This window comes from Hevea brasiliensis, chromosome 5 (assembly GCF_030052815.1).
Source record: "Hevea brasiliensis isolate MT/VB/25A 57/8 chromosome 5, ASM3005281v1, whole genome shotgun sequence".
Lineage (NCBI taxonomy): Eukaryota > Viridiplantae > Streptophyta > Magnoliopsida > Malpighiales > Euphorbiaceae > Hevea > Hevea brasiliensis.
Window position 1 is genome coordinate 93766248 of NC_079497.1, and position 144179 is coordinate 93910426.

Here is a 144179-nt window from a genome sequence, read left to right on the forward strand (position 1 = left end):
TGTAATAAAATAGTTTATTGATCTAGTTATTATTGGGATCCTTCACAAAATTTTGTAGACTACAATTTCTTATTTAGAATTTATGGTAGCTAGCTTGAAGAGTTGACTTGGTTGGCGATTACATATTTTCAGAATTTTTAACTTTAATATGGATGATGATTATGAGCTAATTATTGCATACACAGGGAGCACTTTTTAGTGCTCCTTTAGATATAATGAAATAATTTTTACTTAATTATAAAGAGGTGAGACCCATGTATTTTAGAAATAAAGTATATATATACCGAGTGCACTTAATAATCTCTCTTGTGATAAAATTAAAATATAATTCAATATTCAAATGTATTCAATAGTGATATTTCTTGTTATTATACTTAAAAATAACTAATTTAGTGTATATTGTTGGCAATGGTTTTACATGACATTTTTATAACTAATATATAGTGAGTCACTATTATAAACAATATTGTAATTTTCAAAAAAAAAATGTCATGGTAATAAAAAGTAAATAGATAAATATAAAAAAAATAAATAAAAAATATGGAAATTATATAATTCACTATAAAATATAAAAATGAATAAAAAATACTAAAAAAATAATAAAAAAGTTAATGGAACATTTAAAAATTTTGTAATGAAACTGTTTTTCATAATTAGTCGCTACATTTAGCAAAATTCAAATTTAGACAGATGTCTCTAGTACAGCAAGATTTGCATTAAATTAATGTGCAGGCAGAGTGAGAATAGAAATTCTCTAAAAAAATGAAAAAAATAAAAAATTGAAACAGAAGTAAGAAGTGTGAATTTGACTCAGGCATGAATGTTTATTCTGGTTGGAGAAGAAAAAGGCATTCTTTGGTTCAATCGCTCTTTTCGCTCTCTTCACAGAAAAAAATAAAAAGAAAAAAATAAAAAAAAAGAAAGCAAGAGAGAGAGATAGAGAAGGAGAGAGAGAGACAGCACCACCATTGCTGTAGGATTTCACATTCTTTGATCGTTTATAGTTTTAACATATTTTTCCTCATCTCGGTTGTTCGTGATTTCTCTCAAAAACGACTATCAAATCCAAGATCTCAAGCAAATGCCAAAGATTTTCACCCTACAATAGCATGTGAACGTGAAAAAAAAAAAAAATCAACCCATATCACTGACAGACAAAAGATGAGCAAAGAACAAAGTGGAGTTGTAAAGGCATGGGAGGCCACTGTACGCAAGACTCAGGCCGCCAAGAAACGAGCGAACAGCATCTTTGGCACCATCTCTGTAGCCCATGCAGACGATGAAAATGAAGATGATCATGATCGTAGCAGTAGAGGTGCCTTACAGGAACCTTACATTGCAGAAAAAGTCTTGCTTAATGGAGATTACTATACAGGCCAATGGTTCGATAATTTACCTTGTGGGCAAGGTAAATATCTATGGACAGATGGATGCATGTACATAGGGGAATGGAATAAAGGCAAAAAAATGGGAAGAGGAAGGTTTAGTTGGCCTTCAGGAGCTTGTTATGAAGGAGAGTTCAAAAGTGGGTATATGGATGGAAATGGTGTATATACAGGGCCTAGTGGTGATACCTATAAAGGACAATGGGTTATGAACTTGAAGCATGGCTATGGAGTAAAGAGTTTTGCCAATGGAGATTTATATGATGGCGAATGGCGCCGAGGATTGCAGGAAGGACATGGAAAATATCAGTGGACGAATGGTAACCATTATGTTGGTGACTGGAAGAATGGAATGATTTGTGGTAAAGGGACTTTTGTGTGGAATAATGGGAATAGATATGATGGGAATTGGGAAGATGGTGTGCCTAAAGGGAATGGAACATTTAAATGGCCTGATGGGACCTTTTATGTAGGGAATTGGAGCAAGGATCCTAGTGAACAAAATGGGACTTATTATCCAGCAGGTTCATCCACAGAGCAGAATCTTGAATGGGATCCTCAAGATGTGTATAAGATTCATTTATCTGATTCCCAAATTTGTCCTGGTGAAAAGGTTTCAATCTTGCCTTCACAGAAGAGGCTTGCAGTATGGAATTCGTCGAAATGTGGTGGTGAGAAGCCTAGGAGGATGTCTGTTGATGGGAGGGTAAGCGTAGGCATAGAGAGGCCATTTGATAGGTTGGATATGTGGGATGGAGAGGATGATGGTGGAAGTGATGGAAATCTGATGGTTAGGAAAGCTATCGAAGCTGATTTGTTAGGTTTACATGTTGAAGAAGGGTTTCCAAAATGCCTTCCAATAAAGGTACCAAAAGTTGTGAAGAGACAAGGAGAGACAATATGCAAAGGTCATAAGAATTATGAGCTTATGCTCAATCTGCAACTGGGAATCAGGTATTAATGAATTCTTTGATTATTTTCTTTCTTTTTGTTTTCTTCCTTCTTTTTCTTGGACGAATTTTCCTAGATTTTGTCAAGCAGGATATCTTTTGACCTTATATTGAATAAATACCATATAATAAAACAATATTATTTGGCTTGTTCATTTATTCTAGTTTGTGAATGCTCCATATCAAAAAAATCTCTCTACTCTTTGGAGTTATCAAATTCTCACTGTTATGTCCGTCTTTATTCAAAACCAAAGAATTATGGAATTTTATGTCTACCCATTTATGGACTTGCTAAATTCAATCACAAACTTCCATAAGTTGTGTTGATTTTATTGACTAGAAAAGCCTTAACACCCATGTTTTAGGTAGATTCAGTTCATAGTATTTATATTCTAAATTAATATAAATATAAGATCTTGTTATACGTTAATATAATATCATCATAAGTAAACATGTGTTTTACCTACATAATGATTCTTAAATTATGAAAGATACGAAAATTCATTTGTCTTTTATTTTTCTAGATAGGCACACGAATATAGAAAATAATTAGTAGGAGGAACTCCACCTGTTTGTCCTGTTCCCATATGAATTTTATAGGTGAGAAAAAGAATGCATGGTTTGCTAATTTATTACCAATTTGTGGCGTAAATTGTTCAGGCATTCAGTTGGAAGACCAGCTCCAGTTGCATCCCTTGATTTGAAAGCTTCAGCTTTTGACCCCAAGGAGAAAGTATGGACAAGATTTCCTTCGGAGGGAACAAAACACACTCCGCCTCACCAGTCTTCTGAATTTAAATGGAAGGACTACTGCCCATTGGTTTTCAGGTTACACCTTTGTACACTACTATATAATGGATCTAAGGCAACCATAAAAAACTGCTATTTTATATGCTTAAATTATAACAATAAATTAATGGTAACTATTCTAAAACTGTTACAATCGCCTCCATTGCTATATTATAGCAACAATTTAATTATGTTTTTGTAATGAATAAAACTAATGCATATCATTATTTTTTTAATAATTTCAGTAACAATTTTGATAAATTTTTGACATAATTTATCAATTAATTTATAATGATTTTGAATAGTTGTAAAACTATTGCCTTGTACGTGTAAAGACAACACTTATGAACTGCTACAAAACAATTGTTACCTTAAATCTAAAGTACAGTAGTGACATGTTAAATTCCTATATGGTGATCAAGACCTGTGTCATTGTTGATTTAAAATTGGGGATGCATGTCAATTTTTACCATGCTTAGTTATTTGATTATTTTTTTTTTGTCTTACTCTTCTCAGGACTCTAAGGAAGCTATTCAAGGTGGATCCAGCAGATTACATGTTATCTATATGTGGGAATGATGCACTACGCGAACTTTCCTCTCCTGGAAAAAGTGGTAGCTTCTTTTACTTGACGAACGATGATCGCTATATGATAAAGACAATGAAGAAAGCAGAAGTAAAAGTGAGTGAGTTAATTAATCATATATATTTCTGCACACATATATATTTGCAGAAAAATTGATATTGCTTATTACGTTAAGGCTCTAAGTTGGTTCATGGTGCAGGTGCTTATAAGGATGCTTGCTGCCTATTACAACCATGTTAGAGTCTTTGAGAACACTTTAGTGACCAAATTCTTTGGTCTGCATTGTGTGAAGTTAACCGGTGCTACCCAAAAGAAGGTATATATGCACACCTTAGCATCTCTATGCAGCGTAATAATAATTGAAACCCTAATTTTGTCAATCGAATAAATTTTAGTACATAATCTGAAATTGGCTAAAATTGTCAAAATTAAATTATTGCTTTAAATTACAATCATAAGACTTCTCGCTTTGCAAGATTTAGTAAAAGTTGCTAGTAGTATGTGCATCTAAAATAACGAAGTTGATATTCTAGGTGCGCTTCATCATTATGGGGAATCTCTTCTGCTCCGAGTACATCATCCACAGACGTTTCGACTTGAAAGGATCTTCCCTTGGTCGAATAACAGATAAACCTGAATCAGAGATTGAATCAACAACTATCCTTAAAGATTTAGATCTAAATTTCATATTTAGACTGCAGAAAGCATGGTTTCAAGAGTTTTGCAGGTGCATACGTGTATCTAGTTTTTTCACATGTTCTTGGATACCCTCCTTTTATACTTCAACTTGATATACAGTGATTGGTTGTATTCTTATGATTTCTTGGAAACCAAGCACAATTTTGATTATATTCATCATTTTTTTCACTAGCTCTAATGGTTATATTTAACTATTCAATTTTTCCAGGCAAGTAGATAGAGATTGTGAATTTCTTGAACAGGAGAGGATAATGGACTATAGCCTGCTGGTGGGTCTTCACTTTAGAGAAGTATCACATAATGGAGATCTGATTCCTTCTGCAACTCGGATTAATTCTGGAGGTTTATTTTTTTATCCTTTCTTGCATATATACACTGGTTTTTCAATGAGAACTCTCTATAATGTTAAGTTTTCTCTTTGCAGGTGAGACTGAGAACGATTCCGGCCCGCGCCTTTCAAGAGCAGATATGGATCATCTTCTTCTAGACCCAGCCAGGTAAAATTACTCTTATAATAGCATAAAAACGTAGCCGTTCGAAGTTTCTAGTCATATTGCGACTACATATTGAGAAATGCAGGTGGGCTCGTATTAGATTGGGTTTAAACATGCCAGCACGAGTAGAGAGAACTATGAGAAGAAATGATTGTGAAAGTCAACTTGTGGGAGAACCAACTGGAGAGTGCTATGATGTGATAATGTTTTTTGGTATCATAGACATACTTCAGGACTATGACATCAGCAAGAAGCTTGAACATGCCTACAAATCCATCCAATATGATCCTACTTCGATATCAGCTGTGGATCCTAAGCAATACTCGAGACGCTTTCGTGACTTTATATTCAAGATTTTTACTGAAGAAGCTTGAAGTATGTGATTTTCTGCCAACTAGAAGCTAGAATTATTGTTGAGGCTGGAAAATTTCAATTGTTGGCTGCCAGAATTGATTTCCAAGTTCTTCGATCAAACCAATTTTGTTTGCTTTGATTTATTTATTTTTCTTTTGAATTGAATGTTATAGGTTTCTATAAATATATACCAAGATAAAGGCATAGCTAATATTGTAGCACGAGAGAACTGCACTTATATATATTAGTTTTTTCTGTAACATACTTTACTCGTTATTATTATATATGTTGATGATTTAATTTTTATATACATTTTTCTGATAAATTTTTTTATATATGATATAATAATATCATAGTATTATAAATATTATATTTAATTATTAAAATTAAATTATTAATTTTAATGTTATTTTAATTACTTGTATAGATAAAACTATTTATTAATTTAAAATTATTATATTTTTTTAATGAATCAGATTTCTATGAAAATTATGTGTTAAACATAATAATAATATAATTATAAACTTAAATTTAGTATAATAAAAAAATATAATAATAAATTATAAAAAATATAAATGGGTGAAAATGTTTAAATATTAAAATAAATTAATTAAAATTTTAAATTAGCTCATTGAATTAAATTCATTCAAAATTTGTTGTTTTATATTTTTTTAAAAAATTAAGTTTGATTTGCCTATATTATATATTTTTTACAATTTAAAATAATATTAATTTGTAAAATGAGGTTGCATAATTAGATTAATGTGAAAGAAATTATTTATAAAATTAGAAGATATGATAATTTTAAAATGTATTTTATAATTTAGTGCATTATTATTATAAAATTTTTATTTTTATTATATTGATATCTTGAAATTTTATGTTGACATATTATTTAGTACAAATAATTTTAAAACCTATTTAATATATTATTTAATATATTTAACAAGTATTTTTATTTTTTAAATTATAGATTATATTATATATGTTATAAATACAATATAGATTAAAATATAAATATAAATATAAATTTAATCATGCATTTTTAATTAATTAATATTAATTATATAATTAATACTTGCAAATGGTGAAATTAATTGTTTTTCTTCTTTTATTTTTTTTTCGTATCTTCTTTTTATTTTTATTATTTTGAAAATATAAAACATAACAACTTAAAATTAATATTGAGAGGATCAATCATAACTTATTACATAAATATATGCAAAAATATAATTAATTTTTTTTTTATAACTTTATGGTCAAAATTAATAACCTAACTAAGATTGACTAATAAATTAAAATTAATAAATATGTTCATGCATATAAAGATATTAACAAATTATAATTAATCTACGTTTAAACTGAATAGATATAAGAAAATTAAAATCTTATACAATAATACGTAAAATGCATTTTTTTATGTAAAAATATGTATACACAAATTTCGTCTATGGAATCTAACATAAGAGAATAGTGAACAAATATCAATTTTATATGAAATTTAAAAAAAATGAGGTACAACCTGAAATTTCTTAGATAAAAAAAATTCAATTTTTTAATTCTTTCCTTTGGAGAGTTTGATTCAAGAGTCTGATAGCTTGTTCTTGAATCTATGGGGAAGAACTCTTGGATTTGGGGAAGACGGACTTGTAGAATTTAGTTAGTTTTGTTGTTTGAATGGAAAATCTATACAGCTTGTAACTTGTAGTTTGGAAGCTTGAAACTTGATTTTCTGTTCTTCTCTGATGATCTTTTGAAGAGTAGAACATTCTATTTATAGTGAATTTGGGAGGAGACCCAATTGCTATTTGACAAGTGTCACCAGTTATTGGTTAACTTATTCCTTTTCTAATAAATGACATGGCATAATTTTAGATGGGCTTATTTACTGAAATTAATTTAACTTAAAAATTACTAAATAAAATTTGTGGGCCCAAAAGTCATGTGGCAATTTGTAATTGGAATTTAAAATTTTTATTCCTGCAAATGCCCCATTGAGACTTGTTTACTAATTTATTTATTTAGTAAACATGTCTGGATAATTTAAATTTTATTTGATCATAATATCTTTCATAAAATAATTTAATTTATTTTCTCAAAATATTAATTCACAAAAAGAGTTTTTATAATTCATGTTTTTTTTTTTTGGTCTACATGAATTTTGCTCAATTTTCCTTAGAGTGGACTTTCAATTTGGGACTCTCCTGGGCACTTGCAAATAATTCGTGAAATTTTTTTTAATGCAGCAATTGAGTGCCCAAATTCAATCCAACTTCAAATTGGAATAACACTTCTTATCCAAGAATTTAACTCTTCTTTTAATATAGGATTCCCAATACAAATAGGAAATAATATGCCACACCTTACCCCTTCATAAGGTATAATATGATCTCGTAGTATACTTAATGAATTATCGAACTTCGCCTACCGATAATCCATTAAATGCACCGCAAGAGATTTTATAATAATTTTATCTCTTTTGAAGGTGGTGAGCACTTTTAATAGGTATTAAAAACTTTTAATTTCATTTTAAAGGCTAGGCAAAAATTCTGATAACTTTTATTTTTTCGCAAATTTTGTAAAACTTTCAGCAAAGTGCCATCTGTAATTGAGAAAAACTAAAATTTTAAACTTGTAAAAAAAGCACTTCTGTAACACCCCTATTTGTATAGCCTGGTATATTTCACTGTTCCGGTGATCGGTGTCGGTCCGGACAATTAATGGGATTAGGGCCACACTTAAGACAACTTGAGAAGCCATAAACACAAATAATTAGTAATGTTTAATTAGTTAACTATAAATAAGAAAAACAAAACATAAGAGGTTAAACGAGCCGAGAGTCACAGCGATGAGTGACCTTCTTGGGAACGACTGTGAAGTCGTTTTAAACTCAAATTTCGAACTGTAAAAAGTGACGTCGCAGTCCTTAGGACTCTTATGAACACAGTGGAAAAGAGAAAATCACGAAAAAGAACTGTTAAGCCAGTCAAATAATTAGGTCAGGGAGCCGGAAGAAATATGGAATTATTTACAAATCGGGTTGAATCGGCGAGGGGCAATTTGGTCAATTGACCAGAGTGACTCTTACCTAATCACAAATAAAATCGGAGAAAAGAAAATTTCGGAATCGAGAATTAAATTAAAGAACTAATAGAAAAAAATAAATAGAAAAAAAAAGAAGATAGAAAAGTCAAAGGTGATGACATCATGCATGATGTCATAAAGGATTAATTAATTTATTTTATTAAATTGGGATTTTTGGTCTTCTAAAAGGGGATAATTACTAACAATTAAAAAGAAATATTGTGTTGAGGGAAAAAGGGAAATTCAGCCAACTTGATGGGGGTTAGGGTTTGATGGAATTGATAGAATTGAACATGTAATTGAGGTTTGATGCATTAGAATGAGTTTAAAAGCTTTAATTAGTTGAATGGTTAAGTTGAAATTCTTAAATGTGATTAAGTGCAACAAAGTAGTGAGATTAGGGTTTTGAGGCAAATTTTGGAGAAATGCATAAATGATGACTTTGGTCTATTGTGAGATGAAAAATGGTCAATAATGACCAAAAGAGATGTGTGGAAATTGTGAGAATGGAAGTTAAATTCGTAGGTCAGCATGACCAAACCAAATTTGAAGGACCAAAACGGAAATTTTACAAGTCCAATTGATATGCCACCAATTGGAGATGAAAATAGACATAAAATAGCACAATTTTCATTAAGGAACCATGGCAAAAAACTGACTAAAACTTGGTGAACCAATTGACCAAAGTGAAATGAGAGCAGGCTGCCACTGCACCAAATTGACCAAATGACTGTTCATTTGGTCATAATTCGAGCTAGACAGGTCAAATTGATCTGAAATTTTACCAACAATTAGATAAGATATAGATCTAAAACTTTCATGAAGAACACCAACCTAAATTATGCCATTAACCCATTCAAATTATTGAGCAAAGTTGAGTTACTGTACCTGCAAAACTGCAGGATTGCCATTTGAGCAGTAATGTTTGAATGGCTATAACTCTCTCTAGAAAACTCCGATTTAGGTGATTCTTGAACCGATGGAAACCTAAGACATAGTAGAACATTTCGTATGAAGGAAATTAGACCAAATTATGGACTTAACTTGATCAAATTACTGAACGAAGTTGGATCAAAAATCTGCCAGAACCAAAATAGTAGTATGAACAGTACACGTGAACAATAATTATATTTTGGCTATAACTTGAGCTACAAAACTCCAATTGGGGTGATCCATAAATGAGAATACACTTAAGACAATAAGGAACATTTTCTATGAAGGAAGGTTTGCCAAATTCTAACAGTAGATTGACCAATGGAATAGTGCAACTAAGAGCACCAAAACTAAAATTTGACAATTTTGCAAAAAGGACTTAAGCTTTGAGAAAATGACCAAAACCAACAAGTTTGGTGACCAAAATGTGGTATGTGGGTGAAGTTGGAGTTCCCATGCCTATTAAGCCTTAAAATGTAATACCCTCCCGGTAGCAACTCCGTACATTCTCTTTATTCGGTGATCGATGTCGGTCAGGACACTAGACGTCGGAAAAATATTTAAACTAAAGTCAGGAACCATAATCAATTCAAATATTAATAAGAAAAATTTAGTAAAAATTTTAGAAATAAAATACAAACAAGTTAAACGAATCGGTGCCCTAGCGATGGGTAACCCAGAGGGAAGTTGCGGTTCTCGCAACTAGGAGCCCTAGACCCGAGAGAAAATTCATAAAATAATTTTTGGGACTCCAGAGAAGGGTTATTGAGGTTCCCATGGCATTAGAGTGCCAAGAAAATACCTAGAAAATTTTTTAAATCGGTACAGACAATTTTGACCCGTTAAGCCAAACGGAGGGCATTTTGGTCATTTCGCCTTCAGAGGTGATTTTTGGCCGACTTGTCCAGTTGAGTAACTAATTATTATGATCTAAAATATGAATAAATATTGCTAAAAATTAAATTGAAAATGAGTAGAGAAAAGAAGAAAAGAAAATGAAAGAAAAACCTAAATATGACATCACATGATGTCATTTGGAAGGCTTCCACCAATCACAACTCAACAAGCCAAATTGAAAAGAGATAAAATGACAAAAAATGAAAACAATTTCTGCAATTCCATATCTTCTTCAGCCGTTTCTCTCTTCCCTCTCCCTTCACCATTGTTATTCCAAACTTCTCACTAGAAATTCTCTTGAAAAATCACCATAAAACCTTTAGTCTTCTTCACAAAAACTTGATTTTACCTCTTGGGAAAGTGTTTGGCTGCCAAGAAAATTAAAGAAAGTGAAGAAAATTGAAGGGAAAATTCTTCCCTCCTAAGGTTAGTGCCCAATTTATTCTCTCTCACTCAATTCATGTTTAAGGACATGATTTAAGTTGAAATTGTAAGTTTAATGCATAACTTAAACTTTGAGAACTTGGAGACTTGACCAAAATTAGGGTTTGCTTATGAAATTGTTAAAGAACATTCTAATGGTCAATTAGTGACCATTTGAGGTAAATTGACCATAATTTGAAGTGCATTAGAGTGTTACAAAGTGTTTTGGTAGGCTGCCTAGTGACAACAGCAGGGAGGTTGTGAGTCCAGCCTGTTTGGACTGCTATATCTTTGGCTGTGTTGGTCCAATTGGTATTTGGCCAATTGGACATGAAACTAGGCTTATAATGGCACATTTTTTTCTGAAGAAACCATGCCCAAAAGACCAAAGCAAGTGGACCAAAAGTTAGCCCCAATCCGGATACCCAGCAACAGCACCTGCAGAAATGACCAAATGAATAGTAACTGTTCATTTGGCCATAACTCACTGTAGAAATGGTCAATTGACCTGAAATTTTTACAGCAACAAGTTAAGACATAGAAAAACAACTTTCATGAAGAAACCTATCTCAAATTATGACCAGAACCTAACCCAAATGGCAGTCACAGTCACTGTTCATGGTACTGTAGATTTGGTAATTCTGAAGTTTTGGCAATCCGGCCAGCTGTGGTTTTTGGACCATATCTGGAGCTAAAAAACTCCAAATGGAGTGATTCAAAAAAAGAAATTCAACTAGACAAAATAAGGAACAACTTTCATGTTTACCATTTCCTCAAATTCTCACTGCAACAGTGCTCAATGAAACAGTAAAGTCAGGCTTCAAAATCTGAAAATTCTGCCCTTTTGATTTAAGCCTAGAAATGGTAATGGTAATCAATTCCAACAAGTTTTAAATGGAAAATGTGGTATGTTGGGAGTATCAAAACCAATGTACCTATTTTCTATCCAAAATTCAACATTTTTGTTGACCAATGAGGTGAATAGTGACACCAAAATTTGAAATTCACAAAGTGAAGAATTTAAAAGTTTCAAATGCCCTAGTATACCTAACAAGATTGGTTTGGATAGTTTGGCATGCCAATAGGGTTCAGTTAGCGATCGCACATGGCAATATGCCATTCAGTGATTTTATGGCTTTTAGCCATTCGACCTTGTATTGAGCTTTGGCCTTGTGCACGATGTTATCACAGCTTGTTAGCATTACATTTGCTGCCGGGAGATGCATATGTGACCGATGGTGTGACGGCCCGAGGTACTAGATACCCAGTGCCAGTTTACCCGTTATCCAGTCCAGTCGTCTAGTATAGGTTACTTGGGCAACCAAATGAATGAAAGTGGACAAAGTTAATGATATACAAATTCAAAACAAATGAAACATATACATTCACTACATATTTATTTTCTTGCTATTTCTTTTATTTTATTATTGCACCACTAAGCATTATTGCTTAGCGCGTTGCTTTTGCCACGCGTAGGTTCTGGAGATACAGATCATGAGCCCAGTAGACCCTTGGTGGGTGAGTCCATCCTGCGATTACGCACGATGTCCGTGTCACCTCAACCTGCGATTGCATTGGTAGGAGACTAGGTGTCATTTTGATATTTTGTAGCTAATTTTTACTTTCTCATATGTATTTGAACTTATGTAATGTATTCTGATGTTCATGTAAATAATGAAAGTTATGGCTATGAATGCAAAATTTGAGCATTTATTTATTGTTTGTATATGAGTATTATGAGAAATGGATGTTTGAGAAATGAAAAGGTTGTTGAGAACTGAAATTGAAAATTGTTGAGATTTTGATATTGGAGGTTAAGAATGAGGAGATATGATTATTGGAAGTGTTTTTAACAGGTTCCAAAGAACGGTTTTCTCCATTTTTAGCCGGTACTCTGCCATATTTTCTATAAAATTTTCGGAACCTCAAATAAATTATAATTTCAATAAATGACTTAAATAAATTATATTTCACAAGTTATATTCAAAATTATGATGAAAATTAATTAAGATAAAATAGAGTGTGCTGGTACACCGTGTGGCATAGCTTGCTCGGCTACACTGTAGACGGGTAAGGGGTGTCACATTTAGTGGTATCAGAGCACGGTTTAGGCGTTTCTGGGCCTAGATTGAGTCCATACCATGCATTGCATTTGTAAGAGTCGAGGTGACACTAATGCAGATCTGTTTGTCTTGCTTATTTTGAATAGGATATGGACCCTACATCTCAGAGGGCAGTCGAGGAGGAAGTGGAGAGTCATGCTCCACCTGTAGTGCGAGGCCCGGGGCATGGGAGAACCTACTCCGACTCAGCGAGCACTGCTCGGCCTCCATAGGCCATGTTCCGAGAAATGGCCGATTTCTTGAGCAAATGGTGGAGTAATGCCACCACCACCACCACGGCTCCACAAAGTAAATCACACTGGAAAGATTAAGAAAATTTGGAGCGATGGACTTTTTACAAGAGAGAAGATGATTACATTGCGGTGAAAAGCGGATTGAAACAGAATAGGCAGAGTTTTAAAACAACTCCATTGCACTCCAGAGCAAAACTGGGAAGCTGCCATATCTCTGTTACAAGATGATGCCTATGAATGGTGGGACACGGTATCAAGTGAAGTACAGCTAGAAATAGTCACTTGGGACTTCTTTCTCTCAGAATTCAAGAAGAAATATGTGGGTACTGTATACCTGGAAGAGAGAAGAAGAGAGTTTATTAACCTGAGGCAGAGACAGTTGTCGGTGGCCGAGTATGAGAAGGAATTCGTCCGATTAAGCCGCTATGGAAGGGAGATAGTCCCTAATGAAGCTGAAAGATGTAAGAGATTTGAAGAGGGACTAAATGACAACATAAAGATCCAGCTCACTGCCTTGGGAATCACAGAATTTAGCAAGTTAGTGAAAGCTGCAATAAGGGTTGAAAAAGTGAGAATCAGTGAGCAGACCATAAGGGATAGACAGCAGAAGAGGGGCCCGGGTCAGTCTAGCTCATCTCCTGCACCTGGGAAGAAGTTCAGAGGTCCATCTGCACAGAGTTCGGGTCAGCTACAAGGTCAAGGTCGATCTCGGGGGCCAGGCCACGATTCACCCCTAGGAGAGGTCGGTCCACACCATCGGTGGGCGGCTCTCGAGGATGGGGTTGAGGACCAGCCCGGCATCTTACGCATGTCCACACCATGCGAAGTGGCACAAGGGAGTGTTGGAGAGTGGCGGTGCACGCTAAGGTGTGGGTCAACAGAGCATCGATTGAAGAAGCTGTCACCTTGAGAACTACTACAGCTGCTCCAACACAAACAAACAGACCTGCTCCTGCACCACAAAGGGGTAGGAAATCTGGCAAATCTGACGCAGTGGGACCATCACGAGAGGCTGCATCGAGGCAGTGAGAGGCACGATAGCGGACCACTGCGAGCCTATGCCATTAGAGCCCGGAGGAGCAAGATGCCGGGCGTCATCGAGTGCGTTCTCCCTCTACAATACACCTGTGCATGCATTGGTGGATCCAGGATCCACCCATTCATACATCTGCATCAACTTACCCGTAGAAAGGGGGATACTAGTAGGGGAGAGTGACCAAGACATTCTGGTCACTAATCCATTGGGCCACAGTATAGTGGTGAACAAAGTGTACAAGGGTTGCCCGTTAAGAATTCAGGGGTATGAATTCTTGGCAGACCTGATTGAGTTGCCCTTCCACGAGTTTGACGTGATTTTGGGAATGGACTGGTTGTCACGTCATCAGGCAATAGTTGATTGCAAATTGACGAGAATTTCTTTGAAAACCCCTGAAGGTAATGAGATCATTGTTGTGGGGGAAAGGACAGATTTCTTGTCCAATGTCATCTCAGCCACAGTTGCAAGAAGAATGATGAGAAAAGGCTGTGAAGCCTACCTAGCACATGTGGTGGATACTAGGCAGGCTAAGCCAAACCTGAGTGATATACCCACAGTAAGAGACTTCCCAGAAGTATTTCCTGAAGAATTGCCTGGTTTCCCACCAGAAAGGGAAGTTGAATTTGCTATTGAGACACTGCCGGGTACAACACCCATTTCCATTGCTCCTTATAGGATGGCACCCACTGAATTGAGGGAGTTGAAAACTCAATTGCAAGAGTTGCTTGATAAGGGGTTCATACGCCCCAGTGTGTCACCATGGGGAGCTCCAGTGCTGTTTGTGAAAAAGAAGGATGAGACTTTGAGACTTTGCATTGATTACCGGCAGTTGAATAAAGTGACTGTGAAGAACAAATATCCATTGCCTAGAATTGATGATCTGTTTGATCAGTTGAAGGGAGCAGGAGTATTTTCTAAGATTGATCTCAGATCAGGGTATCATCAGTTGAGGGTGAAGGATGCAGATGTGCCAAAGGCGCATTCGGGACCGATATGGGCATTATGAGTTTTCGTGATGCCCTTTGGCCTAACAAATACACCAAGAAGATTTATGGACCTTATGAACCGTATCTTCCATCCATACCTAGATCGGTTCATAGTGGTCTTTATTGATGATATTTTGGTGTATTCCAAGACCGAGGAAGAACATGATGAGCATTTGAGGATTGTTACGCAAACCACGAGAGAAAAGAAGGCATGCGCTAAGTTGTCCAAGTGTGACTTTTGGTTGAATGAGATTGCATTCCTTGGACACATAGTGTCACCGATGGGATAGGTGGATCCCAAGAAAATAGAAGCGATGATGGAATGGAAGCCTCCCAGAATACAAGCGAGGTCGAAGCTTCTTGGGGCTAGCTGGGTATTACAGAGATTTGTGAAGGATTTTCCTTAATAAATTTGCTCCAATGACCAAGTTGTTACACAAGAATGTCAGATTTGACTGGAATGACAAGTGTCAGACCAGTTTTGAGAAGTTAAAGGCTATGTTGACAGAAGCACCAGTGTTAAGACAGCCAGTATCAGGAAAGGACTTTGTGGTCTATAATGATGCCTCTCATAATGGGTTAGGGTGTGTATTGATGCAAGAGGGAAAGGTGGTCGCTTATGCTTCCAGGCAGCTAAGGCCACATGAACAAAACTACCCTACCCATGATCTAGAGCTTGCAGCAATTATCTTCGCACTGAAGATATGGAGGCATTACTTGTATGGTGAAAAGTGCTACATTTACACAGACCACAAGAGTCTGAAATACTTGCCAACCCAGAAGGAGCTCAACCTTAGACAGAGACGATGGATTGAGTTTCTGAAGGATTATGATTGTGTAATTGACTACCATCCTGGGAAGGCAAATGTAGTTGCTGATGCTTTGAGCAGAAAATCCAGGACAGCTTTGAGACCATTGAATGCCCGTCTAACTTTGATTCGAGATGGAGCTATTTTGGCTGAGTTGCAAGTGAGGCCAAACCTGCTACAGCAGATTTTAGATGGGTAGAAAGTAGATGAGAAGCTAATGGCTATTATGAGCAAAATCTCAGAGGAAAAAGCAACTGACTATGAGATGAAAGCAGATGGGTGTCTGTATTACAAAGGAAGATTGTGTGTACCAGATGATGGGGAATTGAAGGCCAGTATTCTAAAAGAGGCACACACCAGTGTATATGCTATGCACCCAGAAAGTACAAAGATGTATCATGATCTGAAGCTTCAGTATTGGTGGCCTGGTATGAAGAAAGACATAGCTAACTATGTGACTAAGTGCTTGACATGTCAGCAAGTCAAGGCAGAACATCAAGTTCCATCAGGTTTGCTACAACCTATATGCATACCTGAATGGAAATGGGATCGGGTCACCATGGATTTTGTAAGTGGTCTACCTCTCACCCAGAAGAAACATGACGCAGCATGGGTGATAATGGATAGATTGACGAAGTTAGCACACTTTCTGCCGCGATTAGGGGTGACTACTCCTTTGGAGAAGTTAGCGAGTGTATATCAGTGAGATAGTTAGACTGCATGGAATTCCACTTTCCATCATATCTGATCGAGACCCAAGGTTTACATCGAGGTTTTGGAAGAAGTTGCATGAGTCCTTGGGTACACAACTCCACTTCAGCACAGCTTTCCATCCTCAAACGGATGGGCAATCAGAAAGAGTAATCCAGGTAAACAATTGAACCAATTGAATTAATACAAATATTGAACTGAAATGATAACAATAACATGAAAAATATGTCAGGTCCTTGAGGATATGCTGAGGAGTTGTGTCATTGAGTTTGAGAGAAGCTGGGATAGATACCTTCCACTGGCAGAATTTGCATACAACAATAGCTACCAAGCTAGCATCCAAATGGCCCCATATGAAGCACTGTATGGGAGAAAATGTAGAACTCCCTTTGTCTTTGGACTGAATTGGCGAAGACAAGCGGTGGGGCGGACACAGTGAAACAGTGAGGAGAAAGTGAAACTAATCAAAGCCAATCGAAGGTTGCCTCGAATGACAGAAATCTTATGCCGACCTGAAGAGAAAAGAAATAGAATATGTGGTTGGTGACAAAGTGTTCCTCAAGGTATCACCGTGGAAGAAAGTACTGAGGTTTGGAAGGAAAGGTAAGTTAAGCCCTAGGTTCATTGGCCCATATGAAGTCATTGAACGTGTGGGTCCAGTGGCCTATAGGCTAGCTTTACCACCAGAGCTGGACAAGATCCACAATGTATTCCACGTGTCTATGCTAAGGAGATACCGCTCAGATCCTTCACATGTCATCTCCAGGGAAGAAATTGAAATACAACCGGATTTGACATATGAAGAAGAACCTCTACGGATCCTGGCTCGAGAAGTAAAAGAATTGAGGAACAAGCAGATTCCACTGGTGAAAGTGCTTTGGAGGCACCACAACACCGAGGAGGCAACTTGGGAAAGTGAAGAGACGATGAGGCAACAGTTCCCTCAACTGTTTGCATCAGGTAAATTTCGAGGACGAAATTTAAATTAGAGGGGAAGAGTTGTAACACCCTCTCGGTAGCAACTCCATACATTCTACTGTTCCGGTGGCCGGTGTGGGTCCGGACAGCTAGAACGTCCGGAAAAATATTTAAACTAAAGTCAGAAGCCATAATCAATTCAAATATTAATAAGAAAAATTTAGTAAAAATTTTAGAAATAAAATACAAACAAGTTAAACGAGCCGGTGCCCTAGCGATGGGTAACCCAGAGGGAAGTTACGGTTCTCGCAACTAGGAGCCCTAGACCCGAGAGAAAATTCATAAAATAATTTTTGGGACTCCAGAGAAGGGTTATTGAGGTTCCCATGGCATTAGAGTGCTAAGAAAATACCTAGAAAAATTTTTCAATCGGTACAGACAATTTTGACCCGTTAAGCCAAACGGAGGGCATTTTGGTCATTTCGCCTTCAGAGGTGATTTTTGGCCGACTTGTCCAGTTGAGTAAATAATTATTATGATCTAAAATATGAATAAATATTGCTAAAAATTAAATTGAAAATGAGTAGAGAAAAGAAGAAAAGAAAATGAAAGAAAAACCTAAATATGACATCACATGATGTCATTTAAAAGGCTTCCACCAATCACAACTCAACAAGCCAAATTAAAAAGAGATAAAATGACAAAAAATGAAAACAATTTCTGCAATTCCACATCTTCTTCATCCGTTTCTCTCTTCCCTCTCCCTTCACCATTGTTATTCCAAACTTCTCACTAGAAATTCTCTTGAAAAATCACCATAAAACCTTTAGTCTTCTTCACAAAAACTTGATTTTACCTGTTGGGAAAGTGTTTGGCTGCCAAGAAAATTAAAGAAAGTGAAGGAAATTGAAGGGAAAATTCTGCCCTCCTAAGGTTAGTTCCCAACTTATTCTCTCTCACTCAATTCATGTTTAAGGACATGATTTAAGTTGAAATTATAAGTTTAATGCATAACTTAAACTTTAAGAACTTGGAGACTTGGCCAAAATTAGGGTTTGCTTATGAAATTGTTAAAGAACATTCTAATGGTCAATTAGTGACCATTTAAGGTAAATTGACCATAATTTGAAGTGCATTAGAGTGTTACAAAGTGTTTTGGTAGGCTGCCTAGTGACAGCAGCAGAGAGGCTATGAGTCCAGCCTGTTTGGACTGCCATATCTTTGGCTATGTTGGTCCAATTGGTGTTTGGCCAATTGGACATGAAACTAGGCTTATAATGGCACATTTTTTTCTGAAGAAACCATGCCCAAAAGACCAAAGCAAGTGGACCAAAAGTTGGCCCCAATCCGGATACCCTGCAGCACACTGCGAGAATGACCAAATGAACAGTAACTGTTCATTTGGCCATAACTCACTGTAGAAATGGTCAATTGACCTAAAAGTTTTACAGCAACAAGTTAAGACATAGAAAAACAACTTTCATGAAGAAACATACCCCAAATTATGACCAGAACCTAACCCAAATGGCAGTCACAGTCACTGTTCATGGTACTGTAGATTTGGTAATTCTGCAGTTTTGGCAATCCGGCCAGCTGTAGTTTTTGGACCATATCTGGAGCTACAAAACTCCAAATGGAGTGATTCAAAAAAAGAAATTCAACTAGACAAAATAAGGAACAACTTTCATGTTTACCATTTCCTCAAATTCTCACTGCAACAGTGCTCAATGAAACAGTAAAGTCAGGCTTCAAAATCTGAAAATTCTACCCTTTTGATTTAAGCCTAGAAATGGTAATGGTAATCAATTCCAACAAGTTTTAAATGGAAAATGTGGTATGTTGGGAGTGTCAAAACCAATGTACCTATTTTCTATCCAAAAGTCAACATTTTTGTTGACCAATGAGGTGAATAGTGACACAAAAATTTGAAATTCACAAAGTGAAGAATTTAAAAGTTTCAAATGCCCTAGTATACCTAACAAGATTGGTTTGGATAGTTTGGCATGCCAATAGGGTTCAGTTAGCAGTACTGCACATAGCAATATGCCATTCTGTGATTTTATGGCTTTTAGCCATTCTGACCTTGTATTGAGCTTTGGCCTTGTGCCTGATGTTATCACAGCTTGTTAGCTGTTCTGTTGCACACCGGGAGATGCATATGTGACCGATGGTGTGACAGCCCGAGGTACTAGATACCCAGTGCCAGTTTACCCGTTATCCAGTCCAGTCGTTTAGTGTAGGTTACTTGGGCAACCAAATGAATGAAAGTGGACAAAGTTAATGATATACAAATTCAAAACAAATGAAACATATACATTCACTACATATTTATTTTCTTGCTATTTCTTTTATTTTATTATTGCACCACTAAGCATTATTGCTTAGCGCGTTGCTTTTGCCACGCGTAGGTTCTGGAGATACAGATCGTGAGCCCAGTAGACCGCAGACTGGGTGAGTCCATCCTGTAGTTCTGCACAGTGTCCGTGTTACCTCAACTTTTGCAGTGCATTGGTAGGAGACTAGGTGTCATTTTGATATTTTGTAGCTAATTTTTACTTTCTCATATGTATTTGAACTTATGTAATGTATTCTGATGTTCATGTAAATAATGAAAGTTATGGCTATGAATGCAAAATTTGAGCATTTATTTATTGTTTGTATATGAGTATTATGAGAAATGGATGTTTGAGAAATGAAAAGGTTGTTGAGAACTGAAATTGAAAATTGTTGAGATTTTGATATTGGAGGTTAAGAATGAGGAGGTATGATTATTGGAAGTGTTTTTAACAGGTTCCGAAGAACGGTTTTCTCCATTTTTAGCCGGTACTCTGCCGGATTTTCTATAAAATTTTCGGAACCTCAAATAAATTATAATTTTAATAAATGACTTAAATAAATTATATTTCACAAGTTATATTCAAAATTATGATAAAAATTAATTAAGATAAAATAGAGTGAGCCGGTACACCGTGTGGCATAGCTTGCTCGGCTACACTATAGACGGGTAAGGGGTGTCACATAAAAAGTCAACAATTTGACTTGAATAGTGTAATGAATAGTAACCCGAAACACAAAAACTTCGAGAACGTCGAAATTAGTACATTAAAGCTAGGTAAAAATGAAGTGAAATTTATTTTTGGATTTATGCTAAGTTATGGTACTGAAACACTGTAAAACTGTGTGTTTTAGTTGAAAAAGACTTGGAAACTCAAAGAGACTGAGTCAAGGCTTCAAGGCGACTCCAGTCAGGTTTGTGCACAATAATAATTATTTAAATATTTTAAATCTCAAAAATTTGACTTCTTTGATTAATTATGTATTGTGTTGCCACTTTATAATCGTAAATGTGACTTTGAAAAGTGATCAGATTTCTCATAAATTGTTTGCATAAATTGTTTTGAATGGATTTTATGTTCACACTTAGCATGACAGTACCACATTATTCCTCCTCCATTTATGGGGTTGAGATCGTTTATTTTCCTCCCTCTCTGGCTTGCCAGTTGAGGTTGTAGATCGGATGAGTACTCATTAGCTAGCTAGCCACCTCCCTTATTGATTTCGATTAATGGGGTTGAGATTGCTTTGTCGTGGTGTACAACGCGGCATTGATCGGAAATTTTGTGTCATGGCTTAAGTTGTGTATGACTTTGGTAACACTGTGTTTATGAAATTATTTGACTAAACTGTGTTTATTAGATTATTTGACAAAATGGTGTTATTATGAACTTTGATATTTGTGAAATATGATTGACAAATATTTAAATTGTGTTTGGCAATGAATGATTTATTTATTGCATTTTAAATTTTTTATTGTGCACCACTGAGTATTTTTGTACTCAGCGATAGCTTATTTTCTTTATCATGAGATAAGAGCAAGGAAAAGCGAGTGAGTCACTCTTGAGTTGAAGATCACACTAATCTTTTGTACGGGTATTATTTTATACCATTGTAGATAATTTTGATGTAAATATAGAAATGTTATATGTATCAATGAAAGTTGAGCAGTTGTAACTAAATTGTAATAATTTTTTTGGATTTCCTTTTGTAAGCAGAGTGAGCTGCTACTGAGTTGAAGATCACACTAATCTTTTGTACGGGTATTATTTTATACCCTTGTAGATAATTTTGATGTAAATATAGAAATGTTATATGTATCAATGAAAGTTGAGCAGTTGTAACTAAATTGTAATAATTTTTTTGGATTTCCTTTTGTAAATTAATATTTGTACTTATGAATTTCTTACTTTATGCTTGTGATTGGAGATATTAAATATTTTGAGATGATAAGTCTTGAATTGTATTGTGAAATTATTTTGAAGTGTGTTGAACTGAGTTGATTGAGTTATTGAAGGTTGGGAGTTGTGAAATATTTTTGGAAGTGCTTTTTACAGGTCTTTGAAGAACTGGTTTCTCAAAATACGGAGGGAACTCTGTCAAAATTTTTATAAAATTTGCGGCAAAATTAAAATGGACAAAATTTTTTATTAGTATTTAAACTTGAATAAATGATTTTTAATTCTCACTAAAATGCTCACCACTTCCAAAATGTAAGAAAATTGTTTTAAAATCCCTTGTAGAGTACTTAATGAGTTATCGGTAGGTGAAGTTCGGTAGTTCATTAAGTATTCTACGGGATCATGTTATGCCTTACAGAGGGGTAAGGTGTGACATGTTTTAGTGGTATCAGAGCATGGTTTTTCAATAAATTTTGACTATGTGTATGAATATTTTATTGATAAGTATAACTGCTTAAGTGTCTTTAATTGATACATATGACGTATTTACATAATGAATATGCACTAACGGAGGTCAACCTCCTTGTGTTTGATCTCAGGAAGTAGAAATTTTGGGAAAGCGGAATGGAAGGAGGAGATCATTCCGAAGAACAATCTGTTGAGGCTGAGGTTCAAGCGGAAGCCCCAGCACTCCAGAACGTGAGTGGGTCAGCCACTCTAGCTCCTGCTCTAGCACCGCAGTTCCCTGCTCAATTTGTACAGCAGATGGCTGCGTTCTTCTAGCAAATGGCGGGTAATGTGCCACCCCAAGTTGAAATGCCAGTACCTGCAGCACAACCACAGCCCTCAGCTCGGCAATATGAAAAACTGATGAAATTTGGGGCCACTGAGTTTAAAGGCACTGTGGATCCACTGGAAGCAGAACAGTGGTTGGAAAGAATGGAACGGGTTTACAGAAAACTGCAGTGTACGGAAAGAGATGAAGTTTGAGTATTCAGTATCTCTTCTCCAAGGGGATGCATATGGATGGTGGAAGACCATCCCCCACAGCCTGGTCGAGCCACCTGTGCTGACATGGACAGACTTCCTGAGGGAATTCAGGCAGAAGTGGGTTCCTGATGCATATGTAGATAAGAAATTGCAAGAATTCTTGAGTTTGAAGCAAGGGGACCGAACCATAGCAGAGTATGAGAGAGACTTCTCAAGGCTAAGGCACTATGCTGGAAGCTTAGTCTCCACCCCCAGAGACAGATGCAAGAGGTTTGAGTCCAGGCTAAGGCCAAGTCTGAGGATGCAAGTTGTAGGTTTGGACATCGAATTTGTGAATTGATCTCACAGGCCTTGGAACTGGAAAGGATAGAATCAGAAGGGGCAGTGAAGAAGGGTCCTCAAGAGAAAACTGAAAAGACTACAGGGCAAGCATCTGAAAGTGGTTCTGGGAAGAGGAAACAGTTTGGGGGATCCAGCTCCCGTAGATCTGGCAGAGGTAGATTTTCTGGCCAAAGACCACCCTGGTCTGGTCAGCAGACTCAGTAGGCACCCCGAGGAGCTCTATCAGTACGACAATGTGAAACTTGTGGGAAAACTCATGGCGGGGTTTGTTTCAAAGCTACTGGCGATGTTTTAACTGTGGAGGGAGCGGACATTTCGCGAAGGATTGCACTAGTCTGCGCCGGCCTAGATCTTTTGCTACATCGAAAGGATCAGCCCAAGTCTTTGCACCTAGAGGGTCACCATCAGCTGCTAGAGGTAGAGGCAGAGGTAGGGGTCCTGGTAGCACTCCTGGAAGTCAAAGCACTGTTAACCAGCCAGTATCCAGTGGCGCACCAGTCAGAGTATATACTATGCGTCAGAGGGAGGAAGCCGAAACATCAGATGTAGTAGCTGGTATTTTCTCCATCCTTGACCAAGATGTGTATGTGTTATTTGATCCTGGCTCCACACATTCATATGTTAGTGCTAGTGTGATGTATTCTACTGCTATTCAGTGTGTACCAATGGACTATGATGTGCTAGTAACTAGTCTATTAGGCCAGGAGGTCAGGGTAAATAGGCTATATAGGGATTGTCCTTTGGTGATCCAAGGACACACTTTTCTGTTTGATTTAATTGAAATGCGCTTCAGAGATTATGACATTATCTTGGGCATGGATTGGTTAGCCAGGCATCACGCCATGATTGATCATGGCGAAGACGTCACTTTTGGTCTTCCTCGGTATGGTGATGTAGTAATACATGGGGAGAGACGATTATTGTCTTCAAACATCATTTCACCAGACCGCCAGAAAATGATTAGAAAAGGGTGTGAGGTGTACTTGGCACATGTGATAGACACCCAAGTGGGAGTCCAAAGACGAGGACATTCCCATCGTATGTGACTTTTCAGATGTATTTCCTGAAGAATTGCCAGGATTACCTCCAGAAAGAGAAGTGCAGTTTGAAATTGATGTTATGCCTGGTGTGGACCCAATCTCCATAACACCATACAGAATGGCACCAGCAGAACTAAAGGAATTGAAAGTGCAGTTGCAAGAGTTGCTTGACAAGGGCTTTATCCGCCCTAGTGTGTCACCTTGGGGAGCGCCGGTGTTATTTGTTAAGAAGAAGGATGGCACTCTCCGGTTATGCATTGACTATCGGCAGTTGAATAAGGTAACAATAAAGAACAGATATCCATTGCCCCGCATTGACGACTTATTTGATCAGTTGAGAGGTGCAGCTGTATTCTCCAAAATTGACCTGAGATCAGGTTATTATCAGCTGAAAGTACAAGAGCAGAGTATTCCTAAAACTGCCTTCAGAACCCGCTATGGCCATTATGAGTTCTTGGTCATGCCATTCGGGTTAACTAATGATCCAGCTGCTTTTATGGATATGATGAACACTATCTTCAGACCATACCTCGACCAGTTTGTTGTGGTATTTATTGATGATATATTGGTCTATTCGAGGAATGCAGAAGAGCATGATAGACATCTGCGGATTGTACTACAAACTTTGAGGCAGAAACAGCTATATGCTAAATTATCGAAATGTGAATTTTGGCTGAAGGAGATATCCTTTTTAGGGCACATAGTATCAGCAGAGGGTATTAAGGTAGATCCTAGCAAGATTGAAGCTGTCCTTAATTGGAAGCCACCCAAAAATGTCACAGAGATTCGCAGTTTTCTGGGGTTAGCTGGATACTACCGTAGATTTGTGAAGGGATTCTCCATGTTGGCATCTCCATTGACCAAGCTACTTAGAAAGGATGTGAAATTTTAGTGGACGGACAAATGCCAGCAAAGTTTTGATGAATTGAAGAGATGTTTGACTGAGGCTCCAGTCCTGACTTTACCTACACCGGGTAAAGAATATACAGTTTACAGCGATGCTTCTCACAATGGGTTAGGTTGTGTGTTGATGCAAGATCGAAATGTCATTGCCTATGCATCACGCCAGCTGAAACCGCATGAGAGGAATTATCCGACACATGACTTGGAGCTTGCAGCCATTGTGTTTGCTCTTAAGATCTGGAGACATTATTTGTATGGGGAGAAATGTTACATCTACACAGATCATAAGAGTTTGAAGTATTTGGGCACCCAAAAAGAGTTGAATTTGAGACAGAGGAGATGGTTAGAGTTGATAAAAGACTATGATTGTCTAATAGACTATCAGCCAGGGAAAGCTAATGTTGTGGCTGATGCCCTAAGTCGCAAGACTATGGCAAGTCTACAAGTTACTTCTTTGTCTTTGGTACATGAGTTGAGATCATTACATGCCAGTTTAGAGATTAATGATGATGAGCAGATAGCAGTTGCATGGCATGTACAGCCAGTGTTAATTGATCGATCGTAATGGTCGCCGTAATGATGAAAGGAATCAGAAGCTATTGGAAGAAGTCCGGCAGGGCAAGAAACCAGAGTTCTTAATTAGAGATGATGGTCTACTGTTACACCAGGGTAGAATGTGTGTTCCTAATGATGTTAATTTGAGGCAGATCATTTTGAAGGAAGCACCTAAGTCTCCTTTTGCTATGCACCCTGGTGGTACAAAAATGTATAGAGGGCTAAAGGAGCATTACTGGTGGATGGGTTTAAAAAGAGACGTGGCAGAGTTTGTGTCAAAATGCCTAACTTGTCAGCAAGTAAAGGCAGAGCATCAAGTACCAACTGGGTTATTACATCCACTGTCAGTGCCAGAATGGAAATGGGAAAGAATAACTATGGATTTTGTAATGGGACTTCCAAGGACACAGAAGAGTCATGATGCAGTATGGGTCATTGTTGACAGACTGACTAAGTCTGCTCATTTTCTGCCAGTCAGAATGGACTACAGTTTGGACAGATTGGCCAGATTGTACATCGATGAGATTGTGAGACTACATGGAGTGCCAGTATCTATCGTATCAGACAGAGATCCTAAGTTCACTTCTAGATTCTGGGGTAGTCTTCAGAGAGCCCTAGGAACTAGATTGAACTTCAGTATTGCTGTAACACCCCTCACCCGACTACAGTGTAGCTGAGCAAAGTGTGCTACATTCGGTGCCGGAGCACCCTATCTTATCTTACTTTATTCCTTTCATAATTTGATCTCATTATATTTCAATATTAATTATTTTTTTGATGGAGAAACTAGCGGAGTTTCCCCTATTTTATTACCAGTTGACGTGTTTTACTATTTACCTATTTGAAAGTTTCAACAATATTTTCAGAATAAAGTATTATCCATGCTAATCATAATTATCTCATCAATCATTCTCATAATTTTCTCATATTTCAAATCTCATTTATACATTTCAATTTCATAATCATTTCCATGCATACTCAATTCATATGTAAACATTCTCAAATTCAATGAGCAAAATTTTCAAATTTCCTTAATTTACATAATTTACAAAATAATTACAAAATTTCATAATTTACATGATATACAAATTAATTACAATTTGCTAATTTATATTACAATATAAGAAATAAATAACATACACAAAATACATGATATGCTTAAGGTGAGCCCTATCTACATGCATTGCTGAGGAGGTGACAAGCTTTGAATACTTCAAACACTTCTGCAGATCAGAACTCCCAAAATTCCCAGTCAAACGTCCAGTGGGTTCTAGCTTCAGTACCTGCGCGAGGAAACAATTCCATCGCGCTAAGCATTGCTGCTTAGTGGTGCAATAATATAACAAGGAAATAATATACAAATAAAGATAGAAATAAAACATCATTCAAATAATTAAGATCTATTTATACTTCACATGCGGTTTCTAAAATTTAATATGTTTTATCCTAATTTAGTCTTCTTTGGAAGCGTTTATTTCGCCAATGTACAGTAATAATGTACAAGAAAAAAAATGATCTGAAAATAATAAATTTATGCTTATATTATTATATAAGTCTCATTTGCAATATTTATTTATTTTATAATTTTCTTTGCTAATCTTTTAGCATTTTCCCAATACTTGCTAGGTTGTCTCAGATTATCTCATAATAAGTAACTTTTAATATCTGTCCAGTTTATTTCGATTCTTTCTAATAAATAACTATTCTAATTTATTTTAGGTCATCTTACTCATTTATTTTATTTAATTTCTAATATTTTAAATTGCTAATATTCTTAACTTATCTCAATAAATTTCACTGCCCAAGTAACCTATGACATGCTGACAAAACTGGATAACGGGTCGTTGGCACTGGACACCTTGGTGCCTCGGGCCGTGATACCATGGGACGCAGAACGTCAACCACGTATGCAGTCAGTATGGCTAGAAAGCCATGATAACACATAATCGGGCGTAGAAGCCATGAATGTTGGCATAATGCCATGAATGCGGGCATAAAGCCATGAATACGGGCATAAAGCCATGAATACAGGCATAAAGCCTTTCGTAGTACTGCTAAAACAATACCCTATTGGCATGCCAAACTATCCAATCTGACACACATGTCTAGGCAATACAAGGGCACATAATATCATTAAACATTAATATATTGTGTTTTATGACTTCATTATTTCATGATAAATTTCAATTATAATTCATACATTCATTTGATCATTTATATGATCACAATTCACATCAATTATCCTTTTATACCATTGTACTCAAAATACTTCTCCTCTCTACAATAATGAGAACTAATGTCTCATTCATACATTAATATGGTTCATTTATTCATTCATTATGTTATTCATATTGATCACAATTCTAAACAATGGTTCACACGTACCATTGTATTCAGAACATTTTCCCTTTTCTCATTTATACATTCAAGAATCTACTTATGTAATTACAAATTTTATATTTCAAGTTGAGTTATTAATATTTTATGAATTTCATTTGTGATGGGCATATAAGGCCTAACTATCTATTCATATCAATTAGGTGACTTATTTTTCATGTTTCAAGTAATCCATAAATATTTCATGGATTTCAAATTTATGGCCTTAATTTCTTTTTAACAATTTTGACTAGGATGCATAGTCCACATTTGTCATACAATTCTAAGCATTTAAGCTTAGAATTGGTTCTAGGTTTTCATCTTAATTTACTAATCATTTTGATTACTATTCACCTTACTAGTCAACCAAAATGTTGACTTTTTCATACTTAGTGGATATATTAATTCTAATTACACCAAGATCCCACATTTTGAGTTTTACATTTGCTAGTATTAATTGCCAATTGCAATTTAAAGTCCCCTAGATGCATTTCTAATTTCAAATTTTGAATTTTAAGTTTTGGTGTCACTATTCACCTCATTGGTCAACAAAAATGTTGAATTTTGGATAGAAAATAGGTATATTGGTTTTAGCACTCCCAAGGTACCACATTTTACATTTAAAACTTGTTGGAATTAACCACAAAATCCATTTCCAAATCTAAAACCAAGAGGGTAGAATTTTCAGTTTTTGTGACCCAACTTTACTGTTCTATTGGGTCCTGTTGCAGTGGGAATTTGAGGAAATGGTAAACATAAAAGTTGTTTCTTATTTTGTCTAGTTGAATTTCCTTTTTCGAATCACTCCATTTGGAGTTTTGTAGCTCCAGATATGGTCCAAAAACCACAGCTAGCCGGATTTCAATTCTGTAGAATTTACCAAATCTACAGTACCATGAACAGTGACTGCCACTGCCTTGTTGGATAGGTTCTGGTCATAATTTGGGGTAGGTTTCTTCATGAAAGTTGTTTGTCTATGTCTTAGCTTGTTGCTGTAAAAATATCAGGTCAATTGACCATTTCTACAGTGAGTTATGGCCAAATGAACACTGTTCATTTGGTCATTTTGCAGTTTCTGGGTGCAGGGTATCCGGATTGGGGCCAACTTTTGGTCCTCTTGATTTGGTCTTTTGGGCATGGTTTCTTCAGCAAAAATGTGTCATTATAAGCCTAGTTTCATGTCCAATTGGCCAAACACCAATTGGACCAACACAGCCAAAGATATGGCAGTCCAAGTGGGCTGGAATCACAGCCACCCTGCACTCATTAGCGACCCACCAATTCAGTTTGCATCACTCTAAATCTCTTCAAATTATGGTGAACTTGCCTCAAATGGTCACTAATTGAGCATTAAAATTTTCTTTCACAATTTCATAAGCTAAATCCAAGTTTCACTCCCAAACCCTAGCTCATTTTCAAGGATTACACCAATTACCTTAGTTAGCACACCAATTCATCATACATATATATATATACCTTAAACATCATCTTTAGTCCACTCTAAGTCCATCAAAAACACTTAATCTTGTTCCTCCCTAGGGCTGCCAAAATTCATTGTATACATACACATAAATTCCATTCATTTAATTCACAAATTCTTGCTTATTTTAGGTCTCTAATCATGGAAAGAGAAAGATGTATGCATAATAGGCACTAACCTCCTGTAGGGCAGAATTTTCCCAAGCTTGACTTCACTTTCTTTCAATTTCTAGGCTGCCAAACACTTTCCCAAGAGCTATGGACAAGTTTTAATGAAAGGGGTTTAGGGTTTAGTAGTGGAAACAAGAGAGAAATGAAGCTTAAAGGAGCTTTAATGGTGGAACCTCTTCTCTCTCTCTCTCTCAACGTTTTTTAGGCTGCCCAAGGTTGAAGATGCAGATTGGTTTTTCATATTTTTGGTCTCTTTTATCTCTTTTAATAAGTTTAACAAATTGTGATTGGTGGAGGAAATTTAAATGACAAAATGAAAGAAAATGCTGATTATGACATCATATGATGTCATAATTAGCATTTTCTTTCATTTTCTTTTCTTCTCTTCTCTACTCATTTTTAATTTAATTTTTAGCAATATTTATTCATATTTTAGATCATAATAATTATTTACTCAACTGGACAAGTAGGCCAAAAATCGTCTCTGAAGGCGAAATGACCAAAATGCCCTCCGTTTGGCTTAACGGGTCAAAATTATCTGTACCGATTGAAAACTTTTTCTAAATATTTTCTTGGTATTCTAATGCCATAGGAACCTCAATGACCCTTCTCTGGAGTCCCAAAAATTATTTTATGAATTTTTCCCCGGGTCTAGGGCTCCTCGTTGCGAGAACCGCAACTTCCCTCTGGTTACCCATCGCTTGGGCACCGGCTCATTTAACTTGGTTGTATTTTATTTCTAAAATTTTTCCTAAATTTTTCTTATTAATATTTAAGTTAATTATGGTTCCTGACTTTAGTTTAAATATTTTTCTGGACGTTCTAGCTGTCCGGACCGACACCGGTCACCGGAACAGTAGAATATACGGAGTTGCTACCGGGAGGGTGTTACAACTCTTCCCCTCTAATTTAAATTTCGTCCTCGAAATTTACCCAATGTAAATAGCCAAGGAACTAATACCTCTTTATTTCTTCTCCTTTCCGTGTTATCCTACTTCACTTTCTCCTTATTCTCAATCCTATCCTCAAACAGTTATGTACTCATCCCTTTTCATCTTAAATACAGTCTCTTTCTCATCTCCATTCGCTATCTCATTGTCTCTTCACTCTCTTATTCCATACCTTAACCTAAAATAAATAGGAAATACAGATCTGCAATAGTGTCACCTTGACTCTTATGAATGCAATGCATGATATGCAATCTATCTAGGTCCAGAAACGCCTAGACCGTGCTCTGATATCAATAAATGTAACACCCCTCACCCGACTACAGTGTAGCCGAGCAAAGTGTGCTACATTTGGTGCCGGAGCACCCTATCTTATCTTACTTTATTCCTTTCATAATTTGATCTCATTATATTTTAATATTAATTATTTTTTTGACGGAGAAACCAGCGGAGTTTCCCCTATTTTATTACCAGTTGACGTGTTTTACTATTTACCTGTTTGAAAGTTTCAACAATATTTTCAGAATAAAGTCTTATCCATGCTAATCATAATTATCTCATCAATCATTCTCATAATTTTCTCATATTTCAAATCTCATTCATACATTTCAATTTCATAATCATTTCCATGCATACTCAATTCATATGTAAACATTCTCAAATTCAATGAGCAAAATTTTCAAATTTCCTTAATTTACATAATTTACAAAATAATTACAAAATTTCATAATTTACATGATATACAAATTAATTACAATTTGCTAATTTATATTACAATATAAGAAATAAATAACATACACAAAATACATGATATGCTTAAGGTGAGCCCTATCTACATGCATTGCTGAGGAGGTGACAAGCTTTGAATACTTCAAACACTTCACAGATCGAACTCCCAAAATTCCCAGTCAAACGTCCAGTGGGTTCTAGCTTCAGTACCTGCGCGAGGAAACAATTCCATCGCGCTAAGCATTGCTGCTTAGTGGTGCAATAATATAACAAGGAAATAATATACAAATAAAGATAGAAATAAAACATCATTCAAATAATTAAGATCTATTTATACTTCACATGCGGTTTCTAAAATTTAATATGTTTTATCCTAATTTAGTCTTCTTTGGAAGCGTTTATTTCGCCAATGTACAGTAATAATGTAAAAGAAAAAAAAATGATCTGAAAATAATAAATTTATGCTTATATTATTATATAAGTCTCATTTGCAATATTTATTTATTTTATAATTTTCTTTGCTAATCTTTTAGCATTTTCCCAATACTTGCTAGGTTGTCTCAAATTATCTCATAATAAGTAACTTTTAATATCTGTCCAGTTCATTTCGATTCTTTCTAATAAATAACTATTCTAATTTATTTTAGGTCATCTTACTCATTTATTTAATTTAATTTCTAATATTTTAAATTGCTAACATTCTTAACTTATCTCAATAAATTTCACTGCCCAAGTAACCTATGACAGGCTGACTAAACTGGATAACGGGTCGTTGGCACTGGACACCTTGGTGCCTCGGGCCGTCATACCATGGGACGCAGAACGTCAACCACGTATGCAGTCAGTATGGCTAGAAAGCCATGATAACACATAATCGGGCGTAGAAGCCATGAATATTGGCATAATGCCATGAATGCGGGCATAAAGCCATGAATACGGGCATAAAGCCATGAATACAGGCATAAAGCCTTTCGCAGTACTGCTAACAATACCCTATTGGCATGCCAAACTATCCAATCTGACACACATGTCTAGGCAATACAAGGGCACATAATATCATTAAACATTAATATATTGTGTTTTATGACTTCATTATTTCATGATAAATTTCAATTATAATTCATACATTCATTTGATCATTTATATGATCACAATTCACATCAATTATCCTTTTATACCATTGTACTCAAAATACTTCTCCTCTCTACAATAATGAGAACTAATGTCTCATTCATACATTAATATGGTTCATTTATTCATTCATTATGTTATTCATATTGATCACAATTCTAAACAATGGTTCACACATACCATTGTATTCAGAACATTTTCCCTTTTCTCATTTATACATTCAAGAATCTACTTATGTAATTACAAATTTTATATTTCAAGTTGAGTTATTAATATTTTATGAATTTCATTTGTGATGGGCATATAAGCTCTAACTATCTATTCATATCAATTAGGTGACTTATTTTTCATGTTTCAAGTAATCCATAAATATTTCATGGATTTCAAATTTATGGCCTTAATTTCTTTTTAACAATTTTGACTAGGATGCATAGTCCACATTTGTCATACAATTCTAAGCATTTAAGCTTAGAATTGGTTCTAGGTTTTCATCTTAATTTACTAATCATTTTGATTACTATTCACCTTACTAGTCAACCAAAATGTTGACTTTTTCATACTTAGTGGTTATATTAATTCTAATTACACCAAGATCCCACATTTTGAGTTTTACATTTGCTAGTATTAATTGCCAATTGCAATTTAAAGTCCCCTAGATGCATTTCTAATTTCAAATTTTGAATTTTAAGTTTTGGTGTCACTATTCACCTCATTGGTCAACAAAAATGTTGACTTTTGGATAGAAAATAGGTATATTGGTTTTAGCACTCCCAAGGTACCACATTTTACATTTAAAACTTGTTGGAATTAACCACAAAATCCATTTCCAAATCTAAAACCAAGAGGGCAGAATTTTTAGTTTTTGTGACCCAACTTTACTGTTCTATTGAGTCCTGTTGTAGTGGGAATTTGAGGAAATGGTAAACATAAAAGTTGTTCCTTATTTTTTCTAGTTGAATTTCCTTTTTTGAATCACTCCATTTGGAGTTTTGTAGCTCCAGATATGGTCCAAAAACCACAGCTGGCCGGATTTCAATTTTGCAGAATTTACCAAATCTACAGTACCATGAACAGTAACTGCCACTACCTTGTTGGATAGGTTCTGGTCATAATTTGGGGTAGGTTTCTTCATGAAAGTTGTTTGTCTATGTCTTAAATTGTTGCTGTAAAAATTTCAGGTCAACTGACCATTTCTACAGTGAGTTATGGCCAAATGAACAGTTACTGTTCATTTGGTCATTTTGCAGTTTCTGGGTGCAGGGTATCCGGATTGGGGCCAACTTTTGGTCCTCTTGCTTTGGTCTTTTGGGCATGGTTTCTTCAGCAAAAATGTGTCATTATAAGCCTAGTTTTATATCCAATTGGCCAAACACCAATTGGACCAACACAGCCAAAGATATGACAGTCCAAGTGGGCTGGAATCACAGCCACCCTGCTGCACTCATTAGGCAGCCCACCAATTCAGTTTGCATCACTCTAAATCTCTTCAAATTATGGTGAACTTGCCTCAAATGGTCACTAATTGAGCATTAAAATTTTCTTTCACAATTTCATAAGCTAAATCCAAGTTTCACTCCCAAACCCTAGCTCATTTTCAAGGATTACACCAATTACCTTAGTTAGCACACCAATTCATCATACATATATATATATATACCTTAAACATCATCTTTAGTCCACTCTAAGTCCATCAAAAACACTTAATCTTGTTCCTCCCTAGGGCTGCCAAAATTCATTGTATACATACACATAAATTCCATTCATTTAATTCACAAATTCTTGCTTATTTTAGGTCTCTAATCATGGAAAGAGAAAGATGTATGCATAATAGGCACTAACCTCCTGTAGGGCAGAATTTTCCCAAGCTTGACTTCACTTTCTTTCACTTTCTAGGCTGCCAAACACTTTCCCAAGAGCTATGGACAAGTTTTAATGAAAGGGGTTTAGGGTTTAGTAGTGGAAACAAGAGAGAAATGAAGCTTAAAGGAGCTTTAATGGTGGAACCTCTTCTCTCTCTCTCTCAACGTTTTTTAGGCTGCCCAAGGTTGAAGATGCAGATTGGTTTTTCATATTTTTGGTCTCTTTTATCTCTTTTAATAAGTTTAACAAATTGTGATTGGTGGAGGAAATTTAAATGACAAAATGAAAGAAAATGCTAATTATGACATCATATGATGTCATAATTAGCATTTTCTTTCATTTTCTTTTCTTCTCTTCTCTACTCATTTTCAATTTAATTTTTAGCAATATTTATTGATATTTTAGATCATAATAATTATTTACTCAACTGGACAAGTCGGCCAAAAATCGTCTCTGAAGGCGAAATGACCAAAATGCCCTCCGTTTGGCTTAACGGGTCAAAATTGTCTGTACCGATTGAAAAATTTTTCTAAATATTTTCTTGGCATTCTAATGCCATAGGAACCTCAATGACCCTTCTCTGGAGTCCCAAAAATTATTTTATGAATTTTTCCTGGTCTAGGGCTCCTCGTTGTAGAACGCAACTTCCTCCGTTACCCATCGCTTGGGCACCGGCTCATTTAACTTGGTTGTATTTTATTTCTAAAATTTTTCCTAAATTTTTCTTATTAATATTTAAGTTAATTATGGTTCCTGACTTTAGTTTAAATATTTTTGCGGACGTTCTAGCTGTCCGGACCGACATCGGTCACCGGAACAGTAGAATATACGGAGTTGCTACCGGGAGGGTGTTACAATTGCATTCCACCCACAGACAGATGGCCAGTCTGAGAGGGTAATTCAGATTTTGGAGGACATGCTACGGGCTTGTGTGATTGAGTTTGAGGGTAGTTGGGATACACACTTGCCTTTGATTGAGTTTGCTTACAACAACAGCTACCAATCAAGCATTGGGATGCCTCCATATGAAGCTTTGTATGGCAGAAAATGTAGAACCCCGTTGTGTTGGGATGACGTGGGTGATAGAAAAATGATTGGACCCGAAATTGTTCAACAGACTGAAGAGAAAATCAGGGTGATCAAAGGTCTACTTAAAGCTGCATCAGACCGTCAAAAGTCCTATGTTGATTTGAAAAGAAGGGATATTGAGTATGCAGTGGGTGAGAAAGTGTTCCTCAAGGTCTCTTCTTGGAAGAGGATTATGAGATTCGGCAGGAAGGGGAAACCAAGTCCTCGTTTTATCGGGCCATATGAGGTATTAGAAAGAGTGGGTACATTGGCTTATCGTTTGGCACTACCTCCAGAGTTGGAGAAGATACATAACGTCTTCCATGTGTCTATGTTGGGGAGGTATCGATCAGACCCATCTCATGTATTACCAGTAGAAGAAATTGAAGTAAATCCAGACCTCTCATATGAAGAAGAACCCATAAAGATTCTGGCTTATGAGGTGAAGCAGCTACGGAACAAGCAGATACCATTAGTAAAAGTGCTGTGGAACCATCATTCGGGCCAAGAAGCTACTTGGGAACGAGAGGAGGACATGAGGAGACAACACCCACAGCTATTCAGAAATTGATACCAGGTAAAATTTCGAGACGAAATATATTTTAAAGGGGGGAGAATTGTAACACCCCTATTTGTATAGCCTGGTATATTTCACTGTTCCGGTGACCGGTGTCGGTTCGGACAATTAATGGGATTAGGGCCACACTTAAGACAACTTGAGAAGCCATAAACACAAATAATTAGTAATGTTTAATTAGTTAACTATAAATAAGAAAAACAGAACATAAGAGGTTAAACGAGCCGAGAGTCACAGCGATGAGTGACCTTCTCGGGAACGACTGCGAAGTCATTTTAAACTCAAATTTCGAACCGTAAAAAGTGACGCCGCAGTTCTTAGGACCCTTATGAACACAGTGGAAAAGAGAAAATTACGAAAAAGAACTGTTAAGCCAGTCAAATAATTAGGTCAGGGAGCCGAAAGAAATATGAAATTATTTACAAACCGGGTTGAACCGGCAAGAGGCAATTTGGTCAATTGACCCCGAGAGCTGACTCCTGACCTAACTGTCAAATAAAATCGGAGAAAAGAAAATTTCAGAATCGAGAATTAAATTAAAGAACTAATAGAAAAAAATAAATAGAAAAAAAAGAAGATGGAAAAGTCAAAGGTGATGACATAATGCATGATGTCATAAAAGATTAATTAATTTATTTTATTAAATTGGGATTTTTGGTCTTCTAAAAGGGGATAATTACTAACAATTAAAAAGAAATATTGTGTTGAGGGAAAAAGGGAAATTCAGCCAACTTGATGGGGGTTAGGGTTTGATGGAATTGATAGAATTGAACATGTAATTGAGGTTTGATGCATTAGAATGAGTTTAAAAGCTTTAATTAGTTGAATGGTTAAGTTGAAATTCTTAAATGTGATTAATTGCAACAAAGTAGTGAGATTAGGGTTTTGAGGCAAATTTTGGAGAAATGCATAAATGATGACTTTGGTCTATTGTGAGATGAAAAATGGTCAATAATGACCAAAAGAGATGTGTGGAAATTGTGAGAATGGAAGTTAAATTCGTAGGTCTAGAAGGACCAAAATGGAAATTTTACAAGTCCAATTGACATGCCACCAATTGGAGATGAAAATAGACATAAAATAGCACAATTTTCATTAAGGAAACATGGCCAAAAACTGACTAAAACTTGGTGAACCAATTGACCAAAGTGAAATGAGAGCAGTGCTCCCATCAAGATTAAATCGACCAAATGAACAGTCTGTTCATTTGGTCATAATTCGAGCTATACAGGTCAAATTGACCTGAAATTTTACCAGCAATTAGATAAGATATAGATCTAAAACTTTCATGAAGAATACCAACCCAAATTATGCCATTAACCCATTCAAATTATTGAGCAAAGTTGAGTTACTGTACCTGCAAAACTGCAGGATTGCCATTTGAGCAGTAATGTTTGAATGGCTATAACTCTCTCTAGAAAACTCCGATTTAGGCGATTCTTGAACCGATGGAAACCTAAGACATAGTAGAACATTTATTATGAAGGAAATTAGACCAAATTATGGACTTAACATGATCAAATTACTAAACGAAGTTGGATAAAAAATCTGCCAGAACCAAAATAGCAGTATGAGCGATTGCGTGAGAATGTAATTGTATTTTGGCTATAACTTGAGCTACAAAACTCCAATTGGGGTGATCCAAAAATGAGAATACACTTAAGACAATAAGAAACATTTTCTATGAAGGAAGGTTTGCCAAATTCTAACATTAGATTGACCAATGGAATAGTGCAACTAAGAGCACCAAAACTAAAATTTGACAATTTTACAAAAAGGACTTAAGCTTTGAGAAAATGACCAAAACCAACAAGTTTGGTGACCAAAATGTGGTATGTGGGTGAAGTTGGAGTTCCTATACCTATTAAGCCTTAAAAAGTCAACGATTTGACTTGAATAGTGTAATGAATAGTAACCCGAAACACAAAAACTTCGAGAACGTCGAAATTAGTACATTAAAGCTAGGTAAAAATGAAGTGAAATTTATTTTTAGATTTATGCTAAGTTATGGTACTGAAACACTGTGAAACTGTGTGTTTCAGTTGAAAAAGACTTGGAAACTCAAAGAGACTGAGTCAAGGCTTCAAGGCGACTCCAGTCAGGTTTGTACACAATAATAATTGTTTAAATATTTTAAATCTAAAAAATTTGACTTCTTTGATTAATTATGTATTGTGTTGCCACTTTATAATCGTAAATGTGACTTTGAAAAGTGATCAGATTTCTCATAAATTATTTGCATAAATTGTTTTGAATGGATTTTATGTTCACACTTAGCATGACAGTACCACATTATTCCTCCTCCATTTATGGGGTTGAGATCGTTTATTTTCCTCCCTCTCTGGCTTGCCAGTTGAGGTTGTAGATCGGATGAGTACTCATTAGCTAGCTAGCCACCTCCCTCATTGCTTTCGATTAATGGGGTTGAGATTGCTTTGTCGTGGTGTACAACGCGGCATTGATCGGAAATTTTGTGTCATGGCTTAAGTTGTATATGACTTTGGCAACACTGTGTTTATGAAATTATTTGACTAAACTGTGTTTATTAGATTATTTGACAAAATGGTGTTATTATGAACTTTGATATTTGTGAAATATGATTGACAAATATTTAAATTGTGTTTGGCAATGAATGATTTATTTATTGCATTTTAAATTTTTATTGTGCACCACTGAGTATTTTTATATTCAGCGATAGCTTATTTTGCTGTCGCAGATAAGAGCAAGGAAAAAGCAGCAGAGTGAGTTGCTACTGAGTTGAAGATCACACCAATCTTTTGTACGGGTATTATTTTATACCCTTGTAGATAATTTTGATATAAATATAGAAATGTTATATGTATCAATGAAAGTTGAGCAGTTGTAACTAAATTGTAATAATATTTTTTTTGGATTTCCTTCTGTAAATTAATATTTGTACTTATGAATTTCTTACTTTATGCTTTGTGATTGGAGATGTTAAATATTTTGAGATGATAAGTCTTGAATTGTATTGTGAAATTATTTTGAAGTGTGTTGAACTGAGTTGATTGAGTTATTGAAGGTTGGGAGTTGTGAAATATTTTTGGAAGTGCTTTTTACAGGTCTTTGAAGAACTGGTTTCTCAAAATACGGAGGGAACTCTGTCAAAATTTTTATAAAATTTGCGGCAAAATTAAAATGGACAAAAATTTTTATTAGTATTTAAACTTGAATAAATGATTTTTAATTCTCACTAAAATGCTCACCACTTCCAAAATGTAAGAAAATTGTTTTAAAATCCCTTGTAGGGTACTTAATGAGTTATCGGTAGGTGAAGTTCGGTAGTTCATTAAGTATTCTACGGGATCATGTTATGCCTTACAGAGGGGTAAGGTGTGACAACTTCCAATAAATTACTTTACAAATCTCAACCTCCAATGCAACTGAAATCCACATAATCAACCCAATCAACACAAATGCAATTCAAAATTCTCAATTCACAATATTTTCAAAACAATCAAATAAACTCATCAACATTGAATTTAAAATAGTTAATTTACATTCACAAGTTAAATTTACAGAAAGAAATTTCAAAAATAATATTATTACAAGTTTACTGTACAACTGTTCAATTTACATTAATACATATGACACTACGATATTTACATCAAAATAAACTATAAGGGTATAAATAATACCCGTACCAAAAAGTCAATGAGGTCCTTGTCAATTCAGCAGCTCACTCTGCTGCTTTTTTCTTTCCTTTATCTGCGACAGCAAAATAAGTTATTGCTGAGTATAATTTACTCAGTGGTGCACAATAAAATTTAAAAAGCTGAACATAAACCATTCATTGCCAAATCATAATTTAAACATTGCACAATCACATTTCACAATTTCAAATCACATTTATAACATAATTTAATCAAATAATTTAATAAACACAGTGTTGCCAATCCATACACAACTTAAGTCATGACACAAAATTTCTGTTCAATGCCGTGTTGTACACCACAACAAAGCAATCTACAACTTCACTAATCAAAACCAGTGAGGGAGGTGGCTAGCTAGCTAATGAGTACTCATCTGATCTCGACCTCAACTGGTAAGGCAGAGAGGAAGGGAAAATAATCGACATCAACTCCATAAATGGAGGAGGAATAATATGGTACTATTATGCTAAGTGTGAATCAAAAATCAATTTAAAATAAATTATTCAAATATTGCATGCAAAATACACTCAATTTCCAAAGTCACATTTTCATTCACAAAGTGGCAACAAAATAGTTCTCGAAATTCATAATTAACACAATACATTTACAATACATAATAAATCAAGTTTTCAAGGTGGAAACAATAATTGAGAATTGTTGTGCACAGACCTGATTTGAGTCTTCTTTAAGCCTTGACTCAATCTTCCTTTGGCTTCTCAACGTCCTTTTCAGTTGAAACATGTAATTTACAGTGTTTCAGTATCATATCTTATAATTAATCCAATAAATAAATTCACACATACTTAATTCTAGCCTTAATTTTCTTAAAATAATGTTCTTTGAAGTTTGCATTTCGGAGTTACTATTTATCGCACTATTCAAGTCAAAATATTGAATTTCTCATGCTTAATAGGTATGTGGATTCCAAATACACTCACATACCACATTTTGAGTGTATCATTTGTTGGCAATAGTTGCCATTTTAATTTCTAACTCTCCTAAGAGAAATTGCCATTTTTTAGTTTTGATCACCTGTTTTGCACTATTCCATTGGTCTGGTTACTGTGGGAATTTGGCTAAGTGTCCTTCATTAAAGTTGTTCCTTATTGTCTTATCTTTAATTCCCTTTTTGAATCAATCCATTTGGAGTTTTGTAGCCTAAGACATGGTCATTTTTCTAAGGCTGGCTGGATTAGTTCAAACTCAGAATTCTGGGCAATTTCAAGGTTCTAGCAGTTTTGGTGTGCTGATTGCAGCTCACTTTTTGGATGGGTTATGGTCAGAAATTGGGTTTATATTCTTCGTAAAAGTTGTAGTGCTATGTCTCAGCTTTCTATCGGTATAAAATTCAGGTCATTTGGACCTTTTTACACCAAGTTATAGCCAAATGAACAAACACTGTTCATTTGGTCAGTCTGGTACAGTGGCAGTGCATATTATCTGGATTTGACCTAATTTTTTACTACTTAATGTCATTTTCTGGGCATGGTTTCTACACAAAAATTGTGGCATTATGTGTCTACATTCATATTCAATTGGCCTCACACCAATTAGGGTGGTAGAATTACAGTTTTAGTCCCTGAAAAGGACTTAGGTCATACTACCTAAAATTGACCCTTCTCTAATCCGAATTACATTGCACTTCTAATCACTTCAACACATCTCAATTGGTCACAATTGACTATTTCTAACCTCAATTAGGGTCAATTATATCAATTGACCATTTCCTCCAATTTTTTCCCCAATTTCATGAACTCAAGAACCCTAATTTTTGCAAATGGCTCAATTAGTACAATTAAAGTGCACAATCATCTTCTATATACTTAATTCAACTTAATTACCCTTTTAAATTCATCAAACTCAAGCAAACCCTAACTCCCTATGTGCTGGCCAAAATCTCCAAAGAGTCTAACAAGTTTGATTTGTTTGAATTTTTCACAATTTCTAATTTAATTTAACTACATAAACATAAATTTAAAGAGTGAGATTGAATTTCACTACTAACCTCTTCTTTAAATTCTAATTCTTCAATTTTATCCACTTCCCTTCACAATTCCTTCTTCAATCTCCTTCTCAAGTTGCAAGAGCAAGGTTTAATAAAAAACAAGTGGGGAATTTATGGGAATTTTTGGGGTTTATGAAGCTTACAATTAAGCTTCCATGGAGTTTTAGAGAGAGAGAGAGAGAGAGAGAGTTGGGAGAAGAAGAAGACCATGACACCAAGAAGAAGAGAAGTAAAAAAAATGACTTTTCAATTTTATTTTATGCCATAATTGAATTGGTAAAAAAAATAATTAAATGAAATTCATTTTTGAGGTCATTGCTTATGTCAAACTTGTGATGTCATTAATCAAATTTTACTTTTCTTTTCTTTTTTCCTTTATTTTTCCATAGCTCTTTAATTTAGTTCTATATTTCAAAATTTTCATTTCTCAGATTTTATTGGATAGTTAGGGCATGAGTCACCTCTAGGGGTGAATTGACCAATCTTTGCCAGTCTGATCCGGTTTATAAATAATTCGGTATTTCTTCCGGAACCTTGACCTAATTATTTGACCTACTTATTAACTCTTTTCTGTGATTTTCTCTTTTCCACTAGCTTTGCCATAGTCCTTAGGATTGCAGTGTCACAATTTCCCATTCAAAATTAGGATTAAAGTTGATCTCGCAGTCACTTCCTAGTAAGGTCACCCATCGTTGTGACCCCCGGCTCATTTAACCTTTTATGCTTTGCTTTTCTTATTTATACTTCACCATCTGGTAATCACTATTTATTTTCATTCAAGGCTTTTTTAGGCGTCTTAAACATGGTTCTAATCTTCTTAATTGTCCGGACCAACACCGGTCACCTGAAACAGTGCATTACACATAGCTATGCATATAGGAGTGTTACAATTCTTCCCCTCTTAAAATAAATTTCATCTCAAAATTTTATCCGGTATCAGTCTCTGAATAGTTGTGGCTGCTATTTCCTCATGTTCTCCTTTCGCTCCCAAGTAGCTTCCTAGCCTGAATGATGGTTTCACAGCACTTTAACCAGTGGTATCTGCTTGTTTCTCAACTGCTTCACCTCATATGTCAGAATCTCTATGGGTTCTTCCTCATATGTGAGGTCTGGGTTTACCTCAATCTCTTCTACTGGTAGTACATGGGATGGGTCGGATCTATACCTCCTCAATATAGACACATGAAAGACATTATGTATCTTCTCTAGCTCTGGAGGTAGTGCCAATCGGTATGCCAAAGGACCCACCCTTTCCAGAACCTTATAGGGTCTAATGAAACGAGGACTCAGTTTCCCCTTTCTGCCAAATCTCATAATTTTCTTCCAAGGGAAAACCTTGAGGGATACTTTATCACCCACTGTATATTCAATATCCCTCCTCTTCAAATCAATATAGGACTTCTGATGGACTGATGCAGCCTTGAGTCGATCTCTGATTAGTATAATCTTTTCCTCTATCTGCTGAATAATTTCTGGCTCAATCATCTTTCTTTCACCCACTTCATCCCAATAGAGGGGAGTTCTACACTTCCTGCCATACAAAGCTTCATATGGAGGCATCCCAATACTTGATTGATAGCTATTGTTGTCAGCAAACTCAATCAAAGGCAAGTGTGTATCCCAACTACCATCAAACTCAATTACACAAGCTTGAAGCATATCCTCCAATATCTAAATTACCCTCTCAGACTGGCCATCTTTCTGTGGGTGGAATGCCATGCTGAAGTTCAATCTAGTTCCTAGGGCTCTCTGAAGACTACCCCAGAATCTAGAAGTAAACCTAGGATCTCTATCTGAAATAATCGACACTGGCACTCTATGCAGTCTCACAATTTCATCAAGGTATAGTCTGGCCAATCTCTCTAAGCTATAGTCCATTCAGACTAGCAAAAAATGAGTAAACTTGGTTAATCTGTCAACAATAACGCATACTACATCATGGCTCTTCTGTGTCCTCGGAAGTCCCATCACAAAATCCATAGTTATCCGTTCCCATTTCCACTCAGGTACTGGCAATGGATGTAGTAAACTAGCTAGGACTTGATGTTCTGCCTTCACTTGCTAACAAGTTAGGCATTTGGAGACAAAATCAGCTACATCCCTTTTCATACCCATCCACCAGCAATGCTCCTTTAGCCCTTTGTACATTTTAGTGCCATCAGGGTGCATAGCAAAAGGAGACTCATGTGCTTCCCTCACAATGATTTGTCTCAAGTCAACATCATTAGGAACGCACATCTTACTCTAGTGTAGCAGTAAGCCATCATCTCTCACAGAAAATTTAGGTTTCTTGCCATCCTGAGCTTCCTTCATCAATTTCTGATATTTCTCATCATTATGTGCAACCATTTTAATCTGATCAGTCAACACTGCCTGTACATGCCATGCAACTACTGTCTGTCTCTCATCATTAATCTCTAAATTAACATGCAGTACTTTCAACTCATGTACCATAGACAAAGGAGAAATTCTTAGACTTGCCATAGTCTTTTGACTTAAGGTATCAGCCACCACATTAGCTTTCCCTGGCTGGTAGTCTATTAGACAATCATAGTCCTTTATCTGTTCTAACCATTTCCTCTGTCTCAAATTCAATTCTTTCTGGGTTCCCAAGTACTTCAAGCTCTTGTGATTTGTGTAGATGTAATACTTCTCCCCATATAGATAATGTCGCCAGATCTTTAGAGCAAATACAATGGCAGCAAACTCCAAGTCATGTGTTGGGTAATTTCTCTCATGCGGTTTTTGCTGGAGTGATACATATGCAATGGCATTCCTCTCTTGCATCAGTACACAGCCTAACCCATTATGAGAAGCATCACTATAAACTGTATACTATTTACCTACTGTCGGTAAAGTTAGAACTGAAGCTTCAGTCATACATATCTTTAATTCATCAAAACTCTGCTGGCATTCATCCGTCCATTAAAATTTCACATCTTTCTGTAGCAGCTTAGTCAGTGGAGAAGCCAACATGGAAAATTCCTTCACAAATCAATTATAGTATCCAGCTAAACCCAGAAAACTGTTAATTTCTGTGATATTCCTGGGTGGCTTCCAATTAAGGATAGCTTCAATCTTGCTGGGATCTACCTTAATACCCCCTGCCGATACTATGTGCCTTAAGAAAGAAATTTCTGTTAGCCAAAATTCACATTTTGACAATTTGGCGTATAGCTATTTCTCCCTCAAAGTCTGTAGCACAATCTGCAGATGTCTATCATGCTCCTCTGCACTCTTAGAATATACCAATATGTCATCAATGAATACTACCACAAACTGATCTAGGTATGGCCTGAAGATAGTGTTCATCAGGTGCAGCTATGTTTTTGGGATACTCTGCTCTTGCACCTTTAATTGATAATAACCCAATCTCAAATCAATTTTGGAAAACATAGCTGCACCCTTTAGTTGATCAAACAGGTCATCAATGCGGGGCAATGGGTATTTATTTTTTATTGTCACCTTATTCAACTGTCGGTAATCAATACACAAGCGGAGAGTGCCATCTTTATTCTTAACAAATAACACTGGAGCTCCTCTAAGGTGACACACTAGGGCGAATGAAGCCCTTATTAAGCAACTCTTGCAACTGTATTTTCAATTCTTTTAGTTCTGCTGGTGCCATTCTGTATGGTGTTATGGAGATTGGGTCCACACCAAGCATAACATCAATCTCAAACTGCACTTCTCTTTTCGAAGGTAATCCTGGCAACTCATCAGGAAACACATCCGGAAAGTCACATACGGTAGGGATGTCCCTTATTGCTGGACTCCCCACTTGGGTGTCTACCACATGTGCCAAGTATGCTTCACACCCCTTTCTGATCATTTTTCTGGCTAGTACAACCAAAATGATGTTTGAAGACAATAGTTGCCTCTCCTCGTGTATTACCACATCACCGTACTGAGGGAGACCAAAAGTGACTGTCTTCAGTCTACAGTCAATCATGGCATGATGCCTGGCTAACCAATCCATGCCCAAGATAATATCATAATCTCTAAAAGGCATTTCAATCAGATCGGACAGAAAAGTATGTCCTTGGATCACCAAAGGACAATCTCTATACATTCTATTTACCCTGACCTCTTGTCCCAACGGACTTGTTACTAGCACCTCAAAATCCATTTTCACACAAGTAATAGCAGTAAGGCAAGCAATGCTGGCACTTACATATGAGTGTGTAGATCTGGGGTCAAACAAAACGTACACATCTTGATTAAAGATTGAGAAGGTACCAGCAACTATGTCTGAAGTCTCAGCCTCTTCTCGCTGTCTCATGGTGTAGACACTAGCTAGAGCTTGCTCAGGCTGATTTATTGTGCTTTGACTTCCTGGGGCACTACCCCTACCTCTGCCTCTGACTCTGCTAGCTGGCTATGAACCCCTAGGTGTATAGGCTTGGGCTGATCCCTCTAATGTGGCAGATGGTCCAAACCGGCATGGACTGGTACAATCTTTTGCAAAATGTCTGGTCTCTCCATAGTTAAAATATGTGCCTGTGGCTTTGAAGCATACCCCACCATGTGTACTGCCACAAGTCTCACATTGACGGATTGATAATGCCCCTCTCGGTGTCTGTTGGCTCTGCTGACCAGATCGGGGTGGTCTCTGGATAAAAAATCTACCTCTGCTAGATTTACGAGAGCTGGATCCCCCAAAATTCTTTCTCTTCCCAGAACCACTTTCAGGTGCTTGATCAGTGGCCTTTTCAGTCTTCTCTTTCTCCCTTCTTAACTGATCCTTCCTTTTTAATTATTTCTAAGTCCAAAGCCTGTGAGATTAGTTCAGAGAAATTCTGATGTCGGGACCCCACAACTTGCATTCTCAGATTAGGCCTTAAATCGGCCTCAAACCGCTTACACTGATCACTGGGGGTGGAAACTAAGCTTCCAGCATAGTGGCTCAACCGAGAGAAGTCTCTCTCATACTCTGCTATGGTTCTGTCCTCTTGCTTCAAATTCAAAAATTCTTGCAATTTCATATCCATATAAGCATCAGGGACCCTTTTCTGTCGAAACTCCCTCAAGAAGTCTGACCAGGTAAGGACTGGCGGTTCCACCAGGCTATGGGGGATGGTCTTCCAACATTCATAGGCATCCCCTTGCAGAAGCAAAATAGAGAACTCAAACTTCAACTCTTCTGCACACTGTAGCTTCCTGAATAACTATTCCATCCTTTCTAACCATTGTTTTGCTTTCAGTGGATCCATGGTTCCTTTTAATTCGGTAGCCCCAAATTTCATTAGCTTCTCATATTGTCTTGCTGGGGGTGGTTGAGTTGCAGGGGTTTGTGTCTGTGCTAGTGTTGGCAAGTTCCCAGCCATTTGCTGAAACAACACAGCCATTTGTTGTGCAAAATGAGCAGGAAACTGTGGTACTTGAGGAGGAGCTGGAGTGGCTAACCCACTCACATTCTGGAGTGCTGGGGCTTCCCCTTGTGCCTCAGCCTCGACAGATTGTTCAATAGAATGATCTCCCTCTTTCATTCTGATTTCAATAATTTTCTACTTCTTGATAACAAATACAAGAAGGTTGACCTCTGTTAGTGCATATTCATGATGTAAATATGTCATATGTATCAATTTAGGACACTTGAGCAGTTGTACTTATCAAAAGAAATAATCACAATCATAATCAAAACTCATTTCAAAATCATGCTCTGATACCACTACAACATGTCACACCTTACCCCTTCGTAAGGCATAACATGATCTTATAGTATACTTAATGAATTACCGAACTTCGGCTACCGATAACCCATTAAATATAGCACAAGGGATTTTATAACAATTTTATCTCTTTTGAAGGTGGTTAGCACTTTTAATAGGTATTAAAAACTTTTAATTTCATTTTAAATACTAGGTAAAAATTTTGATAACTTTTATTTTTCCACAAAATTTGTAAAATTTTAGGCAGAGTGCCATTTGTAATTGAGAAAAAGAAAATTTTAAACCTGTAAAAAAAGCACTTCCAATAAATTACTTCACAAATCTCAACCTCCAATGCAATTGAAATCCACATAATCAACCCAATCAACACAAATACAATTCAAAATTATCAATTCACAATATTTTCAAAGCAATTAAATAAACTCATCACCATTGCATTTAAAATAGTTAATTTATATTCATAAGTTAAATTTATAGACATAAATTTCAAAAATAATATTATTACAAATTTACTGTACAACTGCTCAATTTACATTAATACATATGACACTACGATATTTACATCAAAATAAACTACAAGGGTATAAATAATATCCGTACCAAAAAGTCAATGCAGTCCTTGTCAATTCAGTAGCTCACTCTGCTACTTTTTCCTTTCCTTTATCTGCGATAGCAAAATAAGCTATCGCTGAGTATAATTTACTCAGTGGTGCACAATAAAATTTAAAAAGCTGAACATAAACCATTCATTGCCAAATCATAATTTAAACATTACACAATCACATTTCACAATTTTCAAATCACATTTATAACACAATTTTATTAAATAATTTAATAAACACAGTGTTGCCAATCCATATACAGCTTAAACCATGACATAAAATTTTTGATCAATGCTGTGTTGTACACCATGACAAAACAATCTACAACCTCACTAATCGAAACCAGTAAAGGAGGCGGCTAGCTAGCTAATGAGTACTCATCCAATCTCGACTTGAACTGGTAAGCCAGAGAGCAAGGAAAAATAATCGATCTCAACTCCATAAATGGAGGAGGAATAATATGGCACTGTCATGCTAAGTGTGAATCGAAAATCAATTTAAAATAATTTATTCAAATATTGCATGCAAAATACACTCAATTTCCAAAGTCACATTTTCATTTAGAAAGTGGTAACACAATAGTTCTCGAAATTCATAATTTACACAATACATTTACAACATAATAAATCAAGTTTTCAAGGTGGAAACAATAATTGAGAGTTATTGTGCAAAGACCTGATTTGAGTCACCTCTAGGCCTTGACTCAATGTTCCTTTGGCTTCTTAACATCCCTTTCAACTGAAACACGCAATTTACAGTGTTTTAGTATCATATCTCATAATTAATCCAATAAATAAATTCACACATACTTAATTCTAGCCTTAATTTGCTTAAAATAATGTTCTTTGAAGTTTGCATTTCGGGGTTAATAGTTATGGTACTATTCAAGTCAAAATATTTACTTTCTCATCCTTAATATGTGGATTCCAAATACACCCACATACCACATTTTGAGTGTCTCATTTGTTGGCAATAGTTGCCATTTTAATTTCTAACTCTCCTAAGAGAAATTGCCATTTTTCAGTTTTGATCCCCTGTTTTGCACTATTCTATTGGTCTAGTTATTGTGGAAATTTGGCCAAGCGTCCTTCATTAAAGTTGTTTCTTATTGTCTTATATTTAATTCCTTTTTTGAATCATTCCATTTGGAGTTTTGTAGCCCAAGATATAGTCAATTTTCTAAGGCTGGCTGGATTAGTTCAAACTCAGAATTCTGGGCACTTTCTTGGTTTTGGCAGTTTTGGTGTCCTGAGTGCAGCTCACTCTTTGGATGGGTTATGGTCAGAATTTGGATTTTTGTTCTTCATAAAACTTGTAGCGCTATGTCTCAGCTTTCCATTGGTATAAAATTCAGATCATTTGGACCTTCCTACACCAAGTTATGGCCAAATGAACGAACACTGTTTATTTGGTTAGTCTGGTACAGTGGCAGTGCACATTATCCGGATTTGACCTAATTGTTTACTATCTTAATGTCATTTTCTGGGCATGGTTTCTACACAAAAATTATGGCATTATGTGTCTACATTCATATCCAATTGGTTTCACACCAATTGGGATGGCAGAATTACAGTTTTGGTCCCTGAAAGGGACCTAGGACATACTGCCTAAAATTGACCATTCTCCAATCCGAATTGCATTGCACTTCTAATCACTTCAACACATCTCAATTGGTCACAATTGACCATTTCTAACCTCAGTTAGGGTCAATTGCATCAATTGACCATTTCCTCCAATTTTTCTCCCAATTTCATGAACTCAAGAACCCCAATTTTTGCAAATGGCTCAATTAGTACAATTAAAGTGCACAATCATCTTCTATACACTTAATTCAACTTAATTACCCTTTTAAATTCATCAAACTAAAGCAAAACCTAATTCCCTCTTGTTGGCTGAAATCCCCAAAGAGTCTAACAAGTTTGATTTGTTTGAATTTTTCACAATTTCTAATTTAATTTAACTACATAAACATAAATTTAAAGAGTGAAATTGAATTTCACTGCTAACCTCTTCTTTGAATTCTAATTCTTCAATTTTCTCCACTTCCCTTCACAATTCCTTCTTCAATCTCCTTCTCAAGTTGCAAGAGCAAGGTTTAATAAAAAACAAGTGGGGAATTTATGGTAATTTTTGGGGTTTATGAAGCTTAAAATTAAGCTTCCATGGAGTTTTAGAGAGAGAGAGAGTTGGGAGAAGAAGAAGACCACGGCACCAAGAAGAAGAAAAGTAAAAAAAATGAATTTTTAATTTTATTTTATGCCCATAATTGAATTGGTTAAAAAAATAATTAAATGAAATTCATTTTTGAGGTCATTGCTTATGTCATCCTTGTGATGTTATCAATCAAATTTTCCTTTTCTTTTCTTTTTCCTTTATTTTTCTATAGCTCTTTAATTTAATTCTATATTTCAAAATTTTCATTTCTCAAATTTTATTGGACAGTTAGGTCATGAGTCACCTCTAGGGGTGAATTGGCCAATTTGCCCCTCGCCGATCTGATCCATTTTGCAAATAATTCGGTATTTCTTCCGGAACCCTGACCTAATTATTTAACCTACTTATCAACTCTTTTATGTTGTTTTCTCTTTTCCACTAGCTTCACCATAGTCCTTAGGAAGGCGGTGTCATAATTTTCCGTTCAAAATTAGGATTAAATTTGACCTCGTAGTCACTTCCTGGCAAGGTCACCTATCGCTATGACCCCCGGCTCATTCAACATTTTGTGCTTTGCTTTTCTTATTTATACTTCACTATCTGGTATTCACTATTTATTTCCATTTAGGGCTTTTCTAGGTGTTTTAAATATGGTTCTAATCTTCTTAATTTTCCAGACTAACACTGGTCACCGGAACAGTATATTACACATGGCTCTGCGTATAGGGGTGTTACATTATACCTTAGTAAGATATTTGTAGTTTCAGGTGATTGAAACTTGTATCTTGGGAGTCGAATAACAATTTTCTGCGTTGTCTTTCTCTTCCAGTAAATTGAAGAGGCAGTCTATTTTTCTCATGTGCAGCTTAATTTCTTTTAATTTCCAATTTTCCACGTAGAGGTAATCAAGTATTTATTTCTATTTGAAAATTTTTTTGGTCTTTTATTGATGTTTGTCTAACAAATCTTCAACCAGTAAAATCGACAAGCCTGACCAATTTTCTAGATACGCATCTTCCCACTTTAAATAATACAATTTCTCTACACATTATTATATACTTATATATACATGGTCTTCATATCCTTCAAACACTGGGCATGCAATATATGCATATACGACATATGAAGTTCCATACTCTCATGCATATCATGTAACACCCTCACTTTAGATAGTCCGTACATTCTACTGTTCCGGTGACCAATGTCAGTCTGGATAGTCGAAATGTCTAGAACTATAATTAAACTAGAGTGAGGAGTCATAAATAGACCAAATAATAGTAAGAAAAATTAAGGAAAAATTTTAGAAATAAAATGCACTAAAGTTAAATGAGCCGTAGCTCCAGCGATGGGTGACCTAATGGGAAGCGACTGTGAAGACAGTTAGCAACCCTAAACCTGTGGAAAACCCTGTGAAATAATTTTTGAGATTCCAGAGAAGAGTTATTAAGCTTTAGTTGGCATTAGAATGCCAAGAAAATGTTCAGAGAATTTTATAAATCGGTAAAGACAATTTTAGCTTGTTAAGCTAAACCAAGGGAATTTTGGTCATTTCACCTTCAGAGATGATTTTTGACCAACTTGTCCATTCAACTAAGTGAGATATATGACATAAAATGTGAATAAATATTGATGAAAATTTAATTAAAAATGAGTAAAAGAAAGAAGAAAGAAAGATAAACCGAAAATTCGGTAAGAGTAAAATTTGGTCAATAAAATTTAAAGGTTCCACATTGACCAAAAATGATATTTATTAAATTAATAAAGCAAGATTAGTTTAATTAATTATGATTATAAAAATTAAACATAATTATATAAATAGTCAAACCAAAATGATTAGGAAATTCAATGTAATTACAAAAATGCCATCTACCCATATTTACAACTTTGCCATTAGTTAATTAAATAATATAAATATCATAAAAAGGATTTAAAAATCAGAAAACTCATTTTGTTTCCAGCAGCTAGCTGTCCCACAGTTCTCTCTCTCCCTCACCCATTTTCTTACCTCCATTGTTACACAATTCAAGCTCTAAAACCCTAGTCTCCCACCACTAAACTTGTAGGAAATTGAGAGAAAAATTGACCTTGAGCATCAATTTGAAGAATCCAGCCAAGAAAAGAAGGGAATTTGAAGGATTTGGGAAGCAAGAATTTCAGCCAAGGTGGACCAAGAAGGAGCTTTAAGTTTTTGACTGATTAGAAGGTTGATTTGAGTTGATGAAGCTAGGAAATCAAGGTTAGCGCTATTAAATCCATTGGATTTTAAAGTTTTAGCAAATTGAGTTAGGGTTTTTTGAATTTGGAGATTTGTTAAATTGTTGCTGAATTGATGTTGTGAGATCAATTATGGATTATTTGAAGTTCCATGAATGTGAATTGAAGTTTGGAAGTTGGGTGGAATGGAAAATTGGGAGTGTTGTTTCATTACAGTAATTTTGGACCTATGAGTCCAGTGTGTTTAAATGATAATAAGTAGAGCTATATTGCTCCAATTGGTGTGAGGCCAAATGGAGATTAAACTTAGGACATAATGCAACATTTTTCATGAAGAAACCATGTCCAGAAACCAAACCCAAAATGACCAAAATTTGGCTTGAATCCGTGTAACCATATGCTGGACCTGGAAAAATGACCATATGAACAGTAAATGTTCAAATGGCCATAACTCACTAGGAAGGTCAGAATGAGCTGATTTTTGAACCATTGGAAAGCATAGACATAGGAGAACATTTCTTATGGAGAACTTAGAACCCAGTTCTGACCCTAACCTAATCAAATTGCTAACCAAAATTAGCCTAACAAAACTGTTAGAACCAAAGCTGCCCAGAAAATCCTGGATATTGACCATCCGATCAGTTGTGGTAAAAATGCCATAACTTACTCTAAAAAATTGTAAATGCAGTGAAACTAAAGCCAAAATCTTTATAAGACCTAGAACTATAATTTTTATGTTTTGACCAAAACCTAGAAATGAATGCAACTTAGGGCAATTGCTAGGAGAATTCAGGACTTCCTAATTTGGAAATTCCTACACTTAAACAAATTGACCATTTGACACCCGAATAGTAATTGAGCCATAAGTTTTAGTAAAAAACTCCAATTGAGATGAGCCAAATTGATATGGAAACTTAAGAAATAGAACTACAATTTTGGTTTAGAAGCCTCACTCAAATTTTGAGTGTAAAAACCCCAAATGTGGGTTGTAAAAACTGACCTAAACCTGAAATTCTGGATGTACAGGGTTTAGCGGTTCAGGTTAGTTAAACTGCCATAACTCCTCCTATATAGCTTAAAAATTAGTAATTTTGAACTAGTATGACTAGGACACATAGGGGAACAAATCATATGAAGGACATTAAGTGTAAATATGACAGCAACATGTCCAACCATCTGGACAAATTGAGATTTCAGAATCTGCCTGGTTCGCTGACCAAGAACCAGTCTTAGTAAATTGACCATAACTTGAGCTATAGAATCCCAAATGAAATTAATCAAAATGATCTGAAAAGCTAAGAAAGAGACCTAAAACTTTGTTTTGAAGACCTAGACCCAATTTTAAGCCCAAGTGCTTGGAAATGTATGACAAAGATGATAGAAAATTTTGAAAACAGTAACTTACAGGGTTTAGCACCCGGACAATCATTAATCAATTGATTATAACTAGAGTTATATAACTTCAAATTGAATGATACAAAAGGGAAATTAAAGTTAACACATAAAGAAACAACTTCCATGAAGTAAGCATGGCCAAATGGATTATGCATCTTGGCCAAATAGTTAGAGGAAAATTAAGGCATAAATATGAAATTTATGAAAATGGTTAGGAATAACTTAGAATATGAATGGTACCCACTTTAATGACTTAATGAATACCTAAATCATGTGAATGGGTAGTTGGGACTTGTATTCCCATCACAAATGAAACTCATAATATATTAGCAATATAACTTAAAATATGAAAATTTCTTAACATAAAGGAAACGTTAAATGTGTAAATGAAGTAAAGCCATACTTAAGACTTATGTTCCCATTGTAAATAGAATAATGAGGATACCTTGTACAATAAATAGTACAAGAGTGGAAATAATGTGAATCTCAAATACTTAGTATGTAAAACACTTTTTGCATTGTGAATAATAATTCATATAAGTATTGTAATGAATGAATACATCATATAAATGTGTGAATGGGACAATTTTTCCCATCATGAGAAAAAGGGAAATAATTCGATGTACAAATGGTACGCAAAAATCGATTGATGTGAATTGCAATTAATATGAATGGTATGATGAATGCATAGGTTGTGTAAAAAAAAAAAAATGAGATTTAGAGAATTATGCTTTTACTATGAATAAAATTAAAATACTATGAACTATAATTGGAATATATAGAATGAAATAATAAAACTTATGAAAATTTAATGGTACTAATGTGTCCATGTATTGCCTAGTCAGGTGTATCAAATTAGATAGATTGGCATGCCAATAGGGTATTGTTTAAGCAGTACTGCGTAAGGCTTTATGCCTGTATTCATGACTTTATGCTCGCACTCATGGCTTTTATGCCCGATTACTTGTTATCATGGCTTTTAGCCATACTGATATGTTATCATGGCTTTTTAGCCATACTGAGTGCATACGTGGTTGACGTACTGAGCTTACACATCCCATGGTATGACGGCCTGAGACACTATGGTGTCTAGTGCCAATGACCTGTTATCTAGTTTAGTCAGCCTATCATAGGTGACTTGAGCAGTGAAATTTATTGAAATAAGTTAAGAATATTAGCAATTAAAAATATTAGAAATTAAATAAATGAGTAAGACGACCTAAAATAAATTAGATTAGTTATTTAGTAGAAAGAATTGAAATGAACTAGACTGATGTTAAAAATTTATCTTTTATGAAATGACTCTGAGAGCCTTGGTTATTATGAAATAATCAAAGATAACCTAGAAAGTATTGAATTAAACGATACAAAAGATTAGTAATAGAATTATAATTTAAATAAATGTTACAATGAACTATGTTTTATTTCCATCTGTATTTTGTATATTATTTTCTTGTTATATTATCGCACCACTAAGTAGCAATGCTTAGCACGATGGATTTGTTTCCTCTCGCAGGTACTGAAGATAAAACCCAGTGGATATTAAACTGGGATTGTGGAGATCGAATCTGCAGAGTGTTTAAGGTTGTCACCTCCTCAGCAATGCATGTAGATAGGGCTTACATTAGTCATATTATATATTTTGTGTATTATAATTATTTCATATGTTGTAATGCAATTGAGGAAATTGTATTTAATATGTATGTGATGTAAATTAATAGATTAGCTCTTTCATCTGAAATTAATTTGTATATTATGTATGAAAATATGAGAATTTCTATATATAAATTGTGCATGAATGGAAATGCATGGAAATGAATATGAAATTGAAATATATGGATGATTAATGAAATATGAGATGATTATGAGAATAATTAGTGAGATTTTTATTGTAGAATGTTATTGAAAAATTTTAAGCAGGTGAATAGTAAAACACGCCAAACGGCAATACAATAGGGGAAACTCCGCCAGTTTCTCCCTCATAAATAAATTGAATGATTAATTAAAAGGCGAGAAAAAAAATTTATTTAGGAACAAGGTAAGATAAGATAGGGTGCTCCGGCACCAAGTGTGACATGCCTCGCTCGCCTACACTGTAGACGAGTAAGGGTTGTCACATATCAAGTCCCTTTCATGCATCTTGAACTCATTTTTATTTTTTTTAGTAATTCCCATGCATGTAATGCATATATGTATCAACATCAATTGTGGCTTTCATGCATTGGGTTTCATGTGTACACCTTGTCTTCACAAGGACACTTTGCAATTTTTTTTCAATATATATTCCCATACAAGATTTATGTATATTCATGTATATACATAAGCAATATCTGGTATAAGATCACATGGCTTTCTTTGCACTTGATTACTTTCCTTGTAAATTTATATTCAAACCATGTAAAGTTCTTATGCATAACAAGCAATCAGGTAATTTCTTCACTTTCATGCGCTGGTCCACTCTTTTTGTTTTTTCATCAGTTTTTTTTTAAACACCTCCTTTTTGTGAATTTATTTTATGAATAATTTCAAACTTTTTTTAACAAAATTTTTTTAGACTCTTTATTGATTGACAATCACTCAACTTGAAACTTTCAAATTTCTATCTCTTCGAATTTTGGATATTTGATACCTCTTTTTTGCCACAATGGTCCTCTTCAAGGAGTTTTCTACCTCACCTACCAATTCCAACCTCATTATTTTGAATAATGAGAATGAAGATTTGCAAGAAGGTATTATCATTGCTGTCTACATGCCTTAGATTGGTTCTTTTACTGCTACATGGCCTTCATCTGATGGTTTACCTCATTTACCATGTGGGAGTTTGGAAACATCATGTGAGATTTTTTATTACAATCTTTCTACCATTGTGACTTCAAGGGCATCTTTACTACAATTTTCATTGCATTCTGATGAACCTTATGCTAATGATTTATTGCTATTACGACACTGCATCTGTGATGGAACAATATCATGGGAGTCATTTTCTACCCTTTTAGGAGGGTCTTGCTTCATAGAAGGCTATTGGGAATGGGTTGAAGACGTGTTAGCAAGAAATAAACAATTTCTTGAAGACTCATGACTCTACAATGCTATTTATGCTTCACTTTTCACTTATGATTGCCATCCAAGCGTACTACAAAGCTTTTGTGAGTATTGGAATGCTTCAATAAATACCCTTTGCAAAATTGGTGGGGAAGAGTCCATATCACTTTGGGACTTAAAAGTGTTAGGTGGTCTTCATATTTATGGCTCTTTCTATGATGAGGTCATCCCTTTAGTTGAAGAATTGACAGGTTTTGATCGAAGTGGCAAGCCATATCTACCTTACAGTTGCAAATATTTGTTTCTTGCCCTCCACAGGAACTATCACAAGGTTAGTGATTGCTATGAGATGAAGATCATGGATTGGATCAAGTTCTAGTTTCATGGGGTCCCAAGATATATAGAAACTCATAAGTGAGATGACAAATAAAGGGTGAGTTGCCCTAGAAGAATCTTCAACCCTTTAGGAATCATTGATAAGAGGTCTCTTTATGCTAAGAGGTGGAGCAAGCCACTTTCTAAACTTCTGGTTAGTGTGGAAGTTCGAGAGAAAGTTTATCTAGCCATTTTCCTTGCTTGTTGGCTATGCAAGTTTGTACTTACTGGTGAGGATGTTGATCTTATTTGCCTTAGCACTTTCAAGGTAGCAAGCATGAAAGTGATAGGTAGGCATTTTTGTTTAGTAGTTTCAGTGTTAGCAAGCATCTATAATGTCTTCAGGGAGATTTCTACCTCTTCTGACTTGAGTACTTGCATTGCTACTTTCCCTATTCATTATGTTTATGGGTGGCTTGCTAATAATTTTGGGACCCATTACATTTCTAAGAGGAATTCTTATCTCAAGATGACAATTTATGTAGGTAAAAGAATGGTGAGATACTTTGCATGTCCAAATGTTGGTAATCTTTTTAAGAATGTTCACTGATTAGTTGGACTCTCATCGCCCTTTCCTGATAGCAGGTTGACTTTGCTCAAGGATTTATCCTTTACTCGTGGTGAGTACTTTGTGGGCCTCAAATCTAGCTATTTGCCCTCATGCTGTAATGATACGTAGTTATATTAGCCATATAGTCCACATCAGTTTAGCAGACAATTTGGCTTTTGTTAAGATATTCGTGGTGGCTTAAAGAGAAATTTTGAGAGTTTGACCTTACAGGATGTAATTCAACTTTGGCAGTCATGTACCAAACTTTGTACTTTCGCCAAAGTCAAATTGCCTATGCCACCATGTCAGGGAGTTGCTTATATCACCAAAGAGTACTTGAATTGATGGTCCACAAAATGGTTTAAAGCTTTTCCAGAAGATCCTAAGATTGCCCTCAAGCTACCTCATTTGGGTCAATAGGGGTCTTATAAGGCCATAACTAATACTCCTCAAGTTGGCAATTCTAAGGTGAATAACGCCTCCAATTGTGGAGCTAAGAGGGATTCAACTTCAAAAGAATAAGTACTGGCATCAAATCCTGAAAGGAAACTTCTCTTAAGGTTCCCTAAAGCTGTAGAAGAAGTCGTAGAGGAACTTCCACTTAAGGTTATAAAAGAAACTATGCACATTACTCCTTCAACTATTGTTGATACTAATGCACAGGTTGAAGGGAAGCAAAGGTAGGTTGACCCAGCACTTAGTGTTATAGATTTAGAAAGTGACTAGGAGGCTGACTCTGATTATCATTTGAAATGACCTTCAAAGAAGTCCAAACTAGTAATTCCTTGTAATTCCCATATTCTTCAGGGTGTCCCTAGTGCTTCAATGATTCACACTAATGACTTGGCAAGCTATTCTCTCTCTCTCTCTCTCTCTCTCGCTCTCTCTCTTTAATCTTACTTTATTCATTTGCTTACCTCTTTTTTTTTTATTATTTTTTCTTAAAGCCTAAGCTCAATGACTTGGATTTGGAGGTTAAGACAAGACTCGAAGCAAGTGTTGGTTCTGTACTCAGTCGACCAATAAATTCTATGTAACCTACTCCTTCAGCATCTCAATGCAAAAGTTGCCAATGGGCCCTTGTTATTCAATCAAATGAAGATAATGCTCACGCAAAGAAAGATTCCTTAGCAGTTCATTCTCCCAAAGCTTCTAGGTTTTCTACTTTTTATAGCTAAGATGTCTTGCTTCAATTTCACCGTTAGGCTGCTACACTTGCTTGGAAAAGTTTGCAAGATAAGTTTGGTCATACTCCCTTAGCTAAGATTCCTTCACTGGCCAAAACTATTTTTGAGGTTCTTGATTGATACTTCAATTCCCAAGGAGCAATTTGAGGGGCTTCTTAAAAGTATTGATAGAGTGAAAGAACTGGAATCTTCTTTCCCTTCTAGCATGTTATCATATTATCAAGTTAAGGAACTTGAGAAGCTTAGAGGAGAATTGGATAACTCTTTGACTTTTGAAAAGTAAGCTACTAGTAAGTTCTCCTCCTCTCAAATCAAATTAATTAGAGTTAATGAAGAGCTAAAAGAGTTGAATGCCAAGAAGGAAAGACTTGTATCTTCTTTAGAAGGAGTTGAGAAAGAGCTACAAGACAAGAAAATTGATGTTTCAAGAATATAAGAAAAGATCTCTAATTTTGAGAATACCCTTGTTCATGGTGAAGTGGAAGAATAAGCCCTACAGTGAGTTTAGAATCTACTTCATAATCAATTTGAAGATCTGAAGAGTTTCCATTAACAACTATAGCATTTTTCTTTAGTTGATTCCTTGTTTTGTCCTATTCTATTCCCTATGTAATAAAACAATTATTTAATAAAACTTGCAACTTGCTTAGGTGCTTTAATAAAACACCATTTCATTTATTTATTCATTGGTGCACAACATATTTTTTTTTTAGTGTGACTGAACTTGGTAAGATTCTAAGCTGCTTATATACCTTAATGAGAAGGATCAAGTCAGAATTTAGTTTGTTATAAAGGTTCTTTTTTTGTCATTCATAATTTTAGTTTATACAGTCCAGGAGCCGTGTCGAGCTTCAAGCATAGTACCTCTTTAAAAAATCTACCATTAATTGGTCCAACCTGCACTCCATCCTTCTCAATAATCTTGTAGGCACCATTTGAATAGAATTCTAAGATAACATAAGGGCCATCCCAATTTGAGAGAAAATTGTTCCCTATGCATCGAGACATAATGATTGGCCTTCTTACTGCAAGCATCAAATCACTAACTTATGGTGAACTTTTTGTTGAAAGCTTTAGAGAGTCTAGCTTGATAACACTTTAACCTTTGTTGTGCTTCAAGGCCTTTTTCATCTAGTGCCTCAAGTTATTCAAGACGTTGGCGAAAATTATCTTCAATGGAAAGATCTTCCTGAATAGTAATCCATAGGGAAGGAAGTTGGCATTCAAGTGGTAACACAGCTTTTACACCATATAAAAGTGAATATGGAGTAGCTTGAGTTGGTGTTCTATAAGTGGTTTGGTAGGCCTATAGAGCTTCTCCAATCCATTCATGCTAGTCCCTCTTGGAATGATTGATAATCTTCTTAAGCTAATTACGTAAAGTCTTATTGAAAGCTTCTGCCAAACCATTAGTAGGTACATGATACATTGAAGAATTGTGTTGCTTGAAGTTGAACCATGCACATAGCTTGTCCATGGCTTTATTGTAGAATGCCTTACCATTATCGGTTATGATGTATCGAGGTACACCATACCGATAGATAATGTTGGATCAAATGAAGTTCACCATGGTCTCTTTCTTCACTTCCTTCAATGCTATAGCTTTAACCCACTTAGAGAAATAGTTAGTGGCAGTTAGAATGCAAAGATATCCACTCGAGCTTTTAGGCAAAGGTCCAACCACATCTTGTAACACACTACTCCAACCACTAGAGGAATTGTCCATTTTGGCCCAATCCATCTTGAGCCTCATGGTTTTATCCCATAGGTGGAATGGAGAACTTTCCAGGAGGTCACCCATCCTAGTATTTCTCTCAAGCGAGCACGCTTAACCCTAGAGTTCTTCCAACTCTCCAGGCCATCCACCAAAAGGCGCCTCTAGGGATTAGTTTCTCCCATTTCAATGTATGATTCGATTCATTCCTATGCTCCTCATTCTACTACCCTAGGTAGCCTCACCATTCTAGAAGCCTGCCGGGAGTTTACTCTCTTATGCCACTCCCCGCTTTCATCGGATCACTTTCCTGGGTCGAGTCGTCACAGGCCCACCAGCTTCCTCTTGGTTCATCCTCGAACCACACATTTACTAGAGGGGGTTCGACTCTGATATCATCTGTAACGCCCGACTCTAACCACTAGAGGAATTGTCTACTTTGGCTCACCCCATCTTAAGCCTCATGATTTTGTCCCATAGGTAAAATGGAGAACTTCCCAAGAGGTCACCCATCCTAGTATTTCTCTTAAGTGAGCACGCTTAACCCTAGAGTTCTTCCAACTCTTCAGGCCATTCTACCAAAAGGCGCTTATAGTGATTAGTTTTCCCCATTTTAATGTATGATTCAATTCATTCTTGGGCCCCGCATTTCACTACCCTAGGTAGCTTTGCCATCCTAGAAGCCTGCCAGTAGTTTACTCTCTTATGCCACTCCCAGCCCTCATCGGACCACTTTCCCGAGTTGGGTTGGGTCGTCACACATCTAATCCCTAATCATCAAATGGTCAAGAAGCAACAGTTGGATGAAGTGGTTATGGTGGTTGGCAAATAAAGTTGCTATACAACTAACATTGTGCACATTTCTTTGCATAGTCCATCCTTTCCTTCACCATGGTAGGCCAGTAGTATCCCATTCTCTTGATTTAAAAATGCAACTTAAGGCCAACTTGATGGGCCCCACACACCCCCAAGTGCGCTTCTTCTAACGCTTTTCTTGCTTCTTTCTATCCTAAGCAACGTAGCCATACTCCATCAAAGGATTGACGATAAAATGTGCCTTTATAATAGATGAAGCGTGCGGTTTGGCATCTTACTTCTATTTTATGTCGCAAGTCATCTAGCAATCTACCATGACATCTGTAGTCAATCAATGGTTGGTGCTAATCTTCTTTGTCAATTTTATAGACAGACACTATATATGCTTACTGATCATCATCGTTGTCCTATATAGGTGGAAGCACAACCCATCTTTTGTGTACAGGTACATTTATGCTTGTATTAAGGAGAGAAAAAGTTGAAGTTAGAATAGCCAAGGTATTAGCTTACTTGTTCTCCCTTCATGGAACATGTTCTAGGGAGATGTCATCAAACTCTTTCAACAATTTTATGGCATATTTGAAGTAAGAGACTAGTTTAGGCTTTTTCACATCATAAAGAGTGATAATTGATACACTTGTATTATATAGATGTTTTTAAGCACATTTGTATAATATTTCATGGCATTTAGAATAGTAATCTCATGCATAGTTATTGATTTCATTAACTTTTGTAAATTCCAGTGCCAGGCTCTAAATTCCATGTTTCTGTAGTATTTCAGGTGTTTTGGTGAAGTCCCAAAGCATAGGAGTGCAAAGAAAAGCTTGGGGAGGTCAAAAGACTGAGAATTGCTGTTGATACAAAGTACACAGGCCGTGTAAGAACAGCCATGGACTCGTGTAAGATTCTACCAAAAGAAATTCAGAAGAATTGAGGAAGAAGCAAAGTACAAGGGTCATGTACCACACCCGTGTAATATCCCCAGACCTATGTAAGTCTCTGCTGGGCTAGGCTTGAAGAACTTCCAGAAGAACAAAAGTACACGGGCCATGTACTTAGACCCGTGTAACCTCCTGTGACCCGTGTAACCTTCTGTGCCAATGCAAGACAGACCCGTTCAGCTCCAGCAAGTTACACGGCCCAGTGATACACGGGCCGTGCATCTATTGGCAATCCATTTTCCTGATTTCACTCTAGTTGCAGTTTTTGACAGGGAATAAGAATCCTAACACCTCAGGGACTCTAAAAAAAAAAAACCAAACCCTAAGACATTCATTAATTGGGAGGAGCTGGAAAAACACAAAAGGAGAGGAGGACGAAAAAAAAAGAGCAGAAAATAGAGAGAAACAACAGAGAAGAGGTAGAAACAGCAGAAAGAGATCCAAGGTCTGAGGAGATAGAGATCTAAACACAACAGTTTATTACTTTCTCATAGCCGTCTAGAAGAGCAGGACATCAGTATCAAAGAGGAGTCTTTAGTCAAAGTTCCAAAAGATCAAATGTGCAGATCCTTTTTGGTTCCCTTGTTCTATTTCTTCTAGAGCATTTCTTTTTACTGTCTTTACCTTTTTATCATGATGTTTGCTGAACTCATCATGAGTGAGTAGTTTTCATATTCTGGAATTGGGAGAGTAACCTTGTGATCATTATTATGGATAAACATTAAGTTTTGTTTATTGGATTCGAGAATTATTTCTTGATTTAATTTCATGTGAACTTAATGTATGCTATGTATTGGTACTCACTTAGTATTAGTTATAGATATTAATTAAAGGATTGAAAGGTGAATATTAATATTAGAAAATTAAGATTTTAAACCTAGGAATTCTGACCTAGACATAGGCTGATTACCTTTGTGAAATTTCAAAATTGGTTAAAGACTTTAAAGGGTTTTAATTAATTTGATCACCATGAAAGTCAGGTTTAAGTTAATTAAAATACATCCTAGCTGCCTTGAGAGAAGACTTAGGATACCTTAGGATTAATTTCCATTAAGGCAAATGATTCTCAATCCAGTAAATAAACAAGATAACATCCATAGTAATATTCATGTGTGAAATCTTAATTCCGGAATTGTTTCAAAATAGATTATTTCATTTTAAGTTTATCATTCTAGTGTTTAAAATAAACAACTTTCATTTCCTCATTATTCGATAGCCTAAATATTTAAAATCACTGTGTAGTTTGGTAGTTACTAATTAAATTCCTTGTTGGATGATACTTTACTCACTACTCTATTACTTGTTCGCGATCTGTGCAATTGCAGGGTTGCAAAACCAGTAAACAAGTTTTTAGCACCGTTGTCAGGGATTTTAATTTTAGTAATATTAAGTGATAAGTAATTTAGCTGATTAAGGCATTTTTCATTTATTGTTTAATTTTGTTTAAATTGTTTCATTCTCTTATTCTTTCTCAAGTTATCGGTTTGGTATATGAACAGAACAAGATAGAGGAAGAAATCGTTGATTTGGATCCAGAGATATACAGAACCCTAAGAACTACCAGGAGAGAGAGGAAGCGTGAAGGACAAGATCAAAGAGATCCAGAAATTCCAAATATGGCTGACAATAACAACAACAGGCCGAGACTCTTGAAGGACTATGAAGCTCCCTCTATACAAGGATTCTAACCTAGTGTTACAAGACCCACAGTGGAAGCCAACAATTTTGAATTAAAACTGGCATGGCTCCAGATGATCCAATAAACTCAGTTTGGAGGATCACCAATAGAAGATTCGCACTATCACCTCTAGTGCTTTCTTGTCCTTTGTGACACATTCAAGATGAATGGAGTTTCTGATCAAGCCATAAGACTCAGAGCATTTCCATTCTCCCTTCGAGACAGAGTAAGGAAGTGGTTACTCTCTCAATCGGCTGGAACGTTCACCACTTGGGAGGACCTCTCTCAAACTTTTCTAGCAAAATATTTCTCACCTTCAAAGACTGCGAAATTGAGAATTGAGCTCAACACTTTTAGGCAAAGGGAAGGTGAATCACTCTATGATGCATGGGAGAGATATAAGGACCTACAGAGAGAATGCCCACACCATGGCATAGAAGATTGGCTCCTGGTTTAGAACTTCTATAATGGGCTACTACCCTCTTCAAGGAGCACCGCAGATTTAGTGGCAGAAGGTGACCTAATGGAGAAAATAGTGAATCAAGCACTTGAACTTCTGGAGAGGGTCACATATCACAACTACGAGTGGTCAAATGAAAGGGGAAATGCAATGAGGACAGTAGGGATCCTAGAAGTGGATGCCCTAAGCATGATAAATGCTCAATTTGACCAGCTCACAAGGAGGCTTGATAAAATGCAAGCCAATGCTGTAGGGATGAACAGTCAACATGAAGACAACTATAGAGGAGGATACATGGGTTCAGAATATAACAGCTTGAATGAACCTCCAATAGAACAGATAAACTATGTGAATAATGGAGGAAACTTCAACTAGAGGCAGCTTAAAAATCCATATTCAAACACTTACAACCCTGGATGGAGGAACCACCCAAATTTCTCATGGTCCAATCAGCAGAATCAGCCAATAAACGAACAGCAAGGGTACAGATCCCCAGCACCCCCTGGATTTCAGAATAGGGGACAAAACCCTATACAGCCACCATCCCCTCAGAGCCAATAGCCTGAATCAAGGTCGACTATGGAATCTATGATGGAAAGCTTCCTAGCAGCCCAGCAACAGCAGAATGAAATGATGAAACAGCTGACTTCCAGAATGGACCAACTTGCCACACACAACAAGATGCTTGAGAATCAAATTGCTCAACAGGCAAGTTCTTCAAGCAAGGCTATTGGTAAACTACCTAGTCAACCAGAAATAAATCCAAGAGAGCACTGTAAGGTAGTTACATTGAGGAGTAGAAGGATTTTAGAACAATCAGAGGGAGAACCAATTGAGAAAACCTTTAATAAATTTGAAAACCAGGTGGAGGAGAAAAAGGAAGAAGCTAAGGAGAAGCAAGAGGAGGAAGCAAGGAAGAAAAAAAAGCTACCAGAACCATATTAGCCTCCTCTTCCCTTCCCTCAGAGATTCCTGAAAGCCAGATTGAATAAGCAGTTTGAGAAGTTTCTAGAAGTCTTACAGAAACTTTATATAAACATTCCTTTTACAGAAGCACTCTCTCAAATTCCATCCTATCCCAAGTTCCTCAAAGACATTTTATCAAAGAAGAGAAGGCTGGAGGACTATGAAACTGTTGCTTTTACAGAGGAATGCAGTGCCATATTACAGAACAAGCTGCCACCAAAGCTCAAGAATCCAGGAAGCTTCTCCATACCTTGCCTTATCGGTAACATGAATATTAACAAAGCCCTCTGTGATCTAAGTACAAGTGTGAGTCTGATGCCTTTGTCATTATGTAAGAAGCTTGATGTGGGGGAACTTAAGCCTACAACAATTTCGTTACAACTGGCTGATCGATCTGTGAAATACCCTGTGGGCATTCTAGAAAACATCCCTATCAAGGTGGGAAAATTCTTTATCCCAATTGATTTTGTTGTGTTGGAAATGGAGGAGGAAGTCCATATCCCTATAATCTTGGGAAGACCTTTTCTAGTAACTGCTAGAGCTATCATAAACGTTAAGAGCAGGCTGCTAACTCTCAAGGTAGGAGAGGAAGAAGTAGAGTTCAACTTATTCAATGCAATGAAGCACAAGCTTAAACCTGATGAATGCTTCAAGGTTGATGTGATTGATAAGCAAGTTGAAGAGGAATTCATTAAAGCACACCCTGAAGACCCTCTAGGAGCATCCATCATGCACAGCCTCACAGCAGAGAAGGAGAACACGAAGATTATAGCTTGTGTGCAATCCTTGACAGTTAGTCCATCCCCACTATTAGCTCAAGTTTTTGCTATAGAAGAGTTAAAGGAAGAACAACCCAAGGGCAAGCTCCAGGAAAACACCAAAGAGGTAGAACTGAAACCTCTTCCCTCTACCCTAAGGTACACATTCCTAGACTCAAAATTTTAATATCCTATGATTATCAATGCTAGCCTATCTGAGACAAAAAGAGAAAAATTACTAAGGGTGCTTAGCACTCATAGCAAGAGCATAGGGTATAAAATTGAAGACCTGAAGGGGATTCATCCTTCTATTTGCATGCATAGCATACCTATGGAAGAAAATAGCAAACCCACTATTGAACATCAAAGAAGACTTAACCCAAACATGAAAGAAGTGATAAAAAAGGAAATTTTGAAACTATTAGATGCAGGTATTATATACCCAATCTCTGATTGTAAATGGGTTAGTCCAGTTCATGTGGTACCTAAGAAGGGTGGGACAACTGTCATTCAAAATGCAAATGATGAATTAATCCCTACTAGGGTAGTCACTGGTTGGCACATGTACATAGACTATAAGAAATTGAATAGTGCTACCAGAAAAGACTATTTTCCTCTTCCTTTCATTGACCAAATGTTAGAAAGATTGGTAAAGCATTCCTACTTCTGCTATCTAGATGGGTATTCGAGATTTTTCTAAATTCCCATTCACCCAAAGGACCAAGAAAAGACCACATTCACATGCCCTTATGAAACATTTGCATATAGAAGGATGCCCTTTGGTCTTTGTAATGCCCCTGCCACTTTCCAAAGATGCATGATGGCTATTTTTTTCTAATTATATTGAAAATATCATGTAAGTTTTTATGGATAATTTTTCTGTCTATGGAACTACTTTTGATGATTGCCTTGCTAATTTATCTAAGGTGTTGCAAAGATGTGAAGAATCAAACCTGGTCCTAAATTGGGAAAAATCCCACTTCATGGTAAGGGAAGGTATAGTTCTGGGACATTTGATTTCAAAAAGAGGAATTGAGGTTGATAAGGCAAAAATTGAGATCATTGAAAACATGTCACCACTAACATCAGTCAAGGAGTGCGAAGCCTTTTGGGACATGCAGGGTTCTAAAGAAGATTCATTACAGATTTTTTCAAAATAGCTAAGCCACTTACCAACCTATTAAGTTAAGATGTTCCCTTTGATTTTGATGAAAATTGCCTTGTCTCTCTTAATAAGATCAAAGAAGCCCTGATCTCAGCACCAATAATGCAGCCACTAGATTGGGAGCTACCATTCAAGGTGATGTGCGATGCGAGGAACTTTGCAGTTGGAGCGGTGCTCGGGCAAAGAAAAAATAAAAATCTCCATGCCATTTATTATGCCAGCAAGATACTCGATGACGCACAAATCAGTTATGCCACCACAGAGAAGGAATTCCTAGCAGTGGTGTTTACAATGGACAAATTCAGATCCTACTTTTGGGTTAAAAGTCATTGTATTCACAGATCATGCTACCATCAAGTACCTTTTGAATAAGAAAGAGGCAAAACCAAGGCTGATTCGATGGATTTTACTCCTGTAAGAATTTGACCTTAAAATCAAGGACAAAAAGGGATCCGAAAATGTAGTGGCTGACCATCTTTCCAGGCTAAAATTGGAGTACACAGGGGACTTCGAGGATTTGCCAATTGATGATTCATTTCCTGATGAGAAATTACTAGCATTCTCCCAAGCTCCATGGTATGCTGATTTTGTTAATTTTCTTGTATGTAGGGTATTGCCTCCAAACATGACTTATTAACAAAAGAAGAAATTTTTGCATGATGTGCGGCTCTATACATGGGAGGAACCTCTATTGTACAAGAGATGTAATGATGGGCTAATAAGAAGATGCATACTGGAAGAGGAAATAGAGAGCATTCTGCAACAATGCCACTCATCATTATATGGGGGACACTTTGGCACCTAAAAAATAGTAGCCAAGATCTTGCAAGCAGGGTTTTATTGGCCACATTTGTTTGAAGACGTAAGATTCTTTGTGTTAGCTTGTGATCAATGCTAAAGAACGAGAAATATTTCAAGAAGGAATGAGATGCCCTTGCACGGCATACTTGAAGTCGAATTATTTGATGTGTGGGGAATAAACTTTATGGGCCCATTCCCTTATTCTTTTGGAAATAAGTATACCTTGGTTGGTGTCAACTATGTATCTAAAAGGGTGGAAGCAATAGCCACACCGACCAATGATGCCAGAGTGATCACAAAGTTCCTTAAGAAAATCATCTTCACAATATTTGGCACACCACGAGCAATAATCAGCGACGGGGGAAGTCACTTCTGTAACCAACAATTTGAAATACTATTAAAAAGGTATGAAGTGACTCATAAGGTAGCCACACCTTACCATCCTCAGACTAGCGGGCAAGTGGAAATTTCAAATTGGGAGCTAAAACAAATCCTTGAGAAAACAGTCAATCTCTTAAGGAAAGATTGGGCCATGAAATTAGATGATGCATTGTAGGCATACCACACTGCATATAAAACTCCCATTGGAACAACACCCTTCCACTTGGTCTATGGGAAGGCCTACCACCTACCCGTTGAACTTGAACACAAAGCCTATTAGGCCATCCAGACCCTGAACTTTGACCTCAAGGCTACTGGTGGAAAAAGACTTCTACAGCTCAATGAGTTGGAAGAGATCAGATAGGAAGCATATGAAAACTCCAGGATCTTCAAAGACAAAACCAAAAGATGGCATAACAAGCACATCTCAAGGAAGGAAATAAAAAAAGGGGAACTTATCTTATTGTTCAACTCTAGATTGAAACTCTTTCCAGGGAAGCTGAAATCGAGATGGTCCAGACCTTTTAAGGTAACCCAAGTCTTCCCGCATGGAGCAGTAGAACTGTGGAGCGAAACCTCAGGTGCATTTAAAGTTAATGGGTAGAGGCTGAAGTCTTACTTTCAAGGAGAACCCATAGAGAAGGGAGTCAATTGCACCTTTGAAAATTTTCCTGACAGACCATGAAAGATGAAAGCAAAGTCTAGCTAAAGACTATAAATAAGCGCTTTTTGGGAGGCAACCCAAAATTTTTTTGAACTTTTCTTCTTTCCCTTTCTTACTTTGATTTTTGTTTCATATTCATTAGTGTTTCATTTTGTAGGACCTTCTGGAAAAGCAAGGAGCTGGAAGCAAGAAAGGAGAGAAATCATCAAGTCAAAACCACATAAGAGAAAATTGAACAAAATCGGAGAAGTAGCTTTATTGCTAACCTTTACATCCATTTTATGCATTGTGGTGAGAAAAATTTTTTCATAAGGGAAAAATTAGAGAATCAAAAAATTACACGGGTCATGTATAGGTTTCACACGCCCCTTGTAACTTTTGAAAGTCCATAAAACTCCTGCAAATTTTAACTTTGAGGGAGACAGGAAGTTACTCGGGTCCATAGCCCAATTTACACGGGCTGTGTAATGTTGCTAGCAGAATAACTTGAGGACAAAAGATTACACGGGTCCCCTTTGTACCTTACACGGGCCATGTAACATGTTTAGCAAAGCAACTCAAGAGGCAGTAAGTTACATGGGGCCCAGAGCTCAATTACACAGGCCGTGTACTGTGACAAAACTTGAAATTTTCGGGTAGAAACTTACATAGCCCTACATGTTGGGACCCGTGTAGTGATACACAACCTGTGTATCTCATCACAGACGCGACTCATGGGGCATGAAATGCGCGAAACAAAGGGTCACAATGACCCTTTAAATGTACCTCTCTTCTTTTAACTGCTCCCCATGCAAAAAACCTTCCTCTCCACCCCTCTTAGTCTATAAAAACCCCTCAAATCTCCTCTCCCTTCACCAAACCCTAGCTTTTCATCCTCTAAAAGTCTCCCATGGCTCTTGCAAAGCGACCAACAAGCAGAGTGGGCTCTTCCTCAAGGCAAGGAGGAGAATCCTCACTTTTTCCCCCTCAGCCATCACCACAACACCTAAGAACAAGGGCTGCACCACCTCTACAACCCCAACCCCAGCCACAAGCACCTCCTCCACAAACCCACCAGCCACCACGATTAGAAATCTCCATCCCTTGGGGATTCCGAGATGATGCCCACAGAGCTTTGTGTCCTCGGCTCCACACCCGAAAGATCATCTCAATGAAATACATGGATTTCGAGTTGTTGGAGCAGATAGGGCTACAAAAAGAAATCAACGGCCTCCTTGATAGCATTGGGTGGACAAGATTTACCCAACTCTAGTTTCCTGCCTATCAGGACACCACCTTAGAGTTCCTGGGGAGTTTCAAGGCCACATTATGGCCCACGGATAGGAAGGACAGAGGAAGGGTTGAGTTTTAGCTTCTTGGTGTCAATCGGGTGTTGAACATGGATGAGTTCAATGCCATTTTTGGATTTGACAGCACCGGACACCAAGAAATTCCACAGAATCGGATGGTCTTCAATAGCATTGATTTCTGGAGTTCTATAGCCCCGAACACAGAGCCTTACAACTCCAGCAAGTCAAAATCTTCAGGCATTAGCACCCCTGCTTTGCGCTACATGCACTGGTTGGCCGCACACACTATCATGGGCCGTGGGGGTAGCCTAGGTGTAGTAAACGACAATGAGCTATTTTTCCTTTGGTGTATGGTGACTGGACAACATTGCAGCACTAGCTTCTTTTTCTGCAACCATCTTTGCCGCCTCTGTCATAAGCCTATAGGGTAAATTATGCTTGGTGGCCTTATTACCACTATCGCGCTCCACTTCGGATTCAGTCCGGGTCATCACAGGCTACACTCCATCGCCGAGACCTCCAAAATCGATCAAACCATCTGTGTATCCATAGGGACATGCAAGAAGGTCGGCACAACATGCTACTTGATCGATGCCAAAGGGAATGTCATCCCTCGGAGAGACGAAGAGTAAGAAAGCCCTGGTGAATCCTCACACGCCCAAGAGGTAGCCCAAGACCCACTCCATCACGAGTCTCCCACTCGGGTGTCTCCACATACACCACCACCTGCATACCCGATCCTTGCACACCTACAGCGCATGGAGACTGTGCTCAATACTAGGATGTAGGCACTCGAGGATAGCCTTCAGGAAGCCCACAACAAACTCGACATGATTATGGAGAGGCTAGACAGGGAGGGACCATCCTCACCTTCGGAGACTTTTTAGAGCTAGGACTTAGGATAGGATTTTTCATGTACTAATTTATATGTCCTAATCTTACTCTTGTTCTTTTTGTCCAAACTTTTAATTCTTAATGCATAGTATGCTTTTTGATAATTTTGTGTGCTTTTCTTTAATTTTGCATATTGTGCTGACATTGAGGACAATGCCCATTTTGAGTTTGGGGGTACATGGTCATTCCATGCATTGCATATCATTACATTGCTTAAAATTATCTATATTATACTTGTGTATCAAAATTCTAGAAAAATTTACAAATTTTGAACCTTCAGTTTTTAAAACTTAGAACTATAACCTCAATGATCAATGAGCTAATAATTGGATTCCATGGGATGAGGAATGAATGTATCTAGATAGGCAAAGAGGCTTTATTTTGTTGTCTGCGAAACAACTTAATCACTTTAGTGGAGCTAGACTAGTTAAAACCCCTTCATAGTTATTAATTTATCATACTTGACTTGCAAAATCGGGAGAAAATTTCTGAAATACAAACAAACCTAAACTTGCCTCACCAGCTCTAAACATGTCTCTTAGACTTATCGAGGTGAAATTTTAGCATATGCTTGATAAAGAGATGATTAAGGCATTCTTTGATATAGCCTCGCTAAAGCCTTAGCCATTCTTAGTTGAGATATATAACCCTAGTAGCCAACTTGAGCCTGTGTTTTTTTCTACCCGTACAAGTTTCTTTGTCCACCCACAAATGTTTACCTAACCCCTAGCCTAAACACCTACCCTACCCTTTTGAGGAAGCTAAGTACATAAGTAAAAAGTATATTAAGTGCAAAAAGGAAAATGGAGAGAGGATGAAGAACTCGAGAACGAGCGCAAGTGTGAAATTGAAACCAAAGAAAAATCTGCCTTCCTAACCCAACAAAAGCAATGAGTTTGGGGGAGAGGACAAAGGGACATACATAAAAAAAAAAGAGAGAGAGAGAAAAAAGAGCAAAAGGAAAAAAGAGTCCCAAGATAAGTATCATGGAAGTATGCTTGGCACTATAAGAAACTAAAAGTCCTTCCTCTCCATACAAAATCAGTAGAATAAACTTAGTATACTTGATATTTTATGCACACATACTATCCTCATATTTGCATTCCCTAAAAACCTTTCATTAATAACCGAGTCATTATCCCTTTAGCCCCATTATAACCCTTTAAAGACCTTTTGATCTTTTGAAAAGTATATACTGCATTAGTGATTGGAATTCAAATACTTCATTACAATCATCCACAATAGAGGCAGATTTGGGGGAGTAAGTGTTTCTCCAGTCTATCTTGATAAAACAGGTTATTTATGACTTATTAATAGCCTTGCATAGAGGAATAACTAGTTGAAACACCATGAAGGGAGAGCAAGTCCTAAGCAAGCAGCTATTGAAATTCTTATGCCTTCAAAGAGGGTAATTGGTATGAAGGATTGGAGGAGTTCAATCATATGCTTATTGAATTGTTGGTTATATTCCAAAGTTATCCCCTGAAACAAAGTTTCGTTTTGCTTTAGGATAAGCAAAAGTTTAAGTTTGAGGGTATTTGATACACTTGTATTATATAGATGTTTTTAAGCACATTTGTATAATATTTCATGGCATTTAGAATAGCAATCTCATGCATAGTAATTGATTTCATTAACTTTTGTAAATTCTAGTGCTAGGCTCTAAATTCCATGTTTCTATAGTATTTCAAGTGTTTTGGTGAAGTTCCAGAGCATAGGAGTGTGAAGGGAAGCTTGGAGAGGTCAAAAGACTAAGAATTACTGCTGATATAAAGTACACAGGCTGTGTAAGAATAGCCACAGACCCATGTAAGATTATACCAGAAGAAATTCAGAAGAGCTGAAGAAGAAGTAAAGTACACGGGTCATGTACCTCGACCCGTGTAATATCCCCGGACCCATGTAAGTCTCTGCCGGGCTAGGCTTAAAGAACTTCCAGAAGAATAAAAGTACACGGGCCTTGTACTTAGACCCGTGTAACCTCCTGTGACCCATGTAACCTTCTGTGCCAATGCAAGACAGACCCGTTCAGCTCCAGCAAGTTACACGGCCTTGGGCCGTGTAGTGATACATGGGTTGTGTATCTATCAGCAATCAGTTTTCCTGATTTCACTCTAATTGCTGTTTTTGATAGGGAACAAGACTCCTAACGCCTCAGGGACTCTAAAAAAAAAAACCAAACCTTAAGACATTCATTAATTGGGAGGAGCTGTAAAAACACAAAAGGAGAGGAGGACGAAAAAAAAAACATAGCAAAAGACAAAGAGAAACAACAGAGAAGAGTTAGAAACAACAGAAAGAGATCCAAAGCCTGAGGAGATAGAGATCCAGACACAGCAGTTCATTACTTTCTCATAGCCGTCTAGAAGAGCAGGACATTAGTATCAAAGAGGAGCCTTCAGTCAAAGTTCCAAAAGATCAAATCTGCAGATCCTTTTTGGTTCCCTTGTTATATTTCTTCTAGAGGATTTCTTTTTACTGTCTTTACCTTTTTATTATGATGTTTGTTAAATCACCATGAGTGAGTAGTTTTCATATTCTGGAATTGGGAGAGTAACCTTATGATAATTATTATGGATAAACATTAAGTTTTGTTTATTGGATTTGAGAATTGTTTCTTGATTTAATTTCTTGTGAACTTAATGCATGCTATGTGTTGGTACCCACTTTGTATTGATTATAGATATTAATTGAAGGACTGAAAGGTGAAGATTAATATTAGAAAATCAAGATTTTGAACCTAGGAATTCTGATCTAGACATAGGCTGATTACCTTTGTGGAATTTCAAAATTGGTCAAAAACTTTAAAGGGTTTTAATTAATTTGATCACCACGAAAGTTGGGTTTAAGTTAATTAAAATACACCCTAGGTGCCTTGAGAGAGGACTTAGGGTACCTTAGGATTAATTCAATTAAGGCAAATGATTCTCAATCCAGTAAATAAACAAGATAACATTCATAGTAAGATTCTAATGTGAAATCTTAATTTCGGAATTATTTCAAAATAGATTATTTCATTTTAAGTTTATCATTCTAGTGTTTAAAATAAACAACTTTCATTCCCTTATTATTCGATTGTGACACCCCTTACCCGTCTACAGTGTAGCTGAGCAAGATATGCCACGCAGTGTATCGGAACACCCTATTTTAATTCAATTATTATTATTTTTTTTTCATAGTTATGAAGTAAAATTTATGAAATATAATTCATTTAAGTCATTTATTGAAATTATAATTTATTGAGGTTCCGAAAATTTTATAGAAAATCCAACAGAGTACCGGCTAAAAATGGAGAAAACAGTTCTTCGGAACCTATTAAAAACACTTCCAATAATCATTTCCAATCATTCTCAAACTCCAATAATTATCAAAATCTCAATATTTTCCATAACATTACCATTTCTCAATCATTCATTTCTCATAGTATTCATATATAAGCAATAAATAAATACTCAATTTTTCCATTCATAAACACAATTTCCACTATTTACATTAATACCAAAATACATTACATAAGTTTCAATTACATATGAGAAAATAAAAGTTAATTACAAAATATCAAAATAAAACCTAGTGTCCTACCAATGCACTGATGACGGTGAGGTGACACGGACATTATGCAGAGCTGCAGATGGTTTCACCCAGTCTGTGGTCTACTGGGCTCTCGATCGGTCTCTCCAGAACCTACGCGTGGCAAAAGCAACGCGCTAAGTAATAATGCTTAGTGGTTCCAATAATAAAATAAAAAGAAATAACAGAAAATAAATATGCAGTGAATGTATTGATGTCTCATTACAAATAAATTTTCATTGAGTATTTGTAGTCTTACTTATTTTATACTTGTTATATTCATTATTTCATTAAATTTATCCACTTTCATTTTTTGGTTGCCCAAGTAACCTATACTGGACGACTAGACTAGATAAACGGGTAAACTGGCACTGGGTATCAAGTACCTCAGGCCGTCACACCATCGGTCACATATGTATCTCCCGGTGTGCAACAGAACAGCTAATAAGCTGTAATAACATTAGGCACAAGGCTAAGTCTCAACACAATGTCAGAATGGCTAAAAGCCATGAAATCACATAATGGCATAATGCCATGTGCAGTACTGCTAACTGAACCCTATTGGCATGCCAAGCTATCCAAACCAATCTTGTTAGGTATACTAGGGCATTTCACACCTTTAAATTTCACAATTTTTGGAATTTAAGTTTTAGTGTTACTATTCCGTTCATTGGTCAACAAAAATGTTGACTTTTGCATAAGCAATAGGTACATTGGTTTTAATATCATCAACATACCACATTTTGCATTCAAAATTTGTTGGTATTGGTTGCCAATACCATTTCTAAGCTTAATGTTAGTTGGGCAGAATTTTCAGTTTTTATGCCTTGAGATTACTGTTCCATTGGTCAATTTTGCAGTGGGAATTTGGCAAAATGATCAACATGAAAGTTGTTCCTTATTTTGTCTAGTTGAATTTCCTTTTTTGAATCACTCCATTTGGAGTTTTGTAGCTCAAGTTATGGTCCAAAAACCATAACTGGCCGGATTGAAATTTTTCTGGACTGACCATATCTATAATGCAGTGAACAGTGACTTCAACTCACTTGTTGGATAGGTTCTGGTCATAATTTGGGTTAGGTTTCTTCATGAAAGTTGTTGGTCTATATCTCAGCTTATTGTGGGTAAAATTTCAGGTCAATTGGACCATTCTACACTGAGTTATGGCCATTGTTCATTTGGTCATTCTGCAGAAACAGACTGCAGGTCACCCGGATTGGGGTAAGCTTTTGGTCCACTTGGTTTGGTTTTATGGTCATGGTTTCTTCACCAAAGTTGTGCCATTATGTGTTAGTTTCATGTCCAATTGGCCAAACACCAATTGAACCTCTACAATTCAAGTTATGGCTGCCCAAACCTGCTGGACTCATGTCCAATTCTGTAGGTCACCTAGGGCAGCCACACTAAACCTAAATCCCATCACTAAACACACTTCATTTCTTGTATACCAATAACCAAATGGTCACTAATTGACCATTAAAACTCACTTTCATCATTACAAGATCAAAGTCTCAATTTCATGCTCAAACCCTAACTCAAATTTCCAATTCATGGCATACACACACCAAACTCATACCAAATCACTCTATCCATCATCTATACTCATCAATAACATAATTAAGCCACTTAATTTCATCCAAAACCAACAATCCTTAAACTTTCTCATGGCTGCCAAATTTAGAGATTTCATTTACTCAAGTTTTTCTTTTAATTTCACACAATTTCTACTTGATTTAGCATGCTTACAAGATTAAAGAAAGAAAAGAAATTGTTTAGGGCACTAACCTCTTGTAGCTCAAATCCAAGCCAACAAAGAATTTAATTTTTCTTTACTTTCTTACTCTTTGTTGGCTGCCAAATACTTCTCCTTGGTGTGGGTATAATTTTTAGTGAAGGGAGGATAAGGTTTTAAGGTGAATTGAAGTGGGAAATGAAGCTTAAGGGAGCTTTAATGGTGGAACCTCTTCTCTCTCTCTCTCTCAACGTTTTTGGCTGCCCAAAGGTTGAAGATGCAGATTGGTTTTTCAATTTTTTGGTCTCTTTTATCTCTTTTAATGAGTTTAAGAAATTGTGATTGGTGGAGGAAATTTAAATGACATCATATGATGTCATAATTAGCATTTTCTTTCATTTTCTTTTCTTCTCTTCTCTACTCATTTTCAATTTAATTTTTAGCAATATTTATTCATATTTTAGATCATAATAATTATTTGCTTAACTGGACAAGTCGGCCAAAAATCATATCTGAAGACGAAATGACCAAAATGCCCTCCGTTTGGCTTAACGGGCCAAAATTGTCTGTATCGATTGAAAATTTTTTCTAAACCTTTTCTTGGCATTCTAATGCCGTAGAAACCTCAATGACTCTTCTCTGAAGTCCCAAAAATTATTTTATGAATTTTCCCCCAGGTCTAGGGCTCCTAGTTGCGAGAACCACAACTTCCTACAAAGTTACCCATCGCTTGGGCACCGGCTCATTTAACTTAGTTGTATTTTATTTCTAAAATTTTTCCTAAATTTTTCTTATTAATATTTGAGTTAATTATGATTCCTCACTTTAGTTTAAATATTTTTCCAGACGTTCTACTTGTCCGGACCGACACTGGTCACCAGAACAGTAGAATGTACGGAGTTGCTACAGGGAGGATGTTACATCGATAGCCTAAACAATCAAAATCACAGTGTAGTTTGGTAGTTACTAATTAAATTCCTCGTGGGATGATACTCTACTCACTATTCTATTACTTATTTGTGATCTGTGCACTTTCGGAGTTACAAAACCAGCAAACAATAATCTTATTAATCACTAGCTTAGAATCTCCAAACACTCTAAGATGAGTTTTGCATATGTCTATTGCCATCTCAAGTTCTAAGATTGAAGCTTGATACTTAGCTACATTGTTTGAGTAGCCTTCAATTAGTTTAAAAGCATATGGCAGCACATCTCTTCCAGAAGAGATGAAGAATAGCCCAACCCCTGCACCATCACTATGAGTAGTTCCATCAAAGAACATCTTCCAAGGTTAAGAGTCTTCAATGATTAGTACATCTTCATCAGAAAGATCTTTAAGGAAATCCTAAGTTTCAGGAATTGGATGATTGTCAAAAATGTTTGTTTCGCTGGTTTTATAACCTCGCAAGTGCACGGATCGCTAATAAGTAATAAAGTGATGAGTAGAGTATCGTTCCCACGAGGAATTTGATTAGCAAGTACCAATCTACACAGTAATTTTGACTATCTAGGCTATCGAATACTTAGGGAATGAAGTTTGTTAACCTTAAACACTAGATTGGTAAGCTTAAAACGAAATGATTTATTTGAAACAATTCTGGAATTAAGATTCACACTTGAATCTTACTAGGGATGTTATCTCGTTTATTTACTGAATTGAGGATCGTTTTCCTTGATGGAAATCAGTCATAAGTTATCCTAAATTCTCTCTTAAGGCACCTAGGGTGTATTCTAATTAACTCAAACCCAACTTTCGTGGTGATTAAATTAATTAAAATCCTTTAAGATTTTTTACCAATTTTGAAGTTTCACAAAGGTATCAGCCTATGTCTAGGTCAGAATTCCTAGGTTCAAGATCTTGATTTTCTAATATTAATCTTCACCTTTCAGTCCTTCAATTAACATCTACAATCATGGCTAAGTGGGTACCAGCACATAGCATGTATTAAGATCACAAGAAATTAAATCAAGGAACAAATCTCAAATCTAATAAATAAAACTTAATGTTCATCCATAATAATAATTACAAGCATTACTCTCCTAAATCCAGAATAAGAAAACTACTCACTCATGGTGAGTTTAGCAAACATCATGATAAAAGGTAAAAATAGTAAAAAGAAAATCACGTAGAAGAAATAAAACAATAAAAATCTGTCTAGTGAGATAAAATGAAGGAACCGAAGAGAGTTTGCAGCTTTGATCTGGTGGAGCTTCAGCTGGAAAACTCCTTTTGGTACTAATGTTTCTCTCCTCGAGACGGCTAGAGAGAGTGCAGATTGTGGATTTCTCTCCTTCAAAAGTGCTGTCAAAAGATAAAAGAGAGAGAGCCCCCTTTTTCTGATGTTTTCTCTTCTATTTATAATGGTTGCTCTAGGGTTAGGTCATTTTGAGTCCAAAAGGCTTTAGGAGTCTCATTTGAATCAGAAAACAAGAGTGGGAATTCGAGTTATAAAACTGGCTGCCTCATAGTACATGGCCCGATTGTCACTATACGGCCTAGGGCCGTGTAACTTGCTGGATTGCAACTGCGGAGTCTTGCATTGGCACAGAAAGTTACACGGGTTTGCGCCAACTACACGGGCCTGGTTACACGGGCCGTGTACTATTGTTCCCATAAGGTTCTTCAAGCTTGCGCCTAGCAGAGACTTACGCAGGTCCTTGTAGATTACATAGGTCTAATTACACAACCCGTGTACTTTTGTTTCTCCATTGGCTATCTGACTTTCTTCTAGCAGAAAGTTACACGGGTCAAGGGCTTGGCTATCTGTTTTGAATTGTTGGTTGCAGAAGTGACTTCCTCCATCGCTGATTATTGCTCGTGTTATGCCAAATCTTATGAAGATGTTCTTCTTAAGGAACCTTATGACCACTCTAGCATCATTAGTTGGTGTCGCAATTGCTTCTACCCATTTTGACACATAATAAACTCCAACCAGAATATACTTGTTTCCACGAGAAGAGGGAAATGGGCCTATGAAGTCTATTCCCCATACATCAAACAATTCTATATCAAGTATACCATGCAGTGGCATTTCATTCCTTCTTGATCTGTTACCTGTTCTTTGGCATTGATCACAACCTAGCACAAAAGATCTTACATCCTTAAACAAATGTGGCTAGTAAAACCCTGCTTGCAAAATCTTGGCTGCGGTTTTTGAGGTGCCTAAGTGTCGTCCATATAGTGATGAATGGCAGTGATGAATGATACTTTCCATATCTTCTTCTGGTATGCATCTTCTTATCAGCCCATCATTACATCTCTTATACTATAGAGGTTCCTCCCATATGTAATATCTCACATCATGTAGGAATTTCTTCTTTTGCTGATAAGTCATGTTTGGAGGCAGTACCTTGCATACAAGAAAATTATCAAAGTCAGCATACCATGGAGCCTTGGAGAATGCAAGTAATTGCTCATCAAGAAATGAATCATCAATTGGCAAATCTTCGAAGTCCTCTGTGTACTCCAATTTTAGTCTGGAAAAATGGTCAGCTACTACATTTTCGGATCCTTTTTTATCCTTGATTTCAAGGGCAAATTCTTGCAGGAGTAGAATCCATCGAATCAGCCTTGGTTTTGCTTCCTTCTTGTTCAAAAGGTACCATATTGCAGCATGATCTATGAATATAATTAATTTTGACTCAATGAGGTAAGATCTAAACTTGTCCATTGCAAACACCACTGCTAGGAATTCCTTCTCTGTGGTGGCATAATTGATTTGTGCATCATCGAGTGTATTAATAAATAGCATAGAGTTTTTTATATTTTCTTTGCCCGAGCACTGCTCCAACTGCAAAGTCACTCGTGTCGCACATAACCTCGAATGGTAGCTCTCAATTTGGTGGCTGCATTATTGGTGCTGATATCAGGGCCTCTTTGATCCTGTTAAAGGAGACGAGGCAATTTTCATCAAAATCAAAGGGAACATCTTGGCTTAACAAGTTGGTAAGTGGCTTAGCTATTTTGGAAAAGTCCTTGATGAATCTTCTGTAGAATCCTACATGTCCCAAAAAGCTTCACACTCCCTTGACTAATATTGGCGGTGGCATGTTTTCAATGATTTCAATTTTTGCCTTATCAACTTCAATTCCTCTTTCTGATATCAAATTTCCCAGAACTATGCCTTCCCTTACCATGAAGTGGCATTTTTCCCAATTTATGAGGTTTGATTCTTCACATCTTTGCAACACCTTAGATAAATTAGCTAGGCAATCATCAAAAATAGTTCCATAGATAGAAAAATAATCCATAAAAACTTCCACGATATCTTCAATATAATAAGAAAAGATAGCCATCATGCATCTTTGAAAGGTAGCAGGGGCATTACAAAGATTAAAAGGCATTCTCTTATATGCAAATGTTCCATAGGGACAAGTGAATGTTGACTTTTCTTAGTTTTCTGGGTGAATAGGAATTTGAAAGAATCCCAAATACCCATCTAGATAACAGAAATAAAAGTGTTTCGCTAACCTTTCTAACATTTGGTCGATGAAGGGGAGAGGGAAATGGTCTTTTCTGGTAGCACTGTTCAATTTCCTATAATCTATGCACATTCGCCAACCAGTGACTACTCTAGTAGGGATTAGTTCATTATTTGCATTTTGGATAACAGTTGTGGCATTTTTCCCAATTTATGAGGTTTGATTCTTCACATCTTTGCAACACCTTAGATAAATTAGCTAGGCAATCATCAAAAATAGTTCCATAGATAGAAAAATAATCCATAAAAACTTCCACGATATCTTCAATATAATAAGAAAAGATAGCCATCATGCATCTTTGAAAGGTAGCAGGGGCATTACAAAGATTAAAAGGCATTCTCTTATATGCAAATGTTCCATAGGGACAAGTGAATGTTGACTTTTCTTAGTTTTCTGGGTGAATAGGAATTTGAAAGAATCCCAAATACCCATCTAGATAACAGAAATAAGAGTGTTTCGCTAACCTTTCTAACATTTGGTCGATGAAGGGGAGAGGGAAATGGTCTTTTCTGGTAGCACTATTCAATTTCCTATAATCTATGCACATTCGCCAACCAATGACTACTCTAGTAGGGATTAGTTCATTATTTGCATTTTGGATAACAGTTGTCCCACCATTCTTAGGAACTACATGTACTGGACTAACCCATTTACTATCAGAAATTGGGTATATGATACCAGTATCTAATAGTTTTCAAATTTCTTTCTTTACTACTTCTTTCATGTTTGGGTTAAGTCTTCTTTGGTGTTCGATCATGGGTTTACTGTTTTCTTCCATGGGTATCCTATGCATGCAGATCGAAGGGTTGATTCCCTTCAGGTCTTCTATTTTATACCCTATGGATTTGCTATGGATCCTAAGTTCTCTTAACAATTTTTCCTCTTCTAACTTAGACAGGCTAGCATTGATTATAACAGGATATTTAGAATTTGAGTTCAGAAATGTGTACCTTAGCAAGGAGGGGAGAGGTTTAAGCTCTACCTATTTGGCATTTTCCTGGAGCTTACCTTTGGTTTGTTCCTCCTTCAACTTCTCCACCTCGGAAGCCTTAGCTAAGGGTAGGGGTGGAGGAGCTACTAACTGTTGTGCACAGGCTACTATTTCCATATTTTCATCATCCACTATGTGGCTATGCACAATACATGCTTCAAGAGGATCTTTAGGATGTGTCATATGAAATTCCTTTTCAACTTGTTCATCAATTATATCAACCTTGAAGCATTCATCAGGTTCAAATTTGTATTTCATTATGTTGAACAAGTTGAACTCCACTTTTTCTTCTCCTACCTTGAGGGTTAGTCACCCATTTTTGACGTCTATGATGGCTCCGGCGGTTGCCAAGAATGGTCTTCCCAAGATGATAGGAATTTGAACATCTTCTTCCATCTCAAGGATAACAAAGTCCATTGGAGTGAAGAATTTGCCCACTTTGATAGGAATGTTCTCAAGTATTCCCACAGGATATTTAACAGATCGATCAGTCAATTGCAATGAGATTGTTGTGGGCTTCAGTTCTCTGATCTCTAGCTTTTTGCATATTGATAGAGGCATTAAACTGACACTTGCCCCAAGATCACAGAGGGCCTTGTCTATTTTCTTGTTACTAATGAGGCAGGGTATGGAGAAGCTTCCTGGATCCTTCAACTTTGGAGGCAATTTGTTTTGTAGTATGGCACTGCATTCCTCTGTTAGAGCTACTGTTCCATAGTCTTCTAGCTTTCTTTTCTTTGATAGAATTTCCTTAAGAAATTTGGCATAGGATGGCATCTGAGAAGTAATTCAGTGAAGGGGATATTGATGTAAAGTTTCTGTAAAACCTCCAAAAACTTCCCAAACTGCTTGTCCAATTTGGCTTTCTGAAATCTCTGAAGAAAAGGTAGGGGAGGCTGGTATGGCTCTGGTAATTTCTTTATCTTCCTTGCTTCCTCTTCCTAATCTTTCTTAGCTTCTTCCTCCTTTTTCTCTGCTTGGCCTTTAGATTTTTCTATGGTTTCCTCTGTTAGTTTTACCTCTTATTGTACTAGAGTTCTCCCACTCCTCAGTGTAACTACCTTACAATGATCCCTTACTTGAAGAACTTGCTTGCTAAGCGATTTGATTCTCTAGCATCTTGTTATGAGTAGCAAGTTAGTCCACTCTAGAAGTTAGCTATTTAATCAATTCATTTTATTATTGTTGAGCTATTAGGAATCCTTCCATCATGGTTTCCATGGTCATTTTCAGTTCAGGTTGTTGAGGTTGGAGAGGTAGTGATGGCTGTGCAAAGTTTTGACCTCTATTCTGAAATCTAGGAGGTGCTGGTGGTTTGTACCCTTGTTGCTTGTTTATTGGCTAGTTCTGCTGATTGGACCATGAGAAATTTGGGTGGTTCCTCCATCCAGGGTTGTAAGTATTTGAATATAGATTGTTGGGCTACCTCTGGTTGAAGTTTGCTCCATTATTCACATAATTCATCTATTATGTGGAGGGTTCATTGAAATTGCTGTTTTCTGAACTCATGTATCCTCCTCTATAGCTGTCCTCATGTTGACTGTTTATACCAACTGCATTCTTGCATTCTATCGAGTCTCTTTGTGAGCTAATCAAATTGAGCATTTATCATGCTTAGGGCATCTACTTCTAGGACCCCTGCAGTTCTCCTTGCATTTCCTCTTTTATTTGACCACTCATAATTATGGTATGTAACCCTTTCTAGGAGTTCAAGTGCTTGTGTCACTATTTTCTCCATTAGATCACCCTCTGCAGCTGAATCAACTATGCTCCTTGAGAGGGTAGTAATCCATTATAGAAATTTTGCACTAATAGCCAATCTTCTATGCCATGGCGTGGACATTCCCTCGTAGGTCTTTATATCTTTCCCATGTGTCATAGAGTGATTCTTCTTCCTTTTGTCTAAAGGTGTTGAGCTCAAGCCTCAGTTTTGCAGTCTTTACAGGTGGAAAATGCCTTGCTAGAAAAGCTTAAGAGAGGTTTTCCCAAGTGGTGAACGTTCTAGCCAGTTGAGAAAGTAACCACTTCCTTGCTCTGTCCCGAAGGGAGAATGGGAATGTTTTGAGTCTTATTGCTTGATTAGACACTCCATTCATCTTGAATGTGTCACATAGGGCAAGAAAGCACTGGAGGTGATAGTGTGGGTCTTCTGTTGGTGAACCTGCAAACTAGGTTTGTTGAATCATTTGGAGCCATGCTAGTTTTAATTCAAAGTTGTTGGCTTCCACTGTGGGTTTAGTGACACTGGGTTGAAATCCTTGGACAGATGGAGCTTCGTAATCTCTCAAGAGTCTTGGTCTATCATTATTATCAACCATGGTTGGAATTTCAGGATCTCCTTGACCGTGCTTTTGATGTTTCCTTTCCCTCTTGATGGCTCTCAGAGTTCTGTATATCTCCGGATCATAGTCCAAAATTTCTTCTTTTGGCCTTGTTCTGGTCATATACCAGATCGGGCACCTGAGAGAAAAGAAAAGAAATACAACCAGTAAATTAAAATTTGATAATAAATATAATTGCTTAAATCAGCTAAATTGCCTATCGCTTGATTTTACAAAAACCAAAAATTCCCCAGCAACGGCTCCAAAAACTTGTTTCGCTGGTTTTACAACTCCACAAGTGCACAGATCGCTAACAAGTAATAAAATGATGAGTAGAGTATCATTCCCGCGAGGAATTTGATTAGCAAGTATCAATCTACATAGTAATTTTGACTGTCTAGGCTATAAAATACTTACAGAATGAAGTTTGTTAACCTTAAACACTAGAATGGTAAAACGAAATAATTTATTAGAAACAATTCTGGAATTAAGATTTCACACTTGAATCTTACTAGGGATGTTATCTTGTTTATTTACTGAATTGAGGATCGTTTTCCTTGATGGAAATCAGTCCTAAGTTATCCTAAATCCTCTCTCAAGGCACCTAGGGTGTTTCTAATTAACTCAAACCCAACTTTCACGGTGATCAAATTAATTAAAATCCTTTAAGATTTTTGACCAATTTTGAAGTTCCACAAAGGTATCAGCCTATGTCTAGGTCAGAATTCCTAGGTTCAAGATCTTAATTTTCTAATATTAATCTTCACCTTTCAGTCCTTTAATTAACATCTACAATCATGGCTAAGTGGGTACTAGCACATAGCATGCATTAAGATCACAAGAAATTAAATCAAGGAACGAATCTCAAATCCAATAAATGAAACTTAGTGCTCATCCATAATAATAATTATAAGCATTACTCTCCTAAATCTAGAATAAGAAAAGTACTCACTCATGATGAGTTTAGTAAACATCATGATAAAAGGTAAAAACAGTAAAACGAAAATCATGTAGAAGAAATAAAATAATAAAAATTTGTCTAGGGAGATGAAATGAAGGAACCGAAGAGAGTTTACAGCTTTGATCTTGTGGAGCTTCAGCTGGAAAACTCCTTTTGGTATTGATGTTTCTCTCCTCGAGACGGCTGGAGAGAGTACAGACTATGGATTTCTCTCCTTCAAAACTCCTCAAAAGTGCTGTTAAAAGATAAAGGAGAGAGAGCCCCCTTTTTCTGATGTTTTCTCTTTTATTTATAATGGTTGCTCTAGGGTTAGGTCATTTTGAGCCCAAAAGGCTTTAGGAGTCTCATTTGAATCAGAAAACAAGAGTGGGAATTTGAGTTATAAAACTGACTGCCACATAGTACACGGCCCATGTGTCAATACACGGCCCAGGGCCGTGTAACTTGCTAGAGTGGAACTGCGGAGTCTTGCATTGGCACAGAGAGTTACACGGGTCTGCGCCAACTACACGGGCCTGGTTACACGAGCCGTGTATTATTGTTCCCATAAGGTTCTTCAAGCTTGCGCCCCGCAGAGACTTACATGGGTCCCTGTAGATTACACAGGTCTAATTACACAACCCGTGTATTTTTATTTATCCATTGGCTATCTGGCTTTCTTCTAGCAGAAAGTTACACGGGTCTGGGGCTTGGCTTACACGACCCGTGTACTTTGTATCAGCAGCAATACTCAGTCTCTTGACCTCTCCAAGCTTCCTTTTGCACTCCTATACTGTGGGGCTTTACCCAAACACCTGAAACGATGTAGAAAACATAGAATTAAGGGCTTGACAATAAAAATTACAAAAACTAATGAATCAACTACTATGCATGAAATACTTGCCTAAATGCTATGAGATAGTATACAAACGTGCTTAAAAACATCTATACAATTCAAGTGTATCAATGTCTTCCAAGGTTTGACCTTTCACTGCTTTTTGTGAAACATAGCTTATGTCAAACTCTTATAATAGAAGAGCCCACTTAGCTAATCTTCTAGTTAACACTGGCCTTGCCATGATATACTTAATTGGATCCACTTTTGAGATCAAGCGAACATGATAAGCAACTTCCTAATGGCAAACGTTAAGGCCAAACACATCTTCTCAATTAGAGAGTAATTTAACTTTTCTCTGTTTAAAGTTCTGCTAAGATAATAAAGGGCGCTTTCCTTACATTCATCATTTTCTTAAGCTAATAATACCCCTAAGGAACGCTCTTGAGCAGTAGAATAGAGAATGAGGGGACGTGTTATGATAGGTGCTTTTAAAACTAGAAGACTTAGCAAGTACTTCTTGATGTGATTGAAAGCATTGCTACAAGCCTTATCCCGCTTGAAGGGGACGTCTTTCTTCATCAACTGACGGATGGTTAACATCAGCTTGCTATGTTAGAAATGAACCATCGGATGTATGATAATTTTCCTTATAGGCTTTTAAGCTCATGTATGTTCCATGGCTTAGGTATGTTTATAGTGGCATTGATTTTAGATTGGTCAATTTCAATTCCTCAATGTTGTACAATGAATCCAAGGACCTTTCCAGTTGACACTCTAAAAGCACACTTTGTAACAATCGAGCTCCAACCACTAGAGGAATTGTCCACTTTGGCCGTAAGCCTCACGGTTTTGTCCCATAGGGGGAATGGAGAACTTCCCAGGAGGTCACCCATCCTAGGATTTCTCTCAAGTGAGCACGCTTAACCCTGGAGTTCTTCCAACTCTCCAGGTCATTTCACCAAAAGGCGCCTCTAGTGATTAGTTTCACTATTTTATATATCATTACTTTTTGAACCCAAGACCATCTCCGTGCTTTGCCGATGTGGGATTTGCCTAAGGGACCTTTCTCCCCCCTTTTTGGGATTCAGCGTCCTCGTTGAGGTTTGCCCCACCATCACCCAAGAGGACACACGAGCGGCTTTGATACCAATTGTAACGATCGGGCTCCAACCACTAGAGGAATTGTCAGCTTTGGCCATAAGCCTCACGGTTTTGTCCCATAAGTGGGATTGAGAACTTTCCAGGAGGTCACCCATCTTAGGATTTCTCTCAAGCGAGCACGCTTAACCCTGGAGTTCTTCCAACTTTCTAGGCCATTCCACCAAAAGGCACCTCTAGTGATTAGTTTCACCATTTTATATATCATTACTTTTTGAACCCAAGACCATCTCTGTGCTTTGCCGATGTGGGATTTGCCTAAGGGACCTTTAACTAAATGTGACACCCCTTACCTGTCTACTGTATAGCTGAGTAAGATATGTCACACAGTATACTAGAACACCCTATTTCAATACAACTATTTTTATTCTTCCTAATTTATGTATTTCATAGTTATGAAGTATAATTCGTGAAATATCATTCATTTAAGTCATTTATTGAAATTATAATTTATTTGAGGTTCTGCAAATTTTATAGAAAATCCAGTAGATTGCCGGCTAAAAATAGATAAAAAAGTTCTTTGGAACCTGTGAAAAACACTTTCAAAATTTTCAATCAATTCCAAACTCCATTTCATCAATAAAATCTCAATATTTCTCAAATATACTCCCATTTCTCATTCATTCAGTTCATATGATATTCATATAAAAGTCATAAATAAGTATTCACCTTTTCATTCATAAATACAATTTCCATTATTTATATCAATACCCAAAATACATTACATAAGTCTTAATTACACATGAGAAAATAAAAGTTAATTACAAAATATCAAAATAAAACCTAGTGTCCTGCCAATGCACTGATAACGGTGAGGTGACATGAACACTATGCAGAGCTGCAGAAGGTCTCACCCAGTTTGTGGTCTACTAGGCTCTCTATCGGTCTCTCTAGAACCTACGCGTGGCAAAAAGCAACGTGCTAAGCAATAATGCTTAGTGGTGCCAATAATAGAATAAAAAGAAATAACATAAAATAAATATGCAATGCATGTTCTGATGTCTTATGCAGATAATTTTTTGATCATTATTGGTAATTTTATTTATTATGTACTTGTTATATTCATAATTTCATTAAATTTATCCACTTTCATTTTTGGTTGCCCAAGTAACCTATCCTGGATGACTGCACTGGGTAAACGGGTAAACTAGCACTAGGTATCAAGTACCTCGGGCCGTTACACCATCGGTCACATATGTATCTCCCGGTGTGCAACAGAACAACTAATAAGCTGTAATAAAATTAGGCATAAGGCCAAGTATCATCACAATGTCAGAATGGCTAAAAGCCATAAACTCACAGAATGGCATAATGCCATGTGCAGTACTACTAATTGAACCCTATTAGCATGCCAACCTATCCAAACCATTCTTGCTAGGTGTATTAGGGCATGTTACACTTTTAAATTGTACAATTCTTGAAATTTAAGTTTAGGTGTTACTATTCATTTCATTAGTCAACTAAAATGTTGACTTATGCATAGATAATAGGTTCATTGGTTCTAATACTCCCAACATACCACATTTTGCATTCTAAAGTTGTTGGTATTGGTTGCCAATACCATTTCTAAGCTTAGTGTTAGTTATTCACAATTTTTAGTTTTTAAGCATTATGTTTACTGTTCCATTGGTCATTTGTACAGTAGAAATTTGGCAAAGTTGTCTTCATGAAAGTTGTTCCTTATTGTGTCAAGTTACATATCTTTTTTTGAATCACTCCATTTGGAGTTTTGTAGCTCAAGTTATGGCCTAAACACCATAACTGGCGGGATTGGACAGAATCCAAAATTCTGGGCAAAACTGGTTCTACCGTATTTGGTAACCTAAGTTTAGTTGGCAATTTGACTAGGTTATGGTCAGAATTTGGATTTCTTTTCTTCATGAAAGTTGTAGGTCTATGTCTCAACTTTCTACTGGTAAAATTTCAGGTCAATTGGACCTTTTTACACTAAGTTATGACCAAATGAATAGACACTATTCATTTAGTCATTTTGCCCAGGCAGAATGCAAGTCACTTGGATTAGGGCATTTTTAGCCAACTTGATTTGGTTTTCTGGGCTGGGTTTCTTCACCAAAGTGGTGCCATTATGTGTCTAGTTTCATGTCCAATTAGCGTTGCACCAATTGAACCTCTACAACTCCATTTATAGCTGCCTAAACCTGCTAGACTCATATCTAGACCTGCAGGGCAGCCAAGGCAGCTCACCCAAATTCAAATACCAAGCCACAACTCACTTCATTTCTTCATCATACACAGCTAAATGCTCACTAATTGACCATTTAAACTTTCATTCACCAACACATGAGCAAACCCTAGGTTTCTCCCAAACCCTAACTCCACAATTTCAATTTATTCCATTTTCATATTTTCTAGTTTAGATTAATGTTGTAACAAAGAATATAAGAGAAAAATAAACAAAAGTGGCAATAACCTTCACTTAGTCACTTTTCAAAACTTAAAAACTTCACTTTCTTCCTTTCAAATTGCTGTCCAAGGCTTGCTCTAGTGGTAGGGATAATTTTTAATGAAGACAAGTTAGGGTTTTGAGGTGGTTTAAGGTGGGAATTGAAGCTTTGATAAGCTTTCAATGGTGGTTTGGGTGTGGAATGTGTTTCGGCTGGTTTGGGTGAAGGAGATGAATCTGATTGCTTTTGTTTATTTTTGTCTCAATTATCCCTTTTTAATAGGTTAGCTTAATTGTGATTGGTGGGGAAAGGGTTGATGACATCATGTGATGTCAAAATTGTCATTTAATCTCATTTTATTTCCTTTTCTTCTCTACTCATTTTTAATTTAATTTTTAGCAATATTTATTCATATTTTATGTCATAATAATTATTTACTTAACTGGACAAGTCGGCCAAAAATTACCTCTGAAGGCAAAATAACCAAAATGCCCTTAGTTTGGCTTAACAGACCAAAATTGTCTGTACCGATTGAAAAATTTTTCTAAGCATTTTCTTGGCATTCTAATGCCACAAAAACCTCAATGACCCTTCTCTGAAGTCTCAAAAATTATTTTATGAATTTTTCCCTGGGTCTAGGGCTCCTAGTTGCGAGAACCGCAACTTTTCCCTGGGTTACCCATTGCTAGGGCACTGGCTCATTTAACTTGGTTGTATTTTATTTCTAAAATTTTTCCTAAATTTTTTTTATTAATATTTGAGTTAATTATGGTTCCTCACTTTAGTTTAAATATTTTTTTTGGGCATTCTAGCTGTCCGGACTGACACTGGTCACCGGAACAGTAGAATGTACGGAGTTGCTACAGGAAGGGTGTTACAACTCTTCCCCTCTAATTTAAATTTCGTCCTCGAAATTTATCTGATGCAAACTGTTAAGGGAACTATTGCCTCATCATCTCTTCACTTTCCCAAGTGGCCTGCTCGGTGTTGTGGTACCTCCAAAGCACTTTCACCAGTGGAATCTGTTTATTCCTCAACTCTTTTACTTCCCGAGCCAGGATCCGTATGGGTTCTTCTTCATATGTCAAATCCGGTTGTACTTCAATTTCTTCCATAGAAATGACATGTGAAGGATTTGAGCGGTATCTTCTTAGCATAGACACGTGAAACACATTGTGGATCTTCTCCAGCTCTGGTGGTAAAGCTAGCCTGTAGGCCACTGGACCCACACGTTCAATGACTTCATATGGGCCAATGAACCTAGGGCTTAACTTATCTTTTCTTCCAAACCTCAGTACCTTCTTCCACATTGACACCTTGAGGAACACTTTGTCGCCAACCACATATTCTATTTCTTTCCTCTTCAAGTCTGCATAAGATTTCTGTCTGTCTGAGGCAACCTTCAGATTGGCTTTGATTAGTTTTACTTTCCCCTCAGTCTGTTTCACCAAGTCTGGCCCTACTAGTTTATCTTTGCCTAATTCAGTCCAGCATACTGGAGTTTTACATTTCCTCCCATACAATGCTTCACACGGGGCCATTTGGATACTAGCTTGGTAGCTATTGTTGTATGCAAATTTTGCCAGTGGGAGGTATCTATCCCAACTTCCCTTAAACTCAATGACACAATTCCTTAGCATATCCTCCAGGACCTGACAAATATTTCATGTCATTAATATCATTTCAGTTCAATTTTTGTATTAATTCAATTGGTTTCAATTGTTTACCTGGATTACTATTTCTGATTGCCCATCTGTCTGAGGATGGAAACCTGTGCTGAAGTGGAGTTGTGTACCCAAGGATTCATGCAACTTCTTCCAAAATCTCGATGTAAACCTTGGGTCTCGATCAGATATGATGGAAAGTGGAATTCCATGCAGTCTAACTATCTCACTGATATACAATTCTACTAACTTCTCTAATGAGTAGTCAGTCCTAACTGGCAGAAAGTGTGCTGACTTCGTCAATCTATCTACTATCACCCATACTACATCATGCTTCTTCTGGGTGAGAGGTAGACCACTTACAAAATCCATGGTGACCTGATCCCATTTCCATTCAGGTATGCGTATAGGCTGTAGCAAACCCGATGGAACTTTATGTTCTGCCTTGACTTGCTGGCATGTCAAGCATTTAGTCACATAGTCAGCTATGTACTTCTTCATACCAGGCCACCAATACTAAAGCTTCAGATCTGATACATTTTTGTACTTCCTGGGTGCATAGCATAAACACTGGTGTGTGCCTCTTTCAGAATACTGGCCTTCAATTCCCCATCATCTGGTACACATAATCTTCCTTTGTAGTGCAGAGACCCATCTGTTTTCACTTCATAGTCAGTTTCTTTCCCTTTTAGGATTTTGTTCATAATAGCCTTTAGCTTCTCATCTACCTTCTGCCCATCTAAAATCTGCTATAGCAGGTTTGGCCTCACTTGCAACTCAGCCAAAATAACTCTATCTCGAGCCAAAGATAGACGGGCATTCAATCTCAAAGCTGTGATGGATTTTCTGTTCAAAGCATCAGTAACTACATTTGCCTTCCCAGGATGGTAGTCAATCACATAATCATAGTCCTTCAGCAACTCAATCTATTGCCTCTGTCTGAGGTTGAGCTCCTTCTAGGTTGGCAAGTATTTCAGACTTTTGTGGTTTGTGTAAATGTAGCACTTTTCACCATATAAGTAATGCCTCCATATCTTCAGTGCGAAGATAATTGCTGCAAGCTCTAGATCATGGGTAGGGTAATTCTATTCATGTGGCCTTAGCTGCCTGGAAGCATAAGCGACCACCTTCCCCTCTTGCATCAATACACACCCTAACCCATTATGAGAGGCATCACTGTAGACCATAAAGTCCTTTCCCGATACTGGCTGTGTTAACACCGGTGCCTCTATCAACATAGCCTTCAACTTCTCAAAACTGGCCTGACACTTGTCATTCCAGTCAAATCTGACATTCTTGTGTAACAACTTGGTCATTGGAGCAGCTATTAAAGAAAATCCCTTCACAAATCTTCTGTAATATCCAACTAGCCCCAAGAAACTTCTGACCTCAGTTGTATTTCTGGAGGCTTCCATTCCATCACTGCTTCTATTTTCTTGGGATCCACCCTAATCCCATCAGCTGACACTATGTGTCCAAGGAATGTAATCTCACTCAACCAGAAGTCACACTTGGACAACTTAGCATACAGCTTCTTTTCTCTCATGGTTTGCAGAATAATCCTTAAATGCTCATCATGCTCTTCCCTGGTCTTGGAATACACCAAAATATCATCAATAAAGACCACTACGAACCGATCTAGGTATGGATGGAAGATACGGTTCATAAGGTCCATGAATGTTGCTGGTGCATTTGTTAGGCCAATGGGCATCACCAGAAACTCATAATGCCCATACCGGGTCCTGAATGCAGTTTTTGGTACATCTGTATCCTTCACCCTCAACTGATGATACCCTGATCTGAGATTAATTTTTGAAAATACTCCTGCTCCCTTCAACTGATCAAATAGATCATCAATTCTAGGCAACGAATATTTGTTCTTCACTGTCACTTTATTCAACTGCCGGTAATCGATGCATAACCTCAAAGTCCCATCCTTTTTCTTTACAAATAGCACTGGAGCTCCCCCATGGTGACACACTGGGGCGTATGAACCCCTTATCCAGTAACTCCTATAACTAGATTTTTAGTTCCTTCAATTACGTGGGTGCCATCCTATAAAGAGCAATAGAGATTGGTATTGTACCCGGCAGTACTTCAATAGAAAATTTGACTTCCCTTTCTGGTGGCAAGCTAGGTTATTCTTCAGGGAACACATCTGGAAAGTCTCTTACTGTGGGTATGTCACACAGATCTGGTTTAGCCTGCCTAGTATCCACCACATGTGCTAGGTAGGCTTCACAGCCTTTTCTCATAAGTTTTCTTACAACTGTGACTGAGATGACATTGGACAAGAAATCTGTCCTTTCCCCCACAATTGTAATCTCATTACCCTCAGGAGTTTTCAATGAGATCCACTTCAACTTACAATCAACCATTGCTTGATGATGTGATAACCAGTCCATTCCCAAAATCATGTTAAACTCATAAAAAGGCAACTCAATCAGGTTTGCCAAGAATTCAAACCCCTGAATGCTTAATGGGCAACCCTTGTATACTTTGTTCACCACTACATTATGGCCCAATGGATTAGTGACCAGAATGTCTTGGTCACCCTCCCCTACTAATATCCGCCTTTCTATGGGTAGGTTGATGCAGATGTATGAATGAGTGGATCCTGGATCCACCAATGCATGCACAGATGTATTATAGAGGGAGAACATACCCTTGATGACGTCCGGGGCATCTTGTTCCTCCTGAGCTCTTACGGCATAGGCTCGCAGTGCTCGCCTCAAGCCTCTCATCGCTCGATGTGCCTTTGTGATGGTCCCACTGCCTCAGATTTTCTAGATTTCCTACCCCTTTGTGGTGCAGGAGCAGGTCTGTCTGCTTGTGTTGGAGCAGCTGTAGCAATTCTGTGTGGACAGTTCCTCAACTGATGCTCTGTCAACCCACACCATAAGCAGGCACCAGTCACTCTCCAACACTCCCCCTTATGCCATTTTAGGCAATGCGGACATGCAGAAGATGCTGGGATTGGTTCCTTGAACCCTGTCCCTAGAGAGCTGCCCACTGATGGTGTGGACTGACCTCTCCTAGGGGTAAACTGTGGCCTGGGCCCCTGAGACTGACCCTGACCTTGAGTTTGACCTGAACTCTATGCAGGTGGACCTTTGAACTTCTTTCCTGGTGCAGGAGATGAGCTAGACTGACCCGGGCCCCTCTTCTGCTATCTCTCTCTTCTGGTCTGCTCACTTATTCTAACCTTTTCAACTTTTATTGTAGCTTCCACTAACTTGGTGAAGTCTGTGATTCTCAAGGCAGTGATTATGATCTTTATATTATCATTTAATCCCTCTTTAAATCTCTTACACCTTTTGGCCTCATTAGGGACTATCACCCTTCCGTAGTGGCTCAGTCTGACAAATTGCTTTTCGTACTCTGCCACTGTTAGCTGTCTCTGCCTCAGGTTAATGAACTCTCTTCTTCTCTCTTTTAGGTATACACTACCCACATGTTTCTTCTTGAATTTTGAGAGGAAGAAGTCCCAAGTTATTACTTCTGGCTGCACTTCACTAGACACTGTATCCCACCATTGGTAGGCATCATCTTGCAGCAGAGATACAGCAGCTTCTAGATTTTGCTCTGGAGTGCAGTGGAGTTGTTTTAAAACTCTCCCTATTCTGTTGAACCAGTTTTTGGCCACAATAGAATCACCTTCTTCTTTTCCAAAGAAATCCACTGCTCCAAATTTTCTCAATATTTCCAGATGTGATTTCTGCTGTGGAGGTAGTGGTGGTGGTGGCATTACTCCAGCCATTTGTCTGAAGAACTCGGCCATTTGTTGAATCATGGCCTGTGGAGGCTGAGCAGGCTCTGCTGGAGCTAGTGGAGCAGGTTCTCCCCGACCCCCAGTCTCAGCTGCTGCAGGTGGAGTATGACTCTCCACTTCCTCCTCAACTGCCCTCTGAGATGTAGGGTCCATATCCTATTTAACAAAGACAAACAGATCTGCATTAGTGTCACCTCGACTCTTACAAATGCAATGCATGGTATGGACTCTATCTAGGCTCAGAAATGCCTAAACCGTGCTCTAATACCACTAAATGTGACACCCCTTACCCGTTTACTGTATAGCCGAGTAAGATATGTCACACAGTACACCAGAACACCCTATTTTAATACAACTATTTTTATTCTTCCTAATTTATGTCTTTCATAGTTATGAAGTATAATTTGTGAAATATCATTCATTTAAGTCATTTATTGAAATTATAATTTATTTGAGGTTCCACAAATTTTATAGAAAATCCGGCAGAGTGCCGGCTAAAAATGGATAAAACAGTTTTTCGGAACCTGTGAAAAGCACTTCCAAAATTTTCAATCAATCCCAAACTCCATTTCATCAACAAAATCTCAATATTTCTCAAATATACTCCCATTTCTCATTTATTCAGTTCATATGATATTCATATAAAAGTCATAAATAAGTATTCACTTTTTCATTCATAAACACAATTTTCATTATTTACATCAATACCCAAAATACATTACATAAGTCTTAATTACACATGAAAAAATAAAAGTTAATTATAAAATACCAAAATAAAATCTAGTGTCCTACCAATGCACTGATGACGGTGAGGTAACACGAACACTATGCAGAGCTGCAGAAGGTCTCACCCAGTCTGTGGTCTACTGGGCTCTCTATCGGTCTCTCCACAACCTACGCATGGCAAAAAGCAATGCTCTTAGCAATAATGCGCAGTGGTACCAATAATAGAATAAAAAGAAATAACAAAAAATAAATATGCAGTGCATGTTCTGATGTCTAATGCAGATAATTTTTTGATCATTATTGGTAATCTTATTTATTATGTACTTGTTATATTCACAATTTCATTAAATTTATCCACTTTCATTTTTGGTTGCCCAAGTAACCTATCCTGGATGACTGGAGTGGATAAACGGGTAAACTGGCACTGGGTATCAAGTACCTCGGGCCGTCACACCATCGGTCACATATGTTTCTCTTAGTGTGCAACAGAACAGTTAATAAGCTGTAATAACATTAGGCACAAGGCCAAGTATCATCACAATGTCAGAATGACTAAAAGCCATAAAATCACAGAATGGCATAATGCCATGTGCAGTACTGCTAACTGAACCCTATTGGCATGCCAACTTATCCAAACCAATCTTGCTAGGTGTACTAGGGCATGTTACAATTTTAAATTGTACAATTCTTGAAATTTAAGTTTAGGTGTTACTATTCATTCCATTAGTCAACTGAAATGTTTACTTTTGCATAGACAATAGGTACATTGGTTCTAATACTCCCAACATACCACATTTTGCATTCTAAAGGTTTTGGTATTGGTTGCCAATACCATTTCTAAGCTTAGTGTTAGTTATTCACAATTTTTAGTTTTCAAGCATTATGTTTACTATTCTATTGGTCATTTGTACAATAGGAATTTGGTAAAGTTGTCTTCATGAAAGTTGTTCCTTATTGTGTCTAGTTACATTTCTTTTTTGAATCACTCCATTTGGAGTTTTATATCTCAAGTTATGGCCTAAACACCATAACTAGTGGGATTGGACAGAATCCAAAATTCTGGGAAAACTGGTTCTGCCAGATTTGGTAACCTAAGTTTGGTTAGCAATTTGACTAGGTTATGGTCAGAATTTGGATTTGTTTTCTTCATGAAAGTTGTAGGTCTATGTCTCAACTTCTACTGGTAAAATTTCAGGTCAATTGTACCTTTCTCCACTGAGTTATGACCAACACTACAAGAAATTAAAAAAATAGCTACAAAAATTTGTGACACCCCTTACCCGTGTACAGTATACCCGAGTAAGTAATGCCACCTGGTGTACCGGCACACTCTAATATTCCTCAATTAATTTAGACAATGCTTTTGCATATAATTTATGAAATATAATCTGTTTAAGCCATTTATCAAAAGTATTATTCATTTAAGGTTCCGAAAATTTTAAAGAAAATCCGGCGGAGTACCGGCTCGTTTGACTCAGTTGTATTTTATTTCTAAAATTTTTACTAAATTTTTCTTATTAATATTTGAGTTAATTTTGATTCCCGACTTTAATTTAAATATTTTTCCGGACGTTCTAGCTGTCCGGACCGACACCGGTCACCGGAACAGTAGAATGTACGGAGTGGTTACCGGGAGGGTGTTACAACTCTTCCCCTCTAATTTAAATTTCGTCCTCGAAATTTACTCGATGCAAACAGTTGAGGAACTGTTGCCTCATCGCTTCTTCACTTTCCCAAGTTGCCTCCTCGGTGTTGTGGTGCCTCCAAAGCACTTTCACGATGGAATCGCTTGTTCCTCAATTCTTTTACTTCCCGAGCCAGATCCGTAGAGGTTCTTCTTCATATGTCAAATCCGCAGTATTTCAATTTCTTCTCTGGAGATGACATGTGAAGGATCGAGCGGTATCTCCGAGCATGGACACGTGGAACACATTGTGGATCTTGTCCACTCGGTGGTAAAGCTAGCCTATAGGCCACTGGACCCACACGTTCAATGACTTCATATGGGCCAATGAACCTAGGGCTCAACTTACCCTTCCTTCCAAACCTCAACACTTTCTTCCACGGTGACACCTTGAGGAACACTTTGTCGCCAACCACATATTCTATTTCTTTTCTCTTGGTCGGCATAAGATTTACATGCATGCGAGGCAACCTTCAAGTTAGTGTGATTATCTTTACCTTCTCTTGATCTGTTTCACCGTGTCCGCCCTACGTTATCTTCACCCAATTCTCAGTCGGCCTGCTGAGTTCTACATTTTCTTCCATATAGTGCTTCATATGGGGCCATTTGGATGCTAGCCTGGTAGCTATTGTTGTATGCGAATTCTGCCAGTGGGAGATATCTATCCCAACTTCCCTCAAACTCAATGACACAACTCCTCAGCATATCCTCAAGGACTGGATTACTCTTTACGATTGCCCATCCGTCGAGGATGGAAAGCGATCTTGAAATGGAGTTGTGTACCCAAGGATTCATGCAACTTCTTCCAAAATCTCGATGTAAACCTTGGGTCTCGATCAGATATGATGGAAAGTGGAATTCCATGCAGTCTAACTATCTCACTGATATACAATTCTGCTAACCTCTCTAGTGAGTAGTCGGTCTAATCGCGAGAAAGTGTGCTGACTTGGTCAATCTATCAACTATCACCCATGCTGCATCGTGTTTCTTCTGGGTGAGAGGCAAACCACTTACAAAATCCATGGTGACCCGATCCCATTTCCATTCAGGTATGCGTATAGGCTGTAGCAAACCCGATGGAACTTGATGTTCTGCCTTGACTTGCTGACATGTCAAGCATTTAGTCACATAGTCAGCTATATCTCTCTTCATACCAGGCCACCAATACTGAAGCTTCAGGTCATGATACATCTTTGTACTTCCTGGGTGCATAGCATATACACTAGTGTGTGCCTCTTTTAGAATACTGGTCTTCAATTCCCCATCATCTGGTACACACAGTCTTCCTTTGTAATACAGACACCCATCTGCCTTTACCTCATAGTCAGTTGCTTTTCCCTCTGAGATCTTGCTCATAATAGCCATTAGCTTCTCATCTGCCTTTTGCCCATCTAGTATCTGCTGTGAGTTTGGCCTCACTTGCAACTCACCAAAATAGCTCCATCTCGAACCAAGGATAGACGGGCATTCAATGATCTCAAAGTCGTCATGGATTTTCTGCTCAAAGCATCAGCAACTACATTTGCCTTCCCAGGATGGTAGTCAATTACACAGTCATAATCCTTCAGGAACTCAATCCATCGCCTCTGTCTAAGGTTGAGCTCCTTCTGGGTTGGCAAGTATTTCAGGCTTTTGTGGTCTGTGTATATGTAGCACTTTTCACCATACAAGTAATGCCTCCATATCTTCAGTGCGAAGATAATTGCTGCAAGCTCCAAATCATGGGTAGGGTAATTTTGTTCATGTGGCCTTAGGTATGCGGAAGCATATGCGATCACTTGTCACTCTTGCATCAAAACACATCCTAACCCATTATGAGAGTCATCACTTTAGACCACAATGTCCTTCCCTGACTCTTGCTGTGTTAACACTGGTGCCTCTGTCAACATAGCCTTCAATTTCTCAAAACTGGTCTGACACTTGTCATTCCAGTCAAATCTGACATTCTTGTGTAACAACTTGGTCATTGGAGCAGCTATTAGGGAAAATCCCTTCACAAATCTCCTGTAATACCCAGCTAACCCCAAGAAACTTCTGACCTCAGTTGTATTTCTGGGAGGCTTCCATTCTATCACTGCTTCTATTTTCTTGGGATCCACCCTAATCCCATCAGCTGACACTATGTGTCCAAGGAATGCAATCTCATTCAGCCAAAAGTCACACTTGGACAACTTAGCATACAGCTCCTTTTCCCGCAGGGTTTGCAGAACAATCCTCAAATGCTCATCATGTTCTTCCCTGGTCTTGGAATACACCAAAATGTCATCAATAAAGACCACTACGAACCGATCTAAGTATGGATGAAAGATACGGTTCATAAGGTCCATGAATGCACTGGTGCATTTGTTAAGCCAAAGGGCATCACCAGAAACTCATAATGCCCATACCGGGTCCTGAATGCAGTTTTGGGCACATCTACATCCTTTACCCTCAGCTGATGATACCCTGATCTGAGATCAATCTTAGAAAATACTTCTGCTCCCTTCAACTGATCAAACAGATCATCAATTCTAGGCAACGGATATTTGTTCTTCACAGTCACTTTATTCAACTGCCGGTAATCAATACAAAGCCTCAAAGTCCCATCCTTCTTTTTCACAAACAGCACTGGAGCTCCCCATGGTGACACACTGGGGCGTATGAACCCCTTATCCAACAACTCTTGCAATTGAGTTTTCAACTCCCTCAATTCCGTGGGTGCCATCCTATAAGGAGCAATGGAAATGGGTCTTTGTAGCAGTTGTCTCAATGGCAAATTCAACTTCCCTTTACGGTGACAAACCTGTAACTCTTCAGGAAATACTTCTGGGAAGTCTCTCACTGTGGGTATGTCACTCAGGTTTGGCTTAGCCTGCCTAGTATCCACCACATGTGCTAGGTAGGCTTCACAGCCTTTTCTCATCATTCTTCTTGCAACTGTGGCTGAGATGACATTGGACAAGAAATCTGTCCTTTCCCCCACAACTGTGATCTCATTACCCTCTGAAGTTTTTAGAGAAATTCTCTTCAATTTGCAATCAACTATTGCCTGATGACGTGATAGCCAGTCCATTCCCAAAATCACGTCAAACTCATGGAAGGGTAACTCAATTAGGTCTGCCAAGAATTCATACCCCTGAATCCTCAACGGGCAACCCTTGTATACTTTGTTCACTACCACACTGTGACCCAATGGATTAGTGACCAGAATGTCTTGGTCACTCTCCCCTACCAGTATCCCCCTTTCTACGGGTAGATTGATGCAGATGTATGAGTGAGTGGATCCTGGATCCACCAATGCATGCACAGGTGTAGTGTAGAGGGAGAACGTACCCCTGATGACATCCGGGGCATCTTGCTCCTCCTGAGCTCTAATAGCATAGGCTCTTGCAGGTGGTCTGCTGTCAGGCCTCTCTGCTGGCTCAGATGCAGGCCTCTGTGATGGTCCTACAGCCTCAGACTTGCCAGATTTTCTACCTCTCTGTGGTGCAGGAGCAGGTCTGTCTGCTTGTGTTGGAGTAGCTGTAGTAGTTCTGCGTGGACAGTTTTTCAACTGATGCTCTGTTGACCCACATCTAAAGCAAGCACCAGTCACTCTCCAACACTCCCCCTTATGCCATCTTTGACAGTGTGGACATGCAGAAGATGCCGGGGCTGGTCCCCTGAACCCCATCCCTGGAGAGCTGCCCACTGATGGTGTGGACTGACCTCTCCTAGGGGTAAACTGTGGCCTGGGCCCCTGAGACTGACCCTGACCCTGTGGCTGAGCTGAACTTTGTGCAGGAGGACCCTTGAACTTCTTCCCTGATGCAGGAGCTGAACTCGACTGACCCGGTCCCCTCTTCTGCTGTCTCTCTCTTCTAGTCCACTCACTAATTCTCACTTTTTCAACCTTTATGGCAGCTTCCACTAACTTGGTAAATTCGGTGATTCCCAAGGCAGTGAGCTGGATCTTGATGTTGTCATTTAGTCCCTCTTCAAATCTCTTACATCTTTCAGCTTCATTAGGGACTATCTCCCTTCCATAACGGCTTAATCGAACAAACTCCTTCTCATACTCAGCCACTGACAATTGTCTCTGCCTCAGGTTAATAAATTCTCTTCTTCTCTCTTCCAAATATACAGTACCCACATACTTCTTCTTGAATTCCGAGAGAAAGAAATCCCAAGTTACAGCTTCTGGCTGTACTTCACTGGACACCGTGTCCCACCACTCATAGGCATCATCTTGCAGCAAAGAAATGGCAGCTTCGGGTTTTGCTGGAGTGCAGTGAAGTTGTTTTAGTACTCTGCCCGTTCTGTTCAACCAATTCTCGGCTGCAATAGAGTCATCTTCTCTCTTACCATAGAAATCCACTGCCCCAAATTTTCTTAACCTTTCCAGGTGTGATTTCTGTTGTGGAGCTGGTGGTGGTGGTGGTGGTGCTGGCATTGCCCCAGCCATCTGTCTAAAGAAGTCGGCCATTTGTTGAAACATGGCCTGTGGAGGCGAGCAGCTCTGCTGGTGGTGGAGCAGATTCTCTCATGCCCCCATCTCAGCTGCTGCAGGTGGAGCATGACTCTCCACTTCCTCCTCGACTGCCCTTTGCGATGAAGGGTCCATATCCTATTTAACAAAGACAAACAGATCTGCGTTAGTGTCACCTCGACTCTTACAAATGCAATGCATGGTATGGACTCAATCTAGGCCCAGAAACGCCTAAACCGTGCTCTGATACCACTAAATGTGACACCCCTTACCCGTGTACAGTATACCCGAGTAAGTAATGCCACCTGGTGTACCGGCACACTCTAATATTCCTCAATTAATTTAGACAATGCTTTTGCATATAATTTATGAAATATAATCTGTTTAAGCCATTTATCAAAAGTATTATTCATTTAAGGTTCCGAAAATTTTAAAGAAAATCCATGAATCTACCTCGTTTGACTTCGATTGTATTTTATTTCTAAAATTTTTACTAAATTTTTCTTATTAATATTTGAGTTAATTTTGATTCCCGACTTTAATTTAAATATTTTTCCGGACGTTCTAGCTGTCCGGACCGACACCGGTCACCGGAACAGTAGAATGTACGGAGTGGTTACCGGGAGGGTGTTACAAAATTACTGACTAAATATATTGAAATTTCGTAGGTAATCAGTGATTACCGACGAATTACCGACGAAATTTTTTCGTCCACAAATACTAGCGTAGGTAATTTTTACCGACGAAAAAAATGTTGTCGCTAAATTTACCAACGAAAAAAATGTTGTCGCTAAATTTACCGACGAATTATTTAGTAGGTAAATTTAAATTTTTTTGTAGGTAATTTCGTAGGAGATTTTGCACTTATAAATTACCGACTATTTACCGACAAAATTTTTCGTTGGTAATTACCGACGAAAATAAATTTTCGTAGCTAATTTTTATTTAATATTTTTTAATTTAGTCATTACTTTTTAATTTAATTTAATTTTTAATTTTTTTAATTTAAATAACTTTTAAATTTAATTTAATTTAAAATGTAATTTTAATTTTAATTTAATTTAAAATTTTCAAATTAATTTTTTAATTTTTTTTAATTTTTAATTTTTAAATTAAATATTAATTTTTAATTTTTTAATTTTTAAATTAAATATTAATTATTAATTATTTTAATTTATAATTTTTTAATATTTAATTGACTTAAAAAAAATTACTAGTGGAGCCCAACGTAGGCCCCATGTATCTGACTATGCCACAATTGCTCTATGTTGGAGAGTAGTTCTCCTTTTATAGACAAACTCACTACTCTCAAATCTATTCTCAAACGATGTGGGAATTTCACATTTTTTGTGATTTACCGACGAATTACCGGCTAAATATATTTCGTAGGTATTTTTTTAAAATTTTATTTTCAATTTCCCCTTAATATTACCTACGAAAATCGTTTCGTTGGTAATTACCAACGAAAATAATTCGTAGCTAAAATTTTTTAAGTTTTTTTAATTTTTTTTTCCTATTTTCTTCTTAATATTACCTACGAAAAGTATTTCGTTGGTAATTACCGACGAAATACTTTTGTAGGTAAGATTTTTTTAGTTTTTTAGAATTCTTTTTCTCTATTTTCTCCTAAATATTACCTACGAAAAGTTTTTCGTTGGTAATTACCGACTAAAATTTTTTCGTAGGTAAAATTTTTTTAATTTTTTAGAATTTTTTTCCCTGTGTTCTCCTTAATATTACCTACGAAAAGTATTTCGTTGGTAATTACCGACGAAATACTTTTCGTAGGTAAAATATTTTTAGTTTTTTAGAATTTTTTTCTTTATTTTCTCCTAAATATTACCTACGAAAAGCTTTTCGTTGGTAATTACCGACTAAAATTTTTTCGTAGGTAAAATTTTTTTAGTTTTTTAGATTTTTTTTCCCTATTTTCTCCTTAATATTACCTACGAAAAGCTTTTCGTTGGTAATTACCGACGAAAAATTTTTCGTAGGTATTTTTTTTAGTTTTTAAGGAATTTTCTTCTCTATTTTGTCTTAATATTACCTACGAAAAACTTTTCGTTGGTAATTACCAACGACAAATTCTTCGTAGGTATTTTTTTAAAAAAATTTATTTTCTATTTTCTCATTAATATTACCTACGAAAAGTGTTTCGTTGGTAATTACCAACGAAAAAAATTCGTAGCTAAAATTTTTTCAAGCTTTTTAGATTTTTTCTTCTCTATTTTCTCCTTAATATTACCTACGAAATACATTTCGTTGGTAATTACCGACGAAAAAAATTCGTAGGTAAAATTTTTTAGCTTTTTAGAAAATTTCTTCTCTATTTTTTTCTAATATTACCTACGAAAAACTTTTCGTTGGTAATTACCGACGAAAAATTTTTCGTAGGTATTTTTTAAAAATTTTTTTTTCTTTTTTTTTCTTACTATTACCTACGAAAAGCGTTTCGTTGGTAATTACCAACGAAATATTTGGTCGTTATTTTTATTATTTGGTCGTTAATTTTGCCGCTAATGTTAGGCACCACTTTTACCTACTAAATTACATCGTCGATAAGTTTTAGTCGGTAATTAGTCGGTAATTTCGTCGGTAAAAATTAGTTTAAATTTTATTTCTCTTTTCGTCGGTAAAGCGTAGGTAATTCGTCGGTAAATGACCCACGAAATTATGTAGTCGGTAATTTTCGTAGTTATTTTTAATATTTCTTGTAGTGCAAATGAATAGACACTATTCATTTGGTCATTTTGCCCAGGCAGAATGCAAGTCACCTGGATTAGGGCAATTTTTAGTCTAACTTGGTTTAGTTTTCTGGGCAGGATTTCTTCATCAAAGTGGTGCTATTATGTGTCTAGTTTCATGTCCAATTAGCCTTGCACCAATTAAACCTCTACAACTCCATTTATAGCTACCCAAACCTGCTGGACTCACATCCAGACCTGTAGGGCAGCCAAGGCAGCTCACCCAAATTCAAATACCAAGCCACAATTCACTTCATTTCTTCATCATACACAACCAAATGGTCACTAATTGACCATTTAAACTTTCATTCACCAAAAAATGAGCAAACCCTAGGTTTCTCCCAAACCCTAACTCCATAATTTCAATTTGTTCCATTTTCATATTTTCTAGTTTAGATTAATGTTGTAACAAAGAATATAAGAGACAAATAAACAAAAGTGGCACTAACCTTCACTTAGTCACTTTCCAAGACTTAAAAACTTCACTTTCTTCCTTTCAAATTGCTGCCCGAGGCTTGCTCTAGTGGTAGGGATAATTTTTAATGAAGGCAAGTTAGGTTTTGAGGTGGTTTAAGGTGGGAATTGAAGCTTTGATAAGCTTTCAATGGTGGTTTGGGTGTGGAAGGTGTTTCGGCTGGTTTGGTTGAAGGAAATAAATCTGATTGCTTTTATTTATTTTTGTCTCAATTATCCCTTTTAAATAGGTTAGCTTAATTGTGATTGGTGGGGAAAGGGTTGATGACATCATGTGATGTCAAAATTGTCACTTAATCTCATTTTCTTTCCTTTTCTTCTCTACTCATTTTCAATTTAATTTTAGCAATATTTATTCACATTTTATGTCATAATAATTATTTACTTAACTGGACAAGTCTGCCAAAAATTACCTCTGAAGGCAAAATGACCAAAATGCCCTCCGTTTGGCTTAATAGACCAAAATTGTTTGTACCAATTGAAAAATTTTTTTAAGTATTTTCTTTGCATTCTAATGCCATAGAAACCTCAGTGACCCTTCTTTGGAGTCCCAAAAATTATTTTATGAATTTTCCTCCGGGTCTAGGGCTCCTAGTTGCGAGAACCGCAATTTCCTACTGGGTTACCCATCGCTAGAGCACTGGCTCATTTAACTTGGTTGTATTTTATTTCTAAAATTTTTTCTAAATTTTTCTTATTAATATTTGAGTTAATTATGGTTCCTCACTTTAGTTTAAATATTTTTCCGGGCGTTCTAGTAGTCTGGACCGATATTGGTCACCGGAACAGTAGAATGTACATAGTTGCTATAGGGAGGGTGTTACACACTTCGTTGGAATGATCTTAAATTGATACTTCTTCCAATGTTTAAACACTTGTTGTAGGTCTTGGAAATGATCCCTTTTTCTTTTCGACTTCACTACAAGGTCATCTACATTACATTTTATATTCTTATGAAGCATATTATCAAAAATCTTTTGCATTGCTCGCTGGTAGGTAGCACCTGCATATTTTTGTAAGCTGAAAGGCATGACTTTATCGTAAAAGATCCCTTTTGGGGTGCAAAATGTAGTTAGCTCTTGATCTCTTGGTGCCATTTGAATTTGGTTATACCCTGATGAGCCATCTAAAAATAATTGCATTTCATGGCTAGTGGTAGCATCAATCATGATCTCTAAAATAGGCAGTGGGAAGTCATATTTTAGGCATGTATTATTCAGATCTCTGAAGTTAACACAAACTTAAATTTGGCCATTCTTCTTTCTTACAGGCACAATATTTGATATCTAGGTAGGATACTCGACTTCCCTAATGAACCCTACTTCAATCAACTTGTTAACTTCATTCTTAATCAGAGGGATTAACTTAAGATGGAAGCATCTTTGAGCTTGCTTTATGGGCCTAACTCTCTTTTCCACAACCAAATGGTGAACTGCTACTTTTGGGTCAAGTATAGGCATCTCTACATAAGTCCATGCAAAGGCATCTTAAAATTTTGAAAGTAAGGCAATATAAGTCTTTTCCTCTTCAAGAGTTAAATTTACACTTATAAAGATTGAAAAAGGATTTTTTTGTGTTCCCAAGTTGATTTCTTTCAAGTCATCAAGTCTTGCTATGTTTCCCTCCTTAAAGGCAAGGGGAGAATCTTCAATATTTCCTACAAACAAGGGTTCACCTTCATCATTTCCTTCAATGGTGATATGGTTGCATGTATCATCCTCAATCTTTCCCAACTCTTCTTGTTGCTTCAAGGCTTGATTTGTGATCACCACTACATGTTGCTTTCCCTTTAACACTTGACCTGTGGTTACCACCCACTTGGTACATCTCCACATATGTGAAGGAAACTTACTATGAATCTCTTTACAGTTAATACTAACAATGCGTTCAGCTTTACACTTTTTGTTACTTACAGTATTAACTCCTAGCCTTGCGTGAACAAAAGCCCTTCTTTGGTTTGACTTGCCTGACTCTTGTAACTTGATTCTATCAGAAATTGATACCGATGTGGTAGGGTTGCCAAAGTGATTAAAAACTAAGCACTTATGCACTTCTTCCTTTTCTTTATGTAAACTCTTTGCGAATCTTTAAGCAAAGTGGAGCACTAGTCTTGTATCCAAGACCAGTTTTAGATAATGCAATTAAATGAGCCTTTTCTTTCCATACCATATGACGCTTGGTTTGCTTTAGTTCATCTTCTTTGTTTACTTTCATTGTTTCCTTGATAAGTTTAGTAGTATTTTCTCTACCATAACCAACCTTTGCTAATAAGCTATAAGCATTTGGATCAAAGCCATTTGCTCTATTTGTAGGTAATTCACCATGCTCTATTAAAGAACCTTGAGATGGCTTTACAAACCCTTGCAATGGAACCTTGGCCACTTTAGAGGATTCTAAACTCGTGAGTGGAAAATTCAAATCCTCTAAACCTTTCACAATTTTAGATTAGTCATTTGAAAGAGAGGATTGCCCTTCCTTCTTCATAGACTGACCCATCTTATTTGTGTGAGCTCCATTTATTTTGCCTTTCCCTTTTGCATCCCTGGCATGCTCTTGTTGCTTGAGCTTTGCCTTTTCTTCTTTGTGTGCCTTAGAAAGTAATGATTCTCCCTCCAATTTAGTCACTTTTACATAAAATTTCACATCAGCAAAATGGGATTATGCTACAGTAAAAGGATGACAATCAGCTTTAACCTTATTTATGTAACACCCCCGTTTGCATAGCCTGGTAGATCTCACTGTTCCGGTGACCAGTGTCGGTCCGGACAATTAAGGGGATTAGAACCACACTGAAGACAACTAGATAAACTATAAACACAAATAATTAATAATTGCCAATTAGTTAAGTATAAATAAGAAAAATAGAACATAAGAAGTTAAATGAGCTGAGAGTCACAGTGATGGGTGACCATCTCGGGAACGACTGCGAAGTCGATTTAAACTCAAATTTCGAACCATAAAATGTGATGCCGCTGTCCTTAGGACCATTACGAACACAGTGGAAAAGAAAAAATCACGAAAAAGAACTGTTAAGCCAGTCAAATAATTAGGTTAGGGAGCCGGAAGAAATATTGAATTATTTGCAAACCAGGTTGAACCGGCGAGGGGCAATTTGGTCAATTGACCCCGAGAGCTAACTCCTAATCTAACTGTCAAATAAAATCGGAGAAAAGAAAACTTCAGAATCAAGAATTAAATTAAAGAACTAATAGAAAAATAAATAAAAAAAAGGAAGAAAAAATGAAAAAGGTGTAGGGATATGACATCATGCATGACATCATGCATGATGCCATAAATCTCATAATTAATAATTTGATTAAATGGATTTTTGGGTCTTCCTAAGACATAAAAAGATAAAAGAAAAGAAAAGAAAAAAAAATAAACAAAAGTCATCTTCCTCATATCACTTACCGCTCCATCTCTCTCTCCATTCCTTCACCATGTTCCACCATTGTTAAGGGAAAGAAAGCTTAAATTTCCCTATTCTCTTTCATAAATTCACAAAGTCCCAACATTAAAAATTCTCTTTACATGTTGAGGAAGCATTAGAGAGTAAAAAGAAGAAGAAATACTTGAAGAAAGGGAAGCCTAAAAACCCTCTAAGCAAGGTTAGTGATTTAAGTTGCAAAATTAGTTTATTTGTTGTGTTTTTAGCTTGGTTAACTTGTAAATAAACTTAAAATGAAAAGAAAAATTTGTTGAGGGACTAAACTAAATTTTGGCCAGCTTGGGTTACTATGCATATGTTTGAGTTTTGATTGAAATTAAATGGTAGGCAAGTTTGTATGGATGTGCTAATGAGATTGGTATGCTTAAATGTGGTTAAATGCAACAAATTAGTAAGTTAGGGTTTTGGGACACTTAGGGTTAGAGACAAAAATGTGAGAAACTTGTAAATGGTGTCTTTAACCTAATGTGAAGTGAGAAATGGTCATTTGTGACCTAATTAAGTGTGTTAGAAGTGTTTGAATCAAAGCCAAATTCGGATTGAGTATGGTCATGCTGCTGGTAGCATGACCAAATTACCTTTGAGGGACCAAAAATGAAATTTTACAAGTCCAATTGGTATGAGACCAATTGGGAATGAAAATAGACACTAAATGACACAATTTTCATTTAGGAAGCATGCCCAAAAAGTGACCAAAACCTAGTGAACAAATTGACCAAAGTTAGAAAATTGTAGGCTGCCCTGTATAAACTGACCAAATAAACAGTGTTTGTTCATTTGGTCATAACTTGAGCTAGGCAGGTCTAAATGACCTGAAATTTTACCAGTGGTTAGATGAGATATAGACCTAAAACTTTCATGAAGAATACAAACCCAAATTATGCCATTAACCAAGTCATTTGGCCACCCCAAGTTGGTGACCCAAAACTGCCAGCACCAAAAATTGCCCAGAGTTCTGGGTTGAATCCAATCCGGCAGCCATAATTCAAATGGCTATAACTTGAGCTACAAAACTCCAATGGGAGTGATTCAAAAAGGAGAATAAACTTAAGATATTAGGAAACATTTTCTATGAAGAAAGTTTTGCCAAATTCCAACAATAAAATGACCAATGGAACAGTGCAAATTAGGACTCCAAAATTGAAAATTGACAATTTTGCCTAAAGGACTTAAGTTTTGAGAAAATGACCAAAACTAACAAGTTTGGTGACCAAAATGTGTTATGTGGGTGAAGTTGGAGTTCCCATACCTATTAAGCCTTAGAAAGTCAACAAATTGACTTGAATAGTATAGTGAATAGTAACCCCAAAACACAAATTTTAAAGAACGTTGAGTTTAGCAGATATAAGCTAGATAAAAGTGAAATAGAATTTATTTTTGGATTTATGCTAAGTTATGGTACTGAAACACTGTGAAACTGTGTGTTTTAGCTGAAAAAGACTTGGAAGGTCTGAGAGACTGAGTCAAGGCCTAGAGGCTACTCACGTCAGGTTTGTGCACAATAAAACTTATTTGAGCATTTTGTCATTGAAAAATTGATTTAGTATAATTTATGAAAAATTTGATGTTAATCATAAATTGTGTTGCCACCTTGTGAATGAAACTATGACTTTGGAAATTTATTGGATTTCTCATGAATTATTTGAATAAATTGTTTTGAATTGACTTTGTGTTCACACTTAGCATGACAGTATCACATTACTCCTCCTCCATTTATGGGGTGAGATCGATTATTTTCCTCCTTCTCTGGTTTACCAGTTGAGGTTATAGATCGGATGAGTACTCATTAGCTAGCTAGCCACCTCCCTCATTGATTTCGATTAGTGGGGTTGTAGATTGCTTTGTCGTGGTGTACAACACGGTATTGATTGAAAATTTTGTGTCATTGCTTAAGTTGTGTATGATTTGGCAACACTGTGTTTATTAAATTATTTGATCAAATTGAGTTATTATGAGTTTTGATAAATTGTGAAATGTGATTGAGAAATATTTAAATTATGTTTTGTTAATGAATTATTTATGTATTGTATTTTAATTTTTTATTGTGCACCACTGAGTATTTTTATACTTAGCGATAACTTATTTTGCTGTCGCAGATAAGAGCAAGTAGAAAGCAGCAGAGTGAGCTGCTATTGAATTGAGGACTATACTGATATTTTTGTATGGGTATTGTTTTATACCCTTGTAGTTATTTTGATGTAAATATTACAATGTTTTATGTATCAATGTAAAGTTGAGCAGTTGTATAATAAATTGTAATAATATCATTTTTGGAACTTCTTTTTGTAATTTAAGATTTGTATTTATGAATTTCATACTTTATGAACTGTGAATGAAGTTATGAAATATTTTGAGATGATAAACTTGGATTGGATTGTAGAATTATTTTGAAGTGGATTGAATTGAGTTGACTTGAGATTATTTGAAGGTTGGGAGTTGTGGAAAATTTATTGGAAGTGTTTTTTACAGGTTTTTGAAGAACTGTTTTCTCAAAAAATGGACGACACTCTGCCGAAATTTTTATAAAATTTGCAGAAAAATTAAAATGGACAAAAATTTTTACTAATATTTAAGCTTTGAATAAATAATTTTAATTCTTACCAAAATGCTCACCACTTCCAAATCTAAGAAAATTGTTTTAAAATCCCTTGTAGGGTACTGAATGAGTTATCGGTAGGTGAAGTTTGATAGTTCATTAGGTAGTCTACGGGATCATGTTATGCCTTACTGAGGGGTAAGGTGTGACAATTTACTTGCCCATTTCTATAGTATTTGAAGCACAGATGAAGTGAAGGAATAACCCTTTTCATGAATCCAAGGTCACCCCAACAGCAAGTTGTATGCTATCCTAGCATCAATGACATGAAACAATGCACTAGATTCCATATCATCAATGAGCAACCGGAGTGTGATCTTACCAATAGCCCTTTTTCTGTCTTAACTGTGTTAGTAGTATGCCCTAGAGCATATCATTTAGTATGTATCTTGTACATGTTTTATTAATAAAAAGGCATTTTCACTTTTCCATTTACATAATATATTTATGTGTAATAGAAAAGGTCCATTGATATTTTATTAGAAATTCTATTCTTAAGTTGTTAAGAATATGAGTGACAGTATTTCTAGCACAAAGTATCATAAAATGGTTCACAATCGAGGATACTTCACAATAAGGACATGACTTATCCAGAAAGATTATAATCATGTTTATTCCCAAGTTATTTATATGAGATATAAATAAGATGGAATGGTGAGTCTCATGCCATATAACAAGCATGATAGGCACTTATACATGATAAATAGCCCAAACCAGTGACACTTATGACAAGCACATGGAGTTTACTCTTGTCAATATATTGTCATAAATCATATCAATGCATATAATCTTTAGACCTGAGATAGCACAGTTATCTTATATATAGGTGGTTTGAGTTTGATACTGCTTTCATACTTGTACTGTGTATAGGTATATGGGCATGTGTTGGCTCCTACTAGTTATATATGGAGGTAGGTGTTGATCAAGATGGAATCTGTTGCTCTAAGTAAATAGGGATAAAATCCTATGTTCATTTAATTATTCTTGATGTTTCAAGTTCCTAGCCAGGACAGACAGATTTAATCAGAAAAGAGTTTCTAATGAGAAAATCTTTTTAATCAAGAACTGGAATTAAAAGAGAACATAATATTCATAGCAAATGGAGTTTGACATAAACTATGACTCCAGCTCAAATTGGGATTTTATAACAGAGAGATTCTAGTGCATGGTAACATATGATTAAATGTTCATTTAAGGTATTCCTTATTACTGATTAGGTGGCCATGGCATGCTATGCTAGGTATTAACCATGGTCTATGAGATGCCTAAAGTGACTTAGAGAAATCATTTATGGTAAGAAAGAGTTTTGATGATATTAAGAGTTAATATCATATCTCATTGCCAATTGGTGATGAGCCTAGTAAGTAACACACATACACAAGTAATCACCAAGTTAAATGTGATTTAATTAATTAGTTAAAGAGTTTAATTAATTAATTAAATAGGTTTGGTTTGCAATTAGATTGCAAAGTCCCTAGCACGACTTAAAACCAAATCTAGGTTATTGGATGTATAGTATAGTTAAATTTATATTTAAAGTGTTTAAATATGAATTTAATTATGAGAAATTAATAAATTTATATTTGATATAAATTGATTAGAAGAGGAAAAATAATTATTTTAGGTTGAGAACTCAAAATTACAACACAAGGGTAATTTGGTCATTTCACAGGGTGACATGTGGCACCATGAGATGGTGACACATGGCACCATATAAGCTTGCCATTTGTCTTCCAATCATTTAAGATGATCAAAGTCAAGATTAAATCTAGCTTTGACACTTGGCTTAATGTGATTAGGTCAATTAAAATTCTAAGCCAATCAGAAGATGACATGTGGCAAGGGTTTTAAGTGATGACCTAATTATATAATATGATGTTATGAAAGAGTGTAATAACAATATGCTATTCTCTCATATGTGCCGCCACCTTTGAGCCTCTCTTCCTCTCTTCTTCTTCATCTCTCATCAATTCAAAGAGAATTGCCAATATTCTCTTGAATTAAAATTGCTAGAAATTGTTTCTAGTGTCCTGTATACATCTACAACCTCTCTAAAGGCAAATCCCTATTTTCTAATTGGTTGGCAAGGCTTTAGAAGCTATTCAAGGGGCTACCATTGGTGATCTTGGTGTGGACAAGCTAGAAGGACAACATCTAGCATCTTAGTGCTTCACATGATACCAAACACAACTACAGTGCATCAAAAGGTTAGTGCACATATTCTTGATTTAATCTAGGTTTCTAATGAATTAATTGGTTAATTTTAAAATCTTAAATGGCAAACATAGATCCAAATACATATTAAAAGAGTTTTAATATGCAATTGAATATTGAAATTAATAGGTAAAAATTGAATCTTGCATGATGCATGATACCCTAGAAGAAAATTTTTGAATTCAATATTCTAATCTAATAATTTTCATGCTTTCGCTCCTTCAGATTGAAGCCTTGAATCATCAACCGACTTTGCATTAGTTCATCTGAGGCTATGCCAAAATCTTTCATGGTTTTGAGAGGCATGATATTAACTGTAGAGTCATCATCCATCATGATTCCATTAAACTTTTGTTCAAGGATATAACCCTTGATAAATAATGGGCGATTGTGTAGTTTAGTCCCCAACAACAAATCTTCATCAAAGAAATAAATCTTTATTGCATAAGAGCTGCATGTATTGTCCTTACCACTAAAGTTGGCTTTAATAGTAACTTCTTCATCATCAAAGTCATCCACTTCACCATTGTGGTAACATAAAAAGTTCATGGGTTTTGATTCCACTAATACCTTTGGCATGAATTCTCGCATAGTTACAGGAGTCCTTGGTTTGGTGTGGAATCATTGTCAAATATAGCATGAGCTAGCTTCCTCTTCCTCTTTTGAGGCTCTGCTTTTCTCATAGGCCTCCTCACCATTTTAAATATGCTTGGGGTTTGCTTTGGCAATGGTGTCTTCTTCCTTTTACCCCTTTGATGAGTGACCAAAGTCCACCTTTCATCAGACTCTACCTCATTTTTGATACTTTCAACCTTGATGCCCCAAGCACACTTTTGGTTGTTAGCTTGAAATGGAACCTTTAAAGGTTTGGATGAGGTTTGAACCAAGGCTTTATTATCTATGATTTGAACTGGTTCTAAAGACCCAAATTTCAACATTACAAAAAATGATCTAGCATGTGAAGTGATTCCTCTAATGGTAGCCATATTGGACGATGCAGCTTCCTCATCAAAAACTACCTCTCCTTTCTCATGTAATTCCATAATTTTGTCTTTCAAGATGAAACTTTTTTAATAGGATGGCTAACCAATTGATGATACTTGCAATAGTTTGGATGATACACTTGTATCATATAAGTATTTCAAAGTACTATTGCATTCCATTGCATTTCATAGCATTTAGGTAGTCAATTGCATGCATTTTATTTAGTTTCATTAGTTTTTGTTAATTTTGCTAATCTCTGCTTAATTTTGAGTTTTTTTTTTGTCTTTTTCAGGTGTTTTAAGGAAGATCTTCAGCATGGAAGTTGATTGGACAAGTTTGGGAGACAGAAGAAACAGAAAGGTCTACTGCATAAGATTACATGGGTCATGTAAGCATGAAGCTTGACCTGTGTAACTCCCTAAACAAGATAATCTGAAGAAGGCATGGAGAAATCTTAGTACATAGGTCATGCAATAGACCCCAAGTAACTCACCAGACCCCATGTAACCTTTTGGAAGTCAAAACCTGAAGAACCGTGGAGAGATGACAGCACACAGGTCTTGTGGATTGCCCTGTGTAAACCTTCTTACCCCTGTGTAACTTACTGCCTTCTCACAAATACAAAACCTAAAGTAGTCCAAAGACTTACATGGCCCAGGGTCATGTAGTGCCACATTGTAATGTCCTGGCCCACTAGTGATATTGTCCGCTTTGGGCCGAAGCCCTCACGGTTTTAAAATGCGTTACCAGGGGTTATGAACCACTAACTTATAAATCCAGCATCTCTCCCGTGTTTTGCCAATGTGGGATTTGCCTAGGGTGTTACAATCCACCCCCCTTATGGGACTCAGCATCCTCGCTGAGGTTTGCCCCACCATCGCTCAAGGTTGCACGCAAAGCAGCTCTGATACCACAAATGTAATGGCCCGGCCCACTAGTGATATTGTCCGCTCCGGGCCGCAGCCCTCACGGTTTTAAAACACGTTACTAGGGGTTACGAACCACCAACTTATAAATCCAGCATCTCTCCCGTGTTTTGCCGATGTGGGATTTGCCTAGGGTGTTACACACATGGCCGTGTACTTTGCCATAGAAAGACTTTTGTTTCTACCTGAATTCCCTTTCACTCGTTTTGAATAGACTTCTAAGTCTTTTGGGACTTTAAAACATGACTTTGAGGCACCTGATATAAATGCTAGAAGACCAAAACATGCAGGGGAGTTAGTTTTTAGTTTGAAGAGATCACCTCACATGCAAACCCTGTTTTTCTAAGCAATTTGGACAGAATTTGCATTAACCTCAAGGAGAAGGACTCTCAGCTGAAGTTTTAAAAGTTTAAGGCTGCAGATCTTTATTCTGGGTTCTTTTGTTACAGTCTTTCAGATTATTTTATGTTCTTTTACTTTAATTTTATTAAGTCTGTTAAATTCACAATGAGTAAGTAGTTTGTTTAATTCGAGGATTAGGAGAGTAGCACTTGCAATTTCTATTATGGATATATAGTAAGGTTATTTAATAGATTTGAGTTTTGTTCTTTGATTTAATATTCTGCATTCTTAATGAATGCTATGCATTGGTACCCACTTAGTTATGATATAAGATATTAATTGAAGAACTGAAAGGTGAAAGTTAGTATTGAAAATTAGGATTTTGAACCTAGGAAATCTGGCTTTGAGATAGGCTAAAATCCTTTGAGGAATCTTAAAATTAATCAAAGAGTTTAAAGGGTTTTAATTAAGATTGATCACCACAAAAGTAGGGTTCAGGTTAATTAAAATACACCTTAGGTGCCTTTAGAGAGGACTTGAGATATCTTAGAATTAAGTTCCATTAAAGTAATAATTCTCAATATATTATATAGGTGAGGTTAAGTCCATAATAAAGTTCAAGTGTAAAATCTTAATTCTGGAATTGTTTCAGTTAATTATCTTCTAAACTTAAGTTCATTACTTTGTCTTTTATTTTTTTTTTTTAATTCTCAGCATCTGTAGTTAATTTAGATTTAAACCTATCAGCATTTGGTAGTTTAAATAGTCAAAGTTGCTATCTAACTTGGTATTTACGCCTATAAATTTATCGTGAGAATGATACTCTACTCACTACTGTATTACTTATTCACAATCTGTGCACTTGCTGGTTGTAAACTAGTAAATAAGTTTTTAGCGTTGTTACCAAGGAATTTTAGTAATATTAAGCAATAGGCAATTTAGTTGATTTAGGCATTTATTTTTGTTTTTTTAATTTACTTAATTCATTTTTACTTTTTATTCCCTTTTTAGGCTTTTTGTTCAGTTTACTACAGAACAAAACTTGAAGAGGAGTTGCTTAAATTGGATCCCAAAATAGAGAAGACTTTTAGAGCCATCAAGAGAGGAAGGAGACATCAAGAATCAGAACTAGTAATTTTTGAAACTCTAGTCCTAGTCAATAACAACGACAGGCCAAGACCCTTGAGGCACTATGGAGCCCTAACTATTCAAGGATTCTAGTCTAGTATTACCAAGCCCACAGTTGAGGCTAACAACTTGGAGCTCAAACTGGCATGGCTCCAGATGATTCAACAGACTTAATTTGGAGGCTCACCTGCAGAAGATCCACACTATCACCTTTAATGCTTTCTTGTGTTATGCGACACATTCAAGATGAATGGAGTCTCTAATGAATCTATTAGACTTAGAGCATTCCCATTCTCTCCCAGAGATAAGGCAAGAAAGTGGCTACTTTTTCAACCAGCTGCAACATTCACCATCTAGGAGGATCTTTCACAAGCTTTCTTAGTAAGATACTTCCCACCTATAAAGACTGCTAAATTGAGAGTAGAGCTAAAGACTTTCAAGCAAAGGGAAGGAGAATTGCTCTATGATGAATGGCAAAGGTACAAAGACCTATAAAGGGAGTGCCTACACAATGGCATAGAAGACTAGCTCCTAGTTCAGAACTTTTATAAGGAATTGCTACCATCTACGAGGAGTACAGTTGATTCTACAGTAGGAGGAAACCTCATGGGGAAGATAGTTATTGAATCTCTTAAACTTCTGATAATTTTGAATGGTCAAATGAGAGAGGAAACATGAGGAAAACAATAGGGATCCTAGAACTAGATACCCTAAGTATGGTTAATGCTCAGTTTGACCAACTAACAAGGAGACTTGATAAGATGCAAGCAAATGCAGTAGGGTCAAGCAATCAACACAGTGACAACTGTGGAAGAGGCTATAAGAGTATAGCACCAAGGGTGCAAACTAAGCAATTTTAAAAATTTATAAACCCTAATGTTTCATACAACATGCAAATTATTTATGTTATTGCAAAAACACATCTTTTATGTTGCAACACTTGTAACTTAATTGCTAAAAAGCCTATTTGCAATTGGAAAACTTAAACTTTAAGATTATTAAAATAAAATTAAGGACTTTACCTGTCTAAGCACAGAGTCACATTCAACAACTAATCTAAGAAGTTTAGATTGCCAAAAGTTGATCCTCTAGTTCATCTACACGAACAAGATGACCAAAGTACCAATTTTCAACTAAAACTCCTTTGTGCTTCCTCTTTTTATCTTGACCAAGCTTGCACAAAGATGAAGTTTAAGGTTTTTCTTGGTTTTAAGCTTATGAAAGTATAGAGAAACAATTTCTCTACCTTTAATTCAATAATAACAACTTCAAATTCCTCTTGAATCAAACACAAAGAAAAAGATGGGAGAGTTTGGTTTGGGAGAAAAAGTAGAAGAAGAAAAACACTTAATCTTCCAATCTCTAACCATTGGAGAGTTTAATTCCCCTTAAAGTCAATTAGTAGTTGACCACTAATGATTACCTACTTTACAAGTGTCCACATCTAATTCACTTACTAGATGTGTTTTCTAATTTTGATTTGGCCACTTCTCAAATTAGCATAAATAAGGAAATCAAAACACTAATTCATTAGTATTATGAAAAACATTAATTAACCATTAATTGTTCTCTCTCATGACTTCTTCAGTTATTTTAAACAAATTAAAATCTCGTACCTTTAAATTAATTAATCAAGTTTATATTTAAATACTTTAAACATTAACTTGAATACTTCCATTGTTGAATTTAGTTTCAAGTCATGCTAGAGACTTTGCAATCTAATTGCAAAATAAAAAAAAAATTTAATTTAATTAATTAATTAAACCATTTAATTAATTATGCTTTGATCACATTATTTTTATTGTGTGTGACTTTTTAGGTTCATTACTAATTGGCAATGAGAATAATATTAACTCTTTAATATTATTGAAACTATTCCATACTTAGAGCGAAATTCCTTTATCACTCTTAGTTCTCATAAATCTTGGTTAACACCTAGCATAGTATAATATGACTACCCAACTAGTGATGAATTAATTTATAATTAACTCATTAACCTTGATCATACATATCATGCACTAAAATCTCTTCATTACAAAATCCCAATTCTAGCTAGTCAAACCCTAATTGCTTAGAATCATATGTCCTCATCTTAATTCCAATTCTTGATTAATAAGACTTTTCAATCAGAAATACTTTTTTGAATAAGTCTATCTGTCCAGACCAGGAATTTTATTTATCAAGAACAATTAAGATAGACATGGGATTTTATCTCTATTTACTTAGGGCAATAGATTCCATTTTGACAAAACACCTATCTCTATATATAACTAGTCAAAGCCAACACATGTTCGTATACTCATACCTAGTACAAGTATGCAAATAGTATCAAAGTCAAACCACTTATATGTAAGATAGCCATCTTATCCTAGGTCAAGAGATTATATATACAATTATGATCTAGATGATCATGTATTGACAAGAGTAAACTCCATTTACACATCATTTTAATGTCACTGATTTAGCCTACTTATCTTATAAGTACCCACCATGTTTATTACATGGCATGAGACTTGCCATTCCATCTTATTAATATCTCATACTAATCCATGGAAACAAACATAGGTGATAGTCTATACAGATAAATCATACCCAATGAGGTGTCTTTGACTGTGAATCAAAATTTATAACCCTTGTACTAGATTATTCTATCACTCATATTCTTAACACCTTAAGAATAAAATATCTAACAAGCTATTAAAGGATATTTTCAATTAAATTTAAATAATTTAAATTAAAAGAAAAGATATATGCCATTAAAGAGGAATTAATATTTACAAGATACAAATTACTAGTTATGCTCTAGGGCATACTACTAATAGATGCCACATAACTTCAAAATGCAGTAACTACAGTGAGCCTTCCAGAGAATAGATGAACTATGTGAATAATGGAGGAAATTCAACCAGAGGTAGATTAACAATCCATACTCAAACACTTATAACCATGGATGTAAGAACCACCCCAACTTTGCATGGTCAAACTCGTAAAACCAACAGAACTAGCCCATTAACAAGTAGTAGGGATATAGACTACCACTACCACCTAGTTTTCAGAATAGAGGATAGAATTTAGCATAACCACCACCACTTCCCTAACCTCAACAGCCTAAATCCAATTGACCATGGAATCTCTGAGAGAAAGCTTTTTAGCAGCACAACAATAGTAGAATGAAATGATAAAGTAACTAGCTTCCAGAATAGATCAACTAGCTACTCATAATAAGATGTTTGAGAACTAAATTGCTCAGCAACCTAGTTCATCAAGAAAAGCCATTAGTAAGTTGCTAAGTCAACCGGAGATGAACCTTCAAGAGCATTGCAAGGTGGTTGCCTTAAGGAGTCGTATAATTTTATATAAAAAACTAGAAGACAAATAAAAATTAGTGAAAGAAACTTCTGGTGATTCTAATGACCAAATGAAGGAGGAAGAGAATGAAGCTAAAAAGGATAAGGTAAAGGAGAAGAACAAGAAAAAGAAGCTACCTGAACCTTGCTAGCCTCCTCTACCTTTTCCTTAAAGATTTTAAGAGGCCAAATTGGATAAGTAGTTTAGAAAGGTTTTAGAAGTTTTATAAAAACTCTATATCAACATTTCTTTCATAGAAACACTATCTCAGATGCCATCCTATGCAAAGTTCTTAAAGGAAATCCTTTCTAAGAAAAGAAAGCTAGAGGACCATGAGATAGTTATTTTGACGGAGGAATGCAGCGCCATCTTGTAAAATAAGCTACCTTCAAAACTTAAGGACCCTAGAAGCTTCTCTATACATTGTCTTATTGGCAACATGAATATAGATAAGGCCCTTTATGATCTTGGTGCAAGTATGAGTCTGATGCCCCTGTCAATATTCCAAAAGCTAAATGTTGGAGAACTTAAACCAATTACTATCTCATTATAACTGGCAGACAGGTCTATCAAGTACCTATTGGCATTTTAGAGAATATCCCCTCCAAGGTAGGCAAATTTTTTATTCTTATTGATTTTATTGTCCTAGAGATGGAGAAAGATGTTTAAATTCCCATTATATTGGGAAAGTCTTTCTTGGCAACTCCTGGAGCTATTATAGATGTTAAAAATGGGCAGTTAACTCTCCAAATAGGAAAAAAGGAAGTAGAATTTAACTTGTTCAGAGTAATGAAACATAAACTAAACACTGATGAATGCTTAAGGGTTAACATTATAGACAAGCTAGTTGAAGAGGAATTCCATAAGAGATATTTTGAAGATCCTCTTGAAGCATGCATAGTGTACAGCCACAATGTGGATGATGATAACAAGGAGATTGCAACCTATGCACAATCTTTTGAAGCTAGCCCAGCTCTACTCTTAGTTTAAGCACTATAAGTGGAAGAGTTAAAGGAGTCACAACCCAAAGCTGAACCACAAGAGGTCAAGAAACAGGTAAAACTAAAATCTCTTTCTTCTACTCTAATGTATGAATTTTTTGACTCAAAATACAATTATCCTATTATAATAAGTGCTAGCCTAACTAGTTTCAAAGAGGAAAAACTTTTAAGGGAATTTAGGACCTATAGTAAAACTATAGGGTATACAATAGAAGACCTTAAAGGGATTAGCCCTTCCATTTGTATGTATAGAATACCTATGGAAGAAAATAGTAAACCTACTATTGCACATCAAAGGAGACTAAGCCCTAATATAAAGGAAGTAGTATAAAAGAAAATTTTGAAACTATTAGATGCAGCTATTATATACCCAATTTCTGATAATAAATTGGCTAGTTTGGTGCATGTAGTGCCTAAAAAGGGTGGAACAAGTGTGATTAACAATAAAAATAATGAGCTGATTCCTACTAGGATGGTCACTGGTTGGCGTATGGGCATTAATTATAGGAAACTGGATAGTGCCACCAGAAAGGACCATTTTCCTCTTCCATTCATTGACTAAATGCTAAAAAGGTTAGCCAAGGATTTTTATTTCTGTTACTTAGATGGTTATTCAGGATTTTTCCAAATCCCAATTCACTTAGAAGATCAAGAAAAGACCACGTTTACTTATCCCCATTGTACTTTTGCCTATAGGAGAATGCCTTTTGGTTTTTGTAATACCCCAACTACTTTTCAAAGATTTATGATGGCCTTTTTTTCTAATTTTATTGAAAATATTATGGAGGTTTTTATTGATGATTTCTCTATTTATGAAACCACTTTTGATGAGTGTTTAGCTAACATATCTAAAGTGTTACAAAGATGTGAAGAGTCAAACCTAGTCCTCAATTGGGAAAAATGCCACTTCATGGTAAGAGAGGGCATAGTTCTTGGTCATCATGTGTCAGAAAGAGGGATCAAAGTGGACAAGGCAAAGATCATGGTAATAGAAAATATGCCACCACCATCATCAGTAAAAGGAGTGCGAAGGTTTTTGGCACATGTGGGCTTTTATAGAAGATTTATTAAAGATTTCTCAAAAATAGCTAAGCCATTAATGAACTTATTAAATCAGGATTTTTCCCTTTGACTTTGATGATAACTGCCTTGATTCCTTTTGCAGGATAAAAGAAACCTTGATTTCTGTATCCATAATGCAATCACCAGATTAGGAGCTGCCATTTGAGGTGATGTGCGATGCAAATGACTATGTAGTAGGAGCGGTACTTAGACAAAGGAAAGACAAAAAAGTCTATGTTATCTGCCATGCAAGCAAGACACTTGATGACGTAAACATCAACTATACAACCACAGAGAAAGAACTTCTAGCAGTAGTATTTGCAATTGACAAATTCAGATCCTATTTAGTTGGATTCAAAGTTATTGTATACACAAATCATGCTGCTATCTGATACCCCTTGAACAAAAAGAAAGCAAAACCAAAGTTGATATGGTGGATTCTTTTTCTATAGGATTTTGATTTTGAAATTAAAGACAAAAAGGGGACTGAGAATGTGGTAGCAAACCATCTCTCCAAACTCAAGCAGGAAGATATAGGGAATTCTACCGAGGACCTGTTAATTGATGACTCCTTTGTAAACGAACACCTCCTAGCCATCTCTCAACCCCCATGGTATGCAAATATTATTAATTATCTTGTATGTAGAATTTTGCCACCAAATATGTCCTACTATCAGAAGAAGAAATTTTTACATGACATAAGGGACTATACTTGGAAGGAACCTCTGCTGTACAAGAGATGCAATGATGGGCTTATTAGAAGATGCATACTAAAGGAGGAAATAGAAAGTGTACTATAGCATTGCCATTCATCACTTTATGGAGGACACTTCAGCACATCCAAAATAGCAGTGAAGATATTACAAGCAAGGTTCTATTGGCCAAACTTGTTCAAAGATATAAGGAACTTTATGCTAATATGCAATCAGTGTCAAAGATCAGGAAACATTTTAAGAAGGAATGAGATGCCACTCTATGGAATACTTGAAGTTAAATTGTTCAATGTTTGGGGCATAGACTTCATGGGTGCATTCCCATTCTTATTTGGCAACAAGTATATCCTTGTTGGTATAGATTACGTATCAAAATGGGTAGAAGCAATAGCCTCACCAATAAACGATGCCAGGGTAGTCATCAAGTTCCTTAAAAAATATATCTTTACAAGATGTGGTACACTAAAGGCAATCATTAGTGATGGGAGAAGTCACTTTTGTAACAACTAGTTTGAAACTTTACTAAAAAAATATGGAGTGGCTCACAAAGTAGCAACACCACACCACCCTCAAACAACTAGACAGGTGGAGATTTTGATTAGCGAATTAAAGAGTTTCCTTGATAAGACAGTAAATTGCTCAAGGAATGACTGGTCCCTGAAATTAGATGATGCACTATAGGTTTGCCTCACTGCTTACAAAATACCTATTAGAACCACCCCCTTTTGCTTAGTGTATGGGAAGTCATGCCACCTCACTTTTGAACTTGAGCACAAAGCCTACTAGACAATTCAGACCCTCAATTTTGACCTAAAGACTATTGGAGAAAAGAGGCTTCTATAGCTTAATGAACTTAGAGGAAAATAGGCAAGACGCCTATGAGAATGTAAAGACCTTCAAGGAAAGGATGAAAACATGGCATGACAAGCATATCACAAGAAGAGAAATCAAAGAAGGAGACCTTGTCCTGCTTTTTAACTCCAGATTGAAGCTATTCCCAGGAAAGTTGAGATCTACGTGGTTCGGCCCCTTCAAGGTTCTGCAAGTCTTTCTACATTGAGCGGTAGAAGTATGGTGTGAAACTTCGGGAGCTTTTAAGGTCAATGGCCAAAGGTTGAAACCATACTTCTCGAGAGAACCCATCGAGAAAGGAGCAACACGCTCCTTTAGCAACCCACTTGCACAGTAATGAGCCAAGAGGAATAATCAACCTAATGACTATACACAAGCGCTCCTTGGTAGGTAACCCAAGATTTTAGAATTTTTTTCTTTAAATTTATTATTATTATTATTTTCTTTGAAGTTTTGTAGGAATCCCAAACTCTAACTTTAGATATTGTAGGTAAAAGTAAGGAATAATTTATAATAACATTTTTATAATAATATTTTTTACAAATGTCCTTTAAAATTTTAAAAGTAACATTTAAATAACATTTGCAATAAATGTGATTAAATATTTACCTGTTGCAACATGTTTTTAGAGTATAGTAATGTTTTTATGTTATATGACTATATTGTAGTTTTTTCTAATAATTTTCGTAACATTTGTGAAATTGTCATCATATATTGTTTAACACATTAGTGAAATACATGAGTTCAACCCTAAATTTTATAAAAAAAACCTCATGGAACCTTGAATTTTTAAAGCGTCCTATGATATGCCTCAACTCTTGTAAACGTTCCATGATACACCTCAGCTATTGTAAAGTGGAATTAATATACTCTTCATTCTATTGACATAGTGGTCTGCTGACTAGGATCCAAAAGGTATCTTAATTCCACTTTGCAAGAGTTGAGGAGTATCATGCAGTATTTATAGGAGTTGAGGTGTGTTATGTGACTTTTTAAAAGTTCAGAATGCCATGAAGTATTTTTTTTTTATAAAATTAAGATATAAAATAGTGTACTCGGCCTAACACATTTATATGAAATGTCACTAAAGCTTTACATATTATGACATATATTTAAATATCAATAAAAGAGAAAATAGATGCAACACTCGCAAATATTATTATAGTTTTCTTCTTGTTACATTTATCTGTATAAAAGTTTTAAAAAATAAAAAGAAAATGTAACCAAGAAAGTAGTATACATCTCAAATTTGAATAAGAGTTTTAATTTTTTTTTCTTTTGGTAGTTTAAAATTTTTTAAAGATGATAAGAAATATTAAAGTTTAAATTTATAACCTCTCATATCACGAGATATGTATTCAATTATTAAAAATTAAAAAAAAAGGTTTGAATTTAAAATAGTGGATATTGTCATTTAAACTTCACCTATTTATATTAAAAATTAATTAAGTATAAAATAAATCTTTTTAAATCATCAATAGACATTATATATTTTATTATTTAATAAATCATTGAATTTAAAATAATATAATTTTTTATAAAAATTTATATAAATTAGAAATTAATTGCATATATTGAAATTAAATTAATAGGTACATATTCAGGTAATATTCAAGTATGGTAACTAAATACGGAAAATTATGTATATGAAGAATATATATATATATATATTTTAATTAGTATTAGAGATGGTAAATCGATCAGCTTGAATGAATTTGAATTTGGGTCATTTGAATTCCAATTACTTTAAGTCATGTGTAATTTTATTTTTTTTAATTTAAATATAATAATTCTTTTTAAGTTAGAAAATTGGAAAAGTGAGAACTCAAATATAAATTTTATTACTTTTAATCAAAAAATATTAGAATTTATCTAATTTTATATATTTTAATTAATAATTTATATAAAAAATATTATTATTAATAATTTATATTTTAAAATTTTAATAATTTTATAAAATATTTAAATTTTATTTATTTAAAATATAATATATAATTTATAAATATTATTATAAAAATATATATTTTATATGTAATTAATTATTTATATAGACGAGTTCAATAACAGATACCCAATATATAAGTCTGAATCCATACGAGTATTATTCATCAAACTCGAACTCATTCTTATTAGGATTCGGTCAAACTAGATATCCATAAATACCAAAGCTTTAGTAATAATCTTTTAACTATTAAAGTAAATCAGACTAGGTTAAATAAAACAAATTTTGTTATCATTAGGATTTAGAGTTATATTTAGATTAAATTTGAGGATTGGAAAGTATTTGAAGAAAAAAGATTAATTTTTATTAAAAATTAAATTTTATTAATTTAATATTCGAATCGAAATTCGAGTTAATTAGAATACCTAAAATAATTAGGCACAGTTATTTGAATTCAATTGAATTTTAATGTTGTTTCTTAATTTTTATATTTTATTGAATATTTTACAACAAAGTGCAAGGTTAATTTTTATTTTTCTTGCATTAAAATAAGTTTATAAGTAAATCAATGTTTGCATTTTATTTTTTTTAAATTATGAATTTATTTTGAAAATAAAAAATTAAATATAAATATAAAAAGGAGGAATAAAATAAAAAGTGAAAAGAAGGGCATATTAATTTTAATTAAATATAGTATAGCTTTTCAAAGAAAAAAAAATATATAGTATAGAAACCTGAACCTCCCAAAAGTCAAATTTATATTAAAACGATATTATCCTACCTGTGGATGTAAAACAACTGGATTACTTTACTTTTCATCAAATTTTTTCCTTGCAAAAGTTTCTTCTGCGTGCTCTCCAAGCGAAATCACAAAATCAAAAAACAAGATTCAAGCCAAAGAGATAATATAGTGATCTTTTATCGCCTGTAAATTACTTTTTCCTTTTATATTTTTTAATCAATCAACTCTTTTTGTAGTCGTCTTCTCTAATTTTTTTATTTTATACTGTTAATTTTCTCAAACCCAACCTTTAATATGATCTAAGAAATTTGCATATTACAACAAGTAATTCTTAATAAAAATTCATCCCTTAAACTTTGCTTTTCATACTTTTCCTTTAAATTAAGGAATTAAAGGCATGCATGTAGAGGAAATAATATTATGGGATTTTGGAGTTAGGAATAGCTAAAGCCACCATCATATGAGTAATTCTACATGTTTAATTATGTTTTATTAAGTGGGCATGCGCTCTGTAGTTTTGATTTAGATTTTATGGTATAATTAATTGGCTATAAATAGTTTGAGTTGTTCAAAGATGGACAAGAGGCTTTTCGTAGATATGTCTATATTAGCCTCATTCCTTTTACATTCAAAGAATGTAATGGTGGAGATTAGCGAAATGCATAATGGCAAGAAATTTTTAGGACACATCAAACGAGGACCATTACTCTTTCTGTTTTTGTCAAGCATCACAAGGACGCAGTTAAGCTTAGCAGAAAAGTTGAACACAACAGATCAAATCCTCTAATATCTATCCATTGGTTGAATTTGTGGGTCAAAATATTTTTAATTTTGATTGTTTTGACTATTTGTAACCCATCTCTAAGCTTGAGGAATCAGCCAATCATTTTGTGAGAGGGTTGTAATTGATTTTGAGTAGGGAGGTTGTGTATAATTTTGTCTAATAATTGGTTTTGTAAGGTTCAACTGATGTCTAGAAACATTATTCACTTTTGAAAGTTAAGGTTAAATCATGTGGTGTTGCACTTAATAAAGTCAGTGATAGAAAACTCTATAAAAAGCTACTAAACTAGTGTAACTATTAGATTATAGGGGAACAAGACAAATTAAAATTCTATAGGATTTTCATTTTTTTGAACATGTATTGCACTTTTTAGTTACAAAATATTGAATTTTCACATCCCTTGGACCTTGGCTTATCTCAAAATAAGAGGCTAATACCAATTTCAAAATGCAGTGATAAATGTCTATGAGCAAAGTGTAACATTGGGTCAACTGAGCTCTTGATGTTATGAGTCTGCAACACATTTGATCTGATCTGGTGCATAATTAGTTAATCAGATGGACTCTTGCATATTTTCTTTGAAGGAGCGGAAGCATGAAAAACACAAGTTTATACCATTGAATTCAAAAATTTTCACCTAGGGTCACATGCATCATGCAAGATTTATTTTTATCTATTTGATTTCAATGATAAATAACATATTAAAACACTTTTAATATGTTTTGGATCTGTATTTGCCATTTAAGATTTTAAAAATTAATCAGATTAATTTTAGAACCCTAGATGAGATCAAGAACAAATACACTAACCTCTTGATGCACTACAGTCTATTTGTGCCTTTCAGATGCGTATTCAGGACACTAGATGTTGTCTCTCTAGCTTGTCCACACCAAGAACATCTATGGCAGCCCTTGAACAGCTTCTAAAGCTTTTTTTATTAATTAGAAAATCAAATTTTGCCTTTTAAGAGATTAAAGATGTAAACAGGACACTAGAACTAATTTCTAGTATTTTTAATTTAAGAGATTGTTTGCTAATCTCTTGGAATTGGTGAGAGATGAAGAAGAAGAGAAGGGAACTTCAAGGTGGCAGCACAAAGGAGGATAGCTACTGGTTGTGTTGTTTTCTTCTCATAACAACACTTATATAGCTAGGTCAACACATTAAACCCTTGCCACATGTCACCCTCTGATTGGTTCTAGGTTCAATTGACCCAATCACATTGTGCCAAGTGTCAAACCTATATTTAATCTTAATTTTAATCATCTTACATGATTAAAAGACATTTGGCAAGCTTATGTATAATGCCATGTGTCACCATCTCATGGTGCCACATGTCACCCTGTGAAATGACCAAAATGCCCCTGTGTCTTAATTTTGAGTTCTTAAACCAAAATAATTATTTCTCTTCTTCTAATCAATTTATATCAAATATAAATCAATTAATTAATCTTTATTAATTAATTTCTCATTAATTAAATTCATTTTTAAATACTTTAAATATAAATTTAACTTATACTATACATCTAATAATCTAGATTTGGTTTCAAGTCATGCTAGGGACTTTGCAATCTAATTGCAAACCAAACCTATTTAATTAATCAATTAAACTCTTCAATTAATTAATTAAATCATAATTAATTAGGTGATAACTTTTGTATGTGTGTGACTTACTAGGCTCATCACTAATTGGCAATGAGACATGATATCAACTCTTAATATCATCAGAACTCTTTCTTACCATAAATGATTTCTCTAAATCATTTTATGCACCTCATAAACCATGGTTAACACCTAGCATAGCATGCCATGGCCACCCAATCAGTAATAAGGTTTACCTTAAATGAACCTATAATCATATGTTACCATGCACTAGAATCTCTCTATTACAAAATCCCAACTCAAGCTGGAGTCATGGTTTATATCAAACTTCATTTGCTATGAATATTATGTTCTCTTTTAATTTCAGTTCTTGATTAAAAAGATTTTCTCATCAGAAACTCTTTCTAAATAAATCTATCTGTCCTGGCTAGGAACTTGAAACATCAAGAACAATTAAATAAACATAAGATTTTATCTCTATTTACTTAGAGAAACATATTCCATCTTGATCAACATCTACCTCCATATATAACTAGTAGGAGCCAACACATGCTCATATACCCATACACAGTACAAGTATGAAAGCAGTATCAAACTCAAACTACCTATATACAAGATAACTGTGCTATCTCAGGTCTAAAGATTATATGCACTGATATGATTTATGACAATGCATTGACAAGAGTAAACTCCATGTGCTTGTCATAAGTGTCACTGGTTCGGCCTACTTATCATGTATAAGTGCCTATCATGTTTGTTATATGGCATGAGACTCACCATTCTATCTTATCTATATCTCATATAAATAACTTGGGAACAAACATGAATACAATCTTTCTGGATAAGTCATGTCCTTATTATGAAGTATCCTCAATTGTGAACCTATTTATGATACTTTGTACTAGAAATACTATCATTCATATTCTTAACAACTTAAGAATAGAATTTCTAACAAAATATCAATGGACCTTTTCTATTACACATAAATATATTATGTAAACGGAAAAATGAAAATGCCTTTTATTAATAAAAACATGTACAAGATACATATTAAATGATATGCTCTAGGGCATACTACTAACATTATTTCCATACCAACCCATTGAAATTGTTATGCTCCTATTGATCATGTTTTGAAGATATTTATATTATCTGTTAAAATTATTATTATTATTATTATTATTATTATTATTATTATTATTATTATTATTATTATTATTATTATTATTATTATTATTATTGTTATTAAATTAATATATTCTTTTATTTATTTATATCAAATTGAAACTCGAACTCATATAATTTGAATCAAATTAGCACTCATTATTATTTTTACTGTACATCCTAAAACTTGCAAGTTCTTAAATCCTCATTTTTATTGCTTTCTTGCTAAAGCCATATAATCATTCAATATATGTTATGATTGATTTATATTGATTCCATTTAGTCTATCTAGTAATAAGTGGCATTATTTTTTGTTTTTTGTGATACCAGCGTACTCAAATGGATAAGTCATGGATACATGAGTCAAATAGATTAAGTACTAACTACTTGTAAGGAGTAGTAAATTTCCTACAATTTGCTCTTAAATCTTCTAAAGATGGGAAGCTTTCATGTTGTTTGTTGGTTTTTCAACCTCGCAAGTCCACGGATCATTAACTAGTAATAAAGTAGTGAGTAGAGTATTGTCCCACGAGGAATTTAATTAGTAAGTACCAAACTACATAGCAGTTTTGACTGTCTAGGCTACCAGATAAAATAGGGAAGAATCTGATCTATTTTGAATGCTAAAGACTAGAAGAGTAATGAACTAAAAGTGAAACAATCTATTTGAAACAATTTCAGAATTAAGATTTCACACTTTAACCTTATTATGGATTTAATCTTGTCTATTCATTAGATTGAAGATTGTTGCTTTGATGGAAATTAATCCTAAGATATCTTAGGTCCTCTCTCAAGGCACCTAAGTTGTGTTTCGATTAGAGCTAAACCCTACTTTCATTAGTTATTAGTCCTAATAAAAACCCTTTAAGATCTATGATTAATTATGGAACTTCACAAAGGTCATTAGCCTATCTCTAGGTCAGATTTTCTAGGTTCAAAATCCTGATTTTTCAATACTAATCTTTACCTTTCAGTTCTTTGATTAACATCTAAGATCATAACTAGGTGGGTACCAACACAGAGCATGCATTAAGAATACAAGAAATTGAATCAAAGAACAAATCTCAATTCCAATAAATAAAACTCAATATTTACTCATAATAATGATTAAAAGCGTTACTCTCCTAATTCTAGAATAAAGAAACTACTCACTCATAGTGAGTTTAGCAAACATAATAAAATGAAATAAAAGAACATAAACACAACTTAAAGAAATAGAATAAAAAAACCGAAGGGAATCTGCAGCTTTGAACTTGTGGAACTTCGGCTGAGGACTCCTCCTTGGTGATAATGCCTTGTTCTTTAAGACGGCTTTGAGAGAATGATGAACATGTATGAAAATGTGTATCTAAATATTTTCGATCTTCCTTCCCCCCTCTCTGTTTTCTGCAGCTTCTATTTATATTCAATGTCTAGGGTTAGGTTTTTCTAGAGTCCCAAAAGCATTAGAAGTCTCTTTTCTCTGTAAAAAAACTAGAGCTAGAACCCTAATCAGGAAACTGGCTGTTGGCTGATATACAGCCCGTGTGTCACTACACGAGCCAAGGCTATGTAACTTACTGGAGCTTTGAATGTTGCATTTTGTATAAGGGCAGAAGCTTACACGAGCCTCAGCTAGTTACACGAGTCTAATTACACGGCCCGTGTACTGATGTTCTTCTAGGAATTCTTTGAGCTTTGCCAGGTAGAAGCTTACACGGGTCTGTGGTGTATTTACACGACCCGTGTACTATGTATCAGCAATAATATTCTTTCCTTGAGTTCTTCCAAGCATCCTTCTTTACTCCTATGCTTTGTAACCTCCTCTAAACATCTGAAAATATGCAGAAAACATAGAATTTAGTGCAGAGTGATTAAATTTACAAATGTTAATGAATTTGGAGATTATGCATGAAATTACCTGTCTAAATGCCATGGAATGTTATACAAATGTACTTAAAAATATCTATATAATACTAGTGTGTCACATGTCCTTGTATAAAGTGTGTCGATGCACTCTGATTTGGCCAAGATGTTGTTATGGATCACTTAATAAAGCATGGGTTCTGCATGAGCTACATGCAGTGGTATTGTCATGGTAAGTCATTAGCAACTACCACAGAAGGTGATAATTTTATTTATCTTAACTCAAATTATAGACAATCTAGCTCAGGTGTACAAGTCAGGATTCAACAATTTATAGAGGATATGGTAATTGGTCATGCAAACATTGGAAATAGAGGTTTCAGCAATGAAATGGTAGAGCACTTTGACTTTGGTAATGATCAAAACATTGAAATCCATGGAAAAGAGTTGAATGAGAAAGGTCAAAAGTTTTATGGATTTTTTAAAAAAACAAACGAAGTGCTTTGTGAGGGTAGCAAAAAACATAGCAAACTCTCATGTATTCTAGACTTGTTTCACAAGAAGTGCCGAAATGGGTAGAGTAATAAATCTTTCAAAGATTTTCTTAGTACTTTGAGAGAAACATTACCAAATGGAGAAAACTTACCAAAGTCATGTTATGAGGTTAAAAAACTCATTGGGGAGTTGGGTCTTGGTTATGAGAAGATTCATGCTTGTCCTAATAATTGTATGTTATTTTGGAAGGAAAATGTGAATGATCAAATATGTTCCATTTGTGGTGCTTCTAAATGGGTTACAAATGCAATGGATTTCAATGTTGGGTCATCTACAATGATGAGAAAGAAGAAAAAAAAAGGCAAAAAAAGTGTTAAGGTGGTTTCCTTTAAAACTAAAACTCCAAAGGTTCTTCATGTGTTCCAAAACCGCTTCTTTGGTGCGATGGTATTTTGATGAGTGTAATGATGATGGCTATTTAAGACATCCAGCTGATTCCATTGCTTGGAAAGAATTTGATAATCGATATAAGGAATTTTCAAAAGATCCACATAATGTTCGACTTGGTTTAGCAAGTGATGGCTTTAATCCATTTCAAAATATGAGCATTGTGCATAGTACATGGCCAGTCATCTTAACTGTTTATAATTTGCCTCCATGGTTATGTATGAAGCAATCTTCTTTCATATTATCTTTACTTATTCTTGGTCCTAAGTCACATGGAGACAAAATTGATGTATTCATGCAGCCTTTGATTCATGAGTTGAATGATTTATGGACTAATGGTCTAGATACTTATGATGCCCATAGCCACAATAAGTTTCAAATGCGTGTTGCTCTAATATGGACCATTAATGATTTTCCTACTTATGGAATGTTATCATGTTGAAATACTAAAACCAAATTTTCTTGTCCTTCTTGTGGCTTTAACACTTATTCAAAGTGGTTAGATAAAGGGGGGAAATATTGCTTTATGGGTCATCATCGATTTTTGCCTCTTGATCATCCATTTAAACGTGACAAGTGCAATTTTGATGGTGAAGATGAATGGAGAAAAACACCAATTCGAACAATAGGATCTATTGGTTTGAAACAATTAGATGGTAAAGTAGTTATAAAGAATGCAAATGGTGAAGCTATTAAGAAGGAAGAGGGTTGGAACAAAAAAGGCATATTTTCACTTTGCCATATTGGGAGTTTAATTTGGTTTGACACAATCTTCATGTCATGCACATTGAGAAGAATGAGTGTGATAAAATATTGGGAACATTGTTGAACTTAGATGGGAAAATAAAGGATAATTTGAAGGAACGTCAAGACCTCGTGAATATGCGTAAAACCCGTGGAACTTGACAGTGGGAAGACATATTTACCTCCTGCCTGTTACTCAATGTCCCTTATGGAGAAAGATCATGTGCTTAAAGTGTTAAAGAACTTAAAGTGCTAGATGGTTATTCCTCAAACATTTTAAGATTTGTAAAATTAAAAAAACACAAAATAATAGGGCTTAAAAGTCATGATTGTCATGTTTTAATACAGGATTTGTTGCCTATAGCCCTAAGGGAACCTTTACCAAAGAAAGTATGTCAACCAATAATTGATTTGTGTTATTATTCTGAGAATTATGTTCTAAAGTTCTCATAACAAGTCGGCTTGATGAATTAGAGTCACAAATATGCTTAACACTGTGTCAGCTTGAAAAGATATTCCCACCATCATTCTTTACTATTATGGTACATTTAGTTATTCATTTAGCCACTGAAGCAAGATTAGCAGGACCAACGCATTATTAATGGATGTTGTACTTTTTTTTTTCCCTCTTCATATCATTTGTCTTCCTTAATTCTTTACCATGTTGTGAAACTTTTGCTTGATCATCATTAATGACATATAGGTACTTATTCACATTGAAGTCAAATGTGAGGAATAGAGCCCATCCCAAAGGTTCAGTTGCTGAGTGGTATATATCAAATGAATCTATACCATATTGTTCTAGATACTTTGAAGGTGTTGAAACAAATTTTAATCGATCATTAAGGAATGATGATGAAGTTGAAATGCTCTTTTGCTTATTGTACCAGGTTGTCTAATTGGAAAAGTATGTAATGCAATTCTTGATGACCAAACACGTATGCAAGCACATCAATATGTTCTATACAATTGTGATTCCATCGCTCCATTCATTGAGTATGCATTAGAAACTTTTATTTGTTTATTTATATTTGATTTGTGATCTATTTTTAATAACATTTTGATATATTATGGTAAATTTTCTTAATAGGGAGCATCAAAACATAATTAAAAGACAAAATCATAGTAAAAATTATAATCATGGAGCTTCTGAAATAGAGTTTGAAAGACTTCATAATTCAACATTTATTAGTTAGTTCCGCTCTCATGTAAGTATATTGTTGAATCTTACTTTTTATTCGATAAGAAGTGATAGTAATTGTATTTATGGTATGAATAAAGTGATTGCTTATAGGTTGATAGATTATCAGAGTTAAATAGTTTGCAAATCACTAACCATGTTAAATGGTTAAATCAAGGACCAAATTTTTTGCAAAAAGATATAAAGGGTACATCATCAATAGTATAAGGTTCCACACTAAAGAAAGGGAGGGTAAGAGGAAGACACAAAATAGTGGTGCTATGGTCATGCCAAAAACATTAAGTTCAGAAGAAGAGATTGTTTATTATGGTGTGATAAATGATATAATTAAGCTGAATTATTATGAATTGTTTAAAGTTCTGTTATTTAAATGTGATTGGGTTGATGCAGAATGGGGAAAAGGGATAAGAAAAGATGAACTTGGTTTCACACTTGTGAACTTATCAAAGCTAATCCATACTGGAGTGCATTTACATGATGAACAATTTGTTTTTGCATCACAAGTGCAATAAGTTTTTTATGTTCAAGATGCATTGCAATCTGATTGGAATGTTATTGTTAGAACAAAACCTCATGACTTGTATGAAATGGGAGAGGAGCTTTCATTAGAGTCGAACTGTAGGCTTCCTATAAATGGTGGTGATATTATTGGATCGAGTAATGCAGAATTTGAAGAAGATAATTGGACCAAGAATGATATTGATGGCATAATTGTTGATATAGAGGAGGGACCTAAAAAAGCTGATGATGCATCAGAAGAAGAATAATGCATCACTTTCATGTAAGTTATTTTTATATTAGTTTTAAAAGTGAAGTTTTTTTAGATATTTTATTATTAAATGGGCTATAAACATGCAGACCAATTTTAATTTTAATGTGCTATAGATGTGTGCTCATTAAGGATCTTTATCAATGAGGATAATAATGGCATTAATTTTGACAAGATAAGGTACATCAAGATGATTTTTTTTTTCTTTTTTGCTGATATTTTGTTATGTTTGGAGTTTTGTAAATTGGATTTATTTGTAGTTATTGATTCCCATGATGATTGATGATCTACTGATTTTATAAATTTCAGATTTATGACATCTAGTTAAGGAAGAAATGATGATTTCTCAAGAACTTAGATAAAGATTTAATTATATGATAAATTTTGAATCCTTTTTTTGTGAGTTTGTTGTGTAAAGTATTAAAAAGGTAGACATAAAGAAAGAAAGGGAAATAACCTGAGAACTGAAGGGGTAAGAATTCCATGGTTCGAGATGTAAGTAAAAGATCGGAGCAAATTTAAATTTTGCTAGATGGGCACTAAATTAGTACATGGGGTAGTGTTTCTGGTAGTTCTCATATAGCATATGGTTGTTTTGTATATATAAGTGATGACATATCATTTTAGCTGTTGACCTGCCTAATTATTATCTCTCAAATTTTGGCCATATCCTTATTCTATTGCTATGTGTTTTTTTGTCCTATTAGTGCATGTTTTTCTTCTGCATATTTTGATGGGATTGGGATATTGTTTTCCAGCCCTTGTGGGCTGCTATGTTTTGTTGCTTTTCAATTCAGTTCTCCCTTTTATATATATATATTTTAAGACTTGTGGCTTCTTAGGTCTGCATGCAGCCAAGACAATAAAACTGTTGAATTATCAATATATGTTGCACCTAGTGACTGTGAACAAAAGATTAATGGTTTTGATTGTTGCTGATATTGGGAAATCATTGAATATTTTGTTGCCCTTGGTTTGGGTTTGCAGAATTTTTTTTTTCTTCTAGTTTTAGCCCTTGATTGTATCACTGTTTGTAGAATTTTAATTATCTATTACTTGGACATGTTGCTGTCTTAAATTTGCAAATTTTTGTCAGGTGCAAGTTTGGTCTTCATTGCTTTTGCATGCTGTTTTCTACAGAATCTGGTGCAGAGTTTCGCTACTCCCTTTTGCTTTTAGTTTTTTACTTCTCTTGCCTCATGCACATAGCTACATTAATATTTTGGCTTTGTCTTATGAGTTTTTGGATCTTTTTAATGTCTAACTTTATATGTCTAGTTTCATTTTGCTAGTTATTATCTAATATTCTATAGGTTTTTTCACTTAGCTAGTTGTTGCCTAAGGATAGGCATAGAGGGGAGGCCTATCGGCCTGGTTTTAGCTAGTGATTTGGTCTTTGTTTAATAAAATATCACTACTGATAAAAAACAGTGAGTTTTGGCCTGTTATTATTATTATTATTATTATTATTATTATTATTATTATACCCTTTTGTATAGTAGACTTTCTCCATAGAACCCTTCAAATTGACTTTTAACAAAACGACTCAAAACTTTTTCGAAAGAAACATGCAATATTTTTTTTCATTGATATTTTTTTATTAACTGATAAAAACAATTAATTAACAATTTGAATTCAATTGAAATTGAATAAAAAATAATAATTAATAATGTTTCTCATCATTAAACTGACAATACACTCATCTAATGAAATTGTATAATATATAAATGTGTGAGGGGAGAACATTGACTTTAATCAAATTACTCATTATTATTTATAATATTTGAAATTATATTTTTTAATATTTAATTTAATTTTAGAGTTTATATAAATTTAAAATTTTTAGAACTTAAAATTTAATTATTTATATAATTTTAAAGTTTATATAAATTTAAAAATTATAGTCTTGTATTTAAAGTCTACATAGTTAAATTTTTATTATAATATAATTTTAAATAAAATTTTATAAAAATATGTTCATGATTTAAAAGGTATTTTATTTATATGAATCATTTTTTTAATGAATCTTATTAAATTTTTATCTCTATCTTATAATTATTTATGTAAATTAATTTTATATAATTATTTTTAAATTTACGTATAAGAATAAAAAAAGAAATTAATTTTTATTAGTCAAAAATATAAATTCTTTATTAATAATTTTGAAATTCTCATTTAATTTAATATGTTTTAAGTTCATTAAAAAAATTTCATATTAAATAAATTTATATGTATAAATTAGATATATTACACATTTTCGAGGATTTAACTCCAAATCGTTTAGAGTGGAGAAAGAATTCATATAACTAACCCTAAATTTTTGGAATAGAGGTTTAGTTGAATTGAGTTTTAGATATATTTTTAAAATTCTTAATTGTTACATTAATACATAAGTTAGTTCTAATTAAAATTGAGTTTATAAGTTTTAAGCTTTTTATATATATTACATTTAAATAGATGCACATATATTATTTAAAAAATTAATAATTAACTAAATATGTTAAGTTTGAATTTAATTATAAAATTCATACAATTAATAGGATGATAATAATTTATAATACTAATTTTTTAAATTTTAAAATGATACATCATTAAAAGTTTAAAAATATTAATGCTTGTACATATAAAAAAATAATATTTTTTTTATTTTTTTTTAAATTTATAATGCTATTCTAACTTGGTAAATGGTGAATATGTATAAATTGAATTAGAAATCATACTTTAAATATAAAATTGTTATTTCAATTTAATAAATTTATATTTAAATATAAACACATTAATCATTTGATTAAAAAAAATCATAATTTTTATATGAATATAAGTATTATATTATTTAATAAAATTTTTATTTATTTGGATTTACCAACCATCTTTATTGAATAATTAATTTAAATAGTTATTATTTTCGATTAAATATGGAGTTCTCTTAGAAAGATTTTCAAAGAGTTCGTATCCATAAAATTTAAGCGGAGAACTTTAATATAATTAATATAAATAAAAATTTTGATTGTATGTTAAAAGTGATTCTACTTATAGATAATCATAATTAGTTAAGTTAATGAGCGTGAAATCCTTTCATCAAAACAACTATATAATAATATAAGATTAATTATATTTTCAAAATTTTAAAAATTTTCATAATAATATTTTTATGAAAGGAAAATCCTTTTTCTAACTTTTAGCATAATTAGAAATTTTCATTCCTCATCATCTTCATAAAAAATAAAAAATAAAAGAAAAATTAAAAAAATAGTAACTTCAAAACCATATTAACAAGCCTGTGCAAAGATGTCAAGAAAAAGCTCATTTACGTAACTATCATTTATCGTTTAGTTAAAAAAATGATAAATGTCATTTATCGTCCTGAATTCTACATGCAACAGTGTGTATCTCTTCTCTTTCTCTTTAATTATATCTTTATATATAAAATAAGAAAAATTCAAGCATTAAAAAATTTTAATATTTTATCTTTTAAATTTATACAAAGTAATTTATTTCATAAAAATACATATTATATTAACAGAAATAATATTCCAAAAATAAAATATAAAATTTTAATATTATAAGAATATATAATAAAATATTATTGTAAATTTCACATAATAATAAAAAATTCTAAAATTTCCAATGATAGAAATGTGAAAATTTCATTAATATTGAATTATTAATACTATTTATAAGAGTAACATAATACGTGTAAGTAAAATAAGAATATTTTAAAGTTAAAAAAAAAATCTTAAACTAATACATTGTTAATATTATTAATAAAAACAACATAATACGTACATTGCTAAAAGTAGTATAAGATGATCATTTAATTCTAAACTATATAAAAAAGCAAGATTAAAAATAAATTCTAACTTTATTTAAGATTAGCAAATTAAACATAGAAAGAAAAAAAAAAACATATCACATTAAATTTAATTAACTATTAAAAATCAATATATTATTACTATATCATATGCAAAAAATTAAGAGAAAACTGTATATAAAAATTAAATCACAAGTATGGCAATGAGTATAAATGACGTACAATGCACGTAGAGATGACAATGAGTAAGGTATCTATTCAGATCTGAACCCAATTAATTTTTCACATTTATCTTAAACTACTCGAACTCATTTCAAATTCAATTATTATTACTAAAAAATTACCGCACCCATTTAATTTTATATATTTTATAGTTAACATTTTACATAAAATAATATTTTTATATTAATAATTTATATTTTAAAATTTAATAATTTTATAAAATATTTAAATTTTATTTATTTAAATATAATATATAAAAATTTATAAATATTATTGTAAAAAATATATATTTTATATTTAATTAATTATTTATATAAATATGTTCAGATAATGGATACAAAATAAGTAAAACCTGAATTTAAATCAAACCTAATACAAGTATTATTTTTCAAATCTAAACTCATTACAAACTTTATTATAGATTATCTAAATCATTCTATTAGTTTTAGTCAAATCAGATATTCAGAAACATTGAATGCATAATATAAAAAAAACCTACTTATAAATAAATAATTAATTAAAACCTTAATTTTTATTTAATTGGGGAGCTTTTTTATTGTATTAGCAAGATTGGTGGCATGGATGCTCATTTTATTTTTTATTTAGGAATTCTTAAATGAGATGGGATTGCTAGAGTTTGGATCTTGTGCTATGCGGTAGACACTTAATTATTAAAATTTTAATCCAATGAGATGTCACATATACTTACGGAATTCTTTATACCTGTTTTAATTGTATTTTAAATACATTTATTATAAAAATTAATTGATTATATAAAAATTCATTTCAATTTAAGTATTGGTAATATAAGTTATCAATCTTTAAAAACACATAAATTAATAATATTTTATTTTTATAAAATTTAAAATTTTCTATTTAAAAAATAATTTCATCGTTGAAACTTAATTTTTAATTAATCCTATGAATTAACTAAAACTATATTAAATAATTCAAATAAAATCTTAATTCTAACCATAAAGTAACTTCTCCATTTATTCAAAATTTTTAAATACTTATAATTAAGTGCAGGTTAATTCTACTGTTATTATTTTAATTGAATTAATAATATTAAAAATAATATGATATTATAATATTTATTTACTTATAGATGTAAAGTTATATTAAAGGTTAAAAACCATATAACTATAAACTAATTATATTTATATACTTATAAATATATTTATATTTATATGCTTATAAAATTATACTTGGTCTCAAATTGTTTATTTAGTACAGATACAAAGTACAACCTCCAACATTAATTTTCTCTATTAAATTAATCCTTGTATACTCATTATGCCCCATAAGCTTCTTAATAAACCTACTAAAATAAGATTAATACGTTGCGTGATAGGAGATAATGTTAAAGTTGTCAAGTCTATCTAAAACTCAATGCTTTAGAATTTTACATTATTTCGCTCCATTTTTATATAAAAAGATAATAATAGTGTCAAATTTATTATCTCTATCATATTGCTTTTGTGTGTTATTTTCAATTATTCTGTTGATCTTTTCTCTACTTTATTAATTGTTCTCCCTTTAAAATCTCTCTTTAGCTTTCTTTCTTTACTCTCTTTCATAACTGGTATGTGTTAAACCTAAACCTCCCATGATACAATCTTTCTTTCCTTCCATCCCTTTTATTCAGTATAAACTGATATAATTTTAATTTTGCACTATAAGTTCTACGATTAGTACTTCAAGTCTTGATTATAAATTTTAGGTATGCTTATTTTTTTATATTTTGACTTGTAAATATTTTCTTGAGAGCTATCTTCTTTTTTTTATTAGTTTATTGATCTTATACCAATATTTCCTTTATAATGAGATTCAATTTTTCATTTAATTTGAGTACATAAGCCATTTTTTTAAACCTTTTTTTTAATCTCAACTTAATATATAACTCTCCAGTAATTTTGATTGCTATGATAGTATGTTTAGTCAGTCATTTATATTCAACTCATCCATGTAGAAAAAAGATGTTATTGAATACCAAGAAATTTTGGTTTTTCTTATTCTATTGTTTGGCGTTTTGCTGCATATAAATTCAGCCTTAAACTATTATATTGTTTCATGTTATTATAATTTTGGTTATATAAGCATGATTAATTTACTAGTGTAGTAGGATTCTTTGTCTGCCTTTGAGGTTTTATGGGTTGTTTTATGTTTGTTCTTTTCCATTGTTTCAAATCTGTTCCTTTTTTTATTTATTTATTTTTTTTAACTATATGCTAGACTTCCCATGCATTTACAGATTGTATGAAATATTTAAATTTTACTCTTTGGATCCTCCAAATTAAAACGTATTGATTTATTTTTGTCATGCATAACCACACCTATCTATAAATTTGCTAATAGAAAATCTTATAACTCACCCCTGTATTTATATATGTTTTTACATTTATGTTAAATCTCTTACTAGTTATTATAATTAATTTTTAAATTTATTGTAGGCAACACAATGCTAAAAAGGATTCGAAAACAAAATGCAAAGACAACTCATGTGCAACCTCAAAAGAAGAAGTCAAGTATAACAAATTCCTTGAATACTCAGCAATGTCCATCTAGGCTTATATACAAGGATGAGACTATTCAAGAGAATTTGGAGTTCCATAATAATTCGCAATCACCATTTTCTAATAACGCTCTAGAAGATCCAAAATTGAATGATAGTTCTGATATTGAGGGTTAGTTTTACCAAATGTTTTAGAATATTTATTTATTTTCTTATTAACAATCATTTTTTACTATTAAATTGCATTTTGATTTTTCATTTCATTATTTTACAGGTAGTTTTGTTGAACCATGAAAAGTTCGAGGTCGTACTTTACTTCTAGATATATGGAATCTAGGTAAAGGAGAGAAGTTGCCAGAAAAGTTTAATGAAAAAAATCAATGTATTGATGATGGTGAGCTTGAGTATTTCAGTGGCACAATAACAAGAAATTCAAATTTGACACCACTTGATTATGCAGACTGGAGAAAAGTTCCTAAAGATGAAAAAGAAATGACATGGAAAGTTGTTCAGCTATGACTTATTTTTAAAAGATTATTTAAATTTAGAAAAGTTTTTATATTCATGTAAATTTAATTTAATTTACATTAGGTTTTTACTAATTTAATTTTTTTTTTTATTTTAAACCAAATTTATGTTAGGGCCATCTAGAGAAAAATGGGTAATCCAACAAGTTGGCAAGTGCTTAAGGACTTATAAGCACAAACTGTATGCAGAAAATTTTCATAAATACAAATCACTTACTGAGTTGAAGGACAATCGACCCCCTAGAACAGATCCAAAACAATGGGAAAAACTTGTTGGTCAATGGTATTCAGAAGAGTGGTAGGTAATATCATTCATCTATTTAATGAGTCTTTTTAAATAATTGTCGTCAAAGTGGGAGTATGTTTAGATAAGAGCATCTCATTTTGTATTGATTTAGTTGGTTGTTTATAATTTATTTTTTAATATTAAAAATATCTTTGGGTACATTTATCATTTCAATTGATTAAAAAATAAATGGACTTTTTTAAGAATTGTATTTAAGAAATTTTTGTATTTAATTTATATAATGATTCCATTTTTAATTGATTATGCTACATATCTTGCCATTTAATATGATTAACTTTGAGCAAGTTTTCATTCTAATTTATTATGTGTATGCGACATTTTCTTTTTTTTTTTTTTTCAACATGATTTTATTTCATAATTTATATTACAATTATTTTAATTTTCTTTTTTTTTATTTAAAGAAAAAAATCTAAAAATGGAAAGAAAAGTCGAGCACAAATGAAGTTGCCACATACTTCTGGTACTATATCTTTAGCTCGACGAGCTGAGATGGAGGTATATACATCTATTGTTTGAAATTTAAGAGTTTTCTAGGTATTGAAATAATTTAAATTTAAAAAAAGTATGTGCATAGGTTACTGATTGTAAATTATATGCTAACACAACGCAAAATGAATAGAAAATTACCATCAAGAACACAACTTTTCATAAAGTATCACAAGCATAAGGATGGAACACCAATTTCATCAGAGGCAGCGACAATCATTGTAACTTTTCCTCTTAATATATAATGTTGATGTCCATTTTTATTAGTATATGTTAACTTTAATTATAAAGCAAAAGATTAATGAGATTCAAGCTGAAAATGAAGAAAATAATGTAGAATTTGAAGACAATGCTCCTATTGAAAGAGATATTTTATCACAAGTTCTTGGACTAGAAAAAAATGGACGAATTCGTGGAATGGGTTTTGGAGTATCATCAAGAATGTTAAAAAAGGACAACATCAATGTGATACAACAACTGCAATAAGTCAATAATGAGAACATGCAACTAAAAGAAAATTTTGCTGTATTACGTGAGGAGGATAATTAACTTAAAGAATGAAGTTTCAGAATTAAAAGAGATAATTGCTCAACTTACTCAAGTTCCTAATACCCAACAAACCATGCAGGTATTATAGTTATTATTACTATGCAATTTTAAATTCATTTAATTGATTGTGTGTGTATATATATATATATAAAGAGATTATCACTAATTTATTTAATTTCATTCATTTTTCATTTCCTTTCATATACTAGTATAGAAATTATGTTCATTATTTATTTCATAGGTTCCATCTACAGC

General features: G+C 35.1%; 2 protein-coding genes, 1 non-coding gene and 2 pseudogenes across 6 annotated transcripts; 3 read left to right on the plus strand and 2 right to left on the minus strand.

Moving 5' to 3' along the window:
• The first annotated feature begins 1134 nt into the window (after positions 1-1134).
• LOC110662804 (phosphatidylinositol 4-phosphate 5-kinase 5-like) lies at positions 1135-5478 on the plus strand. Of its 4 annotated transcripts, none has more exons than XM_021821916.2 (8): positions 1135-2339; positions 2996-3163; positions 3641-3806; positions 3910-4026; positions 4244-4437; positions 4618-4787; positions 4834-4906; positions 4989-5478. In XM_021821916.2, the coding sequence occupies exons 1-8, from the start codon at positions 1162-1164 to the stop codon at positions 5275-5277; spliced, it is 2355 nt and encodes a 784-aa protein (XP_021677608.1). In that variant the 5' UTR covers positions 1135-1161; the 3' UTR covers positions 5278-5478. The 4 variants fall into 4 exon arrangements, with proteins under 4 accessions (XP_021677608.1, XP_021677610.1, XP_021677609.1 ...); XM_021821918.2 differs by having other exon boundaries at positions 4618-4755; positions 4841-4906; XM_021821917.2 differs by having other exon boundaries at positions 4618-4751.
• A 19182-nt stretch (positions 5479-24660) lies between these two features.
• On the plus strand, positions 24661-63842 carry LOC131180125 (uncharacterized; annotated as a pseudogene).
• A 318-nt stretch (positions 63843-64160) lies between these two features.
• On the minus strand, positions 64161-64267 carry LOC131180328 (small nucleolar RNA R71). The gene has a single exon (XR_009149104.1). It is a non-coding gene; the product is annotated as a small nucleolar RNA R71 (small nucleolar RNA).
• Positions 64268-64946: 679 nt separating this feature from the next.
• LOC131180126 (uncharacterized) lies at positions 64947-69262 on the plus strand. Its single transcript, XM_058147741.1, has 3 exons — positions 64947-65025; positions 65344-66143; positions 69185-69262. Exons 1-3 carry the CDS (start codon positions 64947-64949, stop codon positions 69260-69262), a joined length of 957 nt encoding a protein of 318 aa, XP_058003724.1.
• Positions 69263-82243: 12981 nt separating this feature from the next.
• LOC131180252 (uncharacterized) lies at positions 82244-82762 on the minus strand (annotated as a pseudogene).
• Between the last annotated feature and the right edge of the window lie 61417 nt (positions 82763-144179).

Coding starts and splice junctions, on each gene's coding strand:
- LOC131180126 (XM_058147741.1), top strand. CDS start 64,947: ATGGACCAACTTGCCACACACAACAAGATGCTTGAGAATCAAATTGCT. Junction 65,026..65,343: donor TTCTTCAAGCAAGGCTATTG/GTAAACTACCTA, acceptor TTCCTTTTACAG/AAGCACTCTCTCAAATTCCA. Junction 66,144..69,184: donor TCCAGGAAAACACCAAAGAG/GTAGAACTGAAA, acceptor TTCATTTTGTAG/GACCTTCTGGAAAAGCAAGG.
- LOC110662804 (XM_021821916.2), top strand. CDS start 1,162: ATGAGCAAAGAACAAAGTGGAGTTGTAAAGGCATGGGAGGCCACTGTA. Junction 4,027..4,243: donor CCGGTGCTACCCAAAAGAAG/GTATATATGCAC, acceptor TTGATATTCTAG/GTGCGCTTCATCATTATGGG. Junction 4,438..4,617: donor TGGTTTCAAGAGTTTTGCAG/GTGCATACGTGT, acceptor CAATTTTTCCAG/GCAAGTAGATAGAGATTGTG.